This window comes from Mya arenaria, chromosome 6 (assembly GCF_026914265.1).
Source record: "Mya arenaria isolate MELC-2E11 chromosome 6, ASM2691426v1".
NCBI classification, from domain to species: Eukaryota; Metazoa; Mollusca; class Bivalvia; order Myida; family Myidae; genus Mya; species Mya arenaria.
Window position 1 is genome coordinate 82,350,516 of NC_069127.1, and position 144,179 is coordinate 82,494,694.

General features: G+C 36.1%; 4 protein-coding genes across 6 annotated transcripts; 3 read left to right on the forward strand and 1 right to left on the reverse strand.

Annotated features, from left to right (window-relative positions):
* Positions 1-49,955: 49,955 nt before the first annotated feature.
* Positions 49,956-51,299, reverse strand: LOC128238095 (uncharacterized). Its single transcript, XM_052953669.1, has one exon. The coding sequence runs from the start codon at positions 51,297-51,299 to the stop codon at positions 49,956-49,958; it is 1,344 nt and encodes a 447-aa protein (XP_052809629.1).
* A 2,176-nt stretch (positions 51,300-53,475) lies between these two features.
* LOC128238097 (uncharacterized) lies at positions 53,476-54,478 on the forward strand. Its single transcript, XM_052953671.1, has 3 exons — positions 53,476-53,508; positions 53,777-53,843; positions 53,931-54,478. The coding sequence occupies exons 1-3, from the start codon at positions 53,476-53,478 to the stop codon at positions 54,476-54,478; spliced, it is 648 nt and encodes a 215-aa protein (XP_052809631.1).
* A 9,041-nt stretch (positions 54,479-63,519) lies between these two features.
* LOC128236785 (peptidyl-prolyl cis-trans isomerase-like 4) lies at positions 63,520-80,954 on the forward strand. The gene is made up of 13 exons (XM_052951896.1): positions 63,520-63,622; positions 64,695-64,762; positions 65,043-65,107; positions 65,804-65,921; positions 68,960-69,102; positions 70,177-70,273; positions 71,402-71,518; positions 72,622-72,746; positions 72,880-72,946; positions 73,672-73,783; positions 77,861-77,954; positions 79,310-79,418; positions 80,610-80,954. Exons 1-13 carry the CDS (start codon positions 63,553-63,555, stop codon positions 80,814-80,816), a joined length of 1,392 nt encoding a protein of 463 aa, XP_052807856.1. The 5' UTR covers positions 63,520-63,552; the 3' UTR covers positions 80,817-80,954.
* Positions 80,955-86,571: 5,617 nt separating this feature from the next.
* LOC128239091 (transmembrane protein 45B-like) lies at positions 86,572-114,836 on the forward strand. 3 transcript variants are annotated; one of them, XM_052955552.1, is made up of 2 exons: positions 86,572-86,704; positions 109,322-114,836. In XM_052955552.1, the coding sequence occupies exon 2, from the start codon at positions 109,369-109,371 to the stop codon at positions 110,251-110,253; it is 885 nt and encodes a 294-aa protein (XP_052811512.1). In that variant the 5' UTR covers positions 86,572-86,704; positions 109,322-109,368; the 3' UTR covers positions 110,254-114,836. The 3 variants fall into 3 exon arrangements, with proteins under 3 accessions (XP_052811512.1, XP_052811513.1, XP_052811514.1); XM_052955553.1 differs by lacking the exon at positions 86,572-86,704 and adding an exon at positions 100,365-100,487; XM_052955554.1 differs by lacking the exon at positions 86,572-86,704 and adding an exon at positions 109,038-109,094.
* Positions 114,837-144,179: the final 29,343 nt, after the last annotated feature.

The window sequence follows — 144,179 nt, forward strand, 5'->3', positions numbered from 1 at the left end:
CCAATAAACTCTTGAAACTTGAAATTACATATATTGACAATTGAGGAAAACACGCACCAGGTGTAGCAAGATTTGCATTGTCATTGTATTATTGAGACTTGTTATACAAAATAGTCCAGGAAAGTAGGAGTGAGCTAGGTTTTGATCTGTTTGCACACGATGATACCCTTAATGGACAGTTTGTAGTTGATCCTCACAGTACTGCAATCATTGAAGGCCCGACACAAACTTCTCAAGTAATCTTAGGTTTAAGTTAAGCTCGTTATGTTTGCTTTGGCATAACGCATTTATCGCAATTACAAAATGTTACAAAACCTAAAAATACTTTTAGTATAATCTTAATTTAGCTCGAACAAAGTCATTACTGACTATGCGTGTCACCTGCAGTTCTATATACCTAAATTCCATGTTTCTTTATTTACAAATGATTTGTATGTTTTAACCAAGACGTTTTGCGTTTAAATTGTTATACCGTTAATGCATCTGAAAACACTTCTTTCATCATTATTTTACTAAATGTTATCGAAATTGCAGAAAAAAGTATAAAAAAGTTTATTGGTTTATGTGGGGGCGAACCCACGCCGGTAAAGTAAAAAAAAGTAGATAATCAACATGAACCTCTAGACGACCAGGAATTCCTTAACACTATGTGACATGTAAACCATACATTGATAATCTCACGTGATCGTGTCAATCAACAACAATGCTGTTCATGCTTATATGCAAACTGTTGTCTTCAAAAACGATATTTGGACAGATATCAACATTTGCTGAAGGGTTCCAGCTGTTGGTATTTCGTTTTAACACTCCTTATGATTTGCCACACTTTATTTTGTCATACACAAAAAGTGCATTCTACAAAAACATGAGAGAGTAACAATCTGCGATTTGTCACTAAACACATTTGTATAGTACTATACTGTTATGATAAGATATACCTAAATGATGTTTTAAACAATTTTTTATTATGTATATATATAGATATAAGGCATTTTTTTATATTTTTTTTTAAATGAATACATATTAAAGCTCTCGGTGCAAACTATAAAAATATTCAAACTTAACATGTTGTACTTGGAAAATTTTACCACTATATTTTTTATTAATGATGGCGGGCGAACCTCAACTGTGCTGTTGTTTATTTGTTATTTTTACCTTATTTACATTTCCATATCACGTCAATTCAGTTGTTCACAGTATACTGTATATTTGTGTTTGCTGGTTTGTGTATACACATGGCTCATGTTGCAGCATAAAGTGGCATGAAAGATTTAATGAAGTGCATTTCACATGAATTGACTTGACTTATTTGACTTGACTTGACATGACATTATTTTATTATTATATCAGTATACAATATATTATAATTGACATTAAACGTTAAGACCAATGTCCTAACTAACCTATATTTTCAAAACTTTTAAACTGTGTTTCCACCTTTGAGTATTAGACATGTTATAAATTATAAATTGCTTAAATTTTTACCTTCATGAATCATATTCATGCATCTACACACGTGACCAAAGCCATCAAATAAATTAAGCCGGGTAATCCAGGGCTGTGAGAACGTAAGCAATACATAGGTTAAATTAATATATAAATATATTGTATAATCACTTACAAACTAATCTATCACTGCTCTACTTGTATCGTAGATAGGTGTTTGCCAACACGCGTACAGACATCCCTGACAACCTCTGTATTATCAGCTTTCTCTTGGATAATCTGTGGTAAATAGGATAAAAACAAACATCAGTGAACTTGCTTTCACCCGGTTCATTTTCAATAAAACTGTGAGAAAAAACATGATAATCAAACTGACTTGAACTTACAAATCTTAGTGGGTTTTTTCATTAAAATGATATATAGTAAAACCTAGGTGTGAACGGAAGCTTCATAGATTCTATTCACTTTTTCAGTCATTTACTATCTTGTTCTAAGCACTTTAAATTCATGTTTTTCAAGACCTTCCCCAGGAATATATGTAGACGCTACCAGTAAATGGGGTAAGGTGCGGGAGGGCGGATAGTGGTACTGACTTTGGCAATTTTAATTTTTAGATTTTAAATAGTGGGTTCTGGTACTACCTTAAAATAATTTATTTTATGAATCATTTTTGAGGTTCTTAAATTTATTTTGAATCAAACCATCAATTGTGTATTAAATGATACTATGGTCGTCTACCTTGCATCTTTGTCCACAACTAAAGCATCAAAGTCTAGAGGTCTGGTATGGCACAATCACCAAAGTTAAGCGGTCTGTAATGGCACAATCGCCAAAGTCAAGCGTTCTGTAATGGCACAGTCACCAAGGTCAAGCGATCTGTAATGGCACAATCACCAAAGTCTAGCGATCTGTAATGGCACAAGAATCAAAGTAAAGCGGTCTGTTATGGCACAAGAATCAAAGTAAAGCGATCTGTACTGGCACAATCACCAAAGTCTAGAGTTCTGTAATGGCACAAGAATCAAAGTAAAGCGGTCTGTTATGGCACAAGAATCAAAGTCAAGCGGTCTGTAATGGCACAAGAATCAAAGTCAAGCGATCTGTAATGGCACAATCACCAAAGTCAAGCGATCTGTAATGGCACAAGAATCAAAGTAAAGCGGTCTGTTATGGCACAAGAATCAAAGTTAAGCGATCTGTAATGGCACAATCACCAAAGTCTAGCGGTCTGTAATGGCACAAGAATCAAAGTAAAGCGGTCTGTTATGGCACAAGAATCAAAGTAAAGCGGTCTGTAATGGCACAATTACCAACGTCTAGCGGTCTGTAATGGCACAACCACCAAAGTCAAGCTATCTGTAATGGCAAAATCACCAAAGTCAAGCGGTCTGTAATGGCACAACCACAAAAGTCTAGCGGTCTGTAATGGCACAATCACCAAAGTCAAGCGGTCTATAATGGCACAAGAATCAAAGTAAAGCGGTCTGTAATGGCACAAGAATCGAAGTCAAGCGGTCTATAATGGCACAAGAATTAAAGTTTAGCTATCTGTAATGGCACAATCACCAAAGTCAAGCGATCTGTAATGGCAAAATCACCAAAGTCAAGCGGTCTGTAATGGCACAATTACCAAAGTCAAACGATCTGTAATGGCACAATCACCAAAGTCAATCGATCTGTAATGGCACAATCACCAAAGTCAAGCTATCTGTAATGGCAAAATCACCAAAGTCTAGCGGTCTGTAATGTCACAAGAATCAAAGTCAAGCGGTCTGTTATGGCACAATCACCAAAGTGAAGCTGTCTGTAATGCCACAATCACCAAAGTCTAGCGATCTGTAATGGCACAGTCACCAAAGTCAAGCGATCTGTAATGGCACAATCACCAAAGTCAAGCGGTCTGTAATGGCACAACCACCAAAGTCAAGCGATCTGTAATGGCACAGTCACCAAAGTCAAGCGATCTGTAATGGCACAATCACCAAAGTCAAGCGGTCTGTAATGGCACAACCACCAAAGTCAAGCGGTCTGTAATGGCACAATCACCAAAGTCAAGCGATCTGTAATGGCACAAGAATCAAAGTCAAGCTATCTGTAATGGCACAATCACCAAAGTCAAGCGGTCTATAATGGCACAAGAATCAAAGTTTAGCTATCTGTAATGGCACAATCACCAAAGTCAAGCGGTCTGTAATGGCACAATCACATAAGTCAAGCGATCTGTAATGGCACAATTACCAAAGTCAAGCGATCTGTAATGGCACAATTACTAAAGTCAAACGATCTGTAATGGCACAATCACCAAAGTCAAGCGGTCTGTAATGGCACAATCACCAAAGTCAAGCGATCTGTAATGGCACAATCACCAAAGTCAAGCGATCTGTAATGGCACAATCACCAAAGTCAAGCGATCTGTAATGGCACAATCACCAAAGTCAAGCGGTCTGTAATGGCACAATCACTAAAGTCAAGCGATCTGTAATGGCACAAAAATCAAAGTGAAGCAATCTGTAATGGCATAAGCATCAAAGTCAAGCGATCTGTATAGCACAATCACCAAAGTCTAGCGATCTGTAATGGCACAAGAATCAAAGTAAAGCGGTCTGTTATGGCACAAGAATCAAAGTTAAGCGATCTGTAATGGCACAATCACCAAAGTCTAGCGGTCTGTAATGGCACAAGAATCAAAGTAAAGCGGTCTGTTATGGCACAAGAATCAAAGTAAAGCGGTCTGTAATGGCACAATTACCAACGTCTAGCGGTCTGTAATGGCACAACCACCAAAGTCAAGCTATCTGTAATGGCAAAATCACCAAAGTCAAGCGGTCTGTAATGGCACAACCACAAAAGTCTAGCGGTCTGTATTGGCACAATCACTAAAGTCAAGCGATCTGTAATGGCACAAGAATCAAAGTGAAGCAATCTGTAATGGCATAAGCATCAAAGTCAAGCGATCTGTAATGGCACAATCACCAAAGTCTAGCGATCTGTAATGGCACAAGAATCAAAGTAAAGCGGTCTGTTATGGCACAAGAATCAAAGTTAAGCGATCTGTAATGGCACAATCACCAAAGTCTAGCGGTCTGTAATGGCACAAGAATCAAAGTAAAGCGGTCTGTAATGGCACAAGAATCAAAGTAAAGCGGTCTGTAATGGCACAATTACCAACGTCTAGCGGTCTGTAATGGCACAACCACCAAAGTCAAGCTATCTGTAATGGCAAAATCACCAAAGTCAAGCGGTCTGTAATGGCACAACCACAAAAGTCTAGCGGTCTGTAATGGCACAATCACCAAAGTCTAGCGGTCTATAATGGCACAAGAATCAAAGTAAAGCGGTCTGTAATGGCACAAGAATCGAAGTCAAGCGGTCTGTAATGGCACAATTACCAACGTCTAGCGGTCTGTAATGGCACAACCACCAAAGTCAAGCTATCTGTAATGGCACAATCACCAAAGTCAAGCGATCTGTAATGGCACAACCACAAAAGTCTAGCTGTCTGTATTGGCACAATCACTAAAGTCAAGCGATCTGTAATGGCACAAAAATCAAAGTGAAGCAATCTGTAATGGCATAAGCATCAAAGTCAAGCGATCTGTAATGGCACAATCACCAAAGTCTAGCGATCTGTAATGGCACAAGAATCAAAGTAAAGCGGTCTGTTATGGCACAAGAATCAAAGTTAAGCGATCTGTAATGGCACAATCACCAAAGTCTAGCGGTCTGTAATGGCACAAGAATCAAAGTAAAGCGGTCTGTAATGGCACAAGAATCAAAGTAAAGCGGTCTGTAATGGCACAATTACCAATGTCTAGCGGTCTGTAATGGCACAACCACCAAAGTCAAGCTATCTGTAATGGCAAAATCACCAAAGTCAAGCGGTCTGTAATGGCACAACCACAAAAGTCTAGCGGTCTGTAATAACACAATCACCAAAGTCTAGCGGTCTTTAATGGCACAAGAATCAAAGTAAAGCGGTCTGTAATGGCACAAGAATCGAAGTCAAGCGGTCTATAATGGCACAAGAATTAAAGTTTAGCTATCTGTAATGGCACAATCACCAATGTCAAGCGGTCTGTAATGGCACAATCACCAAAGTCAAGCGGTCTGTAATGGCACAATTACCAAAGTCAAACGATCTGTAATGGCACAATCACCAAAGTCAAGCGATCTGTAATGGCACAATCACCAAAGTCGAGCGATCTGTAATGGCACAAGAATCAAAGTCAAGCGATCTGTAATGGCACAAGAATCAAAGTCTAGCGGTCTGTAATGGCACAAGAATCAAAGTAAAGCGGTCTGTTATGGCACAATCACCAAAGTGAAGCTGTCTGTAATGCCACAATCACCAAAGTCTAGCGATCTGTAATGGCACAGTCACCAAAGTCAAGCGATCTGTAATGGCACAAGAATCGAAGTCAAGCGGTCTGTAATGGCACAACCACCAAAGTCAAGCGATCTGTAATGGCACAGTCACCAAAGTCAAGCGATCTGTAATGGCACAATCACCAAAGTCAAGCGGTCTGTAATGGCACAACCACCAAAGTCAAGCGGTCTGTAATGGCAATATCACCAAAGTCAAGCGATCTTTAATGGCACAAGAATCAAAGTCAAGCAATCTTTAATGGCACAATCACCAAAGTCAAGCGGTCTATAATGGCACAAGAATCAAAGTCAAGCTATCTGTAATGGCACAAGAATTAAAGTTTAGCTATCTGTAATGGCACAATCACCAAAGTCAAGCGATCTGTAATGGCACAATCACCACAGTCAAGCGATCTGTAATGGCACAATTACCAAAGTCAAACGATCTGTAATGGCACAATCACCAAAGTCAAGCGGTCTGTAATGGCACTATCACCAAAGTCAAGCGATATTTAATGGCACAAGAATCAAAGTCAAGCAATCTGTAATGGCACAATCACCAAAGTCAAGCGGTCTATAATGGCACAAGAATTAAAGTTTAGCTATCTGTAATGGCACAATCACCAAAGTCAAGCGGTCTGTAATGGCACAATCACATAAGTCAAGCGATCTGTAATGGCACAATTACCAAAGTCTAGCGATCTGTAATGGCACAATCACCAAAGTCAAGCGATCTGTAATGGCACAATCACCAAAGTCAAGCGATCTTTAATGGCACAATCACCAAAGTCAAGCGGTCTATAATGGCACAAGAATCAAAGTCAAGCTATCTGTAATGGCACAAGAATTAAAGTTTAGCTATCTGTAATGGCACAATCACCAAAGTCAAGCGATCTGTAATGGCACAATCACCAAAGTCAAGCGATCTGTAATGGCACAATTACCAAAGTCAAACGATCTGTAATGGCACAATCACCAAAGTCAAGCGGTCTGTAATGGCACAATCACTAAAGTCAAGCGATCTGTAATGGCACAAAAATCAAAGTGAAGCAATCTGTAATGGCATAAGCATCAAAGTCAAGCGGTCTGTAATGGCACAATCACCAAAGTCAAGCGGTCTGTAATGGCACTATCACCAAAGTCAAGCGATATTTAATGGCACAAGAATCAAAGTCAAGCAATCTGTAATGGCACAATCACCAAAGTCAAGCGGTCTATAATGGCACAAGAATTAAAGTTTAGCTATCTGTAATGGCACAATCACCAAAGTCAAGCGGTCTGTAATGGCACAATCACATAAGTCAAGCGATCTGTAATGGCACAATTACCAAAGTCAAACGATCTGTAATGGCACAATTACTAAAGTCAAACGATCTGTAATGGCACAATCACCAAAGTCAAGCGGTCTGTAATGGCACAATCACCAAAGTCAAGCGATCTGTAATGTCACAATCACCAAAGTCAAGCGATCTGTAATGGCACAATCACTAAAGTCAAGCGATCTGTAATGGCACAATCACCAAAGTCAAGCGGTCTGTATTGGCACAATCACTAAAGTCAAGCGATCTGTAATGGCACAAAAATCAAAGTGAAGCAATCTGTAATGGCATAAGCATCAAAGTCAAGCGATCTGTATTGGCACAAGAATCAATGTCTAGCTATCTGTAATGGCATAAGCATCAAAGTCAAGCAATCGGTATGGGAACCCTTCTTCCTGTCGATTGTAGTTATAGCAATTGAAATCTCGAAGCTGTTGTATTACCTGCAAAGGAATTGTCTGGAATAATCATTAAGCTTTCACGCCGCCTTATTATATTGGCTATGTTCAACAGGCTGTATTTGTTAGTTAAAAGTTTAACCGCAAGATTGTGTGATAAGAAGCTATGGTTGTTAGTAATTGAAACGTTTACTTTGAAATCGATTCTCATTACGTTGCCAATTCAGGAAAATATGAACATCGTTGTTTTAAATTAGTACATCACAACTGATTTTACACTATTTTTAAGACTTCAAAAATGCTTGTCTCATTCCTTCATATTTTAATTAAGTTGTGCAATCAATATGTGTTCTATTTCTTACAGTGGTGTTTAATACATCATAAACAACCCATTATAACATTACGTGAACATTAATATATGGCACCCGTCATCCTCGATTCATTGTTTCGCAAGTGAAAAATATACAGTTGCAGTACATGGGTCCATAATTTCTAGTAACAATATACCCGAGTCATCAGCAAACGGTATAGTAAAGTTGAATATTCCGTATTTGCGAGAAATGCTAACAGATAATGAGTGTCTTATACAGAGATGTCTAGCTTGTATAATCACTTACAGACTAATTTACCACGGCTCTTCTGATATCGTAGATAGATGTTTGCCAACTCGAAGTTCTCATAAGTCAACATGCCTCCCTGACAACCTCTGTACTATCAGCTTTTCCTTGGATAAAACAGGTTAAAACAGGCTACATGATGAAAACAAACATCAAGGAATTATTTTCATCCGGCTCATTATTAAAGAATCGAACACAGCCGATAACTCACGATATACAATCGTTTATACTGAATAATAAAATAGAAAATGGAAAAATACATATTTAACAATGTAAAAAAAAATGAAAAGAACAACCAATGTAACACTTTTCTTCAATATGTATGTATTGAACTTCTTTCGACAAATACTTATGTCTACTAGACAAAAATATACACCACATTAGAGTACAATTATATACGATCGTTTGTTCCAAGTTTCATAAAAATGGCCGACATTCATTTTGTCGGAGAACATGTTCATGTACCTTAAGGCATATCTTAATTGATTATAAATCACAAATTACATCAAATTATTGCAAACTTTTTGACAAAATGTTAAAGCGGACTAAAGCGCTATTATGAGTTCAAAACATAACGTGATAATGTATAGTTAACTTATTCCGGTTGTAAACTGCAGTTTCAATCATCCCAGGTTCTAACAGCAACACGATAAGATATAAGTAATCTACTCAGGTCATATCCTGCTGTTTCCACCATCAATATTTTATATGAATATATATGCAAAAAGCTACAGAAACATGCAGCGACGAAACTCGTTAAAAAGCTGTAAGTGCGACAAGCGTAATTTCATCTATTTCAGGATTCTAATTACAGGCATTAAAATCGAATCCAAAAACAATAAATAAAGGAGCACCAAACTACTGTTATCGAAAAGTGCCTCTCATTACCTTAGAAAAGTTAATATAAATTGGGTTTTTTTTTAATACAATAAGGATATATGAACATTGCTTTTATCTCGCAAGTGTATAACCTATGCAACGGTAGTTAAATGATGACTCGATATAGGCTGGGGACGTTTTGACTATTTCTATTAGATAATATAAGACAGGGTTTTAAGTCAACACATTTCCATTTTGCGTAATTATCCCCTCGGTTTATCAGAAAGTATAGTTTAAGAGTCTTCGACCTGCTTCCAAATTCACATTAACGTTGCAATTTAATTACGTTGAAAAGCTAGGCGCGACAAGCGTCATTTCATTTATTTTAGGATTCTATTCACAGGCAATACAATTAAATCCAAAAATATATTTAAAGAAGCACCAATCTGCTGTAATTGATAAGTGCCTCTCATTACTTTTGAAGAGTTTATGTAAATTGGTGTCTATTTAATAAAATAAGGTTGTATAAACATTGCTTTCATCTCGCAAGTGTATTATCTATGTCAAGGCAGTTAAATGAAACCCGATATCGGCTGAGGACGCTTTGACTATTTGTAGTAGGTAATGAGTCTTTAAGTCAGCACATTTCCATTTTGCGTATATATCCCATCGGTTCATCAGCAAGTTTAATTTATGAGTCTTCGATTTGCTTCCAAATTCACATTAACGTTGCAATCTAATGAGCGTATTTAAATATATGCGCCCTTTTATTCACACTATTTTAAATCGCATAACACCATACGTCCCAAACCGAATCCCCGGCGCATAATTAGTTTAACATGTCATGTCATAAAGTAAATCCGGCCATACATTATTCCGATTTGCGTTAGTCAAATAGTTAGGCCTGCACCCTAACCAGGTTGATTAAAATCCCAAATAAACTCCTGGGTCGCTGACCGTTTCCACGGCGCAGTGGCACCCAACAGTTTTGTGTTGTCTGTCTGTGTTGTGCGTTAAGTGTGTCTCTTATTCAGCGTCTGTTACGCCATAGTTATGTGCTTTTAACACCTTCTGTTTCTTTCAAAAACGTTTGGCTACTGTCCACGAAATTTACATTATTGTTTGTTATGTCAGACTGAAGTCCAAACTTGTCGAGAATGCATACCGGTAGTTTTATTTGTGTAGTTGATTTGAACATAAACAAGAAATGCATCCGCCTAAATAAAGTGTATGGTTTTGCTAATTGTCGAAAGGCTTTCTTGAGGCAAGGAAAATCTGTAAGAAAAAAACAGATATGCTTCAATAACTAACGATCAAAGTTGTCTGATTTATACAAATATCATTTAATGAGCAAGTTCAGGTAAACAAAGCAAGAAGGTATCGGCAAAGCCTGATGATTCCAGCCATCCCTGTCGAGTCCTACAATTGGTTGATAATAATCTTCTCGTTAATGTATTTAGTTAATCCATTGTCCCCATTTCTAATTTCATAAAAAGTCGGAAATGTTTGTGTGACTTTTATGGGGATGATATCTCGTCCAAAAGCCGTGTAAAATACGGTATTACAACTGGTATTAGTCTAAACGATATAGAATGTTATAAACTATTTTGTGTGTAATACAAACACTTTACATTTTAGATTTTTTTGCATTTACTTTAAAACCAAAACCTCAAAATATGAAAACAAATACCTTGCCGATGTTGGTTTTAAAGCCATTGTATTATATACATGTATAAGATTGTATGCACATTTAACTACAAAATATATTGAATGCATAATGCCTGCGCAAAGTAAAGTTTAAAGGTTTATCAAAGGAAAAAGGAGCAGCTTTTTGCATCATTTTGAACCCGAATATTTCAGGCACATGGTGGCTTCCAAGAACACAACAGGCCATAGAGTCCTTACAATAACATACTTCTCGAAAATGTAACAATCATTCAATGAATAATTGAAAACAAACTATGTTCTGTGACTTTTGCAATTAAGTCTGCTTAGGCTATAACATAATTATACAGCATTTTTATAATTCCTCAAAATAATGTTCTTGTTTTCCCAAGCACAAAAGGAAACAACTACATAAATTCAATGTTGAATGATTTATCTAAAATGTTTTCAAATACGAACTCCCCATATATCTCATAAAACAATGAATCAATAAATCATAAATAATCTAAAACACGTCAAATAAATACAACGCAGCGTGGTTTTGATTTTCTTATGATAAGCTGTAATTCAGAAATGTGTATTGAACTTACAAATAATAAACAGAATGTGTTGTTTTATATTATCATTTTCATTTTAATTCGGCTGTGGTATTGAGGAATTTTGGCAGGAAAATGATAAAAAGGTAAAATTTAAAGAGCCGTATTTCTGTCAAAATCATGCGGATTTTAAACATATTTCAGTTTGTAGTCATATAACCATTAACATAATGCAAAACATTACTATACCATATGCATCTATTTGTTAACGTTGTTATTGCTAACTGGCAGTTGCCGGGTATCAGGACAACGAAGACATTGTTTTCATTGTACTGCTCAAAAAACAAGGTTACCAAGGTTTCAACTGTTCAGAAACAACACCAAGCTTCAGTAGACTACGTATTACTTTGATGATCCGAATATTGCACTAACTTGTTTGTAGCTATGTGAGAGAACATCATTTATATTTTATCAAACCATATAACGATTAAAGACGAAAACAGATATGTCTGTAAACAAAGTAACGTATACAGGGGCGTACAACTTCACCTTGTTTTATGAAGGCACAGGCACCAACGTCACACGTTAAAACAAATCTGAAACTCCATCGAAGTGGTCTACCCTGCCGCTACATTTGACAAAGTCACGTGGTTGAAAATTAAAGCATCACATGAAGAGTGAACATCAATTTCAATTTATCGATTAGTACTCGAAACTTAGAGACATATGATAGATCGTGTATTTGATATAGTTTTTTTTTATTTCAAAAAAGAGCAATGACCATGGTTATTAACATTAAGGCACTTCCAGCCCCAAACTGTGTTTGTTGTATTGTGGCATTGTATATCAAATTGAGTGAGTGTTAAATTGTTTCGTTGTGTATCTCATTTAGTGTAAGATAAGATAAGTTGTATTTCGAATCATAGGTCATGTTATATGACATGTTATATGACAGTTTACATCACAGTTTATCTAGTCTTAATCAAACTCTACATTTTTGGACTGGAGTTAGTGTCAATCTTTAAGAAAATGTACAGTTTAACGAAAACAAATGCAATTTCAAACCCGAATTCCCTAAAACATGTTACTCGACGAACCAACTACCCGATAATTTCACCGAAAGTTTCCAGACCAAAATGCATTATGCCGCTACTGCATTATCAATTCAACACGTGTGCCCAAAAGAAACAATATATCTATCACGATACAGGCGCGGACACGAAATGTTACAGCCAGACGGACGGACAGAGGACGGACAGACGGACGGATAGTCGGACAGACTAACAGACGGACAAAGAGCATTCCTATAATCCCCTCCCCACTCCGTGGCGGGGGATTAAAAATACTTGGCGATACTAATGACAATATCAATAAACAATGGAAAATGGGCTTTTTCACCAACAACTGCAGCATTTCTTGCATTTTTGTGAACACGTAGTATAATATATCTTAAGAACTATAGGTAAAGCTTTTCGCATGGCACTATTATATTTGAAGATATCAAAATCAGTATTTTTTTGCTTTCGAGAAGTTGTATTTATGGAACCCCATATTTCACTGGTATTTAAAACAACAGGTTTGAAAGTATGATAAAAAAAGATGTAGACTTGTTTGAACATCTGGGATAACGATGCCAAAACTTTTATTTATTTTAAATTAGTTTTCAATGCTCTTTTATAAAAGTCATTTTGACAGTATGAAAATGTTCCCGAAGAAGAAACTACAATTCCTAAATATTTCTATGTTGTAACACATTTTATTTCACAATCTTTATAAAAATACTTGGTAAATGAAAGGCGTCTACTTTTGCAAAAAGAAATAATATTAGTTTTATTCAGATAATTATCACTCTCCTGTGATAGTTTGATAAGGCAACTTTGTAACCCTTGTTTATTAGTTGATAACTATACAAGGTCATCTGCATACAGTAAACAGCTAAATTTACAGTTTCTTAGAGTAACTTGGTCACCTGCTTCACCAAAACAGTGTGGTAGGTTGTAAGGATATAATTTAAAAAGATTCACCTTGCCTTAGACCTTTTCTGTTAAAGTATCCGAAAGTCTTACATGCATATAATTGCTGCTATACATATCCTTTATAATCATATAAAAAGGTCCGGTTATCCCTATATCACAAAGTTGATTTAAGAGTATTGAATGTATAACTGTGTCGAATGCCTTGGCAAAATCAACAAAACAGGCAAATATATTTTTTCCATTATTGAAATAGTTTTACCATAAGCATGTGATCACTTGTTCTTGCTTTTGGCTGAAATCCGATCTGGGCGTTATCAATGGTTATTAAGTGTATGTTGTATATTTTCCCTGTGTATTTCATTGAGTGAATGTTGTGTTGTGACGTTGTGTGTCTCATCGAGTGTCTATTGTATTGTTGAGTGTCACATTGAGTGTCTGTTGTAGTGTGATGGTGTGTGTTTCGCCGATTGTGTGCTGTATTGTTGCGTTGTCTGTCTCATTGAGTGTGCTGATAAATTGTTACGTTTTGTGTCTCATTGAGTGCCTGTTGTATTATTACGCTGTGTGTCTCATTGAGTGTATCGTATAGTTGTGTTGTGTGTATCATTTAGTGTATAGTGTATTGTTGCGTTGTGTGTCTTATTGGGTGTATTTTGTATTGTTGCGTTGTGTGTATCAAAGAGTGTGTGATGTATTGTTGCGTTGTGTGTCTCAAAGAGTGTGATGTATTGTTTCGTTGTGTGTCTCACTGAGTGTCTGTTGTACTGTTACGTTGTGTTTCTCAATGAGTGTATGTTGTATTGTTGAGTTATGTGTCTCATTGGGTGCGTGTTGTATTGTTGCCTTGTGTGTCTCATTAAGTGTCCGCTGAATTTTGGCCTTGTCTGTATCAATGCGTGCATGTTGAATTGTTTCTTTGTAAGTCTCAATGAATGTTTGTTGCATTCTTGCGTTGTCCGTCTCATTCATGTTTGTTTTATCGTGTGACTTAATGAGTGAGTGTTGTATTGTTGCCTTGTGTGTCTCAATGCGTTTGTGTTGTATTGTTACGTTGTGTTTCTCAATGAGTGTGTGTTGTATTGTTACAATTAAAAGATTAAGTTACAATCGTGTTATCTGTAATTCATATTTTCCATAAATGCATTATTCAGTAAGTAGTTAAAGATTTATCACACACAATGTATGTTTGTTATACATGTGTATGTATTGATTTTAAATAATATATTTATTAATTGTGTGTTATTCCTTAGAGTGGTGTTTTCCTTCATCTGAAACTATTATAACAGTATATGAACGTGAACGTATGACACCATTCATCCTCGATTCTTTGTTTTATATTTCTCTAGCAATTTGGCTTCATTTTATCAGTAGATTAAGGGTAAGGTTAAGTTGGTCAAGGAACGCTTCAAAGTATATTATTACATGAAATAATATTGAAAATAAAATGAAAGTTACATGGACAAGAATCCCGGATGCCAAACAGTCAACGATGACAATGCTACGTGCATGGTTAAAGGCATTCACTCAACGCCAATACTATTAAGACAAATGTTAATGAAGATATCTCCGACATGAATCTAAAGCAGAACGTTTTGCAAATGGAAAATTTACAATTGCATTTTTCGTGTTCATAATGTAAAGTAAATGTATACCTGTGGCATTAGTCAACGGTTTAATTAAGTTGGATAATCCGTATTTGCGAGAACTGGTATCTAATTATTGAGGTCTAATACAGAGATATCTAGCGTGTGTAATCACCTACAGACTAATTTTCCACTGCTCTGCTGATATCGTAGATAGATGTTTCTATTCCGTGTTCCTCATAACTCAACACGCCTCCCTGACAACCCCTGTATTATCAGTTTTCTATCGGATAAAACGGGTAACAGGCTAAAAAACAAAAGTCAATGATTTCTCTAATCTGGGTTATTATTAACGTAACAAACGTGAGCGATAACACATAGTATTATAGCTTTTATACTAAATAATTAAAAAATAAAATAAATCATATACTAAGCTGTTAGAAATGAAAGGAAAGTTTGGCTACTGTGTTGGTCTTCGCAATTTACATTATAGATTGTTATGTCAGACTGAATTTCAACACTTTTCCAGAGTGCATACAGGTATTTTTATTTGTTTATTGATTTGTCCATAAACAAACAAAATAAAATGCATCTTCCTAAACAAAAAGTAGGCTTTTGTTAATTGTCGGAACGCTCTTCTGAGACAAAGAAAAACTGTAAGAGAAAACAAAAATACTTCAAGAACTAACCATCAAAGTTGTCTAGCGAACAACCTTAGATTTCTTGAAATATCAAGTAATGGGCAAGATCAGGTAAACAAAACCAGTAGGTATCGGGACAGACTAATGATGATTCCAAGACATCCTTGACGAGTCCGAGAATTGGTTCCTAACAATCTTCTCGAAGATGTATTTAGTTAATGCACTGCCTCCATATCTCATTTCACGAGAATTCAGAAAAGTTTCTATGACTGAAATGGGCATGATAACCCATCAAAAAGCCGTGTAAATTACGGTATGAAAACTGGTATTAGTCTAAACTTTATTAAATATTATACGCTATTTTGTATCTGAGACAAATACTTTTTGATAACATTTTAGAGTTTTTCATGGACAAGATTGTGAGCACTATTAGCTACGAAATAAATTGAATCAAATGCATAATGCGCAAAGTGCTTAGGTTTTCCGTCTGTTATGACCGATCCTAAAGGAGCAGCATATTTTGCACCAGCTTTGAACCTGTTATATTTTCAGGCTTATTGTGTATTCCCAAAATATAACAGGCCATTGAGTCCTAACAAGAATGCACTTCTCAAAAATGCAACTATCAATCAGTAAATAATTATTATTTGAATTTTACCATTAAGCTTGCTCATACTATAACATATACAGCATTTTATAATTTCTCAGAATTATCTTCTTGTTTTTCCCAGCTCAAAATCATTATAAACGAAAACAAATGCTCAAAACAAATAATAATTTATTTAAAATATTTTCAAATACGAGCGTCCAGGATACCTCGTAAAACAATGAATCAATAAATCATAAATTATCTAAAACACGTCAAATTAAAACAACGAAGCGTGGATTCAATTTTCTAATAATAAGCTCTAACCCAGAAATATGTGCTGAAATTATAAATAATAAGCAAAATGTGTTGTTTTATATTACTCTTTTTCATTTTAATATCAGGTTGTGGCTTTGAAGAATTCCGGCCGCAAAAATATAAAAATGAAAATATGAAAGAGCCATATCCCTGTCAAAATAAGGCGTGTAATCATGTATCTATTAAAAAAATAAACAACATGACTATACCATATGCAACTAATTGTTAACGTTGTTATTGCTAACTGTAGGCAGTTGACGTATATCAGGAAAACTAAGATATTGTTTTCATTGTACTGGTCGAAAGCAAGTTTACCAAGGTTTCACCTGTTCAGAAACAAAAGCAAGATTCAGTAGACTACGAATGACTTCGCTGATCCAAATATTTCGCTTACGTGTGTGTATCTATGCGAGGGTTCGCCATTTGTAGTTCATCAATCACTATAACGTTTGAAGATGAAAACAAATATTACTATAAACGAAGTAAGGCTTCACATACAGGGGCGTACCGTGAGCATCTTGAACTTTACGCCCGTATATTTATTTGTTTGGTTCCGATATGGTGTATGTGATTGAAAAGGGAAGGGTTTTTTCGAAAGAAAACAGTGATGAAAAGATTCATTGTTCATGCTTTCTGAGCGATAACATCGAGTTTCATTGAGAGAACTTTTGACAAACTTTTAACCATGAAAACAATCCATGTAGTATACTTCTCCTTATCCTGCAATCTGTGTTGCTGATTCTTTTGTTGCAGTTTTAAGCACTTGCCAATAGGGAACGAGGGGGCAAATTGATTTGTACGCGCGTGCGTACTAAAGTATGCCTGGGTTATCAATTGACAAATATGTATTCTTAATTAATACTGTGTGAGAATGCTTCTTGGAAAGAAGCTAAATCTTGAGCCCCCTTTTTAAAAAATACATTATAAATAAAATTAGCTTTGATTAGCCTATTTAGATTTGCAACTAGAAGTAAAGGAATATATATTGAGCATCAATAATTATGATAAACGTGATGATTTTAATTTTAAAATAATTAATTACCCTTCTTTAGATGGTGATGTTCCTATTTCACCATCGTATGGTGTTTTTATTGCACAGTTAATACGATTTGCTAGAACATGTACAGATGTAAAAAAAATCAGCTCTCGCAGTAAACTTATGACGCAAAAACTTCTAAAACAGGGTTTCCGATATTTTAAATTAAGGAAAACTTTCTCTAAATTTGTTAATGGTCATTATAATCTCATATCAAAGTACAATAGTAGTCTTAAATCGCTCATTGCTGATAGTATTGCTCATCCCGATTTTTATGGTGATGTTTTAAAGAAAATTCGTAAAATTAAAATGTTTCCAGCAGGCAGATGGGCAGATAGACTTAATGAATAACTTGAATTTTATTTAAACCGTGGATATAAAGGCAATATTTTGAAGAGCACTTTCCTTCTTGTATTTGAAGATGAATACCTGAAACAAAATATTGGGTTGAATATAGCATCCTTTCATAACTAAACTTTCAGTGCTTTGATTTTTATGAAGAATTTGCTAATTCATGTTATTTTTAATAATAATTTTTTGAACCGTTTTTGGCGGACACGTGTTGACTGACTCCGAGTGTTTTGGCTGTGACTTAAATTTGTGCAATATTGTGACCACACATCATGTCCCCAAAATACTGTAAGTTTTGCAAAAAGTGATTGTTTAATGTTCGTAGGATGTGTTTTTAGAATATTTCGATTAATTGTCGGACATGTCTTTAATAATAACCGATCAAATAACATATGTTTGAGCGACAGATACGTAACGCTACACATTTTATTAAATACACCTTTCAATTTGATAAAATACATATGAGTGTGTTGCGTTATTTTAAAGTGCAATGCATATAGTGACAATATAGACATTTACTTTTATGTATGCATGCATAAATTTTTCATAGAAATTAAAATATTATTTAAAAAAAAACCTTTTTTTTTCACTATTTTATTCCTCTAATTAACATTTACATAAAACGATGACTCAGAAGCTTCACTTTTTTGCAAACTGTACATTAACATGAGTGATTAATCAACATTTAACACCTGCACAATAAACATCTTAATATCTTAAAGAATATAACTGTAGTTGATGTGAATATCGTGTAATAGAAATGTAACGTATCTGTTGAATAAATTCAGTTAAGAATTTAATGAAATACTTGGCTTAATTTTATTTCTAAACGATAATGTTTAATGGCAATAGTGTATCGAATAGCTTGGGTATCAAGAAACCTTAATATTCATAACATTCAACATAAAAAATAACTAGTAACGTATCTGTTAAAACAACTACTCTTAATTATTCAATCACGCTTTGTCTCCAATAGTTCAATTTGAACATCGGTTTTATTAACAAAACTATATTAACAAAACATATGAACAGTTAAACACAATTTTATGAGACCATGACTTGTTAAACAAGCAATATGGTAGTATTCAGCACTTTAATTATTAATGACGACTGGATTTTCATAACACCAGGACTTGCAAGGAACTTGAAAGAATCTAGTTAAAGAGATCTTGAATTTTTATCAGGTCTGCAGCTACGATCATGAAGAATCGTTGAAATCTGTCGACAGGCCTCGGGTCGTCTACTGACATAAGTATGGCATCGTAGTCCAGCCATAACACATCCTCCTTTGTTGGCCACTTGAATTGAGCTTTTTTCCATGAATTTAATCTCAACCGTTTTGTCCGAGTCATCTACATCGGTAATCTGCCCAATGAACCATTCTTGCTCGTAAATAGCAGCAACATAGTTCCCAATTTTCACTGGAGACTTCAGTTGTTGTATCAACTGTCATATTTTGCTCTTTGCTTTTCATGGCGTGTAAGAAGCTTTGCTGTCTCAGATATGTTTGCATGTTGGCGTCTACTTATGCCTGTTACATTATTCAAGTAGCTCATACGGATGTAGAGGGTATTGGTGTTTCCGGAGTTCCATTTTGTCCCTCTGTGATATTACAATGTGTGACAACGTGAGTTGGAACATTGCTGTTTGCCATTCTACCCGATTGTATTGCTTTTTTAAGTCTGTAATTACGACAATATTTTGTTCTTTTCAAGCCTTTTATCGCGCTCCTGCTTAGTTAATTGCGCTACTGACTTTCTGTACTTCTTAGCTCGTTTCTTTTCTTCGTGAAGAAAGGTTGAATCGAGCCGTTTCTTCCTCTCTCTGTACTCCTTTTGCCTTTCGGCATTAGTTTTAGCCATCTACAATAAACAAAACACATTTGTAAAGGCATTAATTCAAGTTAATTTCAAAAATAAGCATGTATTCTAAACTAGCATTAATACCTGCACACACCTGTACTTAACTATTTATATTGTTGCTATTTATTATTAATTATATAAATTTTAAACATAAACTAGTGTATTTACTTGTAAATGTTACTACACTGCGGAAATTCAATAACTCTTACCCTGTTATTAACCGAAACACGTCATAAAAGTTTTAAACAGATACGTTACGCTGACTAAACAGATACGTAACAACGACAATTCTGCCAAATCAGTTTATATGATTTCCCGAAAAGAATTTAAAAAATACAAAAGTAACAAGTATAACAATATTTTAATTGTATGGAATAAGTTTATATCAAAAATACACAAAATAAAGATAAAAAACTTACCTTTCTTAAGGCTAACTAAGCGACTTCAAATTTCTTCATATAAACAAAGCGTCTAAATATTAACAATATGGCGCGGGTGAAAAGGACAAATGACGTAGTATATATGAAATCATCAATAATGATTCGCAAAGTTTAAAACGATGTTGTGTTTAATTAAGCTTCAATTAAAGTTGGCGTGTTACGTATCTGTCGTTTGTTACGTATCTGTTTTCTGTATGTTTTTCCTCACATATTTTGAATTCGGTATTTTTCAAAAGAGTTATATGAACATATAAACAACGCTGTACATACTTGCTGTGATAAAGTAAGGTTACATTCCAATTTAACTTTTCCATACTTGAATGAGACGTTAAAATGTGCGTTACGTATTTGTCGATTTTTAAAAAAAAAAAACGTTCTACTTGTAATTTAAACATTGCATTCGTGAATACTGTGTAATGTTGTGGCAAACAAAGATCACATTTTCTAACATCAATATAATGTGACAAACATTCAGACCAAAGAATGATAACACAACACTTAAAACTATCGATTATGCATCGATTGTTTGTTCTGTAACGTATCTGTCTCCAAAATCGCCGACATCTTAACAACTCATGTGCGACAAATTAAAAACGATGATCATACAAAAAACTACCGTTTTTATAATTTTACTACCAATTTCCTCTTAAATAAACATTAAATAAATGTCATTATAGCTACATGCATTTACAATTACTGGACAAAAATATTTAACCGTCGATCGCCGACAATGATTTTTGGTAACATTTCATTCTTAAAACGACGTTATTTGAAGAAAATACTTAAAAACATACGACAATTTGAGTTTTATAAACAGCTTGGATACTAAGATGCTCAAATTGTAGTTTAAAAGTGTTTTAATTTGTGTAAATATATAGATATGACAGCGCCAACATGTATTTGTTGGTTTTGGTTCTCTATCTGTAGAATGAACGAATATCTTCAGATATGTTCCGAAACAGTTTGAATATGAAAATGCAAATACAGTTTTTCATTTATAGGGATCACTTAAGACAGATAACTATATCCAGGATAATATTTTAATGCCGAGCATTCAAGTGTGAGAGATATGACAGCATATAGGCATATAATCAATATCTATATGCATATGATATGCTGTCATATCTCTCACACTTGAATGCTCGGCATTAAAATATTATCCTGGATATAGTTATCTGTGTTGCATTGTGATAGTCTGCGTCTCATTAAGAATATGTTGTATTTTTACGTTGTGTATTTCATTGAGTGTATTTTGCATAGTGTCCTTATGTGTCTCAATGAGTGGGTGTTGTATTGTGATATTGTTTGTCAAAATGAGTGTGTGTTATATTGTTACGTTATGTATTTCATTTAGTGTTTGTTGAATTATGATATTGTGTGTCTCATTGAGTGTATATTGTATTGATGTGTGTCTCATTGAGTGTATGTTGTTTTGTCTCGTTTTGTGTCTCATTGATAGTATGTTGTACTGTTGTGTTGTGCACTTCTTCCTTCCAAGTACAATTATAGTAATTGAATACTCATCTGCATCTTTTTCATAAGCAAAGGAATTTTCTAGAATAGTCATTAAGCTTTGATGAAACCTTAAAATGCTTACAAGGCTGTACTCGTCAGTTAAAATGTTAAACACAAGATTGGGTGATGAGAAGTTATGATTGAGAGTAAGTGAAATCTTTACTTTGTCATTGATGCTTATAACAATGCCAATTCAGGAATATGGAAAGTTTGTGAATTACAAATTGTTTCACACTGTTTATTAAGAATTCAACAAATGTTTGTTTTATTCCTTTAAATTCCAATTATGTTATGCTTAAAATATGTGCTATTCCCTAGAGTGGTGTGTTCTTACATCTTAAACATTCCATTATAAGAATATATGTACGTGAATGTATGACACCAGTCATCCTAGATTCATTGTATATATTTCTCTAGCGATTTGGGTTCATTTTAAGTGTAGACTAAAGGATTAGGCTTATGTTAAGTTGGTCAAGAACCGCTAAAAAGTAAAATTCTACATGAAAGTATTTTGAATATAAAATGAAAGTTAGTTGGATAAGAATCCCGGTAGCCGAACGGTCAACGATGACTCTGTTGAGAGGCACATGATGGAAGGCCTTCACTCAACGCTAAAATTATTAAGACAATATTTATGCGAAAAAACTACAGAAACAAGCTCAGTAGCAAAAGTGTAAACATAAACCCGGTTTAATGGCACTGGGCAAACGCCAAAGACATAGAACATAAAAACAAAAAAATCACAAACAAGAAACATGAAAGAACTGCACAAAACTCCACAAACAGCACAGTGCATACATACTACATATATAAAACTAGGTATGTTTATCAAAGATTGTCAGGTACCGCCTTGGAACGGTAAGTAAAATGTAAATTTACTGGGGGTTTAAACCAGTTTAAGTGCACAAACCTCACTCTTATACCAACAATCCTAAATAAAGAAAAAACGCAAAAGGTAAATCTTATCAAAGAATACATTAACTTGAGGAAACTTAACAATAAAACAAATAATAATAAACTAATAAGTAAACCCCAAGTACTTCTATGATGAGAGATCCAAACTTTATCTGCAGACGGAGGGATACAATTCAGAGCACTTAATGCAAAAACTTTTCAAAGATACGATTCAGTCATTGTTTGAAACTATTAGCATCGAGCACAGTCTGCCTTATAAAAAAGAAAGTTTAAAACTGTGTGATCATACGAGTAGAGTTTCATAATAAAAAGCATCGTTGCACTAAAACTGGGAAAAAATAAAGAAAACATTATTAAAAATAAAAGCGACATATATTAGCTAATCTTTTCCTCCAAATGATTACCCATGTAGAATATTTGAAGAAAATGATTTCACATGTCAAAACACTCCGAGTCAGCCAAAAAAGGTTTTAAAGATAACACGAATTAGCAAAATGTTCATAAAATCAAAGGACTGAAAGCTTAGTTATGTAAAGATGCTACTATATTCAAACCTATAATTTGTTTCAGGAATTCATCTTCAAAAACTAGAAGGCAAGTACTCTTCAAAATATTGCCTCTATATCCATGGTTTAACTAAAATCCAAGTAATTTATTGAGTGTATCTGCACATCTACCTGCTGGAAACATTTCAATTTTACGAATTTTTTTTAAAAACATCTTCATAAAAATCGCATAATGACCATTTACAAATGTTGAGAAAGTTATCCTTAATTTATAATATCTGAAACCCTGTTTTAGAAGATTTTCCGTCTGAGTTTACTACAAGAACTGGAATTTTTGACATCTGTACATATTTTAGCAAATCGTATAAACTGTGTAATAAAAAAAGCCATATGATGGTGAACTATGAACATCTCCATCTAAAGAAGGCCAAGTCAAGTTTATTTTGTAAATAAAGGCCTCCGGTCCAAAATACATTTCAAAATGGTAAACACCATACGTATTACTTATAGTTGTGGCATGGTACATTTATACATGCGATGAAAAAGTGTACACAAAGTATAATTATTCTTATCCTTGATACATTCATAAAATGAATGTACACTGCTAGTTTTTTTTTATTGTGTTAAAGTCATTTGTGGATAGTGGGGCATAAAAGCTATTCAGATCATCACCAGATTCATACCAATTTAACAAATATCGATTCCTTATTGTAGTGTGGGTGTACAAAGACGAAACCACTCAACTTCGGAGTTCGAATATATTTATTTACGTTGTCGAATGAAACCTAAAACATATAATAAAACATATAAAAGCATATGCTAATCATATTATTAATAATACAAAGACAATGGACAGTGATCGGTAAATATATCAAGGGAGACTTCGCGGTTAAATACATAAAACATTTTAAGAACTATGGATAATAAACTTACCAGGCAAGAATATTTCAGCTCAAAGATAAGAGCGAATATTAAATAAATAAGTTAAATATTTCAGCTCAAAGATAAGAGCGAATATAGTAACAACTGTTACAATTGCAATCTTGACTTGCGTAGATGACGATTCAGAACGGAATGATATATGTGTATATGTAAATAAGGGCGTGTGCAATGAAGCGGGGGAAAGGGGAAAAGGCATTATGGACCAATCAATCACTCTTATAAATTTAGACAAACTCGCATAACCAGTATTCACGCTCTGACGTACTCGGACATAGACGGACAATGACGGACATAGACGGACAGTAACGCAAAGAGGACAATAACCACGTAGCACAACACTAAACACGACGATACACAAACAATACAAAACAATATACGATATAGAACCATACCAAACACACAAACTGATAAAATACTGAAATATGCACCTTGCTACATTATATATGTGTATATTTTTACAAAGATAAAAAGGCATGATATTCACAATCAATTTCAGATATATTATAGTTCAGTAGACAGAAATTACATGATCGATCATGCAGTGCAATGCTTAAAGGCCTTCCAAGTTCAATATACAAAGCATGATCAGAACATCGAAATTTAGCATATGCAATTTTATGTTTTCGTGGCATCTCTATCAACAAATAGCGTTCGATGTTAAGTAAACTCTTAAAGTGGCTGTAGTAGTAACTTTAACATTATGTAACATTGCCTTGGATTCCTTTCAGATGGCATAGATAATAATTTACACCAATACCTTATACAATTGGTAAAATATGTTATACATAATGGTAATCTTCAAATGTGTTCTAAAACCATACAAGTATTGTTAGTTTTTCTGACATGTAACAATAATCATAGTGTCAAAATCTTGAAAAGATCTTCATCTGGGAAATAACCCAACGGTTTATGATATGTTTTAAAAGCAAAAATAGCCTTTTGTGCTTGAGAAGCAAGTTAAACGTGAGCTGAACTCGCAAGACAACTGATGAGTTAACAACAATCCCACATATTTGTATACAGAAGTAGTTTTAATTGACTTCCAGGATATAACCATTTTTCATATGCTCGTAGAAGACCACCATTACGGAATACAATGATTTCAGTTTTATCAAGATTTATTTACATTCCAGTATTAAAACATAATTGATCGACTGCATTTACCTGTTGTTGTAACTTAATTGCAGTTTCAGCGCAATTGGCATCATCATCGGCAAACATTAAACATAGCATGTCTGGAATATCACTAGTTATAAAAATGCCTGAACCACAATTAGCCTTAAAATAGACGATGACTTGTCTATAAATAGAGCGAATATTGTTGAACTTGAATTATCGCCTTGTATTGTACCAATATTGCAGACAAAGGACTCCGTGGCACTATTTGAGACTTTGACAGAAGAGGTTAGACAAGAATACATTGATTTCAGAACTCTTAAGAATTTTCCAAACACACCTTTCTTTTCTTAGGATGAAATTAGTTTAACATGGTTCACTTTATCAAATGCCTTACAGAAATCAACATACAACCAATATAAACGGCCACCTTTCTAGAAAGATATTTTTGAGTTATCGCCAGTAGACAAAAAAACATAATCAACCGCTGAATAGCACGATACAAGTGCTTATGAAGATATCTCAGACATGAATCTAAAGCAAAGCGTATTGCGCGTGGAAGATGAACACTTGCAGTATACATGCTCATTATTTATAGTAAATATATAACTGTGGCATTTGTCAACGGTTTAATTAAGTTGGATAATCCGTATTTGCGAGAACTGTTAACTAATTATGGAGGTCTACTACAGAGATATCTAGCTTGCAGACCAATTCTCCACTGCTCCACCGATACCGATGATATATGTTTGCCATTTCGTGTTCCTCAGTATTTCAATGTTGAAGTTAATTTGTCCTTACACAAACAATATTAAATGCATCTTCATAAATCAAGTGTACGATTTAGCTAGATGTCGGAAGGCTTTTGTAAAACACATCAAAACTGTAATAGATAACCGAAATGCTTAAAGTGACACTTTTATTCAAAATCAATACATACTCATGTATAAAAAACATAATTTTTGACTGATAAACTTTAAACTACTAACTTAATAATGCATTTATGGAAAATATTAATTACTAATAACAATATTGTAACCATGAATTTAATAGTAGAAAGCGCAAAAATATTAAATGATTAGTGAATGCTTAAAGATTTACTGTGATCTACTAAAGTATCATAAGGTATATATACTGTGCTTTATGCTTACTTTTTTCAAATTAAACTCGATATCTGTCATAAGAACCATTGTTTTTGACATGTATTTATCCTTTTTGCAATATTTTATAACAATATTTTTAATTGTGGTAAATCTTATTTGGGAGTAAGGTTAAAGAAAAAGTATGTGATTGTTTTCGTATACTGATACCTAAAGTCATTTCTCAGTGCTGGAAGTGCACTGAAAGGTATCCTATGTATACTGTTTAGGCCACACCAAATTGGTGTTTCGTTCCTCGAAAACGTAAAATAAAATATTTTTTGTGCGCCCGCTCCTATATTTTTATCACCAACCAGATTTTTTTTGAAAAAAAAAAACAATTATAATATTTCTACGCTAGTTTAAGTGTTTTTTGTTAAAGGAAGAAACGATGCGTGGTGTTTTATACTGTATTTCGATCGGTTTAGCATTTTGGTTTCAATAAATTCAACGAAAATGGAGGCTTCCGGTATAAACACTCTGGCTCAAATTTTGGAAATTTAATCTTATCTTTAACAGTAAATGTATTTTGACCATGCTTGAAGTCATTGTTCATCATCTCATGTACTAAAGGGTCATTAATTGAATTCATCAGTATGCAATTAAACATGTGTATCTGATACTGGTAGCGTTACTAGTGTAGCGACAATAATAAGCGATCAGGGATATTTTTTATTTATTTTTTTGACATTTCTAATGTATCCCTGTAACGACGTCTCGAGTCTGTCATAGTAAATAAATCGCCAACATACTCTTTCACGGCCATTTAGGTGGACTAGTTATTAGTGATTCTTTTTGGATTGAAATCAGAATGATGAACAATGACTAATTAAGTAGTATTTGATTCAAGGCATAATACAAGTGACCAGAATTTTACCTTATGACGTCGATGCTAAAGAAAATAGCTTCACTTAACAGAAACATGGTTCATTGTTTTGGCCTAATTGATGTACCAAAGTCATTTTTACCAAATTCTGACAAAACAATAGTTTTCGAACAAATATCTTTTCACTAATAGCGATATTAACACTACACTAGGTCGGATAGACCAAACAATAGGTAAGCCTAAGCTAGGTTTATCACCTGCATTTCAGCTTTATTTTACAGCATAATCAAGGATTATAAAAAAATCTCACATCCCATTGCATTTACTGTGATAATCAAAACAAAATTAAGTCAAGAAATTTAAATGTATATGGAATATGATGTTTGAAGATGCCAGTGCAAAGTATCATTTTTTAAACATCCAAAATCAATCCTAGAGAATGTTTAAATACAGTTGCAAATTATGTTAAAGTGATTCAAACGGCTGAATAAATAGTATGTATTCGGACATTTTCCCAATGTCCATAAGAGGCTCATTTCTAGATTGCATTCGAATGGGTTTAAGGGCAATTTTATTGAACAATATTTCTTATTTTTATTGATCATAATAAAAAAATATTTAATATTTTTCGCGCTTGGCTCGCTTCGGGTTTAATGAAAACAAAATTGTATTTTTTTCGCTCGCTCACTCCAATGGTAAAAGTCCGAGGAACGAAACATTAATTAAGTGTGGCCTAAGGGATATTTCTATAAGCATGTTTCTGTTTTCAGTGTACCTGTACCTGTAAGTGTCTTTGCGAACTTCTAAGGTTTTTAACTGTCATAAATGGATTAAAATTTATAAAATATGCGCGTATATTGAGCACGATTGTAAAAATGACTTGTCAAACGAAAACGAACTTACAATAGTTATCCAGAAAATAAGAAAGGAGAATCACGTAGATGATCTTATGCAACACTAATTCTTATGCTATTCATTACGTTAAGTTTATTTCATCGTTAATTATTTTTTAGTATTCGTGTTTTTGTTTCTTAACAAAAAATGGTTTATGTACTGGTATAAAACAAGTTTCTTTTATCTTAATACAAGGTCCTGCTGTCTTTAGCTATAAAATACCTTCGACACTCGCAGCTGAAAATATTATTTTGAGGTAAAAGATACACAAACATTTGAAATTTGAGAACATGCTATCATTTTTAAAGGTTAAAGTGCAGAAAAAAACACATTTAGATAATACAAAAATGAGATACCAAACATTAGTTTCCCCTTGCAAAATTGCACAATACGTCACAACCGATTTCATTTGAAGAAGAAGAGCAACACTTTAAACTACAATATCTTATGTATAATGTTTTTTTCAGTCATTTATTCTACACATAAGTAATCAGCAAGCAATATCCTTTCAAATGATTCCAAAATGACATGGGCTTATCAGGCATTCATATCTTACATTATCATAATCGGAGCTATCAGACAACAGGCTTAAGTGTAGGTCGGCTTCCTTATGATATGACATGGTATAGGTCGCTTCTATAACAGCGTATACCATTCATATAACATATTTATCGATGACATTTGATTATAGGGGTCTGGGTACACACATTATGTGAGACCATGGCGGTGAAGACGCATTTAATAAAATACCTTAGTCGTAAACATTTCGCTGCAAAAGAGTTTTCAGGTACACCAGTAAAGTTAAGTGCAAACTCTATGCGATAAATATCCTTACGATGTCTTTTTGAAACACAGCTTACCTCAAAAACGAGGTTAAGCTTATAATTTTACGATTTTAAGCCAAACGACCTTAATTGAAACGAGGCCACGAAAATGTAGAAAACACCATGTTTATGGCAATATTTTCACTTTGAAAGTTTATATTAATTAGTCCAATGAATGATGACGATCTTTCGGCTGTATATATACTGTCTTTGCTGATTAAAGTTAAGTACTGTATGTAGCTGAACACAAATGTAATGGAAGGAAACCTTTCGACGAAGCTAATGTTTACGGATGAACATAGCGATAATATGAAACCCCTGAATTATTTTCAGTTTCAAGTTTGATAAATGCTGTCTTTGCCTTCATAAACAATAAGTATCTTGGTCATTGAGTGCCTGTTGTATTGTTTCGTTGTGTGTCTCATTGAGTGTGTGTTGTATTGTTTCCTTGTATGTTGAAGTGAGTGTATGTTGCATTGTTGCGATGTATGTCGAATTGAGTGTCTGTGTCCCATTGAATAATTGTTGTATCGTTGCGTTGTGTGTCTCATTCAGTGTCTGTTGTATTGTTGCGTTGTGTGTCTTATTGAGTGTATGTTGTATTGTTGCGTTGTGTGTCTCCTTGAGTGTATGTTGTATCGTTGCGTTGTGTGTCTCATTCAGTGTCTGTTGTATTGTTGCGTTGTGTGTCTTATTGAGTGTATGTTGTATTGTTGCGTTGTGTGTCTCATTGAGTGTATGTTGTATTGTTGCGTTGTGTGTCTCCTTGAGTGTATGTTGTATTGTTGCGTTGTGTGTCTCATTGAGTGAATGTTGTATTGTTGCGTTGTGTGTCTCATTCAGTGTCTGTTGTATTGTTGCGTTGTGTGTCTCATTGAGTGTGTGTTGTATTGTGACGTTGTGGGTCTCATTAAGTGCATGTTGTATTGTTGCGTTGTGTGTCTCATTAAGTGTATGTTGTATTATTGCGTTGTGTGTCTCATTGAGTGAATGTTGTATTGTTGCGTTGTGTGTCTCATTCAGTGTCTGTTGTATTGTTGCGTTGTGTGTCTCATTGAGTGTGTGTTGTATTGTGACGTTGTGGGTCTCATTAAGTGCATGTTGTATTGTTGCGTTGTGTTTTATTGAGTGTATGTTGTATTGTTGCGTTGTGGGTCTCATTAAGTGTATGTTGTATTATTGCGTTGTGTGTCTCATTGAGTGTTTGTTGTATTGTTGCGTTGTGTGTCTCATTAAGTGTGTGTTGTATTGTTGCGTTGTGTGTCTCATTCAGTGTCTGTTGTATTGTTGCGTTGTGTGTCTTATTGAGTGCATGTTGTATTGTTGCGTTGTGGGTCTCATTGAGTGTGTGTTGTATTGTTGCGTTGTGTGTCTCATCGAGTGTGTGTTGTATTGTTGCGTTGTGTGTCTCATTAAGTGTTTGTTGTATTGTTGCGTTGTGTGTCTCATTGAGTGTATGTTGTATTGTTGCGTTGTGTGTCTCATTGAGTGTGTGTTGTATTGTTGCGTTGTGTGTCTCATTGAGTGTTTGTTGTATTGTTGCGTTGTGTGTCTCATTGAGTGTATGTTGTATTGTTGCGTTGTGTGTCTCATTGAGTGTATGTTGTATTGTTGCGTTGTGGGTCTTATTGAGTGTATGTTGTATTGTTGCGTTGTGGGTCTCATTGAGTGTGTGCTGTATTGTTGCGTTGTGTGTCTCATTGAGTGTATGTTGTATTGTTGCGTTGTGTGTCTCATTGAGTGTTTGTTGTATTGTTGCGTTGTGTGTCTCATTGAGTGTATGTTGTATTGTTGCGTTGTGTGTCTCATTAAGTGTATGTTGTATTGTTGCGTTGTGTGTCTCATTGAGTGTATGTTGTATTGTTGCGTTGTGTGTCTCATTAAGTGTATGTTGTATTATTGCGTTGTGTGTCTCATTAAGTGTATGTTGTATTGTTGCGTTGTGTGTCTCATTAAGTGTATGTTGTATTAGTGCGTTGTGGGTCTCATTGAGTGTATGTTGCGTTGTGTGTCTCATTGAGTGTCTGTTGTATTGTTGCGTTGTGTGTCTCCTTGAGTGTGTGTTGTATTGTTGCGTTGTGTGTCTCATTAAGTGTATGTTGTATTGTTGCGTTGTGTGTCTCATTGAGTATCTGTTGTATTGTTGCGTTGTGTGTCTCATTGAGTGTATGTTGTATTGTTGCGTTGTGTGTCTCATTGAGTGAGTGTTGTATTGTTGCGTTGTGTGTCTCATTGAGTGTCTGTTGTATTGTTGCGTTGTGTGTCTCATTGAGTGAATGTTGTATTGTTGCATTGTGTGTCTCATTCAGTGTCTGTTGTATTGTTGCGTTGTGTGTCTCATTGTTGCGTTGTGTGTCTCATTGAGTGTCTGTTGTATTGTTGCGTTGTGGGTCTCATTGAGTGTATGTTGTATTGTTGCGTTGTGTGTCTCATTAAGTGTGTGTTGTATTGTTGCGTTGTGGGTCTCATTGAGTGTATGTTGTATTGCTGCGTTGTGTGTCTCATTGAGTGTAAATTGTATTGTTGCGTTGTGTGTCTCATTGAGTGTATGTTGTATTGTTGCGTTGTGTGTCTCATTGAGTGTATGTTGTATTGTTGCGTTGTGTGTCTCATTGAGTGTTTGTTGTATTGTTGCGTTGTGTGTCTCATTGAGTGTGTGTTGTATTGTTGCGTTGTGTGTCTCATTGAGTGTATGTTGTATTGTTGCGTTGTGTGTCTCATTGAGTGTGTGTTGTATTGTTGCGTTGTGCGTCTCATTGAGTGTGTGTTTATTGTTGCGTTGTGGGTCTCATTAAGTGTATGTTGTATTGCTGCGTTGTGTGTCTCATTAAGTGTATGTTGTATTGTTGCGTTGTGTGTCTCATTGAGTGTGTGTTGTATTGTGACGTTGTGGGTCTCATTAAGTGCATGTTGTATTGTTGCGTTGTGTTTTATTGAGTGTATGTTGTATTGTTGCGTTGTGGGTCTCATTAAGTGTATGTTGTATTGTTGCGTTGTGTGTCTCATTGAGTGTTTGTTGTATTGTTGCGTTGTGTGTCTCATTAAGTGTGTGTTGTATTGTTGCGTTGTGTGTCTCATTCAGTGTCTGTTGTATTGTTGCGTTGTGTGTCTTATTGAGTGCATGTTGTATTGTTGCGTTGTGGGTCTCATTGAGTGTGTGTTGTATTGTTGCGTTGTGTGTCTCATTGAGTGTGTGTTGTATTGTTGCGTTGTGTGTCTCATTAAGTGTTTGTTGTATTGTTGCGTTGTGTGTCTCATTGAGTGTATGTTGTATTGTTGCGTTGTGTGTCTCATTGAGTGTGTGTTGTATTGTTGCGTTGTGTGTCTCATTGAGTGTCTGTTGTATTGTTGCGTTGTGTGTCTCATTGAGTGTATGTTGTATTGTTGCGATGTGTGTCTCATTGAGTGTATGTTGTATTGTTGCGTTGTGGGTCTTATTGAGTGTATGTTGTATTGTTGCGTTGTGGGTCTCATTGAGTGTGTGCTGTATTGTTGCGCTGTGTGTCTCATTGAGTGTATGTTGTATTGTTGCGTTGTGTGTCTCATTGAGTGTTTGTTGTATTGTTGCGTTGTGTGTCTCATTGAGTGTATGTTGTATTGTTGCGTTGTGTGTCTCATTAAGTGTATGTTGTATTATTGCGTTGTGTGTCTCATTGAGTGTATGTTGTATTGTTGCGTTGTGTGTCTCATTAAGTGTATGTTGTATTGTTGCGTTGTGTGTCTCATTAAGGGTATGTTGTATTATTGCGTTGTGTGTCTCATTAAGTGTATGTTGTATTAGTGCGTTGTGGGTCTCATTGAGTGTATGTTGCGTTGTGTGTCTCATTGAGTGTCTGTTGTATTGTTGCGTTGTGTGTCTCCTTGAGTGTGTGTTGTATTGTTGCGTTGTGTGTCTCTTTGAGTGTCTGTTGTATTGTTGCGTTGTGTGTCTCATTGAGTGTCTGTTGTATTGTTGCGTTTTGTGTCTCATTGAGTGTATGTTGTATTGTTGCGTTGTGTGTCTCATTGAGTGTGTGTTGTATTGTTGCGTTGTGTGTCTCATTGAGTGTCTGTTGTATTGTTGCGTTGTGTGTCTCATTGAGTGAATGTTGTATTGTTGCATTGTGTGTCTCATTCAGTGTCTGTTGTATTGTTGCGTTGTGTGTCTCATTGTTGCGTTGTGTGTCTCATTGAGTGTCTGTTGTATTGTTGCGTTGTGTGTCTCATTGAGTGTATGTTGTATTGTTGCGTTGTGTGTCTCATTAAGTGTGTGTTGTATTGTTGCGTTGTGGGTCTCATTGAGTGTATGTTGTATTGCTGCGTTGTGTGTGTCATTGAGTGTAAATTGTATTGTTGCGTTGTGTGTCTCATTGAGTGTATGTTGTATTGTTGCGTTGTGTGTCTCATTGAGTGTATGTTGTATTGTTGCGTTGTGTGTCTCATTGAGTGTTTGTTGTATTGTTGCGTTGTGTGTCTCATTGAGTGTGTGTTGTATTGTTGCGTTGTGTGTCTCATTGAGTGTATGTTGTATTGTTGCGTTGTGTGTCTCATTGAGTGTGTGTTGTATTGTTGCGTTGTGCGTCTCATTGAGTGTGTGTTTATTGTTGCGTTGTGGGTCTCATTAAGTGTATGTTGTATTGCTGCGTTGTGGGTCTCATTAAGTGTATGTTGTATTGTTGCGTTGTGTGTCTCATTGGGTGTGTTTTGTATTTTTGCGTTGTGTGTCTTATTGGGTGTGTGTTGTATTGTTGCGTTGTGTGTCTCAATGAGTGTGTGTTGTATTGTTGCGTTGTGTGTCTCCTTGAGTGTGTGTTGTATTGTTGCGTTGTGTGTCTCATTGAGTGTGTGTTGATTTGTTGCGTTGTGGGTCTCATTGAGTGTATGTTGTATTGTTGCGTTGTGTGTCTCATTAAGTGTGTGTTGTATTGTTGCGTTGTGTGTCTCATTGAGTGTGTGTTGTATTGTTGCGTTGTGTGTCTCATTAAGTGTATGTTGTATTGTTGCGTTGTGGGTCTCATTGAGTGTGTGTTGTATTGTTGCGTTGTGTGTCTCATTGAGTGTATGTTGTATTGTTGCGTTGTGTGTCTCATTGAGTGTCTGTTGTATTGTTGCGTTGTGTGTCTCATTGAGTGTGTGTTGTATTGTTGCGTTGTGTGTCTCATTGATTGTCTGTTGTATTGTTGCGTTGTGTGTCTCATTGAGTGTGTGTTGTATTGTTGCGTTGTGGGTCTCATTGAGTGTATGTTGTATTGTTGCGTTGTGTGTCTCATTAAGTGTGTGTTGTATTGTTGCGTTGTGTGTCTCATTGAGTGTGTGTTGTATTGTTGCGTTGTGTGTCTCATTAAGTGTATGTTGTATTGTTGCGTTGTGGGTCTCATTGAGTGTGTGTTGTATTGTTGCGTTGTGTGTCTCATTGAGTGTATGTTGTATTGTTGCGTTGTGTGTCTCATTGAGTGTCTGTTGTAATGTTGCGTTGTGTGTCTCATTGAGTGTGTGTTGTATTGTTGCGTTGTGTGTCTCATTGATTGTCTGTTGTATTGTTGCGTTGTGTGTCTCATTAAGTGTGTGTTGTATTGCTGCGTTGTGGGTCTCATTAAGTGTATGTTGTATTATTGCGTTGTGGGTCTCATTGAGTGTGTGTTGTATTGTTGCGTTGTGGGTCTCATTGAGTGTGTGTTGTATTGTTGCGTTGTGTGTCTCCTTGAGTGTCTGTTGTATTGTTGCGTTGTGGGTCTCATTGAGTGTATGTTGTATTGTTGCGTTGTGTGTCTCATTAAGTGTGTGTTGTATTGTTCCGTTGTGTGTCTCATTGAGTGTGTGTTGTATTGATGCGTTGTGTATGTCATTGAGTGTATGTTGTATTGTTGCGTTGTGTGTCTCATTGAGTGTATGTTGTATTGTTGCGTTGTGTGTCTCATTGAGTGTGTTTTGTATTTTTGCGTTGTGTGTCTCATTGGGTGTGTGTTGTATTGTTGCGTTGTGTGTCTCAATGAGTGTGTGTTGTATTGTTGCGTTGTGTGTCTCATTAAGTGTGTGTTGTATTGTTGCGTTGTGTGTCTCATTGAGTGTATGTTGTATTGTTGCGTTGTGTGTCTCATTGGGTGTGTTTTGTATTTTTGCGTTGTGTGTCTGATTGGGTGTGTGTTGTATTGTTGCGTTGTGTGTCTCAATGAGTGTGTGTTGTATTGTTGCGTTGTGTGTCTCATTGAGTGTATGTTGTATTGTTGCGTTGTGTGTCTCATTGAGTGTCTGTTGTATTGTTGCGTTGTGTGTCTCATTGAGTGTGTGTTGTATTGTTGCGTTGTGTGTCTCATTAAGTGTGTGTTGTATTGTTGCGTTGTGTGTCTCATTGAGTGTGTGTTGTATTGTTGCGTTGTGTGTCTCATTGAGTGTATGTTGTATTGTTGCGTTGTGTGTCTCATTGAGTGTATGTTGTATTGTTGCGTTGTGTGTCTCATTGAGTGTATGTTGTATTGTTGCGTTGTGTGTCTCATTGAGTGTCTGTTGTATTGTTGCGTTGTGTGTCTCATTGAGTGTATGTTGTATTGTTGCGTTGTGTGTCTCATTGAGTGTGTGTTGTATTGTTGCGTTGTGTGTCTCATTGAGTGTCTGTTGTATTGTTGCGTTGTGTGTCTCATTGAGTGTATGTTGTATTGTTGCGTTGTGTGTCTCATTGAGTGTATGTTGTATTGTTGCGTTGTGTGTCTCATTGAGTGTATGTTGTAGTGTTGCGTTGTGTGTCTCATTAAGTGTATGTTGTATTGTTGCGTTGTGTGTCTCAATGAGTGTATGTTGTATTGTTGCGTTGTGTGTCTCATTGAGTGTATGTTGTATTGTTGCGTTGTGTGTCTCATTGAGTGTATGTTGTAGTGTTGCGTTGTGTGTCTCATTGAGTGTATGTTGTAGTGTTGCGTTGTGTGTCTCATTGAGTGTATGTTGTATTGTTGCGTTGTGTGTCTCATTGAGTGTATGTTGTATTGTTGCGTTGTGTGTCTCATTGAGTGTATGTTGTAGTGTTGCGTTGTGTGTCTCATTAAGTGTATGTTGTATTGTTGCGTTGTGTGTCTCAATGAGTGTGTGTTGTATTGTTGCGTTGTGTGTCTCAATGAGTGTGTGTTGTATTGTTGCCCTGTGTGTCTCATTGAGTGTGTGTTGTGTTATTATGTTGTGTGTCTCATTGAGTGTATGTTGTGTGTTGACGTTGTGTGTCTCATTGAATGTGTGTTGTGTTATTATGTTGTGTGTCTCATTGAGTGTATGTTGTGTGTTGACGTTGTGTGTCTCATGGAGTGTGTGTTGTGTTATTATGTTGTGTGTCTCATTGAGTATATGCTGTGTGTTGACGTTGTGTGTCTCATGGAGTGTGTGGCTGGCTTTGTTCATTGTGCCTCAAACAATTTCAGATTTAAATTTGAATGAAGAGCATTTTCACGAAACAAAAAAATGAAACAAAAATCGTGCACTTCTTCCTTCCAAGTATTATTGTAGTAATTGAATACTCGTCTGCATCTTTTTCCCATGCAACGGAATTTTCTGGAATAATCATTAAGCGTTCATGAAAGTTCATTATAATGCTAACTTGGCTGTACTCATCAGTTTAAATGTCAAACACAAGATTTGGTAATGAAAACTTATGATTGATAGTAATGGATATTTTTACTTTGTCGTTGATTCTGATAACAATGACAATTCAAGAAAATTCGTATTTTGCGATATTTAAACATAATTGATTAATACATCAACAAATGTTTGTTTTATTCCATTAAATTTCAATTATGATATGCGTTCAATATGTGCTATTCCTTATAGTGGAGTATTCCTACATCATTAACAACCCATTATAAAAATAGATGGACGGGAATGTATGACACTAGTCATCCTCGATTCATTGTTTATATTTCTTTAGCAATTTGGGTTCGTTTTTACAGCAGATTAAAGGATTAGGGTTAAGTTGGTCAAGAAACGCTTAAAAGTATAATTTTACTTGAATTAATCTTGAGAATAAAATGAAACTTACATGGACGAAAATCCAGATAGCCGAACAGTCAACGATGACTCTATTTAGACACCTGGTGAAAGGCCTTAACGCCAATACTATTAAGAAGACTGGTTATGAAGATTGCTCGGATATATATCTAAGTAGAACATTTTGCAAGGGTAAAGTATACACTTGTAGTATGCGTGTTCATAATTTGTACCCGCGGCATCAGCCATCAGTTTGATAAGTTGGATAATCCGTATTTGCGAGACTTGGTATCTAATTATGCAGGTCCAAAACAGAGATATCTAGCTTGTGTTATCACCTACAGACCAATTCTCCACCGCTCTACTGATATCGAAGATAGATGTTTGCTATTCCGTGTTCCTCATAACTCATCATGCCTCCCTGACAACCTCTTTATAATCAGGTTTCTGTCGGATAAAACGGGTAACAGGATAAAAAAAAGTCAATGATTTTTTTCCATCCGGCTCATTATTAACGCAACAAACGTGAACGATAACACATGACATTCTAGCTTTTATACTAAATAAATAAAATTAAAATAAATCATATATTAAGCTGTTAGAAGTGAAAGGAAAGTTTGGCTACTGTGGTTGTCTTTGCAGTTTACACTATAGTTTGTTATGTCAGACTGAACTCCACACTTTGCGTGAATGCATGCCGGTATGTTAAATTTGAAGTTACTTTATCCATACACAACGAAATAAAATGAATCCCCCTAAATCAATTTATGGTACGGTTTCGTTAATTTGCCTCAGACCTTTTTTGAGACACGGCTAAACTGTAAGTGAAAACGGAAAAGCTTGAATAACTAACGATCAAAATTGTCTTCTAACAACCTTTGATTTCTGAAAATATCAAGTAAAGAAAAAGGTCAGGTAAACAAGGTCAGTGTAATGAGGTATAAGGAAAGCCTAATGATGGTTCCAGGCCTTCCTTTGCGTGTCCGTTAATTGGTTGCTATCAATCTTCTCGAATATCTATTTAGCTAATGCATTGTCTTCATTACTAATTTCCCAAAAAAATCAATAATTGCAGTCAATTAAAATAATCGGCAACATTTCCTGTTAAATCAGGGCTATTATGTCTTGACATAGAAGGTTTTTTAATTATTTCATTAACAGTAATCGCACAATCTAAACAATTAATATGAACACCATCGGCTGAACCTTGGTTAACATGATTTCGAAAACTATTATTAGTATTCGGCGTAGAAGCCATATTCTTAAAATGATCTACAAATGCATTTATATCTACATTGTTAACATTAGGTTTCGTTTTTTAGACTTCTTAATAAACTTCCAAAACTTGCGTGAGTTTGATTTGCTTATGGAGCGTAAATAATTTCTTTCTTTACTATAGTAGGTATTTTACCTTTATTAAAATATTCAACACATCATTATCTTTCAGAATATATAACATGAATATAATTATATACTTTCCAATATCTCTGATTTGACACGGACATCTCATTTAATGAGCTGCAAGATTGCACAAAAAACAGTGCCATTTTAGGCAGTCCTCATATACAGTTTGTGATTACAAAAATGTGCCATTTTTCAGGGACTAAATTACTTATAATTTTGCTTCTACTGGGAATTTTTTCACCAAATAAAATTTTTCGTGTTTGTTTAAATGTCCTTTTTTCAGTTATTAGAGATTTAAACCATTTTAATATATATTTCATTTTTCACTGAACTCTCTATTAAGAGAGTCTGTTACTAGCGTTCCTAAGCTTTCTACTTGTTAGGACATGTTCATCGTGGCAATGAAAGCATGTTTTGTAATATTATTAAAACATGATTTTTGTGTCAACGGTATATCTTTGACGCATTATTGCTAAAAGTGACACATTTTAAAAGTGTGTGATTGTTTGCGAATATTGTTACCTAAAAACACTCCACTGTGCTTGAAGTGCATTGAAAGGTATCCTACTTATACTGCTGATGGATATTTCTATAAGCGTTTTTCTGCTTCCAGCCTACCCGGAAGTGTCTTCGCGATCTTCTAAGTAATCACATAGATGGATTAAAATTTGTAAATGTTGAATACAGTTCTAAAAATGACTTGCTATACGAAAAACATTCACATAATTGAACTTGAAGTAGTTATTATATATCCAGAAAATACGAAAAGTAGTCCATGCGGATGATCTTATGCAACACTTATTTGTATGCTATTATATCAAGTGAAATATATCGTGAATTATTTTTAAGTATTCGAGTAATTGTTTCTAAGCGAATAATTGGTTTATGTGCTGGTATAAAACAAGCTCCTTTTATCTTAATACAAGGTCCTGCTGTCTTTAGCTATAAAATACCTTCGACACTCGCAGCTGAAAATATTATTTTGAGGTAAAAGATACACAACCATTTGAAATTTGAAAGCATGTTATCATTTTTAAAGGTTTAAGTGCAGAAAACAAACATTTTAAATAAGACTAAAATGAGATACCAAACATTATTTTCTTCTTGAAAAAATGCACAATACGTCATTTCACGACCGATTTCATTTGAAAACGAAGAGCAATACTATTAACTACAATACTTATGTATAATGTATTTTCGGTCATTTAATCTATACATAAGTAATTAGCAAGCACTACCCTTTCAAATGATTCCAAATTGACATGGGCTTACCAGGCATTCATATCTTACATTATGATTATCGGAGCTATCAGAGAATAGGCTTTAGTGTTGGTCGGTGTCCTTATGATATGACATGGTATAGGTCGCTATTGTACAAGCTAGCATGTTAATCAATGACAACAATTGATGATGAATGTCTGGGTGCACGTAATGTTTGTCCATTGCGGTTTAGTCTGCGGCGCGTTTAATTAAATATCTTAGTCGTAAACCTTAAGCTGCTAAAGAGTTCTAATGTACACCAGTAAAGAATCTATGCGATAAGTGTCCTTACGTTTTTTTTTATTCAAACGCAGCTCACGCCAAAACGGAGCTACAGCCTGTCTATTGACATTGTAAGCCTTATTATCTTAATTGAAACTGGGGTACGAAAATGTAGAAAACCCCATTTTTATACAATAATTCTACTTTGAAAGTAGCGTTTATTAGTCCAATGAATGATGGCGATATTTCGGCTCTACTGTCTATGTTGTTTTAGTTCAAGTGAACATAAAGGTTATGGAAGGAAAGCCTTCGACAAAGCTAATGATTAGGAATGTACATAGCAATAATATGAAACTTCTTTAATTAATTTTTATTTTCAAGTTTTATAAACGCTGTCTTTGCCTTCACTCTAAAACTATTGGTTAATTAATTTTACTTTTGAAAGAACCACCCAGCACTGTGTTGTCGCAATTTTTGATATTTCTGGTGAAAAAGCTTTCTTTAACGCTTCGAATTCTTTCATTAAATGGCATGAAAGCTTATTTCTCTTAGTCGAAGTATGATTGCTGTTTAGGTATATGCATAATTAAACGACCTCTAGCATATGTCACTGATATTCGATACACCATTGTTATATGTTTTCAAGTCGTTCACTCAAAGTGTGATTTCGTGACTCAATTATGTACATTGTATATTGACTATACATAGAAACCTTTTACTGCCTGCATATTGCATAATTGTTATAGAGTGTTTTCTTTCTATTGAAAACATAATTTATCATGTGTTCATTCCAAATTCCTTCTGTTTAGTTTCGTTAAAGTAATTATTACATTGGACACCTTGTTTATTTTTTTCATATTTAATATTTCTGTGGAGGCAATAAAGTATTGAATTAAGTTCAGTATTTACGGCCTCCATACCCAAGGCCTCGGTCAATTAGCTGGTATTTACGGCCTCCATACCCATGGCCTCGGTCAATTAGCTGGTATTTACGGCCTCCATACCCATGGCCTCGGTCAATTAGCTGGTATTAACGGCCTCCATACCCATGGCCTCGGTCAATTAGCTGGTATTTACGGCCTCCATACCCATGGCCTCGGTCAATTAGCTGGTATTAACGGCCTCCATACCCATGGCCTCGGTCAATTAGCTGGTATTTAAACGAATTGGCATTATGGTGATACTTTTAGCCATGTTAAATAACATAGACAAATTACTTACACAATAGTATACCTAAATAGGCGATAAATAACGATCAGGTGACCAGCTGGCGTGAGGTTAACACTCATGTGACCAGCTAGTCTGAGTTTAACAATCATGTGACCAGCTGACCTGAGATTAACAATCATGTGACCAGCTGACCTGAGGTTAACAATCATGTGACCAGCTGGCGAGAGATTTATAATTATGTGACCAGCTGACCTGAGGTTAACAATCATGTGACCAGCTGACCTGAGATTAACAATCATGTGACCAGCTGACCTGAGGTTAACAATCATGTGACCAGCTTACCTGAGGTTAACAATAATTTGACCAGCTTACCTGAGGTTAACCATATTGTGTTCAACTTGCCTGATCAAGCAAACATTGTCAGGCACCTTGTTATCAGATCGATTTCTATACAAATGACAGGATAAAATTGATAACGTCAATTATGCAATCCTTAACATATCATTTTAAATCTCAAAAAGATTATCTTTGGCAACATTGCTCCTAATTATTGAACATGCCTCCCTCACAACCTCTGTAGTATCAGTTTTTCTCGGATTAAACGGGAAACAGGATAGAAAAAAACACATCAGTGAACTTGTTTTCACCTTTCATCATCAGACAGTGTAACCGCCGTACCTTACGTTTTAACTTGGTAGAACATGTTCATCGTGGCAATGTATGGATGTATTGCAACATTATCATACACGGTGTGCGTGGCAACAGTTGTTGTTTTCTTGGCACATTTTTTCTTTAAATGACAAGGTCCCCCCCCCCCATGAGGAAAATGTTATTTAGCATTTTAAAGTCTTACCGGAAAGGCCGTCGCGAAGTTTTTAGGTTTCTTACATGACATGTTTTAGAATTCTGAGTTATTGCTTGTAGTTGCTGTCATCTTAAATCACCTCCTTAATGTAGTAGAAGTACATGAACAATGTAAATGGAAAGATATGATGCTGATACTGACTAAAATTATAACTTATCAGTATTTGCGGAATGGCCGTCGCCAACTTCTTAGGTTTCATACTTGACATAAATGGATTATGATTCTCTTGAAAGAACGCTTCAAAAAGGGCTATGCATTGTTGTTAATTACTGGCTGTAGTTGTAAATAGAACTTGTTTGTTTTTTTCGGATAACCTTTATTGAAAAAAAATATGAAAATATCAACAGAAGAACCTCTTTTTATTTTTCCTCGGTTCAAATAAACAGTTACAGTACAGATATATCACTAAATAAATAGTCAAAACGAATATCTTGTATTCGTGGTAAATTTAATTATTAAATAAGACAACACATTATTTAAAAAAAAAACTACATGCAAGTTATTATTGCCTTTTGCATTTTCGTTTTCTTGTTCATTTACACTTCTAAGCTAATATGAGCGCCTGAAATGTTTGTTATTTATTTACTGAGTGTTATTTTTTCAGCCGGGTGAACATTAAAATAATGTATGTTTGCAGTGGCTAGAATCAGACAGAAAGCAATGAGTTGATCGGTAGAGAGTTGTCTTGGTTATTTTTAGAAATTGAGTTTATAATGAAACAGATAACAGAACAGCTATAGCGACGACCATCGTTGCTTATGTCATTGCTATTCTCACCTATGCTCCCGTCGGCGTTTCTCATGTCATTTCCATGTCCGTCGACGCTCAAGTCGGAATAGTTAATGGCGTTGCTGTGTCAGTCAATGCAATCGTATCCATCGATAATAAAGACGGCGCATTGCCTAGCAGTGTCGTGTCCATCGATACTAAAGACGGCGCACTGCCTAGCAGTGTCGTGACGGCGCATTGGTTAGCAGTGTCGTGTCCATCGATACTAAAGACAGCGCATTGCCTAGCAGTGTTGTGTCCATCAACTAAAGATAGCGCATTGCCTAGCAGTGTCGTGACGGCGCATTGCCTAGCAGTGTCGTTACGGTGCATTGCCGAGCAGTGTCGTGACGGCGCATTGCCTAGCAGTGTCGTGACGGCGCATTGCCTAGCAGTGTCGTGTCCCTCGTTTCTAAAGATGGTGTATGACATGTTCAATGTCGTGTCCATCGATACTGAAGACGTTCCCCTCGTCACATTGCAGTCTCTCATCACCCGCAGGCATTATTCTGATATTGCTGTGTTAGTCGACGCTCCCATCTTCGTCGTCATTCTTGAACACTTGTGTATTATTTTATATTACCGTTACACCTCTTTTATTTTAGAAAACAAAATGTTAATAGTAAACTCGATATGTTTTATTCATCTGTTTTTGTCCTCATCACTATTTCGTGTTTGAGGTTCATGATTTCCGATTTCGTACTTTCAAAAATATTGATTGATTTCAATTTCAATTGTTCAACTTTCCCTTTTTTAAATTACATGTAATTTTAAACCAACCCTTAGAGCACATGTTTTAACAAACGTGTCATAAGCTTATTTATTGATTCGCTTTCGTTAATATCTTATATGTTTGTGCGCACTTTGTTCCACACATTTATTGATAATGATCGGTTTTGTGAAAATAAAAGTGTTTTTTACTGAGGAATAAATCAACCATGCAGAACGCTGTTAACGCGAGAGAAGAAAGCCACGCAGACCAATCCACTCACAGTGGGCAATCATTGGAGCCACAACATGTTGTAATAGGAAGGATTTCTTACGAAAGTCGCAGGACTGATATCGTGGCATCACGGCTGACAATTACTTATGCGTTGAAAATTATCTAGCTGTCATCCACTGTGGTGGCAATGAGTGACAAATGAACGTTAGCGGTGAGTATGGTCTCTTATTTTTTTCTTCTAGAGTTTCTTTCGATAACAATTTAAAACAAAAATCGGGGACGTTAGTTCCACATAGGATGCAATATAAGTTGTGTTAAAGGTAAAGGTTTTGTTGATCATCTAGAACTTGCATACCTTGCTAGAGCTTAATAAAGTAAAGGTCCGGAATTTCATGAAAAGTGGTATTGTTCCGTATGGTCTAGCAATCCCCTCACTTGTTGTAGCTGTTTATTTACAAAAGGTTGCCTCGTTACAAACTGTATCGGCTATACTCGGTGCAATAGGTTTGATTTTGTGGACGTTGTTGTGCCAATGAATAGGTTATTTAGACTCGTTTTAATATAAGATCGATTAATTAGCTAACGCCTCGGTCCATAGACACATTCGGGGGCTGACTAGCCGATCCTTATAAAGTCATATGACCCTGGAGTGGTGTGTTATATTTCTTAAATATTTGATGTTTGAAATGGTACTCCCTTGACTGGCGTTCGGAATAAGAGGGCAGAAATGGCCCATTTGGTATTCTCATTAATGGTTAAATGCACAAGACGGTTGTCTCTCTGTGTATATTAAAGTATGTGTCTTACACTGTTCAGACCAGTGAGCCAATGGCTCCATTCAAAAAGAGTTAGGATAACGTGCCCGGATCTGCTTGTATCTCATTTCGTTTATTCAATAGCTTTTATATGGATGTGACTGCGTTCGATTTCAGCTGTTGTGGCTATTGTAAATATTTGCATTTAAGTCGTTATGGCACACGGGACATAATACAACCAGACCGTTCATGGTAAACTCTAAAAATAAAACCACAAAACACTGTATAGTTCCTTTCCGACATTAAAAATAGTATATTTTGAGATGGATCGGGACAGGACGGCAACCGAACCAGAATAGATGAAAAACATACATCATTTTAAGCACAATGTCATTACTATATGACACTAAGGTGGAGGTGTGGGGAGGGGGGGGGGGGGTAAACTGGTGGTATGTTACCCACTTTCATTACTTATACAAATATTTATCTATTTTTCATTTTGCGAGACTGCCACACAAAACAAAATACACAGGACACCAAAAAGGAACTCGGTAACATATCATTCATGTATTCATGTATTGTTTTGTTGTTTTTTTTGTTTAAATTTGTTTGATTGACAATACAATGAATCTCTCTTGTTTGTCCAAATTAAAATATAAACTTTACAATAAATAATATATTTGTACTCAGCCCATTATTAATTTTTACTCTTACAGTTCTTTTGAATTGGAACACATGGGAGGGAGATCTATAACAAACAATGCCAAAGTCCGACATTTAGGTGTTTTCCAAATGGAGCTTTCTATTTTCTATAAAACGTTGCCTTAAAATACCTGTAAATACAGAATAACGACGATCATTTGCAATAAAGCATTAACCTACGAACCTATGAAGCTGCAAGAGAGCTTTACAACTCGTCAGGCACTGTCAGTGCGTGTATACCACGTGAAAAATTGCGTCATAAATGCTACGTCGGAAGGCAATATTTTGCTTCTAATGAAGACTTTAAACAAAGATAACTTCACTATTTCTTCACTATTTTAATGAAACTTAGCGCAGTCTACGCCGCTTAAAGAGCCCCACCTTCGGTCGTTACCAGAGTTGGATTGAGAGTTTCGTTTCTTAAAACACTTCGACAAACCTGTTCACAATACGGCCGTCTGACAGAGCACTGTCAAAATATTATTTTGTAAACAAGTTTTTCGAAGTTTTTGATGAAACTAATCACCTTATCAAACTTCGGTAATACAACGAAGGTGGGGCTCTTTAAGTGGCATAGACTGCCCTTTGTCTTATTTAATATGGTGAAGTAAAGGAAAAGTTATCTTTGATTTAAGTCTTTATTTTAAGCCTTCCGACGAAGCATATATGACGTAATTTATCACGTGGTATACACACACTGAGAGTGGTAGTTCGTTATGATGTAAAAATTAGGGTCGACAATGTTATTAATTAAGGTAAGTTTTTTGTTTCGTTAAAATACGTCAGTGCTTTCACTATTTGTTTCCTACTAAACTGCAATTACAGTTCTAAAATCTGGAAAGAGGCAACGTTTTGTCAATAAAAAACTACAACGGAGTACGGAAATTTCTAAAACAGATGGAACTTTAATACCTTTCATGAAAATTCCAGATCTTTTCGTTGTCAGTATTAATCTTTAGCTTCTAGGCGATCAGATTTTGATTTGTTTGCAGAAATTTTACCTTAAACTAGTAATATATCCATTGGGCAGTACATACGCCGATTTGTAAATTTTGCTACAATAGAACTCTAAAAAGGAGATAAAAGACCAAATTCGCTGTTGTCATCCATGTTCCACTTACTGGCGCTACAATGGAAGAGCATTTTCAACGCATAAGTTCTTGCCCGCTTAATGCCGCGATGTAAGTTCTGCGACTTTCGTACTTATTACACAATTCATGAATCGAATACAAATACGTATTGTACAGATGATCGTAGGTAATAATTTTGAAATTGTTTTATTTTTACTTCGAATTATAATTTAACAATGAATTATAATTGAGAAAAAAATACGCTTATCGGCAAAGTATTTGAAACGCCGCGGTGTTGAGAATATTGTCGCACCTGAATATCCTGCTGCTGCTGCAGCTGCTGCTGCTGCTGCTGCTGCTGATGATGATGATTATGATGGTGGTGGTGGTGGTGGTGGTGGTGGTGTTGGTGATTATTGAACGGACTTTTGTCGTGTACATCGTCATAGGTTTTTGGATTATTTAACAGTTTTAAGCAACTTAATGCTTCTCAATTATAATGTCAACAATATAATAATTTGAATGTCTAAAAAAATATACGTGTATAATAACCAACAAAAAAATCATACGATTATTCCAACATTACTCATGTAAATAACGTCATTACTTGCTCTTTGCCAGCCAATTATTTTTCAATTAACTATCTCCCTGGTGCTTGTTTTGCTATGTTGCTATACTTGTATGTCTGGGTATTTACTTTTTTCAGATTCAGTTATTAATATAACGAGGTGAAGAAGTCATTAAAAAGAACCTGTTTTTTGTTGCCAAATATGAAACCATCATACAAGAATACCGATTATATTTACTAGATAACAACCACTTTCACCTACTACACACACTTCGTTACAATCTTCATCTTGATTAAAAAATACCGATTGACCCTGATAAACAAATTAAGATAATGTTGAACAATAAAATAGTTTACAAGTTTTATTGGTGCACTTAAAACAGTTTGTAATTTTAAGACGATAAAATCTCGCAAGGCTTGTATTTGTATTAGCAACATTTTGTCTTATGCCCGGAAGGTATAAGTACTCCATATCGGCCACTCAAGATAGAAAATGGGTGTCTGTACGATAAAAAATGATAGACGGCTGCTTTATGCTGCCGCATACATATATTCGATGTTAGTCATTACTGATGAAAAGCATTACTAGATTACAAATTAATAGCTCCCTATGATATTGGGTAATAATTTTCTCATAAGATTTCATAAATGGGTATTTGATGTTCATTGCGTAATAATATCCTTGCTTAATCAAATTTGTGTTGAACACACATGGAAGAATTGTTCCACGTCACTCACATCAACCCAAAGCCCATTTAAATACCCAATTTGTTCCATTTGCAATAAAATGAATGCTTGGCCCACATCCCATAAACAAAACCATTCATTTCTCTTTTTATTACTATAATAAATTCATCATATTTTTATGAGTTAACCCAATGAGATAGTTATTGATTTTATAGAATTGACCAATTTTTGGGGGGGGGGGATTTTTTCGGTCAACCCTTCTTTTATTCTCATATCCCGCAGATCCCCGGTACTCGGTAACTCTCTTCTTCATAATGTACATATCCCCGATATTCGGTAACGCCATTCTTCATAATGTGCATATCCCCGGTACTCGGTTACGCTCTTCTTCATAATGTGCATATTCCCGGTACTCGGTAACGCTCTTCTTCATAATGTGCATATCCCCGGTACTCGGTAACTCTCTTCTTCATAATGTGCATATCCCCGGTACTCGGTAACTCTCTTCTTCATAATGTGCATATTCCCGGTACTCGGTAACTCTCTTCTTCATAATGTGCATATTCCCGGTACTCGGTAACGCTCTTCTTCATAATGTGCATATTCCCGGTACTCGGTAACGCTCTTCTTCATAATGTGCATATCCCCGGTACTCGGTTACGCTCTTCTTCATAATGTGCATATCCCCGGTACTCGGTAACTCTCTTCTTCATAATGTGCATATCCCCGGTACTCGGTAACTCTCTTCTTCATAATGTGCATATCCCCTTAACTTGGTAACTCTCTTCTTCATAATGTACATATCCCCGGCACTCGGTAACGCTCTTCTTCATAATGTACGTATCTGCCCTGACAAACGAGAAATTCGGTTCAAACATGTAATAGAAATCAAAACTAGAATCTTGTCATATAAAATCAATCAGTCGATGATGTATTTTTTTAGAAATCCTATAGTATATGTGTAAATTTATTATATTTTCAAAACAAAAAGATAAAGATATCTTAATGCTTTTAACGATGTTGTATTCCTTGTATTAAAAATGTTGAACGATAAAAGTGTTTTTGTTATTCAATATATGTTTAAAACATTTAAAAATATGAATTAAACGTATGTTTATGCATCTTGTGTTTAGAATTTTTGATATTTAAGTATGACTTATTCCAAAGTGTGTTTTCTCGTAACTTACGTAATCAGTGTTTTAGAAATAAAAAATAGTCATAGGGCCGGAGTACGTCGATTCGTGTTTTGCAAATTTATGTAGTTGAACAGAGTAAAAGGTCGTTAAATACATTTTAGTATCCACGGCATTACGTGCGATAACCTTGGTGAAATGTTCATCAAAGGCGCGTTAGGTGTTCAATTTTCTGAGAAATAACGCCGCCATAAAATGATTTATTGTTAAGGTATAGATACTGCCTTTGTTAGAAATAAATGAAAAAAATAGCGGGAGATCAAAGCGCAACTTCTCACGCTACAGCTTACGAAACATTCCTTATTTCATTTTATTATTAGTGGCGATATTTATCATAAACTGTTAAAGAAAAAATAATTCAGAATGTTTAAGTCTTCTCTCTGCATTATACTACGTACCCCATGCAGATAGGTTGCGTAATAGTCTTCAACATAACTTATAGTTATCTTCTTCAGTTTTGAGAATTATCTATTTCTGATAGAACATTTATTTTACCATATGTCTTCTTAGACGACTTGAGCTCATTCAAGTACAAGATTAATTTTCATTTTGAAATGTATTAGATAGTCAGGTACATTTCTGACGGTCGTAAGATTTCTTTGTGCCGCAGATACAGCCATGTATATTATTGAAACTCTAGGGACAAGCAGTGAAGACTTATTGTGGTATTTTAGTACAAGGATTAAAGGACAAATCGAAATAACCATTCAATAACATACACTTAACACAACACACCCAGTCTATACAAGTGCATCGTTTATCAGGGCCGTAGTTAGATTGACCCAGATGTGTAGGTGGTGTTTGCTTGGGCTTTTAAGGGGGTCCGTCGGATTTTTTTCCCTTGAAATTTCGTTCTCTTATGCCCGTGTGAGCGTTCCTACGCATATCTAAGACTCACAAAATTATAAATGGTGAGGTAGTCGCCTTCTTACAGTCAATGAAAATAGAAGAGCTTAATACGAGTGCTCAACAACACGTACATCTCCAAAATTGATTAATTAGACAAACAGTCGAACCCCGTTGGTTCGAAGTCTTAGGAACCGGCTAAATAACGTCGAGCCTCGGGAATGTCGAGCCAAGCGGGAATGTTTACATTCAGTTAATAGAAATCGGTTCATTACATTTAGTTCGAGGGAACGAGGTATTCGAGCCAAGCGAGTTCGAGCCAACGGTGTTCGACTGTACTGTAATTCAACAGATAAACAGGATATTTAGGTTTTTTTTAGAAAAGAAACTATCATGAAGAAATGTTTTATTCATTTAATTTTATTATCAACACAATGCACAATGAAAGCAAACAAAACATAAATGTTACAAAAATAATACTTTGATTTTATTACAAAATAACAATACTGAGTGTAAAATAGCACATAATCAGTGGAAATGTATAGTTTATAAAGATTATTTATGCCCGAAGCTGTGCTCTGAGCAACACACTCATTTACGGAATCACTTTTTTTAAAGATATTTTTTACTTATAATAAATGATTTCGTATGGGATATTACTTATACTTTAATGACATGAAATACAAAAGAAACGCCTTTGCTTGTAAAATACAGTATGGTCATACTAATTATAGAATACTTTGCATAGCGCAAGACGAAACTGTTCAAGATCGTTACAGTTTGTTTGTTTTTCAACTCAAATATTTAACAACTTTTTGTAACATAATATTTAGGTACATCCTGCGTAATAAGTCTGAATATTCAGATAATCACAACAAACAATTCTTATTACGAAGACAACTTCAGAGTAAATTCATAATTCGTTAACACTTTGACTCCTCCTTAGCTGCAACACAATCAACCATTTTAATGTTGTGTGCTGCGGATCGTTTTCTAGGAATCATATGGCGAACATAGTGACGAAACTTATGATCACGAATACCGTAGATAATTGGAAACAGGGCACAAATGATGGACACACTACCTCTATGGAATATAACGAAAATGTTGAGAATGACTGACGGGATGCTGAGCACGTTATTATTGACATCTTCGGCCACAATGTGTAGGCTGAATGTGATTAATAACCCCAAAATGCAGGTCACTGTTATTATGAGCATAATGAGGGTCTTTCTAAGGAGTTTGTCCCTTATAGCACGCTTTGAGTTTGTTTTCCGGAAGCTCTTTGCGCTCTCTGACCTCTCGCTGTAGACACTACCCCCGCGATTGGGGAAAAGTGCGTTAAACACTTTGTTGAGTTGTTTGTGTCTTTTGAGGCTTTGCGAAGGCGAATCAGGAATATCGGACAGCTCAGATTTCGATAACGTGTGTTTGATTGTTGTCTGTGCTGTACTTATACTGCTGGTCACATTTTGATTTGTAATCTGAATGTTGTTTTGCTCGTCTTTTTGATTGTCAATGATTTCCAGGTTCAGTTTAGACGGAGATTGGTTATACAGGCTCTTTAGTATAACCGCTGACCCATGGGTATGGAACTGTTTAAGTATCATACCGTACAGCGTGCATGTGACGACGATGATGACCGATACAGGAACGCCACCGAACAGAAGCAGGAAATAAACAGCCCAGTCGCGCTTATTGAAGATATCGTCGGTGCCACAGACTGTGACCGTTATATTGGCGTCGTTGTACGTCGTAACAAACTTGTGGTGACCGCTAACTATGCCCGGAGGGGCTGCGAAGAACAGAGAGGCAAAGGAGACGATAATACAGAGGTTTCGGGCGGTGGCCGGCTGTATCTGCCAGTCGTAGGGACGGCATACCTTCCGGAAGCGGTCGACGGCGATCAGGAGGAGGATTGAGTAGCAGTGTATCACGGTGTAGCCAAACACATAGGCGGACACACGACAGAGCCATGAGGTGGGGAAGTTGAACCAGTAGTGCATCTCCGCCATCTGTGTTGGTAACATGACGGTGCACTGGCCCAGTCCTATCAGACCAAGCACAAGCAGGAAGTACTTGAAGTTGCATCGTTTGTACTTGATGCCATATATGTAAATCACCAAAATGTTGGCAAAAAATCCAAAGCACGCGCTAAGTCCAAACACAATGCTGACCGGAAAAACTTTGTCACTAAACTCTGTGTTAAACTCATCCCTCAGTGTTGTATTGAATAAAGAATAATCATTAGTTTTATTTTCCAACATGTTTATCCGTTTGTCTTCACTGTCAATAATTGCAATATTTATGTCCATATTAATGAAGACGATGTACACAGTCTGTCACTATGTTATTATATGTTCAAAATACCGATGTAAAGTATTTTCTTATTAAAATATTATAACGAACAGTTCCGTTCAAAAAGATGAATGTTTCAGCAATATTTCACACGATGTTTGTTAACATGCCACAGCTTAACATTATTGAGAAATGCAATTCAAAGTCGAACACGTCACTCTGATAAGTAAAATTCATCCCACAAGCACTTGAACATCTCTCCATTATATATACCAGATGATCGACCTTCTATGTTAACAGATAGGAGCGTTCTCTCTCTATCGCTCCAGTATAGTTTCTGGCCGTGCTGCAGCATTTTCCATGGGTATCTCCGATATCAGCCTGCCAGTTGTTCAGGCTTCCACGCTTGGTAGATCTCATGAGGTGTTCATTTCATGGTTAGCTTGCTGCACTATTGCCATGCTTGAGATAGGACCGCAATCAGATAATGGGAACCATGTTTACCACAATTTTCTGCATTTGATTTAAAGGTATTAAACATGCAATAAAATATCTTAAGGATCGTGGTAAAATGAAAAATAGACAAAATCATCATATTAGTCATGTTAATTATTCCTATTACATAATTATTAATCATTGATTCGTTTAGGTCCAGATCGATGTACTATAAAAAAAAAAAGTAACAGACGAAGGGAAAAAAGCAGCAATCCCCGGAAATGATATTAACAGTATTTCAAATTGAAATAAATTACATGTTTGAAGTCTGTAACTTGATTATGTATTATTATACCAATATAACAAAAAGTTCTCATAGAATCCTTATATCTAAAAGACATTATTAAATTCACTTCAGAACACACCGAATTTATTATCAAAATTTTATCATTTCAATTACAAGATCTCCATAAACAAAGGGACGAGTCTTGTTATTAAAGCGACACTCTTATTCCAAATCAATACATACACATGTATAACAACCATAAATTTTGATTGATAAACCTTTAACTACTTATTTAAAAATATTAATTACTGATAACATATTTGACACGTGTATTTAATAGCTGAAAACGCAAAAAAATGACTGGTGAATGCTAAGATTTACTGTGATCTTCTATAGTCTCATAGCTTAGAAATACCAGGTTTTATGCACACTTCTTTCAAATTAAACTCGGTACCTTCAGAAGAACCACTATTTTCGACATTCGTTCATCCTTATTGGGAGATTACAACAATAGTATTAATTTGGGTAAAACTTATGTGGGAGTAAGAGTGCATCTTTAAAGCAACTTTTAGATTTGAAATCAAATGCGCTGTTTCTTGTTTTCCTTTCTAGTTGTTATTGTTACTGGCGTATGTATTCATGATTTTGTTTGTTGTTGCTGTTTTACAACATTCCAAGGCATAGTGAGAAAATATCTCGATTATTTATACAATTTATCGTATATTTGAAAAGTATGTAACACACAAATGCTTCATTGTTAACCGACATTTTCCCAGCGCTCCTCGATCGGCTGATTTTGATCACAAGGACATTGTGGTTTACTGACAATCCCTATTAACTTTCCCAGCTGTATTAAATGCAACACTTTCTTATATACATAATTGAGTATTGGTACAATAAAAATGGAAATATTCTGGGTTCTGCAGATTTGCACTTTTAAAACAAGAGGGCCTCGATGGCCCTTAGCTCACATAAACAAGCAAGGGGATTGGTTGTGTGAATCACTTAAGTTCACAAATAACTAAAGCGCCACCACTACTCCACAGCGCCACCACTAGGCAAACAGCGCCATTTATTTTTTATAAATATGTGCAAATTTCCTTTTTAAGAAGTGCTTATTAGTTTTGTTGTGTTCCGCCGTAAAAATTATACATAACAATTATATGTGCATGCGCCAGAATGCTCTTACGGTGTGTGTAAGTTACGATGTGAACTTGAAATGCATTTTACAGATGTTAAAATATGCACGAGTCCGTTTCGGGAGAAAAGCTCATGGCACCACAGTTCGCACAATATTGAAACGAAATATGTCCGTTTAATAAAATTATCAAACAAAATATAAATCGAACTCACGCATGTGTATAAGCATAGGGCACAGCTGCACCACGGAAGTGTCGACAGCTCATTTTCTTTGCATCACCGTTATGCCTCAGTCAGATTTCCGACCGGTGGCCAAAGTCCGGTGGTAATCGGTGGTGTGAGCGATGCCCCAACATCGGTCCTCATCGGTCAAATAATCCTTAACGCATCTGTCACAGCAACAGGCATCATACTGAGGCCGTGCATACCACCGCCACGCATGGGGCCACGCATCGCCAAGAAGACAACGGAAGTTTAGCTGAACTTGTGGTGAATATTTACTTCAAATTTTGCAAACATATATGTTCCAAATATATTTTATACTGCAAGATTGTAATGGTATTTTTTCTCTTTTTTGTGTTTCAGGCAGAGGGCTCCCTTGGAGCTTGGTCTAAATTGGCGATCACGCTCCGCTTCCTGGCCACTGGCGCCAGTTACCACGACCTGGCCTTCGCGTTTCGAGTCCCCCACAACACCATCTCGCTGTTTGTGCCGGAGGTCTGCCACGCCAACTTCTAAGAGTACCAGGCTGAGGTGTGGGAGACTCCGTCGACCGAAGACGCCTGGTGGGAAGTGGCACAACAGTTACAGAACAAGTGGAACTTCCCTCATTGTCGCGGGGCATTGGACGGCAAGCACATCGCCATTCAGAAACCGCCAAAGAGTGGCACGCTGTACTACAACTTCAAGGGTTTCTTCTGCACAGTGATGCTTGCGCTTGTGGACGCTTACTACAAGTTCCTCTGGGTCGATGTGGGAGCCAACGGTGCATCATCAGACGCGGGCATCTTCAACCGCTCGCAGCTGGAGCCCGCGCTACGCCAGGGCACTCTCGGTCTCCCCCCGCAGGACCCGCTGCCCAACGACGACCAAGACACTCCATATTTCATTGTTGGGGATGACGCTTTCCCTCTTCGCACGTACCTAATGAAGCCGTACTCGCACCGCTACCTGTCAAGGCAAGAGAGGATCTGCAACTACAGGTTTTCCCGAGGGCGCCGCGTCGTAGAGAACGCGTTTGGGATCCTGGCCAACTGCTTCAGATGCCTGCTGACCACATGGGACTGAGGCCGGCGAAGGTTAGGCGTGCCAAGGCGTGCCTGACCCTCCACAACATTATGATGATACGCTACCCACGGCTCCAGAATGCGGACCTCGACCGCGAGGACGACCAGGGTTAACTCCTCCCAGGGGCTTGGAGAGACAACACTGTCAAGCAAAACGTGCAGGCAGCAGGCCGCGGACCAAGAACCACTGCGGCTGGCAAGGAGCAGAGGGCTTATCTCAAGAATTACTTCAATAGTCCTGCAGGAAGTGTCCCCTGGCAGGATTTTGCCATAGACAATTGACTTTTGTATAACATTCATGCTTGTGATCAATTGACTCATTCATACCTTTGCCTTCTACATGTATAAATATGTTAATTGTAAGATTTGATGAATATGTTTTTACATTGAAATAAAAGAGATGTTTAATAAATATAAATCATTTCCTTTGTATTTTTTGTGTAGAAACACTAATAAAATATATAGATCTAAAAAAAAAGAATTGGGTTGAAATAAAACCTGTGGACTTAAAACTAGTAAAAAACCACAGAGTGTTTATTATTTCCAGTCTTTGACCTTTTAACAAGAAGTGGCATTGTAAAAATATCAAGAGCAGTCTATTTTTACTATAGTTTTTACTTTGGTAGATTTTTCTTTAGTTATTTAACCTTTAAATCATGTGATCTTTCAATAATGATTTTACAATTCAATTATTCGACCTGTACCTGAATCGGTCTGGTAGTCCCGGTAACGCGCCTCGGGTAGCTTGCTCTGCACCGACACCAGCCACTCTGCCCAGGCCGTCCGCTCCACCTTCTGTGCTGCAATTGTGGTCTGCCAAGCCTGCACCTGTGAACAGAACATGTAACATAGCATTTAATTGTAAGGTGCACCAAGACTTCCGACAACCCCTTCTTTGACGACTTGGACGCGGATGGCTTCTTCGTCTCTGCCGTCGCCACTATGTTGGGACCCTGCTCATCTGCCACTGACATGTTGTCGCCCGACTCCGACTCGTCACCACCATCATCGCCTCCGACCTGAAGCATAAGCAAGCAAAAAATGTCATTTGAGTTGTGTGCAAGAATGGATAAGGTAAGAATGCATAAGTTAAGAATGGGTAACAAATGCAGTTTTACGATACTTCGCAACTGTTGTACAAGAGATATTGTAATGGTAAGAATGGATAATAATGCATAAGGAGAATGGATAAGAATTGGACTAAGACAAACATTACTGTAGTGCAAAAGAAGAATATTTCTCCCACCTCAGATAAGTAGATCCAATAATTTAACCATGCTAGATATTCTTATCTTGCCCACGGGCGAAGATAAAATGCCCGTATGGAACTCCTTTTTAACGGTCACCACATTATAATTACCTCCATTGTTGAAGACTGTCGTCAGTAGCATCAAGGAAATCTTGTCTTATGGTAATATTTAGAACGCTAATTAATTATTTCTTGCTTCAAATTCTACTTGCAGATGCTTACCTTTCCGCATGTCTCTGACTGTGTCCGAGGCTTGTGGTAGGGGTCTAGGAATGCGTAAGCTGGCAACTTGAAACTCTGGAGAGGGGTCATCCTCTTCCCGCCACCAGATCCGCTTTTCTTCTTGGTATCTTTCATCAGCTTGTGGTGGTCGGTCCTCATGGAAACAAAATGGCGCTTGAGGGCCGCAGCTGAAACACACGAAAAAAGAAAAAGAACATTAAGACATTTAAAAGAAACATTTGTAATTGAAAACTTATCCAATTTTTTACAATGGAGAGTTACCAAATACCATACATCGATGAATGGAGAGTAATCAAATACCATACATCGATGAATGGAAAGTAACTATATACCCTACATCGATAATTGGAGAGTAACTACATACCCTACATCGATAATTGGAGAGTAACAACATACCCTACATCGATAATTGGAGAGTATCGATGAATGGAGAGGAACTACATACCCTACATCGATGAATGGAGAGTAACTACATACCCTACATCGATGATTGGAGAGTAACTACATACCCTACATCGATAATTGGAGAGTAACAACATACCCTACATCGATAATTGGAGAGTAACTACATACCCTACATCGATAATTGGAGAGTAACTACATACCCTACATCGATAATTGGAGAGTAACTACATACCCTACATCGATAATTGGAGAGTAACTACATACCCTACATCGATAATTTGAGAGTAACTACATACCCTACATCGATAATTGGAGAGGAACAACATACCATACATCGATGAATGGAGAGTAACTACATACTATACATCGATGAATGGAGAGTAACTGCATACCATACATCGATGAATGGAGAGTAACTATATACCATACATCGATGAATGGAGAGTAACTACATATCCTACATCGATGAATGGAGAGTAACTACATACCCTACATCGTTGAATGGAGAGTAACCACATACCATACATCGATGAATGGAGGGTAACTATATACCATACATCGATGAATGGAGGCTAACATCATACTATACAATTTTTAATGATGCTTTTCAGGGTCGTTTGTATGGGGGTTTTCCTTCAAAGATTCCGCTAGAATGTATCTTTTCATTACACTGGTCTTTAATATGTTTTGAAAGCTATATTCTTGTATTTCTTTGGTTATTACAAGCCTTCAATCAATTAATGAAATCTTTCTGTCCTTCTATATAGTAGATATATATGCAAAATAATGTTATACAAGGCATTGTTACATAAATCATGTTTTTCTTCATAAACGTGCCAAACCTGCTCCTGCTGTAACGTGCTGAACACATTGACGGCTCCTCACATTACGTGTGCTTGACTGTTTGAGATGTTACAAACAAATATTTACACCACAACTTCCATTCCTTAAATGAACTGCCTTTCGGCAATTGCGTTTATCAATCGATGAACGTAACATCTCCGGATATGTTCGGATCGCGTTTCATCGCATAACAATATACATGAAAACTATTGTATGTATGTATGTACTTCTTTAGACCTTGCGGTCAAGGATAACCCGTGAAAGTGCAAGCACTTATTTCCAACGGGGTCCAGTTTGATTTTTTTTGCTGAAGGGACAGCACGCTGAAGAGGGAGTTTATGGATACAAGGAAGTCCGGGTGCGATACCCTAGCTCTTTTCGAAGAGACCCCTTGGTTCTTTTACGTGCTCGGTGTAAAGCACCGATACACGGGGTACAATTTTCCTAGGGTTACACCAGTACTGAGTACACCACTTTTCCAAGCACTACCCTTTAAATGCCGAGCGCCTGGCAAGGGAGCTACTTGTACCAATTTTTAACGTCTTTCGGTATGACGCGGCCCGGATGAAAGATAAAATGCCCGGATGGAACTTCTTTTAATGGTCACCACAGTGTAATTACCTCCCTTGTTGAAGACTCTCGTCTGTGGCACATCTTTGAAACCTTGTCTTGTGGCAATATTTAGAACGCTAGTTAATTATTTCTCGCTTCATATGTCACCAGAAAACAGTTTTCACGCAGCTTTCAAGAAATAATGCTTCACTCTTTTTAGAACTATTTAAAGACCGATCGGACCATTTACATACTCTGAATCACTGCGCGAATATCCATGACAACCACGATTTATTGCATATCCGTACGCAATTATTTTCACTAAGCACAAAAGAGTTCCAGCAAAAAATACATTTTTACTTAATTTTGTTTAACTGAGATGGGAGAAAAAGCATCTACCATAGCCGCTCGTGTAAGATAGGTTCATCCCGACCCTCGCGCAGGCTGTTTTGCGGAAACTCGGTAAACTGTTGAAGTATTTTATTAAAATCGTATAACCATCACGTGTTTTATGATAACCATATACACGTTGACGACAACGTGTATATGATTGCAATAGATTACGTAAATCTGTATGTGTTTACAATCAAAAACGTCAACGTGTATATGATTGAAAAACAAAACATCAACTTGTATGTGATTACGATACAATACGTCAACGTGTATATGATTGCAATTCAATACGTCAACATGTATATGATTACAATACAATACGTCAACGTGTATATGATTACAATACAATACGTCAACATGTATATGATTGCAATACAATACGTCAACATGTATATGATTGCAATTCAATACGTCAACATGTATATGATTACAATACAATACGTCAACTTGTGTGTGGTTACAATACAATACCTCAACGTTTATATGATTGCAATAGATTACGTCAATCTGTATGTGTTTACAATCAAAAACGTCAACGTGTATATGATAGTAACACAATATGTGATTACGATGCAATACGTCAACGTGTATATGATTGCAATTCAATACGTCAACATGTATATGATTACAATACAATACGTCAACGTGTATATGATTACAATACAATACGTCAACATGTATATGATTGCAATAAAATACGTCAACATGTATATGATTGCAATTCAATACGTCAACAGGTATATGATTACAATACAATACGTCAACATGTATATGATTACAATACAATACGTCAACATGTATATGATTGCAATACAATACGTCAACGTGAATATGATTGCAATACAATACCTCAACGTGTATATGATTGCAATAAAATACGTCAACATGTATATGATTGCAATTCAATACGTCAACAGGTATATGATTACAATACAATACGTCAACATGTATATGATTACAATACAATACGTCAACATGTATATGATTACAATACAATACGTCAACTTGAATATGATTACAATACAATACGTGAAGGTGAATATGATTGCAATACAATACGTCAACATGTATTTGTTTACAATTAAATATGTCAACGTGTATATGATTGCAACCCAATACGTCAACTTGTGCGTGGTTGTAATACAATACGTCAACGTATATATGATTGCAATACAATACGTCAACTTGTGCGTGGTTGCAATACAATACGTCAACGTATATATGATTGCAATACAATACGTCAACTTGTGCGTGGTTGCAATACAATACGTCAACGTAAATATGATTGCAACACAATACGTCAACCTGTGCGTGGTTGCAATACAATACGTCAACGTATATATGATTGCAATACAATACGTCAACTTGTGCGTGGTTACAAAACAATACGTCAACGTATATATGATTGCAATACAATACGTCAACTTGTGTGTGGTTACCATACAATACGTCAACGTGTATATGATTGCAACACAATACGTCAACTTGTATGTGTTTACGATACAATACGTCAACGTGTATATGATAGTAACACAATACGTCAACTTGTGTGTATTTATATGTGTTTACGATACAATACGCCAACGTGTATATGATAGTATCACAATACGTCAACTTGTGTGTGTTTATATGTGTTTACGATACAATACATCAACGTGTATATGATTGCAATACAATACGTCAACGTATATATGATTGTAATACAATACGTCAACGTGTATATGTTTACAATACAATACTTCAACGTATGTATGAGTACAATACTATACGTCAACGTGTATGTATTTATGAAACAAAACGTCAACGCGGATATGATTATAATACAATACGTCAACTTATACACAAACATGTATATGTTTACAATAAAATATGTCAACATGTTTCTGTTTATGATACAAAACATCAACGTGGATATGATTACAATACAAAGCGTCAATTTGTTTTTAACAATACAATACGTCAACGTGTATATGATTACAATAAAATACGTCAATATGAATATGATACAATACAATACGTCAACGTGAAAATTATTACAATACGATACGTCAACTTGTATTTTTTACAATATAATACGTCAACGTGAATATGATTGCACTACAATACGACAACTTGTATTTGTTTAACATACAATACGTCAACGTTGATATGCTTGCAATACAATATGTCAACGTGAATATGATTGCAATATAATACGTCAACGTGAATATGATTACAATAAAATATATCAACGTGAATATGACTGCAATACAATACGTCAACGTGTAATGATTGTAACACAATACGTCAACGTGTATATGATTGCAACACAATACGTCAACTTGTATGTGTTTACAATACAATACGTCAACGTGTATATGATAGTAACACAATACGTCAACTTGTGTGTGTTTATATGTGTTTACGTTACAATACGTCAACGTGTATATGATAGTAACACACTACGTCAACTTGTATGTGTTTACGATACAGTACGCCAACGTGTATATGATAGTATCACAATACGTCAACTTGCGTGTGTTTATATGTGTTTACGATACAATACGTCAACGTGTATAAGATTGCAATACAATACGTCAACGTATATATGATTGCAAAACAATACGTCAACGTGTATATGTTTACAATACAATACTTCAACGTATATATGAGTACAATACTATACGTCAACGTGTATGTATTTATGAAACAATACGTCAACGCGGATATGATTATAATACAATATGTCAACTTATACACAAACATGTATATGTTTACAATAAAATATGTCAACATGTTTCTGTTTATGATACAAAACATCAACGTGGATATGATTACAATACAAAGCGTCAATTTGTTTTTAACAATACAATACGTCAACGCGTATATGATTACAATAAAATACGTCAATGTGAATATGATACAATACAATACGTCAACGTGAAAATGATTACAATACGATACGTCAACTTGTATTTTTTACAATATAATACGTCAACGTGAATATGATTGCACTACAATACGACAACTTGTATTTGTTAACATACAATATGTCAACGTTGATATGCTTGCAATACAATATGTCAACGTGAATATGATTGCAATATAATACGTCAACGTGAATATGATTACAATAAAATATATCAACGTGTATATGACTGCAATACAATACGTCAACGTGTAATGATTGTAACACAATGCGTCAACGTATATATGATTGCAACACAATACGTCAACTTGTATGTGTTTACAATAAAATATGTCAACGTATATATGATTGTAATACAATACGTCAACGTGAATAAGATTGCAATACAATACATCACTTGTATTTGTTTACAATTAAATATGTCAACGTGTATATGATTGCAACACAATACGTCAATTTGTGCGTGGTTGCAATACAATACGTCAACGTATATATGATTGCAATACAATACGTCAACTTGTACGTGGTTGCAATACAATACGTCAACGTATATATGACTGCAATACAATACGTCAACTTGTGTGTGGTTACAAAACAATACGTCAACGTATATATGATTGCAATAAAATACGTCAACTTGTGTGTGGTTACAATACAATACGTCAACGTGTATATGATTGCAACACAATACGTCAACTTGTGTGTGTTTACATGTGTTTACGATACAATACGTCAACGTGTATATGATAGAAACACAATACGTCAACTTGTATGTGTTTACGATACAATACGCCAACGTGTATATGATATTATCACAATACGTCAACTTGTGTGTGTTTATATGTGTTTACGATACAATACGTCAACATGTATATGATTGCAATACAATACGTCAACGTATATATGATTGCACTACAATACTTCAACGTATATATGATTGCAATACAATACTTCAACGTGAATATGATTGCACTACAATACTTCAACGTATATATGATTGCAATTCAATACGTCAAGATGAATATGATTGCACTACAATACTTCAAGGTATATATGATTGCAATACAATACGTCAACGTGAATATGATTGCACTACAATACTTCAACGTATATATGATTGCAATACAATACGACAACGTGAAATGTGATAGAAAACATTCGATTCCAAAGTAAACAGATATTAAGCTTATTGTACAATTGGTGAAAAGTATACATGTACTCACCCGTTTACTCTTGTTTATTAGACTGTTAGATTGTAAAAACAATTACGTAGTATTAGAAATATTGTATGATAACAATATACCCTAAGATATATACTATTCATTGACTTATTTTACCATGATAAATATCACCATGTGTTGTACAAATCAGATATTTGGAGTTTTTAATATATACAATATTATGTCCGCCCATATCAAAGTATTTGATTGGATGGTTTGTATGTATTAAAATGTATTAAAATGTTTGATCAAGGGGGTTATGTTGACATAATTTGAACAAATAATGTGTATGATATCGTTTCTGCATAAGACTTCTAAAACACATAGTATGTGTTTGACCTTCGTTTTTCTGAACTGTTCTGTGGTCAATTGTGCAATAAATCCTTCTGCACAAGTTTTATAAGTTGCACCTATTTACTTATAATTAATTAAAAAAATAACTGTCTCTACGAAAGTATGGAAAAGGTAGATCGACAGGCTATAGATGTTGCAATTTATTTGAAATTCATGTGATGTATAATGGCGGACTTGGAGCCATGATCTTTCAATGCTTCAGAAGTTTGAAATATTCTGAAGGCATGCATAGATTTCAGCTGGTAAAGCTGACTGGGTGCCAAGCTCACACCCATCCTACCACAACCCACAAAACTCTGCACAAGGCAATCAATGATTTTACAGAATAGTAATGTTGTTTTAATGGCAAGGCATGGTGTGAAAAATAACACGGCAAAGTATGACTGAAAACTTACATTTCATAGGGTATTCCTATAACTGTTGAGAAAATGTTGACATTTAGTCCATGCATGCATTTAATCCGATGTAATGATTCATGCATGTCATGAACCATATGATCATTTCAATGACTGTCAAGTACATTTTCTGTGTGTTCACGATTTTTCTAGAGGAAATAGAGTGCTTCAACTATAAGGAAACATCTAAATATTCATAAAACGAACATTCTTTGAGGTTACAATAAATATTTTCTCTTAAACAAGCACATTTAATTTAACACAATCTATTTCCTTGTTGTTACAATGGGCCTTCTTTACGCGGGTTGAAAACGGTGATAATCGCCGGCAGCCACATCGCACTTTCGTATATCCTTACTACTATTTACGAGGTCTATCTCGAAGCTTGCCGGAGATGGCCGAGTTGTTACGATTGGCGTGGATTTTGTAGAGGTGCAACACATCCAAGTGTTGTCTGCAACTCTTCAGGAAACTATTGACTGCAACGAAAGGGAGATAATAAACGCACTTAAAATGTCGGTTCTTGTTGAAACTTCGCTCGGAAATATTACAATTGATTTATGGACTGATGAACGACCAAAATGTACTAAATTTCTAAATGTCGTATTACTTTATTTTTCACTAAAGTTCATCTAATTTAAACCTGCAATACTACTGTTACGATTTCCATTTGAAGTGTACATACTTTTGGATGTTATATTAGTTTCGGATGCTTTCTGACTGTATTATTTTGTGTTAGTTTAGAGACAACCAAGTAAATTCCCCATTAATTATAATGATTGACCGAAATAAACACAGATTTCTAGATTTTCACGACCCATAGTACACTATTATCGGCATACATGATACTAGCCACAATAATGCGCATATAGGGACCTTTTTTAGCATTTGGATATTCATTTTGTTCCCTCAACGCCGCAAGTCAACTGAGCAGTACCAATGTAAAATATATTCTTCAACTATTACTCCACAATACTTGACACTTCACTGTTAAATTAAAACACAAAAGTTACACTTTAATTATTTTAGCCAATACCTTTTACTTATTACACTTCAGTGTTTTATGAAACACAAATAATTAGTTTAATTTAGATCGACTTCTGTCAATAAAGCATCCCCATTTTGAAACCATCTAGCAGGTGCTCATTATCTTTCCGCTGGGATCTGTCATTCTTAGCTAGGAAAACAACAAGTGGGTTATGGACGCGTAGAGTTGCCAAATCAAAAATCATCAGACTCTGAAGTGGCTGTTTATTTGGACTAACATGATACATGGTCACTCTAAAATCCCTGGACTAAACATCATTAAAAAAGAGCCTGCACGGCATGCCTCATTTTAGAATGTCTAACATGATACAGTATATGTGAAGAAACTCCATTTGTGTAAGTGGAATTTTCTCCCTATTTACTGTATCATGTATGCCGATAATTATTGTATATACTAAACTTTCAGCACCTGTTTCTTTATATCATGTTCGTCCCAGATCCCACCTTAAGTATCCACAATTTGAGAAAGTACGACTAATATTTTGCCAGTTCATCTCAAAGAACTAAAAGTATGAAAAATGAGTTTTCAGTCTGGTTAAGCTCTTAGCAAAGTCTGTCAATGTGTATTTGAATGTTGCCTACAAATTTGTTTCTTTCATGCATTGCAGGTTGCAAAAATTTCCTGAAGTTATGCAAGATAAAATACTACAACTTCTGCCTCTTCCATTCAGTTCAGGTGTGGTGCTTATTATATGATACAGGTGTATTTTCTATTTACTTGCTTACTAGAAACCATTGTGATTCATTTTGATGCTCATCATATAGTCTTATACTCATTGTCTTTTTTCTCTGAGGACAAATTTTCCCTTAATATGTGCATCATTTTACATGTAAATTTTACAAATGTATACATCTACTGCCTTGTTTTTTAGCCTAAAGTAACTATTTCGAGGTTTGAAAATGAGAAAGTTCTAACTGTTATTTATACATATAAAGTCATTATTTGCATATTTTAGCGGAACTTGGTAGCTCAGACAGGCGATCCCACTGGCACTGGAAAGGGTGGGGAGTCCATATACGGGTAAGTCACATCTTTGTATTGCATGGTTTATCTCAGACAGGCGATCCCACTGGTAGAGAAAGGGTGGGGAGTCCATATACGGGTAAGTCACATCTTTGTATTGCATGGTTTATCTCCGACAGGCGATCCCACTGGTAGAGAAAGGGTGGGGAGTCCATATACGGGTAAGAAGCATCTTTGTATTGCATGGTTTATCTCACACAGGCGATCCCACTGGTAGAGAAAGGGTGGGGAGTCCATATACGGGTAAGAAGCATCTTTGTATTGCATGGTTTATCTCAGACAGGCGATCCCACTGGTAGAGAAAGGGTGGGGAGTCTATATACGGGTAAGAAGCATCTTTGTATTGCATGGTTTATCTCACACAGGCGATCCCACTGGCACTGGAAAGTGTGGGGAGTCCATATACGGGTAAGACACATCTTTTTATTGCTTGGTTTATCTTTGACAGGGAATCCCACTATGTGTCAGTTGCTGTAGTCATGGATGCTGTTATATAATTATGTATGCTGAAATTATGTTATCATGGTTACTGTAGTTATATAATCATGGATGCTATAGTTATGTTATCATGGTTGCTGTAGTTTTCTAATAATGGTTGCTGTAGTTATATGATCATGGGTGCAGTAATTATTTTATCATGGTTGCTGTAGTTATATAATCCTGTTTGATGTTGTTATATAATCCTGGTTGCAGTCTTCTGTATGGAGAGCAGGCCAAGTATTTTGACATGGAGAATGTCCCCAGGATGAAACACAAGACCATCGGAATTGTTTCCATGGTAAATAATGGTGGACACATGCATGGATCTCAGGTTAGCATTGTTTCAGTCTTTCACTTAGATCTATTCTACCTTTAAACATTGCCATGTAACCAAAGAATGACTTGAGTTTTGTTTTGTTTTTAAAAGTGTATTTTCTTATTTGGCTCATTACATGTTGTTGTCGGTGTTTTTTTGTTGATATTAAGTCAAGTATTATGGTAATACTTCATAGCTAACAATAATCATAAATAATCCAACTCACAATTGACAAATAGTTAAGGTGTAGAGTTTGCAGTAACAATACAGAAACCAGATTAAAATAAAAAACTAAGGCATTATTGAATCAAAAATTGTAAACATTATTGATTCCACAACCTTAACAGTTGAATCCATGACTGTAATAGTGTTGAATCCACAACTTAAACAGTATTGATTCCACAACTGTAACTGTATTGAATCCACAACTGTAACTGTATTGAATCCACAACTGTAACTGTATTGAATCCAAACTGTAACTTTACTGAATCCACAACTGTAACTTTACTGAATCCACAACTGTAACTTTACTGAATCCACAACTGTAACTGTATTGAATCCACAACTGTAACTGTATTGAATCCACAACTGTAACTGTATTGAATCCACAACTGTAACTGTATTGAATCCACAACTGTAACTTTACTGAATCCACAACTGTAACTGTATTGAATCCACAACTGTAACTGTATTGAATCCACAACTGTAACTTTATTGAATCCACAACTGTAACTGTATTGAATCCACAACTGTAACTGTATTGAATCCACAACTGTAACTGTATTGAATCCACAACTGTAACTGTATTGAATCCACAACTGTAACTGTATTGAATCCACAACTGTAACTTTATTGAATCCACAACTGTAACTGTATTGAATCCACAACTGTAACTGTATTGAATCCACAACTGTAACTTTATTGAATCCACAACTGTAACTTTATTGAATCCACAACTGTAACTGTATTGAATCCACAACTGTAACTGTATTGAATCCACAACTGTAACTGTATTGAATCCACAACTGTAACTGTATTGAATCCACAACTGTAACTGTATTGAATCCACAACTGTAACTTTATTGAATCCACAACTGTAACTTTATTGAATCCACAACTGTAACTGTATTGAATCCACAACTGTAACTGTATTGAATCCACAACTGTAACTGTATTGAATCCACAACTGTAACTGTATTGAATCCACAACTGTAACTGTATTGAATCCACAACTGTAACTGTATTGAATCCACAACTGTAACTGTATTGAATCCACAACTGTAACTTTATTGAATCCACAACTGTAACTGTATTGAATCCACAACTGTAACTTTATTGAATCCACAACTGTAACTGTATTGAATCCACAACTGTAACTTTATTGAATCCAAACTGTAACTTTACTGAATCCACAACTGTAACTGTATTGAATCCACAACTGTAACTTTATTGAATCCACAACTGTAACTTTATTGAATCCACAACTGTAACCTTATTGAATCCACAACTGTAACTTTATTGAATCCACAACTGTAACTTTATTGAATCCACAACTGTAACTTTACTGAATCCACAACTGTAACTGTATTGAATCCACAACTGTAACTGTATTGAATCCACAACTGTAACTTTATTGAATCCACAACTGTAACTTTATTGAATCCACAACTGTAACCTTATTGAATCCACAACTGTAACTTTATTGAATCCACAACTGTAACTTTATTGAATCCACAACTGTAACTTTATTGAATCCACAACTGTAACTTTATTGAATCCACAACTGTAACTTTATTGAATCCACAACTGTAACTTTATTGAATCCACAACTGTAACTTTATTGAATCCACAACTGTAACTTTATTGAATCCACAACTGTAACTTTATTGAATCCAAACTGTAACTGTATTGAATCCACAACTGTAACTGTATTGAATCCACAACTGTAACTGTATTGAATCCACAACTGTAACTGTATTGAATCCAAACTGTAACCTTATTGAATCCACAACTGTAACTGTATTGAATCCACAACTGTAACTGTATTGAATCCACAACTGTAACCTTATTGAATCCACAACTGTAACTGTATTGAATCCACAACTGTAACTGTATTGAATCCACAACTGTAACTGTATTGAATCCACAACTGTAACCTTATTGAATCCACAACTGTAACTGTATTGAATCCACAACTGTAACTGTATTGAATCCACAACTGTAACTGTATTGAATCCAAACTGTAACTTTATTGAATCCAAACTGTAACTGTATTGAATCCACAACTGTAACTTTATTGAATCCACAACTGTAACCTTATTGAATCCACAACTGTAACTGTATTGAATCCACAACTGTAACCTTATTGAATCCACAACTGTAACTGTATTGAATCCACAACTGTAACTTTATTGAATCCACAACTGTAACCTTATTGAATCCACAACTGTAACTTTATTGAATCCAAACTGTAGCTGTATTGAATCCAAACTGTAACTTTATTGAATCCACAACTGTAACTTTATTGAATCCAAACTGTAACTTTATTGAATCCACAACTGTAACCTTATTGAATCCACAACTGTAACTTTATTGAATCCACAACTGTAACCTTATTGAATCCACAACTGTAACTTTATTGAATCCACAACTGTAGCTGTATTGAATCCAAACTGTAACTTTATTGAATCCACAACTGTAACTTTATTGAATCCAAACTGTAACTTTATTGAATCCACAACTGTAACTTTATTGAATCCAAACTGTAACTTTATTGAATCCACAACTGTAACCTTATTGAATCCACAACTGTAACTTTATTGAATCCACAACTGTAGCTGTATTGAATCCACAACTGTAACTGTATTGAATCCACAACTGTAACTGTATTGAATCCACAACTGTAACTGTATTGAATCCACAACTGTAACTTTATTGAATCCACAACTGTAACTGTATTGAATCCCACACCTGGAACACAAATCAAATAAAAATCAATGACTGTTATAATATCGGTATCGAAAGAAATAATTATAATTGCATTTGCCTGCTAGTTTTTCATCACACTTGGTGCCGGTCTGGACTACCTGGATGGAAAGCACACAGTTTTTGGTGAGGTTGCTGAGGGAGACGATGTCCTCGCCAAGGTCAACGAGTCATTCTGTGATAAGGAACACAGGCCGTACAAGGATATCAGGTAGTAACAGTTTATACTTGATTTTGTTAGGTTGATCACAAAGACGGCTGTAGACTGATATGAATCCCGTTTGAGTCTGTTTCTTGGGTAGAAACTAGTCTTCATGGTGCCTGTTTTGAGAGTTTAGGAGTGCCTGTGATAGGGATTGAGCCTTGGGCCTTTTGGGTGACAGACTGACTCATATACAGGCAGACTCATATACAGGCAGACTCATATACAGGCAGACTCATATACAGGCAGACTCATATACAGGCAGACTCATATACATAAACAGGCAGACTCATATACAGGCAGACTCATATACAAGCAGACTCATATACATAAACAGGCAGACTCATATACAGGCAGACTCATATACAGGCAGACTCATATACAGGCAGACTCATATACAGGCAGACTCATATACATAAACAGGCAGACTCATATACAGGCAGACTCATAAACAGGCAGACTCATATACAGGCAGATTCATATACAGGCAGACTCATATACAGGCAGACTCATATACATAAACAGGCAGACTCATATACATAAACAGGCAGACTCATATACAGGCAGACTCATATACAGGCAGACTCATATACATAAACAGGCAGACTCATATACATAAACAGGCAGACTCATATACAGGCAGACTCATATACAGGCAGACTCATATACAGGCTGACTCATATACAGGCAGACTCATATACCTCTTGGCCAACTCATCCTCACAAGCATTATCAGGTATTTTTAGTCTGAAGTAAATACATGTAAATACATGAACACATGAAAAAGACATAAATTCAATCATAATTGTAATGGTATATCTCTTTGATATTTGATGGTGAAAATACAAGCTACATGTAATATCCTCATATCATTGTTGTTTGTCATCATGGTTCAAAGGAAAAAAATCTTATATGCTATTATAGTATGTTACAGTAGGAGAGAAGAAATATTTATTACTTATATGTTTTGTTTATTTCTTGTATGAGGGAGCTGTTTTGATTGTGTCCAGCAAGCATTGCCCTGCAGTGTCCATGCACTGAGTTGTTGTTTAATAAGTTTACAATGCAATGTTCAATCTTTCAGGATCCTGCACACTATAATCCTTGATGACCCGTATGATGACCCACCTGGCTTGGAGATTCCAGACAGATCACCTGAACCAACAAAAGAGCAGCTAGATGTAAGATGTCTGCCATTACATCAATCTTTTCACTTACATTATCGGAGCTTTATAAAGTAGTAAAATGCTAGCTAGGAATTGAAATCTGACAAAAAAAACATAGTTGATTGTTGCAAATCATTAGAGAGGTCATTTCGATCAATTTCATAATCAAAACTGACTCATGGAAGAACAAGTGCATTCAAACTTTTACTATATAATAGAAAACATTTGGTTAAATGCATGATCTTGTGATAATTGGCAAGATTAACGCTCAACAAGGTTCAAAAGAGAACCGTTAATTGCAATATTACGGGTTAACAAGTTGATAAGCTGTCTTATACCGAAACCAATATTCTAGTATTGAAAATCAGAAATGATTATCCTGTTCTTCTGAGGCAGACAACCAATTTTTGACAAAAATTGTTAAATCTCTAATGCAAGTGATAACAAAATCATTGGGCATAAAAGGTGTATTCCATTTTATCTTTAAAACAGGTGAAAATAAAAATCTCTAACCTTTTTCAAAAAAATTATATTTGAAACCCTACGCACCCTACATTTTATATCTTTTTGCCAGAACATTTTCAATCCTGTGAATAATCGAACAAAACACAATTATCAAATAATTATTCACATTTGTCAATTACTTTTGAACACCTTGATGAAGAGACAACAAACTTGGTAAGCTCATTGGCCATGGTCAAAGGACAAAGTCATCTTTAATAGGTCTCTTATGGTCACTTTCATTTCAAATCAATTTGGTGTAGACTCTTCAAACTTGCTATGCAAATTGGAGAAGGTCAATAGATAACCAATGTTATTATGGGGGGTCAAAGATCAAGGTTTCCTTAACTACAAGCACGTTTGTTTGCCAATCAATAACTTTTTAAATATATCTTAAAATTCTTAATGTATAGTCTTCAAACTTCATATGCACACTGATCATTGTCCGTACATGACCCCTTTTTATTGTTGTGTAACAAAATAGTCACTTTTCACTTTAACATGGGCTCTTGACAGGCGAAAGGGTACAATCTTATTTTCAAATATCAAATGTTCTTTTTTATAATTAGTGTGTACATATTTGCTGTTCTGATCAAATGTGTTTATTGTTGTAATTATATTTTTGAAAATTTCCTGATTCAGAGTGGCCGTATTGGTATGGATGAGGACATAGATGAGTTTGAAGGTAAAACAGAGGTTGAGGTTCAGGAGATCATGGAGGAACGGGAGGCCCGTGCCAACGCACAGATTCTCACCATGGTAATAAATAGTTTAAGCATATTTCTGTAGTTTGTGCAGTTCTCTCAGAACTGTTTTATGATTGTGACATTGGCTGGCTTGATATTGTTGTATGTCATACTTGGGTTGTGGTCTTTGGCATTACCAAATAATGGCCACATATGGCAAAGCTTCTGGTTATGTCATGTATCGGTATCATTAACCAATAAGTTCTTTGAAAATTCAATGCCTTGTGAGGATATTTTAATAGTAGATTGAGGTGATCCTGAGCAAAATTTGAGTAGTTTATGTATTTTGATTTACGTTCTTCATAGTTAAGTATCTTGTGTAACTGCATACAGTATATATGTTTGTTGCTATACCATGTCCTTCATATCTTATGTATCTTGTGTAATTGCATACAGTATATATGTTTGTTGCTATACCATGTCCTTCATATCTTATGTATCTTGTGTAATTGCATACAGTATATATGTTTGTTGCTATACCATGTCCTTCATATCTTATGTATCTTGTGTAATTGCATACAGTATGTATGTTTGTTGCTATACCATGTCCTTCATATCTTATGTATCTTGTGTAACTGCATACAGTATGTATGTTTGTTGCTATACAATGTCCTTCATATCTTATGTATCTTGTGTAATTGCATACAGTATGTATGTTTGTTGCTATACAATGTCCTTCATATCTTATGTATCTTGTGTAATTGCATACAGTATGTATGTTTGTTGCTATACAATGTCCTTCATATCTTATGTATCTTGTGTAATTGCATACAGTATGTATGTTTGTTGCTATACAATGTCCTTCATATCTTATGTATCTTGTGTAATTGCATACAGTATGTATGTTTGTTGCTATACAATGTCCTTCATATCTTATGTATCTAGTGTAATTGCATACAGTATGTATGTTTGTTGCTATACAATGTCCTTCATGTCTTATGTATCTCGTGTAATTGCATACAGTATGTATGTTTGTTGCTATACAATGTCCTTCATAGCTTAATACTGTTCATAACTGATTACAGTGTATATGTTTGTTGCTTTAAAGACCCCTTTAGAGCTTGTGTTAATTCATAATCAGTTTGGCGTAACTTGAATCTTGCGTTTATTTCCCAGGTTGGAGATCTACCAGAGGAAGATTGTGCGCCGCCTGAGAATGTGTTGTTTGTGTGTAAGCTGAATCCTGTCACCACTGATGAGGACCTGGAGATCATCTTCTCAAGATTCGGAGCCATAAAGAGGTGCGTCTTGTGGTGTTATACATATAAACGGTCTTTGATAAATGATAAGTATATCTAATTTGTAACATCATAGCCTTAAGTTTATACTTAACAATGTTGCCTAGGGATTCATGGTCAAATATCCTTGTTTCAGTTGTGAGGTTATTCGTGACCATAAAACAAAGGAATCCCTGCAGTATGCCTTCATAGAGTTTGAAGATGTAAGTTTGTTTACCTAGAGGAAGAACTCCGACAGAAACCATAGGCACTTAATAGACATCTCGCATTGTAATGGCAATACATGACCAGTATTGTGAAGTTCATAAAAGGGGAATGAATTTGTGCCATTGAACTATGATTAATAATGGTAGTGTAACAGGTCTTCATTGTTTGCTCTGGTGTCTGGGCAAGATGTATTACTGGTGTCAAGTGAAATAAAGCTAGGAATTTTAAGAAATACTTTGTAATTTTATCCCTGCACTGGTAAAATGCTCTCCTGGCTTACTCAAATTCTTGAAGTCATATAGCTGGGCTTGTTGAAAGATTTTGATGCCAACACTAGTTTAAGAACTCAAGCTTGTTCTTCTGAATGACTTATTTCAATGACTGTTACATGCAGTTTATCATAACTAATATTACAGTACCTTTTTGTATCTATCGTCGCAACTTCCTTCCTTAATCATTTGTGTTGACTTAAATTAAAAGTGTGCATTGCATGATTGTGTTATCATATGTCAGATTGACTCCCACGTTAAAAACTTATGCATGCTATTTAAATTCAACTGCATACCAATAATGATCCTGGAACTGATTCTACATGTTTATGTATATGTAAAATAAACTCTTCTTGTTTTATATATATATATATATATATAAAAACAAAGATAATGAATTCTGAAATATTGCAAAGAAATACATGTATAATGAGTTGTCAGTGCATTTGCAGGAGAAGTCGTGTGAGAATGCCTACTTCAAGATGGACAATGTACTGATAGATGACCGACGTATCCATGTCGACTTCAGCCAATCGGTCTCCAAGATCACATGGAAAGGAAAAGGTGAGGGGGGATTTTATTAGCATAACAGTGTTGATCCTAAGTTTTCTACCTGTCTGTGATTGCTGCGGCGTGTAAGTATGCTCAACTCTGTCCATCCTTCAGTCAACAAGTTTCTGTCTGCTCTGTAACTCTGTAGTTTAGGCCAAATGTCTTGTTTCTGGTCACCCGACCGACCCTACTTTTTACCCCCCGACCGTTTTTTTTTTATAGCGTAAAGACCATTTTTAGCTCCACTGGCCGAAGGCCATGGAGCTTATGTCGTCACAGATTGTCCGTCGTGAGTGCGTGCGTGCGTGCGTGCGTGCGTAAACTTTTACTTTAAACGACATCTCCTCTGAAACTGATAAGCGGATTTTGACAAAACTTCACAGGAATGTTCCTTTGGTGGTCCTTTACCAAAATTGCTCAAATGGTTCCGGTCCATTGCACAATATGGCCGCCAGAGCTAAAAATAGCAAAATCTTTAAACGACATCTCCTCTGAAACGGTTCGGCAGATTTTGATGAAACTTGACAGTAATGTTCCTTGGGTGGTCCTTTATTAAAATTGCTCAAATGGTTCTGGTCCATTGCACAATATGGCCGCCACAGCTAAAAATAGCAAAATCTTTAAACGACATCTCCTCTGAAACGGATAGGCAGATTTTGATGAAACTTGACAGAATTGTTCCTTGGGTGGTCCTTAACCAAAATTGCTCAAATGGTTCCAGTCCGCTGCACAACATGGCTGCCAGGGCAAAAAAATAGAAAAACCTTTAAAGAACATCTTCTCAGAAACCGATGATCAGATTTTGATGAAACTTAACAGAAATGTTCCTTGGATGGTCCTTTATCAAATTTGCTTCAATGGTTTCGGTTCACTGCACAAGATGGCCCCCAGAGGTAAAAATAGAAAAACCTTTAAACGACTTCTCCTCAGAAACCGATGATCGTATTGCAATGAAACTTGACAGAAATGTTACTTGGGTAGTCCTTAACCAAAATAGCCCAAACAGTTCTGGTCTGCTGCACAACATGGGCACCAGAGCTAAGAATAGAAAAAAATGTTAAACTACATCTTCTCAGAAACCGATTATCAGATTTTGATGAAACTTTACATAAATGTTCATCGGGATGCCCTTTAACCAAAATTGCCCAAATGGTTCCGTTCCGCTGCACAACATGGCAGCCAGAGCTAAAAATAGGAAAAACCTTTACACCACTTCTCCTCAGAAACCGATGATCAGATTTTGATGAAACTTGACAGAAATGTTCCTTGGGTGGTCATTAACCAAAATTTGTTAAATGGTTCCAGTCCACTGCACACCATGGCTGCCAGAGCTAAAAAATAAAAAAAACTTTATACGACTTGTCGTCGAAACCGATGACCTTTTTTCGATAAAACTTGACAGAAATGTTTGTTTGGTGCTCCTTTACTCAAATTGCCCAAATCATTTCGGTCCACTGCACAACATGGCAGCCAGAGCTATTAAAGTAAAAAAAAAAATTAAATAACTTCTCCTCAAAAATTGATGATTGTATTTCTATGAAACTTGACGAAAATGTTCGTTAGGTGGTCTTTGCTTGAACCTTTTGGCCAGTGGAGCACAGGCACTGATGTGCCTCTTGTTTATAATTAGCGTTAAGTGAGCCGGGATTCCCGGTCCCGGCGCCGAAGAGTAAACCGCGCTATCCGACAGTAATATTATATTCGTGACGTGTTTTTTATATGGCCGTGTCGAAGATGGCTGGCCCTGCGCAGACGACGTCTGTTACGCATTTGATAGCCATAAAAATAGACAAATGTTCGCACTTCGACGGTTGTAGTGTCATTAAAGTTGCCCATTCGCAAACAACAATAAAAAGTCTTTTCATCGATTTACATGGCGAGCGAGAAAATGTCCGACTTGAAGCTAAATGTTCGGTAAGTTGTATGGTTGTTTAGATATCGTAAAAGGGCCATCGTAAAACAAATAATGCCTCGACCGAGAATGACAGTTTTGGCACCGACATTTTCGTAATTCAAAAGACTATCTATACACATATACAAGGTTTATTTGAATCGGACGAATTAAGGCAAAATAATGCCGACGAAGCGTGAATCATTATGCTGAGTGAATGGATTTAAATACTTCGTCTCTCTCAAATACCGAACGTCATGTTAAAACGTTTCATTTTTGGACCTTCGTTTTTAATGTTTTAAAGGATTAAAATTAATTTTCTGTATGAAGAACCATTGACATTACACTTAGTTAGGTGCCCGATACTATAATTAAAGCAGATAGAAGAATGAAGGGGCGATCTCTTATCTGGGTTATTTGATCAGTTTGCTTTTAATAAATAAAGTAGGAACTGTGGTCATTTAGATAAAAAGAGCTCCAGATATAAAATATATTTTGTGTTTTCATGATAAATATTTTCTTTGTGTATCCATCAAATCTTGTAACACCCAGCTTTTTGAGGCAATACTAGTCCTGCTCACATAGAAGATAGGGTTTGCTGGATAAATATAAAAGATTTTCATAGCATAAAAAATATACAACAAAAAGGTTATCACAGACATAGTTTTATGCATTGCATAAATCACTGAATCTAATAAATTGATATTTTGTCTCTGTGATGTTTACCCTTTACCTCAGAAACCCTTTGGCATGCCTTTGCACACAGAGTAGACCCTGATAAGACATCTCAATGAGCTGTCTGATCAGGGTCAAATCTGTTTGCTTAACATAGTATGTTACAGATCTAAGTTTTCACTGTTTTGGCTATGAATGCATATATATATATACCTTGATAAATTGGTCTATGGGGTTGGGACATGGGGAAGTCTTGAATGAATAATGAACAGGTGAAAATGTTTATAGATTTATTCATATAAACACATGTCATTTTATTATTATTTTCATATATATATATGTGTGTGTGTGTGTGTGTGTGTAAATATGATCAGAACAAAGACATCATTTTTTATAAAACCTGTGAAAAAAATATTTAGATAAATATCTGACTCAAAATTTTCATATTAAACATAAAAAAAATATACAGCTAAAGGTTATCACAGACATAGTTTTATGCATTGCCTAAATCACTGAATCTAATAAAATGATATTTTGTCTCTGTGATGTTTAAATACCCAGTATTACGGTTTCTTCCATCCATGTTTATATTTGTTTTCTGACAAAGAATGACAATTGTTTCTTGAGATTATTTCAAATTCTAGTCTTGGACTTGTTGCTTCTTGTCATGTAATAGTGCTGTTGTTGTTCTGTTAAACTAATAAATACATAAATATGGTTATAAACTTGTGTCCAGTTTCTTTTAAGCCATATTTGATGATGTTGTATTGGCAGACAATATTTCATCATTTTTCAAACGCTATACTATTTCATTCCAAAGGTTTGAATAAAAAAAAACAAAAAACAAAAAAAAAAAACACCTACCTACCGACCCTGTTTTTTTTTAGGCATGTGACCAGAAACAAGACATTTTTTTTTTTTGGCCTTAAGTAACGCAGTAGGCCAGAATTGTCACTACTGGCTTTTCTTAATGTAATTACAACTTATTTTTTTCATTTACTTTTTTGGCATTTCATCAGTTGGTGATCTTTCAAAACATTAATCTACCTGATTGAATAAAACATGACATACTTTTTCAGTGCAGGAAGATACAGGTTTCTATCTTAGAAAATACCCAATATTCCATATATTTTGTTGAAATATCCCTTTAATACATGCATGATGCACTGGGTATAGAAATACATATTATGTGTCATTTTGCCTTTTCTTAAAGTTCATGTTAGATTTTTTCGAGAGAATCTATTTCAAACTTGTTTGGCGCATGGAAAAGCTTGTCAAGATACATACATGTAATCTAAACCTTTATATGTAATTTGTACAATGAGATATTGCAGGTGTCAAAGTCATGCTGTCTAAAATCAAGTATCAGGCATTTTTAGATGACATTTTTCAGGCAATACAGACATGTAAGTTGTTGTTTTTTCAGCTGTTGAACAGATTAATCATTCTTAAACAATTGGTTTTTATTTGCATCAAATGCAAACTGCTTGTTTACAGAATAACAATAACTTATTTATCTCCAGGAAGGATAGAATATGCCAAGGGTTTTAATCCAAAGGGGGATGATGGGGACTTCTACTCCAACTACAAAATCAAGGACAACTCCAGGAAGGACTCGTATCCTTGATTATTTAAGGATTTATCACATTTGTTCTTGTGTTTATGCTGTATGAACTCAGGAGGGCACATGAGCATATTCCATTAGTGTAATGATACGTACCGTACATTTTAAGTAATTATTCATCAGTTAAAAATTAGAAAACCTTCTGCAACTGAAGATATAATTACCCTTTGCATGTCATAAAATATGAATGTCAAGTTCTCTCTTCACAGAAGTCAAGACTAGGCAACTGTAAATATTACTTGATTCTTTTAATTTTCCAGTAATTTTCCAGTGCATCACATTAAAGTCAATTCTTAGGATGACTAGAGGTTACAGGATATCTAGGAAACACACAGGAAATGTCACTATTGTTGAGTCAGAGCTTTGTCACCAGTGGAATAAGTAAACGAGCCAACCTTCAGGTAGCATTTTGAAGGATCTTGCCATAATATCACAATATTACGTATACATTCTCTTGAAATTGGTCCTATGTGAAGACAAGCCGTGTTTTAGACACAGCTTACTTTGGCAGCAAACTAAAATATTTCTGTGGAGTTTAGGGCTCTATTTCAGTAATTAAGGTTATCTAGAGCTGAAGGAATCCAGGAGAACCACCAGATATTTTGATATATCAAACACTTGTAATATATTCAGATGGATTATGGTGTTGGGTTCCAATGATTAGGATGGTAATGATGCAATGCACTTTATACAAGTGGAATAAGTATTGTAGAGAAATGATGGAAGAAGGAGACTGGTGTAATTAAACACAATCAAGACAAAATGTAAATGAATGTACATGACATTGCACTGGGTAAAGGGAAGTAACCTCCCCATATTTATTTTGGACATTTTACAAGTTGATAATTATAAAACTTAGAATATCTTTTCTTTAAATTCCATTTAACACATCTACCAAGGGTTAAGATATGTTTTGTAAACAGGTACATGTATATACCACTAGAACCTGTCACATGTGGCAACATGTTTGTTATCGCGTGTTTCGTAAGCCTGGTTTTAACTTTTAGCATTTTCTCGTGTTTTGTTATAAAAGGAGAATAGTACCTATTATGAGATTGTAATTTTGGTCAAAGATAAAAGAACAAATTCCAGTGATAGTTCTCTCAGCAATTTAAATAGATCTCTTCAAATAAATCAAGCTATCATTGTTGGCATCACTAGAACATGGCGCCACCATAGCAACCAGACCACAGAATTGCACCGTGAGAACATTGAATCAATTCTCACAACATAAGTAGTTGATAAAGCAGAGCTCAATAGAGTAGCGAGGTACCAGACAGCGCAATGTCAATGCTAAACTAGGTATTTTTGATATATTTTTCAATGTGTTTCCTTAACCAATGTGTAGGCGATATGACCTTGTGTTTGACGAGGGGGAGACGGTACAACAGAGCAAGAAGAAGAAGAAAAAGAAGGCCAAACTCCGTGAGTCTTCCAGTGAGGAGGAGCAACACAAGGTAATGAGTCTTATACAAGAGACATCCAATAGGTTATTTAACTGAAGATTAGTCTTTCTTAAGTTATATAGCAAAAATGCAATTGGTAGAAATCAATTATGATTTTATCCAGGCAGATTACTTTTGACTTCCTTAAATATATATGCCTCAATATTGGGAGAACAATTGTCAATTTCCCTTGACCGATTTTATGCAGCTTTAAGAACACCTTGTAGATTATTGTGTAATGTCTTTCAATAAAAGGGGACCATTGTCTGCTTTGTTTACATGCGTTTCCCTTTTCTTGTACTAACTAATATTCAGTCAGTTTAAAATAGTTGGTAATGAAGGATCATAACATTTCACTGAAAAAATTTAATAAAATGGAAAATTAAACTTTAATTTGCTTTTATAAAATTGGTAAAGGCTCTGCTATTAACGTCTATCAGTACCATGTTGATCCGCTTCAGGGTACTTAGACCACCTTTCATCTTTATGACACTTAAAGCTGCACTCTCACAGATATACCATTTTTACTACTTTTTTTTTTTTTTGTCTTTGATAGAGCAAATTTTTGCGTAAATATCTGCAAACCAATGATATATGATTGCTGACAAAAAATCAGATCGTAGATTTTCATATTTCCGTTCAAAAATAAATGTTATATGGCTACTAACGGTTTAAGAAAAATGCATAAAATATCACTTTTTGAACTTATATATAAAAATCTGTGATCTAATTTTTTGTCAGCAGTCTTAAATAACTTGTTTCCATAGATTTTCGCAAAAATTGGCTCGTTCCAAGACAAAAAAATAAAAACGTTCAATCTGTGAGAGTGCAGCTTTTAATGCCTTTCCAATCTCAATAATATTATAACATATCATGACTTATGTTTCATTACATTATGATGTTTATGTAGCTTAATATCACAAAGTGACTTGTGAGATTGTTATTATAATAAGATTCAATTTCCAAACCTTCCATTTTGATATTCTGAGTTTTGTTTTGCCACACAAGAGTAATAATTGTTCTGTTTTTTTTTCAAACAAAACTATGGTTTATTGAAGGTCTTAGAAGTATAAACTATCATTATGGTATTCATTTTTTAACTGGTGTCTTTTGTTAAATAAGTTTAAAATACCATAGTACAAAACAATGTAGCTATTACCCTTCACAAAATTAGGAGAGAGGATTTGTTCTCATTTTCAACAGGCTTCCAAACCTAAGAAGCACAAAAAACGGGTTTCACGCAGTCCAGAGAGACCATTAAGCAAGAAGAAACACAGAGATGTCTCCAGCTCACCAGAGAGAAAGTCAAAGGTCAAACATCGAAAGCAGAGGTCAAGGTCACATTCAAGGTCACCAGTTAGAAGGAGGAGGTCAGGGGAAAAGGTGTCAAAAGACAAGCATCGTCGATGATGCGATCAAGCAATTCTTGTCATACATTGTATCCATATTTCATAAGTTATGTAAGACACTCATAAATATTCATGTAACAATCACGTTTTGTAAAACATATGTACATATGGCATCTGCATATAAAAAAAATAAAATATCTTACTGCCTCCATTCCATTTACCCTAGACATGATGTATCTCATCTGCCATCATTGAAATGCCTCAAAAAATAGATGTTATAGTCTTTATAGATGTAATCCATCCATCATAATATTGTAATATCAAACATTGCTGTATAGTTTGAGTTTATCAAGGTCTGCCCACGCCTATTGTCAGCTTTATGGATTGACCCGGTGTTTAAATTTTGAATTGTGTCTAAATGCCATTAGTGACATGAGATAGAAGTGACTTCAATCTCCGGTCTAGGTGAAGAAACATAGTGAGAAACAAGATATTCGAAAGCGCTTTGTGAGAGAACTCTTGGTTCTTGAACGTGATTGGTGAAAAGCACTGATACACATGATACAACTTTCCAGGGATTTACCAGTACTGAGTAAGCCATTTTCCCAGTTCTTTGACCCCCAGAAAAAAACTCTTGCACAGAGCTTTCATTGCGGTTAAGTTTCAATTTTGAAGTTACAAAATATCAAGATTATTGGTCTTGCCAGCTCGTAATGTAGGTCACAATGTCAGCATTCGAGAAAGAATACATTGAGACGATTTGCAGTGACCTTGACCCGGGTCCATATCTCTAAGGTCAAGGTCACACGAGACATTTAAAGGTCAGAAAACACATGCTCATGTCCGCACTATTACTTATGCATTGATGGATTACCATATTACTTGGTACAGATGTTGTCCTCATTGAGACGATGTGCAGTGACCTTGACCCGGGTCCATACCTCAAAGGTCAAGGTCACACGAGACTTAAAGATCAGTGTACACATGCTTGTGTCCGGGCTTTAACTTACATATGCATTGATGGATTTCCATATTACTTGGTACAAATGTTGTCCTCATTTAGACGATGTGCAGTGACCTTGACCCGGCTCCATACCTCAAAGGTCAAGGTCACACAAGACATTTAAAGGTCGGAGTACACATGCTCGTGTCCGCGCTATAACTTACTTATGCAGTCCGCGCTATAACTTACTTATGCATTGATGGATTACTATATTACTTGGTAGAAATGTTGTCCTCATTGAGACGATGTGCAGTGACCTTGACTCGGGTCCATACCTCAAAGGTCAAGGTCACACGAGACATTTAAAGGCCAGAGTACACATGCTGTTTTAGCCAAAATAACATTGACATTGATCTTACCTACCCAACACAAAATATGAACAAGAGATGTTTGTCAAACATTATGCCCCCCCTGAGCGCCATGTTTTCAGGATTATATGGACAATTGAATGAAATATGCATGGACCAAAATGACAGCTGATTTGTTGCCATTAAGGCAGTTTTAAGATTATGACCATTAAAGTGTGAGGATAGATTGTGTTATGACCATGACCTTTGACTCTATGAACTCAAAATCCAGAGTCATCAGCTGGTCACCAGAAACCTAAATGTCAAGTTCGAGGGCCATGGGTGCAGGCATTGTCAAGTTATCACACAGACACGTTTTTTTCGTTCAAGGTCACTGTGACCTTGACCTTTGACCCAATGACCCCTTAAATCATAAGAGGTCATCTACAAGTCAGATGCAACTCCAAGTCAAGTTAAAAGGCCATGGGTTATGGCATTGTTGAGTTAACACTCGGACAACCTTTTACCATTCAAGATCACTGTGACCTTGACCTTTGGCTCTATGAATCCTAAAATCAATAAGGGTGATCTACTGGTCAGGCTTAACATCCATGTCAAGTTTAATGATCATAGGTTCAGGCATTGTTGAGTTATCAGTGGGAGAAGATTTGTTAACTTTTTTGCGTTAAAGGTTATTGTGACATTGACCTTGACCTGATGACCCCCAAAGTCGATAGGGGTCATCTACCGGGCAGGCCCAACCTTCATGTCAAGTTTGATGACCATAGGTCCAGGAATTGTCGAGTTCGCTTTCAAGGTCACTGTGACCTTGACCTTTGACCCCTAAAATCAATAGTGGTAATCTACTGGTCAGGCCCAACCTCCATGTCAAGTTTGAGGGCCATAGGTGCAGGCATTGTTGAGTTATCACTCGGACAACCTTTTATCATTCAAGGTTACTGTGACCTTGACCTTTGGCCCAATGACCCCTAAAATCAATAGGGACCATCTTCTGGCCAGGCCCAACCTCTAAGTCAAGTTTGAGGGCCATGGGTGCAGGCATTGTCGAGTTATCACTCGAATAACCTTTTACCATTCCAGGTCACTGTGACCTTGACCTTTAGCCCAATGACCCCTAAAAACCATAGGGGTCATCTCCTGGTCAGGCCAATTCTCCAGGTCAAGTTTGAGCGCCATGGGTGCAGGCATTGTCGAGTTATCACTCGGACAACCTTTTACCATTCAAGGTGACTGTGACCTTGACCTTTGGCCAGATGACCCCCAAAAACAAAAGGGGTCATGTACTGGTCAGGCCCAATTCCAAGTCAAGTTTGGGGGCCATGGGTGCAGGCATTGTCAAGTTATCACACAGAAAACCTTTAACCATTCAAGGTGACTGTTACCTTGACCTTTGGCCCGATGACCCCCAAAAACAATAGGGGTCTTCTACTGGTCAGGCCCAACCTCTCAAAGTCAATTATGAGGGCCATGGGTGCGGGCATTGTGGAATTATCACTCGGACAACCTTTTACCATTCAAGGTCACTGTGAACTTGACCTTTGACCCGATGAGCCCCAAAAACAATAGGGGTCAGCTACTGGTCAGGCCCAACCTCCAAGTCAAGTTTGAGGGCCATGGGTGCAGGCATTGTCAAGTTATCACTCGGACGACCTTTTACCATTCAAGGTAACTGTGACCTTGACCTTTGGCCTGATGACCCCCAAAAACAATAGGGGTCATCTACTGGTCAGGCCCAACCTCCATGTCAAGTTTGAGGGCCATGGGTGCAGCCATTGTTGAGTTATCACTCGGACAAGCTTTAAAATTATTTTACCATTAAAGGTCACTGTGACTTTGACCTTTGACCCGATGACCCCCAAAATCAATAGGGGTCGTCTACTGGTCAGGCCAAACCTTCATGTGAAGTTTGATGACCATACGTCCAGGAATTGTTGAGTTATCACTCGGACAAGCTTTGGTCTACCGACGGACCGACCCACCGACCGACCGACATACCGACATGCCTGTGCAAAGCAATATACCCCTCTTCTTCGAAGGGGGGCATAATAATTTTAACAAATATCCTTTTATAATATGTTCATATATCCATATATATTTAGGCTAGCAATCAAACAATTTGTACAATTTTGGTCAGATTCTCCGTACCAGTCAGGTTGCGAGAAAAACAAAATGTACTAAAAAACAACGGCGGGGGATATAGCCGTCCTTTGGACTGCCCTGTAATACTTTGACACGACAAAGGCTACATTTTTTTCTGCCAAGTTTCATGTGACTGCCAAAAGCCCAAAACCCGTGTACCCACTCTCCAAAACCCTTTAAATCCGTTCGACGCCATTTGCCACGTTTTCTGTTCAAACCCTTGTGAATCCTCTCGACGCTATTTGCTACGTTTTCTGCCTAAACCCTTGTGAATCCTCTCGACGCTAATTTACATGTTTTCTGTCCAAACCCTTGTGAATCCTCTCGACGCCATTTGCCACGTTTTCTACTTAAACCCTTGTGAATCCTCTCAACGCTATTTGCCACGTTTTCTGCCCAAACCCTTGTGAATCCTCTCGACGCCATTTGCCACGTTTTCTGTCCAAACCCTTGTGAATCCTCTCGACGCTATTTGACACTATTGACGAATTATGTTACTTATTAAGTGGAATTCGAAAACCATAACTACATAACCAGTAACTGATAGAAGTCAAAAATGTATTTATAGATACATGTAAGTGGTAACACGAATCTTATCTAGTTAACCAGTTATTAACGTATTATGTTATTTATTAAGTGGAATTCGCTAACCATAACTAGTTAACCTGTGTAAAGGTAATAGGTGGCAGTTCTGAGCACTTTCAAGCCTTTTTTTTGTCTTATGATATTTATTTTACCAAAAAAGAATTGAGAATGTTAACTAGATAGCTAGATAAATAATCGCTAAAATTTAGTGGTTAACAGGAAACAATTCGCAACGCCACCAGGTCATCTTACGGCAGTAATACGCCACCATATAAACTTCATACCGCTTGCATACTGCACTTAAGCTAACTACATGTACGTCTATACGACACAAAGTAATTAAGCACTGTTTTGAAAGAATGAGCAGGAACATTTAGCGCTGGGATAAAAAAAAATGATCGTCATAAATGACTGTATTATGACGTAATTGTATGTCGCGTGACTACTATAAAAATCAAAGCACATATCACAGCAGAAGACGCGGACTGTTGAAACGTGCATTTACCGTACGTGTTCACGGAAAAAACTCATGCACGAAGCAGACCGGAAGCAAGCATCCGCGCACCTGGTCGTGGCCACTGTCGGCACCGGCTCCCCTGAGTCCACGCTCTTGGAGTATTGGTTGAAATTGAGTGAAATTCCGACCACTGAACAAGTGCAGTGCACCAGTATGTTTAAAAATGATGCTGTCACCGTCATCATTGCATGCCAAAACTGTGGGAAATACCATTTAAACATTAAAAGACAGGTGTACTGGCAATACTACGCGGATCTCCTCATATGTCGAGGAAAGAATTAACTGCCTTTGGGTTGTTTTGCGATGCAATGCATCTCAGTACCTTTCAGTTTAAAAGAGTTGAGTGTGTTCTTCCATAAAAAGAAAATACCGTAAATTATTTTCATTTCAGTGTTTACTAATGCTATTAGGTATACCAGGTTGTTCAAATATACAGTCAGGTTATATTTTGTTTTCACAATGTGAGCTTTTTAACCCATTGGTGTTGCATTGTAATGCATTAAACTTTAAACCCTTTTTATACGTCAGTTTGAACATGACAACTCATCGTTGCAATTAGCGTGCTGTGATTTATTATTGCATATAACATTGATTATGAATGACCAAACCTACCTACCAGCCAGGAAAGAAATACACCATGGTAATTTCCTTGATTCAATGTATTTGAAGTCTTCACAGCATAAGCTTCCCGGCAATGTTAACCTAATGACAAAAGTTCATTGTATACACTTGCAATAGATTATTGATAAATTAGTAGTAGCAGTAGAAGTAGCAGTAGCAATAGCAGTAAAAGTAGCAGTAGAAGTAGCAGTAGTAGTAGTAGTAGTAGTAGAAGTAGAGGTAATATAGTACTTAGTAGTAGTAGTAGCAGCAGCAGCAGCAGTTATTGAAAAAGTGGCAACAACAGCAATAGAACCAGCAGCGACATTAGTAACAGGTGTAGCAACATCATCATATACATTATCATAGTTGTAGAAATAAGAGTAGTATTATCAACAGCAATCACTTTTGTAGTATTGAGTTGCAAAGATCGTGGGAAACCATTATTTCACAGAAAAAGAGTCACATCTTTCAAAGAATAATGACCGAGGTCGTGAATCTATGGAGGTCAAATTACTTCCTTATATTGGAACACAAGCACTCTGCTCTATCCATCTGAGCTATCTTAAAATTACCTGTAGACTTGTCCACACGACATGTCCGTAATTGGTCCGTTTTTTTCGTTACGTATTTTAGATACATACCTTGTACAATTCGGTGCAATATTTTGAAGTGTAAACAAATTGTTTGGTCAACTACCTAACGTTGGATGTTTTCTACGGCTTTTTTGTTTAATCTATTTATTGTCACGACAAATGATATATCATGGCGTTCAAAAAACATCCTGCTAATAAAAGGTATTGTATTCATTGATGTAGATCTCTGTACTGTACAATACACTAGAAACCTTAAACGCATTCCACAGTGCAAAAGAGGGTGGGAAAGGCCAAAAATTACAACGTTTCACAAGATCATGTTTTATCTAGTTTTGAGGAACAATCGTTTTAGGGAGAAAAACATACATCCTTTGTGGCATATTTTGGGTAATAAGGAAGTGACCACATATTGTGAAAGAAGATTTAATTAGATTACCGTAATTCACCTAAGAGTTCGGACACCTTAAATTAATTATTTTTTTCGCTGTCCGAATACATAGAAAATTACCATTTTTACATTTTATTTACATGTTTGTTTAACCTGCCTTTTTTCTTCATGTTTGCATTTTACCACTTATTAATTTATCCGTAGTAATCAATGGTCATAAACTTATTTATTACGCCCATAAGTGTAAATCCTTCATCAAGTTAATTAAAACACCATTTTATACATGCATTGAACTGAATAAACACATTCTATCGGCTTCAGATCAAAGAGTCACACTGTGTGACGTCACACAACTTACAGTTATACCCACGAGGATCTCGTGGAGAGCATGGACATTGCTATGCAGGATTAATGTATAACTGTACGATTATTGCTTCATACAGTCTATAAGTGTGGTACAAGTTTGAAAGTTTATTGGCAGATCGTTTTACAAACATGTCATGTCTATGTTTTCTTAATCCCTTGATTGCCCTTGTTATTTCTTTAATCCTCCAATAAATATATCACACTTCCTTTTCAACAGGCAATAACTCGTTTAGGATGGGTTACTGTAAGTAACTATTTAACTTGTCACAGTGGTGTATACAGTTAGGTAATCTAGCCAGGCATTGTAAAGATAAAAATCAATAATCTTCGTCTGTGAAACTTAGAAACTGTGAAAGTTATGATTGATGTCCTTTGGGTGTCCGAAAATTAGGTACGCAAAATTAATTATTTTGGAAAATAATTATGGGTGTCCGAATATTTAGAGTGTCCGAACTCTTAGGTGAATTACGGTATGAACGACTTATGCACCAATCAATCGTAACCACGCCCAACCCCCCAGGTGGCCCAGCAGTGCCGAGTGAATGCGGTAGTTTTGTCTTCGCACTAAAATATAGCAGGGAATGGGCCTTATCTAGGGTCCCTGTGGTATGGGTGTTAGGCTGGGATTTTATCATCAGTGCATCCTCGCAGTGCAGAGATTTTACCTGGGCTTGGCTGGACCGAAAGTCAACGTCCCAGCTATTCCATGGACCGGGGAGGCAGGGGGGATGGTGCATTATGGGTATGAGTGACTGGTGCATTATGGGTATGAGTGACTGGTGCATTATGGGTATGAGTGACTGGTGCATTATGGGTATGAGTGACTGGTGCATTATCGGTATGAGTGACTGGTGCATTATGGGTATGAGTGACTGGTGCATTATGGGTATGAGTGACTGGTGCATTATGGGTATGAGTGACTGGTGCATTATGGGTATGAGTGACTGGTGCATTATGGGTATGAGTGACTGGTGCATTATGGGTATAAGTGACTGGTGCATTATGGGTATGAGTGACTGGTGCATTATGCTCTGAAGAAGACCATTAAACTAAGTTAAAGAGATTTTTACAAATATCATATATTGTTGACAAATTATAATCGGACACTGATTAGTGATATTGAAATTGTGCATTGATAGATTTCGGCATGTTTATATTTTTATGTATCTTGTGGGATTTACTCATTAAAAAAAACATAAAATTGATTCATCATTTCACTACTTTCAAATAATGCTCTTAATAAGGGTGAATTGTGATAAGAAGTCAACGCTAGATAGAGTTTGGATTGAAAGACCATATAGCCTAAATTGGAGAACCATTTGTAATAGGGCCAAAATCTGTGGATCTGAAAATGACAAATGGGTGGGCAACCTACATGTACAGCAGAGATTGGTGAACCAAAAGACTGTACAATCTTTTAATCTGGGGTGTACCATCCATAAATCTTATCTAGGCCGTATGGCCACATTGTTTTTTTAGCTCTACTGGCCAAAGGCCAGAAGAGCTTATGCGTCTGTAAACAATTCCTTGTTAACGCGATACAGTCTTCAGCCATATCCGCCCATGCATGCCTAGATTATGGGCCTTGAAAGTTTTAAAGAAATGCTATTTTTAGCTAACCTAGTTTTAGCCAGGTCTGCATGAGCGAATTCTATTTTTAGCCAAGTTTACATAATTTTATACAAGTTAGTCAAGTCTAGGATTAAGGGAGACAATTTGCTTTTTGGTTCTACACAGAAATGTCTTAAGTTGATCACAAATAATGTTTTTATTAACATAAAAGTGAATATAAATGCATATTATATTTGCTTTCAATATGTGTCCCCTGTGCACCGAAAAATAGTTCAATTTTGAAATGAAAAATTTGGCAATTGTAAATTACAATACATTCTTGAAATTTGTTATGTGGTCTATAAAGATGCATAAGGTGAAGTAAATGTAGATTTTTCCCTTATTTGATTCTTGTTTTAATTACAGCAAAAAACTTTGTGAGGTAACAATTCATTTTTGGTTTCAAATTTAGACAAAATGTGTTTATTTTTTTTCGTTTTTCTAAAACAACTGAATTATTATGCACATGACTACACACAGGTAACAATTACTGATTATAAAATTCAGAAAAAAACATCTGATTTATGCTAGGTTCTTGTCATAAGACACTTTTATAGATCACCCATATTGTTAGAAATGTTTGCAATATTTGGATTTAAGGTCACAATATTTTTTTATTTGTATTTCCTGATACTTTCCCAAAGTTATTTCCGTGTAATTTGAAGTATTTACTTTCATGTAAAATAGGTGACAATCATGAAAACTGGCGACAATCGATAGTGAACAGTCGATTATAGAAACAAGGGGCATGACCATTACCGACTAATTTTCCTTTTCTGGTTAATGCTAGTTAATGTTGAAATGTTAAGGTGTTACTATGTTAAATTATCTAGTCATATTCTTATTAAGTCAGTAAGTCACTACAGTACCTTATTACAAATTTTCTTTGTAATTTAACTGCTAAAGGATTGGTTCTCAATTTCTCATGCTTGTGGTTTAAAAGTGATTTTTAAAACATGTACCTGTTTACTTCTTACCATGTAATAATTTAGTTTTCTCAGTTTTCTGAAAAAAAAGTTCTTGTTAAACATAAAGAATATTCAACTGCTAAGAAATGGATATCTTTCTTTGTGGTTATTTTACACATGTTAACAATACTAAATATAAGACAAAAATTAGAGTCTGTGGTCTCATGTTCTGTAATAGTAACTTGTAAACACTAAAAGATAGTTGCGTTCTGAATAAATAATGTGTAATTTATACAAAATAATGTACAAACAATATTGGAAGGGAACATCGGTTCTTAAAACTGGTGCATGTACTATATCTGTATGCCTTAAATATGATGACCAAAGCTATTTAAATAATTATTAAATCGATTAATAATGCATCACTGATCAGTTTCATAAACCGATTATCGATAGTATTTTTTCTGTCCAATTCCCAACACTTGGATTTTTTAATTAATAGTTGTGAAGAAACGATTATCGAGTACAATCGATAAATCGTCGCTGACAATGCTATGTCGGCGACAATCGATAGTGGTTGTCCAAAATTGATGTCGCTAATGTTACTTCCGGTAACTACGTATGTTTTTGTGGTAAATCATCGAGTAAATGTAGTTTTTTCTTTCAGGTAAATTCTCGTTGAGTTCATTTTAATAAGAAATGTCATTCTCTTACACAAAATATTAAGATAACTGGCCTGTTCCAGTGTGCATCATTTTGCAGTATAATGTGCAATTATTAAGTACGGTACAATTATTATTATTATTATTATTTACCAAACTTATATAGCGCCCTTTTCATATACACGTTCAAAGGTGCTTTACAACGATATAATCTGATAGCTAACTACAAGCAATATCATTAAAATACTAAGACAGCTTTTGAACAATATTGTACAACATACTAAAAAATATGAAACACAATAAAATGAAATGTGGTATTTAGCTGGTCGACTGAATTAAAAACAATAAATATCAATATCATACAATAAAAAAAATTGTCTAGTGAAACTTTGAAAAAATTTAAAAATGATATTAATATAATTTACGCCCGACATCTAAATTGCATTTATATATTGTATCAATAGTCTAAAACAGTTTACATAGGATATGTAACTGTACTATAACAATGTATGTTATTTGTTGTAATGTTTTTTTTCGTTTAGTTGTTAAACGACAGAAAGGGGTTAATGAAATTTACTTTCTGTTGCAAAAAGCATGTCTATAGCATTACACGTACTGAATCCAGGTTTAACCATTTAAATGCTCGTGATACTATGTATGAATAATCTATTCCTTACTGATATTATGAACTTTCGATTTTTGTTCGATAGTAAATCGAAATGCTTGGTCCGATTCGATTCGATTATCGATAGCAAATGGAGTCAAATTTTCAACCACTAATTAATAGCCACAAATCCCCAGATAAAAAAGTGTGTACATATTGCCTATATTTTTTATCTGTACACAAGGCCTTTTTTTATAAATTGGTTAACAAATTATTTTTTTTAAATGTTGGATGGGTCGTGCGAAAAAAAAGGGTGTACAGTCCCTTTAAAGTCAATATTATTACAAACTTTCAGTTTTAGTGTCACTTTTTATCCTGACAGCAAGAGTGTTCCTATTTGCAACACTATTTCCACATATCGGCCTTACAATGAATATGCCTGTGTCTTCTAATTGCTGGGCACTACTTCTTCTCAAAAGCACACTGTAGCAAATTTCACTGACTCATGCAATTATTTTTTAAATGGAATAAGGAAATGTAAATAATGAAAATGATTTTATATTCAGTAATGCATTCTTTGAAGTTAAGATATTTCTCTGCAGCTTTAACAAAATTTAAGTTACCCAGATTTTGATTACTTGAATAGTAGTCTCCATATAATTTGTTTTACAATTAATGCCCCCTGGGACAAACACAGGACAATATATTTTATAAATAAGTCTGGTTTATATGTGATGTGTTACCATTGATACAGGTATCAGCCTTGATGTCAGTTATTACCCCAAAAAATTGTTTAAATGCAGATGGTATGTATGATCTCAGCTCATTGAGGCCGCCATTTTGAAAACAATTTTTAATACTGCATCCCTATAGTGCAAAGGAACAGGCAACAGGTTTTACATCATTTCATGTGCGCAGAAAAAAAAATGATTTACTTTTTTCAATATTTAAAAAAAAAAAAAAAATTACCAAATTTTTTTTATTCTTTTTCCAATTTTTTTTTGGGGGTGTTTTCGAAATAATTTGACGGCGGATCCGTTAACCAATTTATTAAAAAAAAAGGCCCAAATGCTTTATTTTGTTTTGATCAGTAAAACAGTTAAAACGAAATAATGCATAAAAGGCTTATTTTGTTTATTTTTTCACGGTAATGCATGTGAAAACACCTATATTATAACTAGTTTACTCTTCAATATCGAAATTGCAGAGAAAAATACATTTTCAGCATAACTTATATTCTGGTTTTAGTGGGGTGCAAACCAACAGTTAAGGAAAAATTAGACCCACAATGACTCATATACAAACAGAAGGACTAAACCTGCCTTTTGTTAAATCATGCTACTAACGCTATTTAAAATCATGGACAATATTTGAGCATATATATCAACATTTAATGAAGGGTTCCGGTCATCAGTATCTTAGATTTAACACTCCTAGGCCACACTTTACTTCATCATACAAAAAAGTGCATTTTACAAAAGCATGAGTGTTGATTACTAGAAACCATAAAGTTACATTCCCTGTCCTTACTCTTATTTCATCCCCGCCCAACAATTTTTTGGCTAGACCCCCCTCCCCCTTTTCTCTATATCATGCACAACTTTTCTCGCCATTTTCAAAGTATATTTACCATATATATTGTATAAGTTGTACCGTAGTTCATTTTAATATATTTACATTCACACTTCATTCCTTAACACTGGTTGTTGTTTATCAATTGCACTTTATTTCTGTATAAAGTGCAATGACATTTCCCATCGATATCACGTGTGTTTGTTCGATACTTCTGTCCTGTCATTGGGCGCAGTAATACCAAGGGGCGGGGCATATTTACTACGGAACTATTTTTTTTAATGAAATCGTAGTAAAATTATTGGCAACATGCAAAACTGTAATCTGCAGTAAAGCAGTTAAAACAAAATAAGCAACGATAATTTGATTGATTTTAATGTAAATAATTTCATGATGGATGGAACAGTTGAAGAAACGTTTGTGTTTAAAAATGCTGTTAAATGTCACGAAAATGCAAAAACAGTTAGTTCAAAATAACCTCTAGAACGGGTGCTTGTATGACGTCATGAATGACTCCACCCATTTTGAACAGCCCCATTGCATACCATATGGTACTCCAATAAAATGCAACATGTCGAATTTTAATCCTTAAACATTTTTTGTACATTTGTGGTGAGGGCAAAGTCAGAGTTACATCCCTTCACTAAATTTGCCACCAACTTCCACCAAATGCCATGAATTTGGTGACATTTGGTGAAAAATGGGTGGCACTTAGTCGAATATCAAGAATTTCACCTAAATTAAGTACATCCAACTTTTACTGAGTTCAATTATAGCAGTTTGGTGATAAAATTGAACTTAGTTAATTTTTTGGGTGGCGTTTGGTGAAAAAGACTTAGAACTCAGCAAAATTCATCATTAATTATCATCATGGAATTAGAATAGCATTCAGTTGCTGTTCATGCTGCTGCTGCTTTAGCATCCTTACATATGCTACTACTTAAAACTGACTGGTAATACTACTTTTGGGGATTTTTTCCACTACTACTATCACTACATGTCCTACTACTCTTCATCATGTTGCTGGTTCTGTAGATGATGATTATGATTTTGGTGGTTCTGTTGATGATGATTATGACAGTGGTTGTAGTGGTGATGATTATGATGATTGTGGTGGTGGTGGTGGTTGATTTTGATAATAATTGTGGTGTTGTTAAGTGGTTGATTCTGGTGTTGGTGAATATGATGATTGTGGTGGTGGTGGTGCTGCTGATGATGATTATGATGATGATGATGATGATGATGATGATGATGATGATGATGATGATGATGATGATGATGATGATGATGATGATGATGATGATGACAACAACAGACAACAACAACAATGTAATGATCATTATCATGATCTAAGTTTTCTGTGTACATGCTTTTTTGATATTTTCCCAAAGGTAAAAGGATCCCATTAATGTTTGTTTTAAGACCTCTGCTGGAAAATTTCCTCAAAATATCTTCTGACAGTTAGTAGCATTTGTGAAACTTGAATAGTGGGAAATTTCTGAGCAGTTTTGTTAAATAAAATGGATTGATTAAAAGGTAACTGTTTTTTTATCATATTAACAACCAAAAAGAGATAACGACTTATCATATTTTTATTTTATTTTACACATATTAGTCTCTTTGTATTTGATAAAAAATTGACTTAAGAGATAAGCTTTATGCATGTGCTGTCAAGTATGATTCAGTTTTATCCAAAAGAATTGACAAATCAGTTTAGAGTTGTACTTTTAAAAGCTTAAACAGTATCATTCAATTTTTACAATGAAGTTGAAAATGTAAAGAGAAATGTTATACACAATTTTTTTTCAGACACAACCTCCCATAAAGATTACAATGAACCTAAGAAAATCCACCAACTGCCACATGGCACTTGGTGGAAAATGTTCCAATACTCCACCAACTGCCACGTTTGGGTGGCATTTTTGTAAAAAAATTGCCACATGGCATTTGATAGAAAAGGTTCCAATACTCCACCAACTGCCATGTTAGGGTGGCATTTGGTGAAAAAAGGTAGAAAATGGTGAAAATTATATCAAAGTCCCATTTTCTGTTTTTCATCATTATACAGCAAGTGCCACCTGTTCCAAAACTCAATCAATAGCCACCCGTTTTCCACGTCCAATTCGTGGCAAATTTAGGAAAGGGATGAACCTTACCGGTATTACCTTACAAGGAAAACTGTGATGCTTCTTATATTGTAGCTTGAATTTATTTAATTCAGAGTTTAGGAGAAACATTTATATACAAGTACATGCATATCAGAAAACTTTTCTGATTGTCAAGTTTTATTCTTCCTGGAATATCATAGTTCCAAGTGTTTGCACAGGTTTCAGGGAAAATGATGTTCCCACCCCTGTCAGAAGAGTGAGCACATATTTAAAGTCAATATTTAATGAAGAATCAGAAGGCTAAAAAGCAGGATGGATATCAGGCTCCATTAATCAATACTCTGTAATTGTGAGGTGATTGGAAATGTCCTCTGGTCCAACCTATATTCATTAAACCAGGGACTCATTGTAACATGATTGATCCATGAAAAGCTGCACTTCCACTCTTGTTTAGTGTGAGGCATAAGTTGTTGATTGTGATGATAATGTTGCTTTCCCATATTTACAATAGCTGGTAGTTTTAGGGCAAGTGGGCTTTTTTTCACTTATAACATCAATTCTTTTCATTAAACTTCATACTTCACCGATGTTCAGAACAACCACATAATTAAGAGACATGAACAATAACATCCTCAATTAACAGGGTCAATTCTATGTCAGATTTTCAGGGACCCACAGTATAGGGGAGTTTAAAGAGATATGATCGACCCACAGTATAGGGGAGTTTAAAGGGATCCACAGTATAGGGGAGTTTAAAGGGATGCACAATATAGGGGAGTTTAAAGGGACCCACAGTATAGGGTAGTTAACAGGGACCCACAGTATAGGGGAGTTTAAAGGGACGCACAATTTAGGGGACCCACAATATAGGGGAGTTTCAATGTACTCACAGTATTGGGGAGTTTAAAGGGACCCACTGTATAGAGGAGTTTAAAGGGACCCACAATATAGGGGAATTTAAAGGGACCCACAATATAGGGGAGTTTAAAGGGACACACACTATAGGGGAGTTTAAAGGGACCCACAATTATAATAGGGGGGTTTAAAGGGACCCACAATATAGGGGAGTTTAAAGGGACGCACACATACTATAGGGGAGTTTAAAGGGACCCACAATTATAATAGGGGAGTTTAAAGGGACCCACAGTGTAGGGGAGTTTAAAGGGATATACAGTATAGTGAAGTTTAAAGGGACGCTCAATATAGGGGAGTTTAAAGGGACCCACAATTATAATAGGGGAGTTTAAAGGGACCCACACTATAGGGGAGTTTAAAGGGACCCACACTATAGATGAGTTTAAAGGGACCCACAGTATAGGGGAGTTTAAAGAGACCCACAGTATAGGGGAGTTTAAAGGGACCCACAGTATTGGGGAGTTTTAAGGGACCCACAATATAGGGGAGTTTAAAGGGACCCACAGTATTGGGGAGTTTAAAGGAACCCACAGTTTTGGGGAGATTAAGGGGACCAACTGTATAGGGGAATTTAAAGGACCAACAGTATTGGGGAGTTTAAAGGGACCAACTGTATAGGGGAATTTAAAGGGACCCACAGTATTGGGGAGTTTTAAGGGACCCATAATATAGGGGAGTTTAAAGGGACCCACAATATAGGGAAGTTTAAATGTACTCACAGTATTGGGGAGTTTAAAGGGACCCACAGTATAGGGGAGTTTAAAGAGACCATCAGTATTGGGGAGTTATAGGGTCCCACAATATAGGGGAGTTTAAAGGGACGCTCAATATAGGGGAGTTTAAAGGGACCCACAATTATAATAAGGGAGTTTAAAGGGACCTACACTATAGGGGAGTTTAAAGGGACCCACAATATAGGGGAGTTTTAAGGGACCCACAATATAGGGGAGTTTAAATGTACTCACAGTATTTGGGAGTTTTAAGGGACCCACAGTATTGGGGAGTTTAAAGGGACCCGAAGTATTGGGCGGTTTAAAGGGACCAACTGTATAGGGGAATTGAAAGGGACCACAGTATTGGGGAGTTTAAAGGGACCCACAATATAGGGGAGTTTAAAGGGACCAACTGTATAGGGGAATTTAAAGGGACCAACTGTATAGGGGAGTTTAAAGGGACCAACTGTATAGGGGAGTTTAAAGGGACCAACTGTATAGAGGAGTTTAAAGGGACCAACTGTATAGGGGAGTTTAAAGGGACCAACTGTATAGGGGAATTGAAAGGGACCAACAGTATTGGGGAGTTTAAAGGGACCAACTGTATAAGGGAGTTTAATGTACCAACTGTATAGGGGAGTTTAAAGGGACCAACTGTATAGGGGAGTTTAAAGGGACCAACTGTATAGGGGAGTTTAAAGGGACCAACAGTATAGGGCAGTTTAAAGGGACCAACTGTATAGTGGAATTGAAAGGGACCAACTGTATAGGGGAGTTTAAAGGGACCAACTGTATAGGGGAGTTTAAAGGGACCAACTGTATAGAGGAGTTTAAAGGGACCAACAGTATTGGGGAGTTTAAAGGGACCAACTGTATAGGGGAGTTTAAAGGGACCAACTGTATAGGGGAATTGAAAGGGACCAACTGTATAGGGGAGTTTAAAGGGACCAACTGTATAGGGGAGTTTAAAGGGACCAACTGTATAGGGGAGTTTAAAGGGACCAACTGTAGAGGGGAATTGAAAGGGACCCACAGTATAGGTGAATTGAAAGGGACCCACAGTATAGGGGAATTGAAAGGGACCCACAGTATAGGGGAGTTAAAAGGGACCCACAGTATTGGGGAGTTTTAAGGGACCCACAATATAGGGGAGTTTAAAGGGACCCACAATATAGGGGAGTTTAAATGTACTCATAGTATTTGGGAGTTTTAAGGGACCCACAGTATTGGGGAGTTTAAAGGGACCCGAAGTATTGGGCGGTTTAAAGGGACCAACTGTAAAGGGAAATTGAAAGGGACCACAGTATTGGGGAGTTTAAAGGGACCCACAATATAGGGGAGTTTAAAGGGACCAACTGTATAGGGGAATTTAAAGGGACCAACTGTATAGGGGAGTTTAAAGGGACCAACAGTATAGGGGAGTTTAAAGGGACCAACTGTATAGGGGAGTTTAAAGGGACCAACTGTATAGGGGAGTTTAAAGGGACCAACTGTATAGGGGAATTGAAAGGGACCCACAGTATTGGGGAGTTTAAAGGGACCAACTGTATAGGGGAATTTAAAGGACCCACAGTATTGGGGAGTTTAAAGGGACCAACAGTATTGGGGAGTTTAAAGGGACCCACAGTATTGGGGAGTTTAAAGGGACCAACAGTATTGGGGAGTTTAAAGGGACCAACAGTATTGGGCAGTTTAAAGGGACCAACAGTATTGGGGAGTTTAAAGGGACCAACTGTATAGGGGAGTTTAAAGGGTCCCACAATATAGGGGAGTTTAAAGGGACCAACTGTATAGGGGAATTTAAATGACCAACAGTATTGGGGAGTTTAAAGGGACCAACTGTATAGGGGAATTTAAAGGACCCACAGTATTGGGGAGTTTAAATGGACCAACAGTATTGGGGAGGTTAGAGGAACCAGCAGTATTAGGTTGTTTAAAGGAATTCACAATTTAGGGGAGTTTAAGGGATTTGCTTAGAATTAAAAGTACATTCAGTATTATATTTGGACTGAATACATGCATTGTAAATTGTTAGTAGTAGTATAACAAGTCACTGGTAACCCAAACCATGCTTGAAATGTCTGTAAACCATCAGTGTTTATCTTTAAATTCTAAGTTGAGTACATTAATTCCATCACTATTATTACACAATAAAATTGCAGGCTCTTCTGCTAATTTTAAAAAAAATGTTTTCCTGTTTTGATTAGGTTTGCAACAACTGTAATATGAATTTTAAGTGTGTTATTATGAATTCAATGGATAATGCATTTGATACCAATCTCTATACAGATCAATTTCTAAGAGGCCCCATGATGTTAGTTAACATTGATTTCTGAGAGCCCCCATGATATTTGTTAACATTGATTTCCGAGAGGCCCCATGATAATAGTTAACATTGATTTCTGAGAGCCCCATGATATTAGTTGACATTGATTTCCGAGAGGCCCCATGATAATAGTTAACATTGATTTCCGAGGGGCCCCATGATAATAGTTAACATTGATTTCCGAGAGGCCCCATGATAATAGTTAACATTGATTTCCGAGAGGCCCCATGATAATAGTTAACATTGATTTCCGAGAGGCCCCATGATAATAGTTAACATTGATTTCCGAGAGGCCCCATGATAATAGTTAACATTGATTTCCGAGAGGCCCCATGATATTAGTTAACATTGATTTCCGAGAGGCCCCATGATATTAGTTAACATTGATTTCTGAGAGGCCCCATGATATTAGTTAACATTGATTTCCGAGAGGCCCCATGATATTAGTTAAAATTGATTTCCAAGAGGCCCCATGATAATAGTTTACATTGATTTCCAAAAGGCCCCATTATATTAGTTAACATTGATTTCCGAAAGGCCACATGATATTAGTTCACATTGATTTCCGAGAGGCCGCATGATATTAGGTGACATTGATTTCCGAGAGATCCCATTATATTAGTTGACATTGATTTCTGAGAGGCCCTCATGACATTAGTTAGCATTGATTTTTCCAGCCGCCGTGATACACGTACTAGTTAATTCTGATTTTTGGGAGGCCCCCATGATATTAGTTTACATTGATTTCAGAAAGGCCTTCAAGATATTAATTAACTTTGATTTCCAAGAGGCTCCCTTGATATTAGTTTGCATTGATTCTTAAAAGTCCCTAAAGGTATTAGTTAACAGAGATTTCTGGAAGGCCTCAATGATTTAAGTTAACTTTGAATTCTGAGAGGCCCCATGATAGTAGTTAAGAATGATTTCAAAGAGGCACCCATGATAATGGTTAACTTCGATTTCTAAGCCAGGCCCCCATACGATATGAATTAACATTGATTTCAGAGTGGACCCTGTGATATTAGTTTACATTGATTTCTGAGAGCCACATCTGATAATATTTAATGTTGCTTTCCAAGAGGCCCCTTTGAGTTTACATTGATTTTGGAGAAGCCTCTGGGATGTTTGTTAGTTAGCATTGATTTCAGAGACAATAATTTCCTCAAGCCCCCCCCCCCCATTCCTGAGAGGCCCCATTGATATGAGTTATGTTAACATTGATACAAGTTATGTTAACATTGATACAAGTTATGTTAACATTGATACAAGTTATGTTAACATTGATACTAGTTATGTTAACATTGATACAAGTTATGTTAACATTGATACTACTAGTTATGTTGACATTGATATTAGTTATGTTTACATTGATTTTAGTCAATGTTAACATTGATATTAGTTTTGGTAAAATTTATATAAGTTATGTTAAAATTGATTGAAGTTATATTTAAAACTAATATATATTTTTTTTATATATACATCTTTTTTTATTGAATGGAGACACTAGTATCTAGTTATATTTATTTAAACAGTACATTGACAAACTTAATGAATGTATTGAATTCTCTGAGCTACAGACAGCCATTAGGATATAATTAATTTAAATAAGAGCATAATTATTTTTCATCAGATTTAAGTGATGATTACAGCCAATGTTATGAAGCTGCCACTCTGATAGACAAGCTCTCCTAACAGTCAATACAATGGTAGTTGGCAACTGATGAAAGCATCATCAAACACTCGCATGCTGTTAGAGGCTGATATAATAACCGGTGGTAAAATTGAGAACACTACAGGTGGATTTACTTCAGGTATTATGTATTGTCTCATTTAAGTTCAAATTTGAATTCATGTCTTTTCTTTAACATTTATCAAATTTATGTAACATATTGTTATAATATTTTGTGTGTTTTATAGAATTGTTTTGTAAAAAGTACGATAAGTTTATGTTGTACTTGGAAGCTTTGTATTAAGGTTTTCAGATGTGTAGATAGGAATCATTTTTCTACTGTATAAATAAAGAGTTTGTTATTTTTATCTATTGAGGTCACTCTATAAGGGGTTATACAGATCTATACAAATTATACTGTGCAAGTGTTATTTCAGTGTTTGGACAAAATGATTTTGAAAAACTATCTTTTGTTTTATCTTGCATGAGTTGCCATTTGATAAAATGTTTCGGTAAAGACAATATTTTAAGACATTTTTAAATTTCAAGTGACAAGTGATATATGCACATTAAACAGACAAGTGATATATGCACAAAACAGACATGTGATATATGCACATTAAACAGACAAGTGATATATGCACATTTAACAGACATGTGATATATGCACAAAACAGACAAGTGATATATGCACTAAACAGACAAGTGATATATGCACATTAAACAGACAAGTGATATATGCACTAAACAGACAAGTGATATATGCACATTAAACAGACAAGTGATATATGTACTAAACAGACAAGTGATATATGCACATTAAATAGACAAGTGATATATGCACTAAACAGACAAGTGATTTATGCACAAAACAGACAAGTGATATATGCACATTAAACAGACATGTGATATATGCACAAAACAGACAAGTGATATATGCACAAAACAGACAAGTGATATATGCACATTAAACAGACAAGTGATATATGCACAAAACAGACATGTGATATATGCACATTAAACAGACGAGTGATATATGCACAAAACAGACAAGTGATATATATGCACATTAAACAGACAAGTGATATATGCACAAAACAGACGAGTGATATATGCACAAAACAGACAAGTGATATATGCACATTAAACAGACAAGTGATATATGCACATTAAACAGACAAGTGATAAATGCACATTAAACAGACAAGTGATATATGCACATTAAACAGACAAGTGATATATGCACAAAACAGACAAGTGATATATGCACATTACACAGACAAGTGATATATGCACATTAAACAGACGAGTGATATATGCACATTAAACAGACAAGTGATATATGCACATTAAACAGACAAGTGATATATGCACAAAACAGACAAGTGATATATGCACAAAACAGACAAGTGATATATGCACAAAGCAGACAAGTGATATATGCACATTAAACAGACAAGTGATATATGCACAAAACAGACATGTGATATATGCACAAAACAGACAAGTGATATATGCACAAAACAGACGAGTGATATATGCATATTAAACAGACGAGTGATATATGCACATTAAACAGACAAGTGATATATGCACATTAAACAGACAAGTGATATATGCACATTAAACAGACAAGTGATATATGCACATTAAACAGACAAGTGATATATGCACAAAACAGACAAGTGATATATGCACAAAACAGACATGTGATATATGCACATTAAACAGACAAGTGATATATGCACATTAAACAGACAAGTGATATATGCACAAAACAGACAAGTGATATATGCACATTAAACAGACAAGTGATATATGCACATTAAACAGACAAGTGATATATGCACAAAACAGACAAGTGATATATGAGGAAGAATTCACTGTCCAGCTTGTTTTGTTACATCACAAATTGCTTGGTGTCCACATAAAAAAAAATATCAATAGTTTAGTAAGTTCTTTTACATGCTACTGCATTTGTTTATGTCAATTCTAAAATACCTTAGAAGATTTAAATAAAGCACTTCACACAAAAAAAGTAATGAGCCTTCAATTTATTTAAAAAATTGGTGATGTAACGATGACATTCCACTATAAATGGAACCCTTTCTTGTTGTAAACATTTGCTTTATTATAATTTGTAATGCTTTGTCACATAAAAAGTTGTTTTTTTATGCAGAAAAACCAAGCAAACCATGCCGAGTTTTGAAGCATACAATAGGTTTTAGGACTTTACATCCGGATGTAACTGGACACAAAGGCGCACATCAAAGGGTGAAGTTATATACTTTTGTGGCAGTAATATGAGCTATTTGATGCTTATTTCGCGTATATGTCTCTTGATTATTGCGTAACACAGGTACATAACATGTTTATACATTCTTTTTTACTAGCACTAGAGACTTAAAATGCTTTTCAAAATTATTTGGACGTAACTTGGGACTCTTTTACCCAAATGTCAAAATCGGTAATGAATGGTGTCGTATGGTGTCGCCGTTACGTATTCGTGTAATAAGAGCTGTGTGACAACAGGCATTTTTTAAGAAATTCCCAATTATCTGGTTAAAATTTACTCAGTTTATATGCAAAATTGCGAATTATGACTGCTTAAAGTACAGCGTGTACCGATGTAAACACAATGACTTCGTAGACGTAACATAAGACACCGTAGACGTAACATAAGACACCAAAATACCAGCTTTGGATCGATCTTTAAAACAAATTTGAACTGAACGCGCGTGAAATCAAATGTTTTAAACCTCAAGACAATTGAGACAAATTATTAGTTTGTGCACCCGTACAGGCGAAATATACAAGCTGCATCAATTAATGTCATGAAACTGAATGAAATAAGCCCACCTCGAATCTGTTAGGACGTAACTTCCATGACAACACTTACCCATGCTTTGCTTGTTCCGCCATCATGGATATACTACACAGTATCAATGCGCGCGTTTGGTGCTACTTTTCTGTCACGGTATTAGCTATATGCCACACAGTTAAAGTTTGTCGAAAGGCTGTGTACATGAACAAAATCTGAATAATTGGTGACGTAACATTTGAGACACGACTTTAGGGGAAATATTTCGGTCGATCAATACACGTTTTGTACGTATTTATGGGAACTATTGTTTTCATCAAATGAACACCTGACCTCGGTTAAATTAAAAACAGGTCACTAAAGTGAATTATACATGTCTGTTGTTGTCAAAAAACCAAGCGATTCGATACGTAACATATTTGACACGAAATGTTGCGTCATGTTTTCTTCAGATTAAATCGGGATTTATATGTTTTCAACTCTTCCAAATGCTTATTTGGCAAATGGACGTTGGGAAATATACCTTTCTATAAAGATAAATCATCTGAAGCGACCAAAAGTCCAAAGTGCTAAAGGAGGCAATATCAGTTTTCTGAACCCACGGTAAAAATGTTCATCAAATGTCCAACAAAACTGACCAAATTTTATATAAAATAACTAGTTCCTGTATTTTTAAAAATTATTATTATACACATATAAAATTCCATCAATGTTGTCTTTCTAATGATTACAACACTGGAAGCATAGAAAAAACGCAAACTACAACTAAATCCAATTATTTGAGATGTAACTGAAAATGCAGGACAAGTGATATATGCACAAAACAGACGAGTGATATATGCACAAAACAGACAAGTGATATATGCACAAAACAGACGAGTGATATATGCACAAAACAGACGAGTGATATATATGCACAAAACAGACAAGTGATATATGCACAAAACAGACAAGTGATATATGCACAAAACAGACGAGTGATATATCTGCACAAAACAGACGAGTGATATATGCACAAAACAGACAAGTGATATATGCACAAAACAGACGAGTGATATATGCACAAAACAGACAAGTGATATATGCACAAAACAAACATGTGATATATGCACAAAACAGACAAGTGATATATGCACAAAACAGACAAGTGATATATGCACAAAACAGACGAGTGATATATATGCACAATAAACAGACAAGTGATATATGCACATTAAACAGACGAGTGATATATATTCACAAAACAGACAAGTGATATATGCACAAAACAGACGAGTGATATATGCACAAAACAGACGAGTGATATATATGCACAAAACAGACAAGTGATATATGCACAAAACAGACGAGTGATATATGCACAAAGCAGACGAGTGATATATGCACAAAACAGACGAGTGATATATGCACAAAACAGACGAGTGATATATGCACAAAACAGACGAGTGATATATATTCACAAAACAGACAAGTGCTATAAATTCACAAAACAGACAAGTGCTATATAAACAAAACAGACGAGTGATATATGCACAAAACAGACGAGTGATATATGCACAAAACAGACGAGTGATATATGCACAAAACAGACAAGTGATATATGCACAAAACAGACGAGTGATATATGCACAAAACAGACAAGTGATATATATTCACAAAACAGACAAGTGCTATATATTCACAAAACAGACGAGTGCTATATAAACAAAACAGACGAGTGATATATGCACAAAACAGACGAGTGATATATGCACAAAACAGATGAGTGATATATGCACAAAACAGAAGAGTGATATATTCACAAAACAGACAAGTGCTATATATTCACAAAACAGACGAGTGATATATATTCACAAAACAGACGAGTGATATATATTCACAAAACAGACAAGTGATATATATTCACAAAACAGACGAGTGATATATATTCACAAAACAGACAAGTGATATATATTCACAAAACAGGCAAGTGATATATATTCACAAAACAGACGAGTGATATATATTCACAAAACAGACGAGTGATATATGCACAAAACAGACGAGTGATATATATGCACAAAACAGACGAGTTATATATATGCACAAAACAGATGAGTGAATTATAATATGCACTTAACAAAATAATCACGATAGAATTGGTAGGGAAGCTTTGATACTAAAATTTAATTGTCTTTCTACCAACATTAATGAAACAAGTTTAAGAAAATTGTTAAAGCGGGCCTTTGGCGTGTTTCATACTTTTTCCATTAAGAGTTGAATTATATTTTGATAAGAAAGGTTTGTCTCTGTATTGTGTATTGTTTTAGGTATGGGCACTCAGCCGCGCTCTATTCTCACTTCTTAAGATTTTAATTAATTTATCAAATGTTAATTATTTGTTATAAGTTATATGTATATTTGTAATGTCAGAGAAGCAACAATTAAGTCCCATAATTTAGTTTAAAATATTTGTCAACTTATGCACCTTGATTGCCTTGGCAACACATTACAAGATAACTGAGCATAAAATATCTGCATTGACTTCCTCTTGTGTGGGTCTTGTTTCTCAATACTCCTGGGTCACAAGGAATTCCACCCCAGATTCTAAACTATAAACATTGCCATTAGCGTTGAAGATAACCGAAGAAGGAGAAGGAAGCCTTCATACTGTAATTATATACATGTATGTCTCCTAATAGGATATAGTTGTCATGATGAGATTGTCTTCCTCCTGACAATATAAATGCTTGTTATGGGTAATTAAACAATGTTGACATAAAATGATGGCATCTATAACAGCTAATTTACTGGAAAATGTTGATGTTCCCAAGAACGTATTGATTGATTTTCTAAATAAAGAATGTATTTCTTTATGAAGTTAATCAGGACTAGGGGATCGTTTAGCTATTACTGTACTCTTGTTATATATTTCAAAGCATAGATTTCATTTATAGTCAATAAATAGCTTGTACTGAAATAATTACATCATGACATGTATGAGCTATTATATTTCTTTATAAATATATGTAGGAAAAATATGTGAATACATGTACATTGATTGAAAGTGCCCATGGCAACAGATGTGCGGTACATGCATTCATTCTGGCACGTTACACTCCATCATTCTGACAGAATGCACTTGGGATAATTTTTGTTAAGCCTAACTCACATTAGGTCTTTACAATGAGGTAGCACAAGACAGTAGCACAAGACAAGGGTGAAATGATACTGCACCAGTCAATTGTAACCACGCCCACCCCCACCCCCCAAGTCGGGGGTGTACCGGGGATAGCCGAGGAAATCGGACGTGTTTTTACCTTCCAGTGAATGTGGTGGTTTTGTCTTCATGCCCAAATTAGTAGACAAAGCAAAACTTATCTTCTGCTTGTTTCTGACAGATTAACTTGTCATTGCAAAACCATAATAATGGCTTTGCTTTTTGAGTGAACTTACATTTAATCAAGCATGAGTTCAAGCCCCATGGCTGACATTCTCTTCAGTTATCTTATTATAGTATCTTAAGTAAATGTAGCTTTTGTTTTCAATATTGATAACTACCTTTTATGACTCAGTTCAATGATATTATATTTTTGTCATTGGTTGTTTCAGTCTTGAAACTATGTTGCTGTTGTTTTTTATCGGCCTCGAAATTGCAAATAATGTTTTTATAATATAAACATGAAAAAAAAAAAAGTTGGTTTTGAAACTTAATAGATGAAAATGTCAACTTGTGCAGAGTGCATGATTTATATCTCATGCTCACGGCTCTGCTGAGATATTTGCCTATGTAAGAATTGATTGAAACTTTGAACATTGATAGATTATAAGATTGCAATGTGAAGCTGTGCTTAGGGAATCATAAATGTTTTAATTAAAAACAAATATTTTCCTGTTGGAGGGTGGAACCAGTATCTACACTACAACTAGCCGGTGGGTTAGCTATCTCGCCTTTACATCAATTTGGTTGAAAATGTTTTAAATCTGCTTTAGATCACACCTGAATTGTGTTTTTTTTATATCAAATTATACAAACAGTGTACAAAATAGTTTCAATGTCAGTTGCACCAGCTCATTGATCATCATTGAAGCCCAAATTAAAACAACAAATGATACACTAATTTTAAAATCAAACTATTGATTACATTTTTTCATTAAAGAAATAGAAGAAATCTGGATAAAACAACCCACAGGGCCTATGGCAGCACCTTTAATAAGAAAGTTGGTGGATTATTGGAAAAATTGCAGCTTATCCTAATTTCTTGTAACAACATTGCGATTAGCCTTTAAATGATAATTTAGTTATAGTACAAATCAACCATGGCTTAAACAAATTTATACCAAGTTTATAAGTGCAGTCATGTCTCATTTCCCGCTGTCAGACTTTACCATACTATATTTCCTATGACTTTGTAACATTTTAAGGAAGTCAAGGTAAGACTCAGATTTTTGCCCATATTAACCTTGTACCTGCATGTTGCATAAACAGGAAACCTTAGTTAATTATAACTGAGGTTTGAAGCAGTTATATATTCGAGTCATCGTGGGGTCGGTGGTCCAATGATAGCTCTACTTGAAGGCCAATTTCAGATAATTTTTGGGGGGTTCTTTATTCGATGTTAATTTGGGTTCTAAATTTGAGAGTTATTCCCTAGCTTGTGATAACACTGCCATTCTTCTGCCTCTTATTTTTGCCATAAAATCACTTGACATTACTTCATTCATATTAGTACATACTATTATTTTACTCTGGCTTCACAAAGTGAAGTGGGGGCTACATGTATTAATAGGAATCACGCATGACATCAATTCCATCCGTCCCTTTTTTGTTCGGTCTATATCTTTCTCATTTATGGTCAGATTTTAAAATTATTTGGTAGAAGTGACGACCAAACCATAAGAATCTCACACAAGACCTGTGTCCTTACCTTCAAAGTCAAGGTCACAGCAACCTTCTGAACTTACAATGTTTTGCTATATAAGTCTTACTGATAAAAGTTTGTGTTCAGTCCATAACTTTGTCAGATTTCAAAATTATTTGGTGGAAGTGACCACCAAAATTGAGGATGTATTGCGCACAAGACCAGTGTCCCTTCTTTTGAGGTTAAGGTCACAGAAACCTTCTGAACATAAATGTTTTGCTTTACAAACCTAACTGATGATAGTTTGTGTCATATAACAGTACTAATATTTTTCAATCTTCCTCATGTCCCTATATTATTGACAATTCTGTGGCACATTTACCTTCAGTGAAACATGTTCCAGTCTTTATTTGGTTTATCCAGGCCGTATTGGACACTTGGGTGTATGGGGGTATTAATCACATTCTGTGATAGCTCAAGTTGGTTTGGGATTAGGACACCATTACTTTTTTTCATGTCTTATACTTTATATGATAGTTTTTTTTCTATAAATAAGGTTAATAAAATTCACATACATATCTTTAAAATTTAAAAAAATGTGTGTGTGTGGGGGGGGGGGGGGGGGTCCACAATTTCTTGGTTTCTATTTACCGGTAATCATAAATAAGGGCCTTTCCCATATTTAGACAAATTGCCATGTGTTTGGAAATCTCAAAGAAATATCATCCGTTTGTGGCCCATCATAAAACTATTCTGGTGGCATCCAACAGTTACTGCCTAGTGTGGATTGGGCTTCATTAAGTACTTCTTTATCAGTAGATGAAAGTGGATTAAAAGCTGGGACTATTTTCCTTCTTGTTAGGCCACACATTTAGCTTTAAAGATTGTAAACAATGTTGATGATTCAGTTACATGATTTTTCTCTTGTACCTTTGAAGTGTAATATCTGATAAGTCAACAAAGCATATTTCCTTATACACATGTATTGGGGTATGTACTCGGGTATAATGTACAGCATTTCATCTGAACTTCAGGCCATTATTTCCCTGATTTATGTTTTCCAATACTTGGGGAAAGGTTTATAATTGTAGGAAATATTAAAATGTTTTATAAATGAAGGTTTTTGCTGTCATTAACAATTATTATAGCATGTTTTTGTAAATTTCATGTGAGATACACAATTGATCGATGATAACAGAAATGTAATCATTTGAATTACGTGACTTTCACCACTCATTAGTTTGATATCAGATCTACATAACGCTCTGCACTTACAGTATTAAGATGTACTTATATTAATTTCTATAATTTCAGACTGTCGTGTTGGAATACAGTGCAGTGAAAGCTAGTGTTAGGTAGTGATGGGTAATTTTCCTGGCCACGCCCTCCCGGGCTCGTTCTTCATTTTCTTTGGACTATGGTGGACCTTCCACATGTTCTATCGCTACTACATCGCCCTAAACAAGAACACCAAGTTCACGTCATCTGTCATTTTCAACTGCCCGTGCCTGTGCGGACGATTCAAGGACTGGCCTATTGAAGCTTACTTCAAACTCATGTGTATATGCATTGGATTCTTCCTTGAAATATACACTGGATTCTCTAAGGATTGGCGGTTCGTGAATATCGGCAACGGGCAGCATGCCACGATGTTTTTCTTTTTTGGATTGTCTAGTGTTGTAGATATACTTCTTCATTATAAATGGCCTTTGCCTCCCTCGATGGACTATGTCTCCTTGTTTCTAGCCATTACAGTGGAATTTATTCTATTCAAGTTTCACTTACATGGCCGAACTGACTTGGACGTGCTACTTCACACGTTGCTTCTCTATGCGATAGCCGCAAGTATTATATCAGTAATATTAGAAATGAAGTACAAAAATAATATAATGTGCGCCTTAAGTCGTGCTTACTGTACCTTACTTCAAGGGACGTGGTTTTGGCAGATAGGATGGATTTTGTACCCGCCGTTTAAAAGTTCCTTTCGTTGGGATGAAGACGACCATGAACAGATGATGATAGCCACTATGATCTTTGCCTGGCATGCAGGGGTCAACCTGCTGATTGTGCTCGCAATAGGGGGTGTAGTGGCAGCAGCACATCGCAGGTTTTATACGTACAGCCAAGAAGATAGTTACGCCATGAAGAGACTGATAAACTCCTCAAGTAACGGCGACTCTATGGTAAAGATAAACGAAGATAGTGAAAGTGAAGTAGAATTTGAGAATACTTCCATGTTGTCTTGATGATGTTCATGATACTTTTAATAATAATAATAATGATTTATACTCATGATACTTTTACTTTTTTTCATGATTTAATTATGTTTAATTGAACCCCGCAAACAAAGTTTGAAGGTGGGTATATTGGAGTCACAATATGGTCAGTTGGTCAGGCTGTTGGCAACGGTTTGTGTAGCCAACAACTTTCACAGTTTCAAAACTATCACTCTTATACTTGGTACATTTTACAACTATCATAGTTAGTTGTGCCTGTTATATTTTTCATGAGCTACGGCCATTTATTTTTCAATCTATGTGCCTTGATGTGATTGTCACACTTGACTGTTTGGAATTTGCTGATTGAAGTGTCCGCACAGTTTAACAGGTATCACTCAGATACTTGGTAAATATTATAACCATGGTGGTTAGTAATGCCTGGCATTTTTCGATGACTTATATCTATAATGTGTTATGAGTTGTTTGCCCCTTAAAAATATGATTTTTACAGTTCTGGGTATATTGAAGTTTGTGGAGCAACCTTCTGCCCCAGTTTCAGAAATATCACTTTGTTACTAGGTTCACATTACCTTGGTGGGTAGCTGTGCCTTGCTGTTTTCCTTGCCCCATGGTTAATCTCGTTTCCATTGACCTCTTTTTTGAGTAATGTACCCTTGAACATCCATTTTACACTTTCGCTATATTGAACAACTTAGATTAACCTTGTGGCAGATAAGAGTAACTTCCCTTGATATACATCCATTATGATTTTGACTTCTACTTATTTGCCTGAGTCAATCAGTAACATCCTGCATGACAGGGTATTCATCTCTTCTGTGGTTGCTCTAGTTCATTTCTGATGTATACAAATAAGTGTTTCAACTATCCAGTTCATTATATCATTAGTGTCTGACATTTTTTAATAGTTTTAAGATTTCTGTTGAACAATTTAAGGGACTGTTTTGTGCTAAAATAATACGTGTTCATTTCTTGGCCCCATTTTCACAAAATATCTTAAGCGAATATATTACACATTTTTAATATTATGTATCAAATTTTTAACTTACTTATTTGATTATCTCGATTTAACAAATCACAAAATGTTTCTTTGATTGTCTTTAAAATAATTTCCTTTAAAAGACTTAAAACATAGGTATATGACTTACTATAAGCTTAAACATGTAATAAGGGATGTAAGACGGTTTCAGAAATCGGGGTTTGTCCAGGGCCTGTTTCAATAAGATATCTTAGTCGTAGACATTACTTGCTTAGTAGTGCTCATTTATACCCATGACGAGCAGAATCTTCACAATAAAAGTCCTTACAATATTTCTATCGAAACAAAGTTTACGCCAAAAAGGTGCTTTTGCCTGGATTTTCACAATCTTAAGCCTAATGATCTTTTTAGAAATGGGGCCAAGACTGTTACTTTTACTAGTTTTCAAAAAATGTTGGGTTTTTTGACAAATCTCTTTAACCAATATCTTCCTTGACTGTTAAGCATTATGTATGGTATATATTCATTCCATCATCAAATAATATATATTTCTAATGTATTTATTCTGATTCCAATTATATCATGTTTCTTTATAGGTTATTCCAACACCAAATAGTTTTATATTTGTAAATTATTAATTCCAAGACCAAATATGTTATATTTCTTGTAAAGATATTTTTATGGGAATTTATTTTGTCAAAATTTTATCAATATTGATTTGATCTCTATCAAAAACGCTGTTTACTGTTGCTAAAAAGAGAAAACCATTTTGTGACTTTGTATAACAAAATGTGCTTTGTTTTTCATAGATATTTTATTGACTACACATTGTGTTCTGTTCCTTGCTGTTCATAGAAAAGAAATTGTTGCCTCATTATGAAATATTGTTGTTGTAATAATGAACTAATGGTAATTGTTGATCAATTTATTTATATAAGTTTTATCATGCCTTCGACCATATATGGGGAGACATCTTGATTTTGCTCAAGTTGTTTGTCCTTCAGTCTGTCCTTCACAATTTGTTTCCACTTCATATCTCTTGAACCGCTTGAATTAATTTAAGAAAATTCACCACAAATGTTTAACATATTTAGACGATGTGCAGAGCACATGTTGTAACAGCTTGGTTCAAGGTCAAGGTCACACTGGTTGGTCATAGGTTGTATGGTTATAATATGACTATATTTTGTGTTTGCTACATGTCTCTTCAACCGCATGAAGGATTTTGAGGTCAAGGGCACACCTAGAGGTCAAAGGTCATATGACTATATTTTGTGTCTGCTACATATCTCTTGAACCGCATGAAGGATTTTGAGGTCAAGGTCACACCTAGAGGTCAAAGGTCATATGACTATATTTTGTGTCTGCTACATATCTCTTGAACCGCATGAAGGATTTTGAAATAACTTGCCACAATTGTTCACCATATTAAATTGATGTGCAGAGCACATGTTACAACCAGCTTAGTTGAAGGTCAAGATCACACCTAGAAGTCAAAGGTCATATGACTATATATGTCATATATATATATATATATATACGACATATATATATAATATATATATGTATGTCTGCTCCATTTCTCTTGAAGAATTTTGAAATTACTTACCACAAATGTTCACCATATTTAGACGATATGTAGTGCACAAGTTAGAATCAGCTTGGTTTAAAGTCAATGTCACACTTAGAGGTCAAAGGACATATGATTATATTTTGTGCTCAATTTCTTTTGAACCGCTAATAAAGGATTTTGAAATAACTCGCTACAGATATTCACCATATTGAGATGACTTCACACTTAGAGATCAAGGTCAAATGATTATATTCAACATATTGTGACAATGTCTATAGGGGAGACATCAGTTTTTCTGTTTTTGACTACAAAAACAAATGCCTATTTATTGTCTTCTTGTGCCTTTTGTAAAAGTGAGTCTTTTTTGATATTCCAATGAAAAAAACATTCCGATTAAATCATATCACCAACTATGATCATATTTTAAATTTATGATTGTTTAAAGTGATGATATTTTATATATTTGGGAGCAAATTATTTCACTTGACAAGTTCATTTAAATTTACCTTTATAACATTCAATTTAAATGATGACACTTACAATGATATAGCTGAATGTATTAATCTTATAGTGTTTTCGCTATGCATTTTGACCACTGCGTCACTCCATGCTGCCCTTCTGACTGCTGAAAATATGCCGTACTGCCCTATCATCTTGCCCTATGTGCATGGTGCATTGTCATTGTAGTTTGTCAGTTGCTGCTTGTAAATGCTGTATTTGTGTAATGAGCAGATTACTGTATTTGGGTAATGAGCAGATTACTGTATTTGTGTAATGAGCAGATTACTGTATTTGTGTAATGGGCAGATTACTGTATTTGTGTAATGAGCAGATTACTGTATTTGTGTAATGAACAATTTACATGTGTTTTCATAATCAGATATTTCCTAATCTGATAATTGGATCCTGTATCATCATTTGTAGGAGGAGCTATTGAACGTCAGCCAATCAGGATGTGGCATAACCATGCATCCTGCCCCTGTGGTCTGTGCCAAAGACAAGCAAAAAAACCCACAGCTAAATGTGACATTTGTACCCTATCAAGATCATATCACAATAAGATTTGCCCCTACGCTTGATGGCTTTTTAGACAACTTGTTTAGAAAATAATGTGTTCATTATTATTCATACAGGTGGTCAGACACTTTAATCATCAAAAAATCATTATCGCTGTAAAACTGATACCCAGGAGTTATCATTAAACAAGGGTGCCCTTTTAGGAAAATATAAAAATTGTTGCATTTCTGTTGTGCACCTTTAAGGAATAAATTACCATGCCTTTTATCGATTGAAGTGGAAACACTTTCTTACCATGCTTTGTTTTATGCTTGTTGATAAATGGGTCCCTATACTGGTATCGTTGTAACAGTGACTTAGTATTACTGTAGAATTGTTATATCTTATTAAATATTAGTTTATGGAAATCCACAATGTGTTGGTATGCAGGTATTGTTTGTTGTTTGTTGTGAAATAAAATGAAGGAGTTGGAATATATTTATCGGCTGTAAAAATTGATTCACTCTGTTGTATAACTTGATCCACTTGGCTGTATAACTAGATTCACACTGTTGTATAGTTTGATGGTTTATAGATCTCTCCTCTTTGTTTAAATTTTTAATATTTTTAATGTTAGCTATTTTATTATTATAATTATTATTATATCAGTTATTATATTTATTTTGTTTTTGCCTGCTTCACTTTTACATTATAATATGTCATATGATTTTTTTACTGAGATACTTTATGTTTAAAATAAATTTAATAAAAAATAAACTCATTCTACATTTCCATTCATGAAGTGTTTTTTTTCTAAAATGGCATGTTTACAAAATAGTATTTCTCTTTTTATTTGAATTAAATTCTTCACTTACTGTGATGTTTAAGAAATATCTTTGTTTAATACTGTCTAGAAATGATCCATAGTGAAAAAGAGTAGTGTTTCTAGGTATCCAAAACAACTTTGTCATCAGTTTTGAACTTATAAGCTATTTTTTGCTATGTCTCTACATTCCAATGTTATTAATAAATGAACAAATTTTATGATTGTATTATTGTTGACCCAATTTTAATCAGAATGTGAGTCTCAAGCAAAAGATCGATTCTGGGTCACATAAGGTAATATGGGTATATATACTCAAACTTAATGAAACTTGGTCAGAAATGTTGTTTTGAATCAAAGGCGAGTTCAATATTGGGTCAACTGAGGTTAAAATCTACATAAGATAGAATAGCAATCATTTTCAAACCTTTTGCTCAGTCTTAATGAAACTTGGTGAGAATGTTTTGCCGGAAACAAACTCTTTTGCAACGCGGTATTCAGGGGCTTTAAAAGAGTCCTTGTGCCTCAATGGGCTGATACACTGTACACAGACTCTCAATATAGTTGAATATTATTTGATACGCATAATTTTGAAAAAAATGAAGTAGCATTTGGTTTGCAAGCGGGGAGTAACATATAAATGTTTGTCTTGATTCTAGGCATATTTTGATAAAAAAAATAGGACACTTGGTCAACTAATTAAAAAAGTCTTATAAGACTGTAGTAGAGGTCATATTTTTTGCCCAATATTGATCAATCTAGGTCAGAATGTCCGCCTTAATGAAAGATATCAAGGTCAAGTCATTCTGGAATCAGTTTGATTTTGTGTCTTATGGGGTCTTAAACCCTGTAAAAAGCAATAGATAGTTTCAGCTTTCAGAGTCCTTATTTTTATGTTTGCATTGCTAACATATCTGTCAATGAAATCTAAAACATGATTGATATTGTTTCATATTGGATAAAGGTTACTAGGTCAAATCATAGAAAAATTACATTCTCTCTATGGCTAAATGTTTGGCTAAATCTTCAAGGAAGCTGTTTACAATATTTGTTTCAATAAATGTTTGGTACTTGAACATCTATGAGTTTTGACCCAGTCTTAATGGAAGTTTGTGAAATGTAAAGGTCACTGTAAATTAAAAAAGAAAAAAAGTTGAAATTTAATATCTTAAGTTAGTGTTGACACATTGTGACAAAACTTGTTTATTGGGGGTAATATTTATGAAGATCTTTCATGGGATGCGTTTGAAGACCCTAATGTCAAGGTCACTGTTACTAAAAAAAAAAAGCGGTTGAAACTGTATCTTTTGTTTGGATTGGAATATTGTGACAAAACTTGGTAGATAGGAAGAGTTTATGGAGACCTTTCATGGGAGAGCATTTGTGGCTCCTATGGTCAAGGTCACTGTTACTAAAAAAAGAAAAAACGGTTGAAACTGAATATCTTTTGGTACGGTTGCCATATTGTGACCAAATTTGGTTTGTTGATAGAGTGTATGTAGGCCTTTCATGGGATTGGATTCGGAGTCCACAGGGTCAATGTCAAGGTCATTATTACTTAAAACAGTTGAGACTGCATATCTTTAGTTTGAATTGACAGATTGTGACCAAACTTGGTATATAGGAAGAGTTTATTAAGATCTTTCACGTGATTGCGTTTAAGGCCCCCTCAATGTCTAGGGCACTTACTAAAAATAGAATAAATGGTTCAGACTGAATTTCTTAAGTTTGGGTTGACATATTGTGACCAAACTTACTTGATAGGAAGAGTTTATGGAAAACTTTATGGGATTTTGTTAAGGGCCCCTTGGGTTAAGGTCAAGGTCACTGTTTCTAAAAATATAAAAAGTTGAAACTGAATATCTTTAGTTTCGGAAAACATAGAGTGACTAAACGTGGTATACAAGTGGTGATCCAGAATTACGTGGACTTCTGACATATTTTCTATACTTTCGTCCAAATCATATAAAAAACAAGTATCTTATTCAAAGTGTTTTGCATAGACGGTATGAATTTTAGGTCTGTAGCTTCAATGACTATTGAAAAATTACAAGTTTTAAAATAACAGGAACGCACGGTCGGCGCATCCTCTAAAATGTATGTTTCCCAACGTTTGATGTATCTCTTACAAGATGCTTTTCTTCCACTTTATCTATGAAATTCTGCCAAATTATGTCACATAATATGCTGACTTAATACTAAACTGTTCAATTTTCTGACGTCGTTTTCGCCTTAAAGCCATATATCCCAACTTCATTACAAGCACCGTCTGGGATACAACATGGCGTCATCGGAACTTGTAGAAGCGCGAACCATGCTAAAGTTTTGTGTTTGATTTGGGAAAACACAGACTATGACAATGATGACCGAGGTTAAAATGACCTGTGTGCCGTTCATTAGTATTCAACTGGCATTAACGTTTTAGAGAAGGGTGAGATTCCATAAAAGACGATAAGGGAGGAGGACGGAAGAAAACGAATAGGAAGAGCTAATTGAGCTATTTCATTTGATGGCATTTAGGGCATCTTGTGTCAAGGTCAATGTCGTTGTTACTAAAATAAAAAAAAGTTGAAACTGTATATTTTTAGTTTGGGTTGACATATTGTGACTAAACTGAAGATACTTAATTCCTATGATCTACAGAAAAAGAAACAAGGTATGTAACTCTAACTTGACGGATTTCACGGTAAAGTCCAGTTGTTTTTCAAATTTTTTAATCAGCATAGAAACAATCAATTTCAGTGCCGTGAAAAGAAGAGTTAATTTTCTTTTAAATGGTATGCGATATGTCGGTATAGCTATATTGTTTTAAAACGAACAAGCCAAATTCAATGTTCCATTCTCGTCTTTTTCTGAAGTCGGAAACTGTACAGCAAATTCAAATCTTCAATTGTCTTCAACTTTGTAAACAGCACTACACACAGAAACATTTAAGTGATTTTATGCCTCTGTGTATAGATAATACGATTCCATTCCGAAATATCACAAAAAGACAAACGCATGATTTGAAGAACAACCATATCAGGCTTCAAATTTAAATACACTTCAAAATTTCGTATGAATTCGCCAAATTAATTAAATTCACTAACAAAAATATTTGTATATCATAGGCATGAAGACTCTTCGGATGTTTTGTTTATCTCAGTATATTTACCCAAAATGATATTTATCAACATTTTAGACACAAACAATGAGCCTGCCGCCTATGAAATTAGCCGGTAGCTGGTTCTTGAAAACGTGTGTGGAATAAGCCGGTAGCTGGTTCTTGAAAACGTGGGTGTATAAGCCGGTAGCTGGTTCTGGAAAACGTTGGTGGAATAAGCCTGTAGCTGGTTCTTGAAAACGTGGGTGGAATTAGTGGGTAGCTGGTTCTGGAAAACGTGGGTGGAATAAGCCAGTAGCTGGTTCTTGAAAACGTGGGTTGAATAAGCCGGTAGCTGGTTCTTGAAAACGTGGGTGGAATAAGCCGGTAGCTGGTTCTTGAAAACGTGGGTGGAATAAGCCGGTAGCTGGTTCTTGAAAGCGTTGGTGGAATAAGCCGGTAGCTGGTTCTTGAAAACGTGGTTGGAATAAGCCGGTACCTGGTTCTTGAAAACGTGGGTGGAATAAGCCGGTAGCTGGTTCTCGTACAAGTTGGTGGAATAAGCCGGTAGCTGGATTTTGAAAACATGGGTGGAATAAGCGGGAAGCTTGTTCTGGAAAACTTGGGTGAAATTAAGGGATAGCTGGTTCTTGAAAACCTGGGTGAAATTAACGGGTACCTGGTTCTTGAAAACGTGGGTGAAATTAAGGGATAGCAATTTCTTGAAAACGTGGGTGGAATAAGCAGTTTAGCTGGTTCTGGAAAACTGGGGTCGAATTGGCGGTTAGCTAGTTCTTAAAAACGTGGTTGAAATTAAGGGATAGATGGTTCTGAAAAACGTGGGTGACATTAGCGGGTAGGTAGCTCTGGAAAACGTGGATGAAATTAGCGGGTAGCTGGTTCTATGAAACGTGTGTGGAATTAGCGCGTAGCTGGTTCTCGAAAACGTGGCTGGAATATGCAGGTAGCTGGTTCTGTAAAACGTTGGTGGAAATCGCGCGTAGCTGGTTCTGGAAAACGTGGGAGGAATTGGCAGGTAGCTGGTGCTTGAAAACGTGGGTGGAATGAGTTGGTAGCTGGTTCTTGAAAACGTGGTTGGAATAAGCAGGTAGCTGGTTCTTAAAAAAGTGGGTGGAATCAGCGGGTAGCTGGTTCTGGAAAACGTAAGTGAAATTAGCGGGTACCTGGATCTGGAAAACGTAATTGAAATTAGCGGATAGGTGGTTCTGGGATACACTGGTGGGATAAGCGAGTAGCTGGTTCTGGAAAAGGTGAGTGAAATTAGCGGGTAGCATGTTCTGGAAAACGTGGGTGATCTTAACGCGTAGCTGGTTCTCAAAGCCTGAGTGGAATAAGTGGGTAGCTGGTTCTTGAAAACGTTGGTGGAATTAGCAGGTAACTGGTCCTTGAAAACGTTGGCGGAATTAGCGGGTACCTGGTTCTTGTAATCGTTGGTGGAATCAGCGGGTAGCTGGTTCTTGAAAACGTAGGTGAAATTAGCGGGTAGCTGGTTCTTGAAAACGTTGGTGGAATTAGCAGGTAACTGGTTCTTGAAAACGTTGGCGGAATTAGCGGGTACCTGGTACTTGTAATCGTTGGTGGAATTAGCGGGTAGCTGGTTCTTGAAAACGTAGGTGAAATTAGCGGGTAGCTAGTTCTTGAAAACGTTGGCGGAATTAGCGGGTACCTGGTTCTTGTAATCGTTGGTGGAATTAGCTGGTAGCTGGTTTTTGAAAACCTGGGTGAAATTAGCGGGTAGCTGGTTCTTGGAAACGTGGGTGAAAATAGCGGGTACCTGGTTCTTGAAAACGTTGGTAGAATTAGCAGGTATCTGGTTCTTGAAAACGTGAGAGGAATTAGAGGGTAGCTGGCTATTAGAAACGTGGGTTAAATTAGAGGGTAGCTGGTTCTCGAAAACGTGGGTGACATAAACGGATAACTGTTTCTGGAAAACCTGGGTGGAATAAGCGTGTAGCTGGTTCTGGTAAACATGGGTGGAATAAGCGGGTAGCTGGCAGTGGAAAACGTTGGTGTAATAAGCGAGTAGCTGGTTCTGGAAAACGTTGGTGGAATTAGCGGGTAACTGGTTTTGAAAAAAGTGGGTGAAACTAGCGGGAAGCACGTTCTAGAAAACGTGGGTGATATACGCGCGTAGCTGGTTCTTAAAATCGTGTGTGAAATTAGCGGGTAGCTGATTCTGAAAACGTTGGTGGAATGAGCGTGTAGCTGATTCTCGAAAATATAGGTGGCTTGGAAAACGTGGGTGGAATTAGCAGGTAGCTGGTTCTGGAAAACGTTGGTGAAATTAGCAGGTAGCTGGTTCTGGAAAACGTGGTTGAAATTAGCAGGTAGCTGGTTCTGGAAAACGTGGATGGAATTAGTGGGTAGCTGGTTCTGGAAAACGTGGGTGAAATAAGCGGGTATCTGGTTCTCAAAAACGTGGATGGAATTAGCGGGTAGCTGGTTCTGGAAAACGTGCGTGAAATTGACGGGTAGCTGGTTCTTGAAAACGTTGGTGAAATTAGCCGGTAGCCGGTTCTTGAAAACGTGGATGGAATTAGCAGGTAGCTGGTTCTGGAATACGTTGGTGAAATTAGCAGGTAGCTGGTTCTGGAAAACATGGGTGAAATTAGCAGGTAGCTGGTTCTGGAAAATGTGGATGGAATTAGTGGGTAGCTGGTTCTGGAAAACGTGCGTGAAATAAGCGGGTAGCTGGTTCTCAAAAACGTGGATGGAATTAGCAGGTAGCTGGTTCTGGAAAACGTTGGTGAAATTAGCAGGTAGCTGGTTCTGGAAAACGTGGGTGAAATTAGCAGGTAGCTGGTTCTGGAAAACGTGGATGGAATTAGTGGGTAGCTGGTTCTGGAAAACGTGGGTGAAATAAGCGGGTAGCTGGTTCTAAAAAACGTGGATGGAATTAGCGGGTAGCTGGTTCTGGAAAACGTGCGTGAAATTGACGGGTAGCTGGTTCTTGAAAACGTTGGTGAAATTAGCCGGTAGCCGGTTCTTGAAAACGTGGGTGAAAATAGCAGATAGCTGGTTCTGGAAAACGTGGATGGAATTAGTGGGTAGCTGGTTCTGGAAAACGTTGGTGAAATAAGCGGGTAGCTGGTTCTCAAAAACGTGGATGGAATTAGCGGGTAGCTGGTTCTGGAAAACGTGCGTGAAATTGACGGGTAGCTGGTTCTTGAAAACGTTGGTGAAATTAGCCGGTAGCCGGTTCTTGAAAACGTGGGTGAAAATAGCAGGGAGCTGGTTCTGGAAAACGTGGATGGAATTAGTGGGTAGCTGGTTCTGGAAAACGTGGGTGAAATAAGCGGGTAGCTGGTTCTCAAAAACGTGGATGGAATTAGCGGGTAGCTGGTTCTGGAAAACGTGCGGGAAATTGACGGGTAGCTGGTTCTTGAAAACGTTGGTGAAATTAGCCGGTTCTTGAAAACGTGGGTGAAATTAGCAGGTAGCTGGTTCTGAAAACGTGGATGGAATTAGTGGGTAGCTGGTTCTGGAAAACGTGGGTGAAATAAGCGGGTAGCTGGTTCTCAAAAACGTGGATGGAATAAGCGGTAGCTGGTTCTGGAAAACGTGCATGAAATTTACGGGTAGCTGGTTCTTGAAAACGTTGGTGAAATTAGCCGGTAGCCGGTTCTTGAAAACGTTGGTGAAATTAGCCGGTAGCCGGTTCTTGAAAACGTGGGTAAAATTAGCGGGTAGCTGGTTCTTTGAAAATATTGTTGGAATTAGCAGGTAGCTGATTCTTGAAAATGTGGTTGAAATTAGCGGGTAGCTGGTTCTTGAAAACGTTGGTGAAATTAGCGGGTAGCTGGTTCTTTGAAAATGTTGGTGGCATTACCAGGTAGCTGATTCTTGAAAATGTGGTTGAAATTTGCGTGTAGCTGATTCTCGAAAACATGGGCGAAATTAGCTGGTAGCTGGTTTTTGAAAACGTGCGTGAAATTGACGGGTAGCTGGTTTTTGAAAACGTTGGTGAAATTAGCCGGTAGCTGGTTCTTGAAAACGTTGGTGAAATTTGCGGGTAGCTGGTTTTTGAAAACGTGTGTGAAAATAGCGGGTAGCTGGTTCTTGAAAACGTTGGTGAAATTAGCGGGTAGCTGGTTCTCAAAAACGTGGGTGAAATTTGCGGGTAGCTGTTTCTTGAAAACGTGTGTGAAATTAGCGGGTAGCTGGTTCTTGAAAACGTGTGTGAAGTTAGCGGGTAGATGGTTCTTTAAAATGTTGGTGGAATTAGCAGGTAGCTGATTCTTGAAAATGTGGGTGAAATTAGCGGGTATCTGGTTTTTGAAAACATAGGGAATACGCGGCTAACTGGTTCTTGAATATGTGGATGAAATTAGCGGGTAGCTGGTTCTTGAAAACGTCGATGGAATAAGCGGCTTACTGCTTCTTGAATATGTTGCTGAAATTAGCGGGTAGCTGGTTCTTGAAAACGTGGATGGAATAAGCGGCTAACTGGTTCTTGAATATGTTGATGAAATTAGCGGGTAGGTGGTTCTTGAAGACGTGGATGGAATAAGCGGCTTTCTGGTCCTTGAATATGTGGGTTAAATTAGCGGGTAGCTGTGTCTTGAAAACGTGGATGGAATAAGGGGCTAACCGGTTCTTGAATATGTGGATGAAATTAGTGGGTAGCTGGTTCTTGAAAAACGTGGGTGAAATTAGCAAGTAGCTGGTTCTTCGAATATTATGTTTAATGGTTTTCAGCTTTAAAATGAGTATTTTGAATAAAAAGTATTATAGTGAGTATCCGAAGAGCCCAAAATTGTTGAGTTTGAATGAGGTTTGGCAATGTATGGCCTCTTGATGATGGTCTGTTGGGTTAGTATAAGAACCATTCAGATACCTTTGTACAGATACAATATCCCCCAATGATTCATTCAGAGCTCCTCGGCCATTTTGCATTGAAAACAACCTCGGATGTATGCAAGTACATCGGTAGTAGTAGGTCGTCAAATTTAGATAACAGTTTTAATTAATTGTAGTGTTTTAACTTGTTGTTTTTTGTATAATTAAGATCAAATTGATTGCCAGTGAAGTAAATTAAAGCATAAATAATTAAGATTCCCAGGAGTAAAGACATTAAGTTTAGCTGTTAAATAAAAAATACTACGCGATCTACTTGCAGCGAAGTTAAAGTCGCAATACGCTTTAGTAATGTAAACATATTTCTTTGTATGTATATATCCAAATGACTTCTCTTAACCTTTTTTACATTTTTATTCACTCGTCTGTATTAACTACATCCACTCGGTTGTATTAACTTTATCCACTCGGCTGTATTAACTTCATCCACTTTATCCACTAGGCTGTATTAACTTCATTCATTGAGCTGTATTAACTTCAACTCGGCTGTATTAACTTTATCCACTGAGCTGTTTTAACTTTATCCACTCGGCTGTATTAACTTTATCCACTCGGCTTAATTAACTTTATCCACTCGGCTGTATTAGCTTCATCCACTCAGCTGTATTAACTTTATCCACTCGGCTGTATTAACTTTATCCACTCGGCTGTATAACTTTATCCACTCGGCTGTATTAACTTTATCCACTCGGCTGTATTAACTTTATCCACTCGGCTGTATTAACTTTATCCACTCGGCTGTATAACTTCATCCACTCGCCTGTATAATTTTATCCACTCGGCTGTATTAACTTTATCCACTCGGCTGTATTAATTTTATCCACTCGGCTGTATTAACTTTATCCACTCGGCTGTATTAACTTTATCCACTCGGCTGTATTAACTATATCCACTCGGCTGTATTAAATTCATCCACTCGCCTGTATAACTTTATCCACTCGGCTGTATTAACTTTATCCACTCGGCTGTATTAACTTTATCCACTCGGCTGTATTAACTTTATCCACTCGGCTGTATTACTTTATCCACTCGGCTGTATAACTTTATCAACTCGGTTGTATAACTTTATCCACTCGGCTGTTTTAAATTTATCCACTCGGCTGTATTAACTTTATCCACTCGGCTGTATTAACTTTATCCACTCGGCTGTATAACTTTATTCACTCGGCTGTATAACTTTATCCACTCGGCTGTATTAACTTTATCCACTCGGCTGTATTAACTTTATCCACTCGGCTGTATTAACTTTATCCACTCGGCTGTATTACTTTATCCACTCGGCTGTATAACTTTATCCACTCGGCTGTATAACTGTATCCACTCGGCTGTTTTAACTTTATCCACTCGGCTGTATTAACTTTATCCACTCGGCTGTATTAACTTTATCCACTCGGCTGTATAACTTTATTAACTCGGCTGTATAACTTTATCCACTCTGCTGTATTAACTTTATCCACTCGGCTGTATTAACTTTATCCACTCGGCTGTATTAACTTTATCCACTCGGTTTTATAACTTTATCCACTCGGTTGTGTTAACTTTATCCACTCGGCTGTATTAACTTCATCCACTCGGCTGTATTACTTTATCCACTCGGCTGTATTAACTTTATCCACTTGGCTGTATAACTTTATCCACTCGACTGTATTAACTTCATCCACTAGGCTGTATTAACTTTATCCACTTGTCTGTATTAACTTCATCCACTCGGCTGTATTAACTTTATCCACTCGGCTGTGTTAACTGTATCAACTCGGCTGTGTAACTTGTTCCACTCGGCTGTATAACTTGTTCCAATCGGCTGTATTAACTTTATCCACTCGGCTGTATTAACTTCATCCACTCGGCTGTATAACTTTATCCACTAGGTTGTATTAACTTCATCCACTCGGCTGTATAACTTGTTCCACTCGGCTGTGTTAACTTCATCCACTCGGCTGTTTGACTTTATCCACTCGGCTGTATAACTTTATCCACTCGGCTGTATAACTTTATCCACTCGGCTGTGTTAACTGTATCCACTCGGCTGTGTTAACTGTATCCACTCGGCTGTGTTAACTTCATCCACTCGGCTGTATAACTTTATCCACTCGGCTGTATAACTTTATCCACTCGGCTGTGTAACTTTATCCACTCGGCTGTTTTAACTGTATCCACTCGGCTATGTTAACTGTATCCACTCGGCTGTATAACTTGTTCCACTCGGCTGTATAACTTGTTCCACTCGGCTGTGTTAACTGTATCCACTCGGCTGTATAACTTCATCCACTCGGCTGTATAACTTTATCCACTCGGCTGTATAACTTTATCCACTCGGCTGTATAACTTTATTCACTCGGCTGTATAACTTTATCCACTCGCCTGTATAACTTTATTCACTCGGCTGTATTAACTTCATCCACTCGGCTGTATAACTTTATCCACTAGGCTGTATAACTTTATCCACTCGGCTGTATAACTTTATCCACTCGGCTGTATTAACTTTATCCACTCTGCTGTATTAACTTCATCCACTCGGCTGTATTAGCTTCATCCACTCAGCTGTATTAACTTCATCCACTCTGCTGTATTAACTTCATCCACTCGGCTGTATAACTTTATCCACTCGGCTGTATAACTTTATCCACTTGGCTGCATAACTTTATCCACTCGGCTGTATAACTTTATCCACTCGGCTGTATAACTTTATCCACTCGGCTGTATAACTTTATCCACTCGGCTGTATTAACTTCATCCACTTTATCCACACGTTTGTATAACTTCATCCACTCGGCTGTATAACTTTATCCACTCTGCTGTATTAACTTCATCCACTTTATCCACACGTTTGTATAACTTCATCCACTCGGCTGTATAACTTTATCCACTCTGCTGTATTAACTTCATCCACTTTATCCACACGGTTGTATAACTTTATCCACTCGGCTGTATAACTTTATCCACTCGGCTGTATAACTTTATCCACTCGGCTGTATGACTTTATCCACTAGGCTGTATTAACTTCATCCACTCGGCTGTATTAACTTCATCCACTCGGCTGTATAACTTGTTCCACTCGGCTGTATTAACTTCATCCACTCGGCTGTATTAACTTCATCCACTCGGCTGTATTAACTTCATCCACTCGGCTGTATTAACTTCATCCACTCGGCTGTATTAACTTCATCCACTCGGCTGTATTAACTTCATCCACTCGGCTGTATATCTTTTTCCACTCGGCTGTATAACTTGTTCCACTCGGCTGTATAACTTTATCCACTCGGCTGTATAACTTTATCCACTAGGTTGTATTAACTTCATCCACTCGGCTGTATAACTTCATCCACTAGGTTGTATTAACTTCATCCACTCGGCCGTATTAACTTCATCCACTCGGCTGTATAACTTTATCCACTAGGTTGTATTAACTTTATCCATTCGGCTGTATAACTTCATCCGCTCGGCTGTATATCTTTATCCACTCTGCTGTATTAACTTCATCCACTTTATCCACTCGGCTGTATAACTTCATCCGCTCGGCTGTTTATCTTTATCCACTCTGCTGTATTAACTTCATCCACTTTATCCACTCGGCTGTATAACTTTATCCATTCGGCTGTATAACTTCATCCGCTGGGCTGTATATCTTTATCCACTCTGCTGTATTAACTTCATCCACTTTATCCACTCGGCTGTATAACTTTATTCACTCGGCTGTATAACTTTATCCACTCGGCTGTATAACTTTATCCACTCGGCTGTATAACTTTATCCACTCGGCTGTATAACTTCATCCGCTCGGCTGTATATCTTTATCCACTCTGCTGTATTAACTTCATCCACTTTATCCACTCGGCTGTATAACTTTATCCACTCGGCTGTATAACTTTATCCACTCGGCTGTATAACTTTATCCACTCGGTTGTATAACTTTATTCACTCGGTTGTATAACATGATCCTCTCGGTTGTATAACTTGTTCCACTAGACTCAATAACTTGAGCCACTCATCTGTATTACATGGGCAACACAGTTGTGTAACTTGTATTACACCTCGGCCGTATAGAATGATGATCTATAAACAGACATTCTCCATTGTAGTATAAGTTTAAATACTTTTAAATGGTAAGCTATTTTATATTTATAGTTTTATACCAGTCATTATATTTCAGTTGTTCTTGCCTTTGTGTACTTTTATGTTATAATATGCGAAATGATTGGGTTTTTTTTTACTGAAATTCGTTTTGAATAAATTTGATAAAAAAAACCCTCTTATTCTCGAAGTGCTTATGGTGAGCTTTCCCCATCACCAGCCTTTCGGCGTCCGTCGACTGTCACCGGCGCGTCCGTCAACAATTGCTTCAAACAACATCTCCTTCTAAACCGCCTGGCAAGTTAAGATGAAACTTCAAATGCATGTTCATTGGATGGTGCTCTTTCAAGTTGTTCAAAGAAATGAATTCCATGCAGAAAACCGGTTGTCATGACAACTGAAAGGAAAAACTTTTAAAATCTTCTTGAAAACAAACGAGTCCTAGAGCTTAGATATTTCTGTGTTACATTGTCTAGTAGTCCTCAACCAAATTATGCCCCTTGGGTCAAAACTGGTTCTGTCCCGGGGTCACAAGTTTCTTACATAATTTTATAGGGAAACTTTTGAAAATATTGTCTGAAAAAGCTAGGCAAAGACCCTTGTTATTTGGTATGTAGCGTAATAAAGTGATTCTCCATCAAGTTGTTCAAATTATGCCTTATGCCTTTGGGGACAAAACTGGCCACGTCCTGGGATTCACAAGTTTCCTATTGATTTATATAGGGAAGAATTGAAAATATTCTTGTCTGAAACCGCTAGGCCCAGACCCTCAATAATTTGTATGTAGCAACTTAATTTGTATAGTAGTCCAATATCAAGTTTGTTCAAATCGCGCCAGTGTTTTTTTGTCTGAAACCGCTAGGTCTAGACCCGTGGAATTTTGTATATAGCATCATATAGTAGCCCTCCACCAAGTTTTTTCAAATTATGCCCCTTGGGACAAAGCTGGCTACGCCCTGGAGTTCACAAGTTTCCTTTAGACATATATATGGGAAATCTTCTTTTCTCAAACCACATATCACAGACCTTTGAGCTGACCCCACACGTCTTGGCCTACTTTCTTATCTGTGAAGCTACTGAAATAAAATTTGGACCATGTGTACAGTTGTGCTTGCATGACCTGACATAGAAAATTTACCCTGTGTATAGTTTAAACAAATATCAATGTTGTCTTCAGATGACCTATACTATGACAATTTGACCTACCTTCTTATTTTTGAAGCCACAGCAAGAAAATTGTGACCATGTGTGTTGTTTTGAAAACAAATATTAATGTTGTCCTTGGATGACCTTGTCTGTGACCTTTTGACCTACTTTCTTATTTTTAAAATTTTAACAATACAACTTGGACCATGTGTACAGTTTTTAAAACAAATATCAATGTTATGCTTGGCTGACATTGACTGTGATCTTTTGACCTACTTTATTGTTTTTGAAACTACATAAATAAAATTATAACACTGTATATAGTTCTTAAAACAAACATCAATGTTGTGTTTGAATGACCTTGACTGTGACCTTTTGACATACTTTCTTATTTGCGCAGCTACAGCAATACAATTTTGACCCTGTGTATAGTTATGGACCATGTGTACATTTTTTAAAACAAATATCAATGTTGTCCTTAATGACATTGACTCTGACCTACTCAAATCAACATTGAAATTTGCACCATGTGTTCAGTTTTGAAAACAAATTATGTCATTGTTGTGCTGGGATGACCTTGAATGAAACCGTTTGACCTACTTCCTTATTTTTGAAGCTACAGCAAAATCTGTTAACACTGTGTATAGTTTTAAGAACAATATCAATGTTGTCCTCGGATGAACAACACAGTGATATTTGGACATACTTTCTAATATTTGAAGCTACAGCAATATAATTTGAATTATTTGTACAGTTTTGAAAACAAATATCAATGTTGTGCTTGGATGACCTTCCCTTTTTACCAACTTTCTAAATTTTGAGGCTACATCAAATAAAATTTAGACCGTGTGAGCAGGTTTTAAAACAAATATCGATGTTTTGTTTGGATAGCCTTAACCACTACAACATTTGAGAATATTCGATCATAGTTTAATCCCTAGTTGCATTGCCATAAACCAATACACTCGATAAAGGACCATCATGGCCCTCTTGTTTGAAATACTTTCTGACCTGTTTTGATAAGAAAATGTTGGTTTTACAAACTTATAAAGTGAACATTTAAAGTATTCATTTAAGACCAAGTTTCATTAGCATTGGTAAAAAATAGTAGTAATGTTGGTGGAAACGAAAGCCTCGTCTTAAAATGACTAGACACCAGATTGTCCCAAAATCGGCAAATACAGTATTTCCTTAAAACGGGCCTAGAATTGTCAATGTATGCTATCATGGTGCCGATAATACATCAGTTTACATAATTAAAAGAATATTTCGTCGCTATCTCAGCTGAGTTTACCCGTTTAAAAACAACGCATAATAGTTTCCGAGTTTATAGTGTGTATATTCAGCATGTGGAAGTCACGCAATTAGTAAAGATAAATATACCGACGCTATTTTTTTACGGATACTGGGATTTACGTGGTAGACAGACCTAGTAATTTCGGATTGGAAAAATACGCAAACATTGCGAAAGATACATGTGTCGCCATCGATGTGATACATCAGTTAGTAAGATCCAATGCTTTGTACACAACGATATAATTTTAATGTAAGTGTTTGACTATTTTCTGTTTTTTATTGCAATGGTGTCATCTGGTGTCTAGTCCCTTTAAACTTGACGTGTGTGTTTAGTTACACGGAATGGCGGCAGGCACGTTGATGACTTCAGCTCGACCTCTTGAGAATGCAACATACACTTTAAATTTAAGAGCTATTAAGAGGCTTTTAAATCAATCATGGATTTAAATAATCATCATTAAGTTTAAAATGGAGTGGAAAGTGCACAAATGAAAACAATATTTTGTTTTTACTTCAATCTTAAAATTATATATATATGAACAGTGATCAGGGTGTTTTTATTTTCTAAAAATACGCAAAACATGGAACAACTTGAGAATACTTCTCTTTGAGAACTTCTGAATATTGAATATTGTCATTCGTTTCATTACATTATCACATTTCGTACTGCTTTTGAAGTATCTCTGAGTAGTTTTTATCAGCTGTTATATGTAAGGTAAGCATTGATACATGTACATGTAGGTATATTTACGCTAGGGCGGATCTAGGAGTAGGAGTTGATGTTAGAGGGGGCGTACCTTACGGACGTGGCCTTTTGACTTGCGCCAGTCCCTCAGAACCTAAATGAAGTTGGTTAAAAGTGTTGACAGAGGGTTTGGTACTCTCAAAATTTTTTTTAACAACTTCTATGTGCTTTTTCTTCACTCTTTTTCTCCGATATTGAAATAAAAAATATATATTTAGGCGATTTTAGGGGTTGCTGGCGCCGGGTGCACCCCCCCCCCCCCCGCCACATTGCAGACACGCGAATTTATATAGAAGGGTCACTTCGACCGCTGTAGCTTTAAGCCTGGCCTGTGGCTTTGAATGTACTTGGACTTGGTCCGGATTGTTCTTAACAGTTACTTTAATGTCTTGAATACAATATCTGTTTAAATGTAAGAAATTGGTATTACGGTCACCCGTCAAATGTCAAGGTGAAAGTGTCACGCTAAGAAATCGGAGGCACAATTGACATGCAAAATCTGCAGCTCAACGTACATTTGATATTATATTCATAAATAAAGTGTCACTGTCAGCACCACTCGGAGGTAACTTATAGTCAGTCATTTCATAATGAACATGAAAATAATTACCGCGGATTCCCAGGGCAGGCACTGCGTGACTTTAGAGAGTTTTCGTGTTGATGCGATATAAATTTAATGCCAGCTGACATTCCATTATTAAATTTTTACCAGACTGTATGATCTGAGGTATTTATACCTTGTCATATTTTGTTTGGTGTTTCATTTACCTGTGCACGATCACTTGAGCATAGGGATCCTTTGGTGAGCTATTGAGGTCAGAAGCATTTTCCAACACTCACAGTAAGGCTGTGTTTTTCCGTATGAATCATGAACAATTGTCAGAATGCTTTGACGTGATTGGTCAATAGGTAGGTCTCTATGTCAAATGCTCGATATACGGCTTGCGCTGGTACTATTCAGCCCGTCCAATATTTATGAAACATGGTCGTGACTCAACAAATCTAGGACATGGTCTGAATGCTAACTCTAAAATCTAGGGCAAGTTCAAATATGGGGGTCCTATCACAGTATCAGACAAATTAATGAATATTTAAACAATCCTTAAAACTGAAGGAGAATTTTTCTACCGAATCTCAAAAAAAGGTTTGAACTTAACCACTGTGTGGGAATGGACACCGGATATAGCTCAAAAAGTGATAAATTGATAAGCGTTTGATTTTGACACATAGAGAGTTTTCTATCATTTTTTTGTATTTCATGGTTGTATATTTATCAAAATCGAAGAGTTTCGAATAACTTGATCCTGTGCAATATACGACTATGATGGAAATGTGTGTCCTCATTTGTATAAAAGCCCAATTCTCGCCGAAAGTTGCATGATCGCTCACAAATGTTTATTTATGTGGTACGATTTCAAACATAAATCAACAAATTGAAAATCAGAATAAAAACTGAATCGAGCGATTTCTTTGAAATAACATAATTATCTAGTAATGTGTAAGATATCAATACGATATGTTTTGTTGTTACGGAGATATTCATACCTTTTGATGCCCTGGCGGTGTACTGGGGATAGATGAAGCAAATAAATAACTGCACAGGGGATAGCTATTAAGAGGACTGAGGATAGTAACGATGTATTTAGAATAAAGTGACTGTGATTAAGATTATGGCCATTTACCTATACGCGAGCTCGACGGAAATTGTTTGATGTTGTCCATATCGAGGTATAAGAGCAATAAAAATGTTGCAGTTTTTGTATCTGTATGCACTTAAAACTGTTTCATTCATACAGATAAGTTAACCATGATGTGTTTTTCACAAGCATTAACGTTCGAGTCGCAAATATCTAAATATTTGAAATAGGCCGGTAATCTGATTTATTGAGGAACACAAAACATATGACCGTAGAATTTATGTGGTGCTATTCATATATGTATAGTATTGCTTTGCAAATCAAGTAGGTACGTTTTTGCACACAGAAAGTCATCAGTAGGGAATGAGATATTGTGATCAAATTTGGAACACGTGAAGCTTTTTTCTAAGCTTGGATCGATGTTGCTATGACTTAGAACAGAATAATGGTCTTTGCTCGTTCACTTCAGTGAGAAAGTATGTATTGTGACCAACCCTGATAATTAAGCAGCTTGCATATACACGTTCATTTAGCAGACCATGGATCAAGCTCATTGTTAACTAAACTATGCTCAATCATTTATTATCAAATTGTACTCACTTATTGCAGTTTATTTGAAATTTGGAAATAGACATACATGTACATGTATATTGCATATTAACAGTGTTACCATCAATTTTTGTCCCATTTTACATGTTATCACCAGGACACATTTCTCAACTTTGAAACTATCCTCAGTAAATAATACGGCTATCCCTAGTACAGTACTGTGAACATTTATAAGGGCATATCTTTAACAGTTTAAAGTTGCATTGCCAGTTCTTACAATTGAAATAGTCCAGCTTATGCTTGTGAAATCCTTCGATTCAGATTTTTTATTTATTCGATATATTTCCTTAAAATAACAATACTTGTCGGGAATTCTGTAAGTTTCGATGTGATCATCTCAGATTTGAAGAAACATTTTTCGAGGTCTGCTTAATCGTAAGCACTTTTAAGTATACCATAGGTCAAATTTAGCATTCAGCTATTAGTTCAAACGCTTGTTTTATTTGTGGATACGGTATGTATGCGTTAACACAGCAAGATCTTACCTCTGGTAAAGAAAAACAACTGCATAATTGTCTGTTTACTTATCACTTTTTGAGCTATATCCGGTATCCGTTCCCACATAGTGTTAACATAAAATTTATATTTGGATTAATAAATTTATTTTCCTTTCAAAGACAAATATACTAAGACTACTACAAAATATGTATATTAAATACAAAAAAAATGTGAAGTTTTTTCAACCTCCTATAAAAAAATTAAAAAAATGAGTTACAATATTGTTGCGTTGAGCCCTCGAGATTTCTTAATAAAATGTAGGTCAAGTTCGTTTGCTTGGTCATGTTCGGCAACAGCACAACCAAAAGGCAGAAAATAACACACGCAAAAAAACCCGCAAAAAACACAACAACTTGGTTTAAACTGCAGCGGCCACATTTTTTATCAATATATATTCATGAAATTTGGTCAAATATTTCGCTGTAAATGAAGATAGGATTTGAATGTGGATCAGTTCGGATCTTAAAGCATGTAACTATTAGAGAAACCTTGCTTAAACTCTAGTGGCAACCGTTCTACTCCAATCGTCATGGAATTTGATCAGAATTATAAATGGAATTTGGTCAAACTAATTAATATAGTCTAATGATTTAATTATTTAATGACGCGAAGTAACTTGGCGACGCCCCGCAATTCTAAATTTAGACTTTGAGCTAATATTTGAAGGACACACAAGATAATACACTACTTATGTGTGACCATTTTTTGTCAAACAGTCACCAGTATTGATGACGTGTTCTCGAAGCTGAGAGGAACCCTTTTAAGCCTTAAAATTTATAATCCCTTCGTTCAAGCTTCCTGGGATTCTTCCATGGTCTAAGATTGTGGCAAATAATTGACATTTAATGGTGGAATAGTGTGTAATGTAGATTAAATATGTTCATTAACTATGTTATACACTCTATAGGGATGCCAAGGCCTGGTACCGTGTTTGCCTAGAACAGTTTTTATGACCAATGAATGACTCAACTTATATAAAAATGTTTCATTATTTCATTTGGGTGATAAATAAGATGAAATATAAAGTTTTGGATGAATTTAATGCACCATTCGCACCTGCCACAATTTTGCCCGGGCTTTTCATAGTTAGAAGTAACCTTTACTTGATCAGAGTATCTTCCCATAGTTTCAATTTGGTCACTGATTGATCACGATCACGACCAGGTATTTGATAGTATCCGTCGTATTAAAAATCGCATATTATGTTTTCGTTTTTTTGATTGAGCTAACAGTGAAGCAAATTTAAATATTATGAATAAGCGAAACTTGTTTTACCATTTGGATATTTTATGTTTTCCTGTTACACCACAACTCTCAACTGTATGGCAAAATCGTGATTAATTTTATATTGTTACGTTTTAGTTTAGAGTTTCAATTTTTCGGTTTTCAAACACACATATTAACATACTGCCATATACAGTATATTAACCTAGTCCACCTAAATGGCTGTCAACGAGTCTTTTGACGATTTGTTTAATATGGCAGACTCGTGACGTCCACCATCCCAGCAAAAAGTAGCAAGCGGTCCTTGCGCAGAGAATCCTCGCGGCCACAATTTTAAATTATCTCCGTTATAAATTCAAATTTCTACGAAAATATTTAATTTGCCTACTATTAAACACATATTAAGTTATGTCAGTATGCCCAAAAAACATGTTAAGTTATCATAAAACACGTACAAGTGTCGATTGTTTATCAAGTATCCCGATATCGGTAAATCTGGGACAAATCTGACTGGTTGTGTACATGTATAACGGTATTCGTGACCCATAATATAGTAATGTGAAAATAACAACTCTAATGACCAATTTAATCAAGTTCAGATCACTGTCGGATAAAAATTGAACAACTTTGTCATTATTATTCAACATCAATGCATATTATTACAGTATATCATTTCGCCCGTTGTTAAATGGTAGAGAGTTTTAGCGTTACAGGGATACATAAGAAATGTCTAAATAATAAAAAGAGTATCTCTGATCGCTCATTATTGTAGCTACATGTATATATTAACCCTGCCAATAATACAGTTTATTATCAAAAAATGACCTTTTTTAAACACACATTCATTGTTTACACTAAGTCTTGGTACATGAAGATAAACATGAGGGCCAACTTAATTTAAATGGCCGTCAATGATGATTTTATGACTATGGCAGATTCAAAACATCCATCATTGAACCTGGAAATAGATACATATGTAAAGGTACACGGATACATAGGAAATGTCAAAATAACGAAAAATAGTATCCCTGGACGCTTATGACAAGCACCTGCCCATGCCCTGATGGAGCTGTACATACATGTATGATTGGAAATATGACCAGTTTGCTTAACTTCTATCAGAAACATTATAAACAATTCATGTGTATACAATTGTTCAATCTCTTAAGCTTACTGTGTATTCCTGGCTTTAATTGTTTGAAGTGTCAGCATTGGCACCTTTAAGTCATCATCTCAGCAAAAACATTATGCATTGCATTGAAACTTTAGGCATGTGTTTCTACCTATCCAATCTATTACTAATTATGTTAAACAACTCTTTCATGCATAGAATTCAAATAATTGCCATTTATTATTCGTCATAAACATTCTGGTAAAGGATTTGCATATACCGGTAAGCACACATAGGTGAATATCTCAGCAATAACTTATAATGAATTGCATCGAGACTATACAACGGTACTTAACATTCCAACCTACTAGAATAACCAAGTTAGATAACTGTATATTGCATATAATGTAATTAATGGTCCTTAAATATATGATTTAGAAATTATGGTGAAGGTTTTGTATGTTACCATATATAAGTCAATATATCAGCAATACATAATATTTTGCATTGAAACTGTAGCCATCTGCTTCCAGCCATCGACATCCAACCTTCTTATATAATCAAGTTAGATAACTAGTTTTTGCATATAATATAAATTTAGCCCCTTTTAATGATTGACTTAAAAAAATCTGGTCAAGGTTTTGCATGTAAGCAGATTTAAGTCAATAACTCAACAACTACTCTATGTTTTCCATTTAACCTTTAATAATAGACAATCAAGTATGATAACTCTATCTAGCATATTATGCAAATTTTGTCCCTTTATTTTTGTATTGAGATATTCTGATTAAGGTATGGCATGCAATAAAATTTTACAATGGTCCATGCATGTTTCACCAAAATTTTACAAGTGATTCTTAGACATTAAGCGACGGGATAGTCGAGGGCACTGTCTCTGTGACTCTGTTTTTGCTGGCAGATCCCTTTTTGTAAACTCATTTGTAAATGCAGGGCAGCAACTATAAGCTCCAGGATTGTTGTAAATGCAGGGCAGCAACTATAAGCTCCAGGATTGTTGTAAATGCAGGGCAGCAACTAGAAGCTCCAGGATTGTTGTAAATGCAGGGCAGCAACTAGAAGCTCCAGGATTGTTGTAAATGCAGGGCAGCAACTAGAAGCTCCAGGATTGTTGTAAATGCAGGGCAGCAACTAGAAGCTCCAGGATTGTTGTAAATGCAGGGCAGCAACTAGAAGCTCCAGGATTGTTGTAAATGCAGGGCAGCAACTAGAAGCTCCAGGATTGTTGTAAATGCAGGGCAGCAACTAGAAGCTCCAGGATTGTTGTAAATGCAGGGCAGCAACTAGAAGCTCCAGGATTGTTGTAAATGCAGGGCAGCAACTAGAAGCTCCAGGATTGTTGTAACTGCAGGGCAGCAACTAGAAGCTCCAGGATTGTTGTAACTGCAGGGCAGCAACTAGAAGCTCCAGGATTGTTGTAACTGCAGGGCAGCAACTAGAAGCTCCAGGATTGTTGTAAATGCAGGGCAGCAACTATAAGCTCCAGGATTGTTGTAAATGCAGGGCAGCAACTATAAGCTCCAGGATTGTTGTAAATGCAGGGCAGCAACTAGAAGCTCCAGGATTGTTGTAAATGCAGGGCAGCAACTATAAGCTCCAGGATTGTTGTAAATGCAGGGCAGCAACTATAAGCTCCAGGATTGTAAATGCAGGGCAGCAACTATAAGCTCCAGGATTGTAAATGCAGGGCAGCAACTATAAGCTCCAGGATTGTAAATGCAGGGCAGCAACTATAAGCTCCAGGATTGTAAATGCAGGGCAGCAACTATAAGCTCCAGGATTGTTGATGCAGGGCAGCAACTATAAGCTCCAGGATTGTTAATGCAGGGCAGCAACTATAAGCTCCAGGATTGTTAATGCAGGGCAGCAACTATAAGCTCCAGGATTGTAAATGCAGGGCAGCAACTATAAGCTCCAGGATTGTAAATGCAGGGCAGCAACTATAAGCTCCAGGATTGTAAATGCAAGGCAGCAACTATAAGCTCCAGGATTGTAAATGCAGGGCAGCAACTATAAGCTCCAGGATTGTAAATGCAAGGCAGCAACTATAAGCTCCAGGATTGTAAATGCAGGGCAGCAACTATAAGCTCCAGGATTGTTAATGCAGGGCAGCAACTAGAAGCTCCAGGATTGTTGTAAATGCAGGGCAGCAACTAGAAGCTCCAGGATTGTAAATGCAGGGCAGCAACTAGAAGCTCCAGGATTGTAAATGCAGGGCAGCAACTAGAAGCTCCAGGATTGTAAATGCAGGGCAGCAACTATAAGCTCCAGGATTGTAAATGCAGGGCAGCAACTATAAGCTCCAGGATTGTAAATGCAGGGCAGCAACTATAAGCTCCAGGATTGTAAATGCAGGGCAGCAACTATAAGCTCCAGGATTGTAAATGCAGGGCAGCAACTATTAGCTCCAGGATAAGTTATACTTGGCTTTACAAAATCGTTTTCAGTATGACATACTTCATTTTCCCTTTGTCATCTCTTCAGCGAAACAATACAAAATAAAATGGAAGTATGATACCACGCATAAAAACAAAGACAGGGACTTGTAAATGCTTTTTTGTTTTTGTTTTTTGTGCTTATAGTGTTAACAATTAACTGACCCCAAGTGTCTTTTTTACAATTGAAATATTCTTTTCAGAACTTCTTTTCAAAGGGAGGAAACCCCTTTAAGCATCATCAAAATGAAATTATTGTAATTGCCTCCCCTAGGCCAAGATTTGCAGCAGCATCCTGAAGACTAGCTTCTCATTTTGCATACAAAACACAACGTACTACTGAGTTTGGGTTAATTTTTATCATTTTAGGATTCACTTGAAATTTCTAAAAGAGTTTCTTTATCATAATAGACACATGAATATAATACAATCCATTCCAAATAAATACATAATAGATAATCAGTAAATGGACGAAATATATATAAATATATACATACATGTCAGGTGTTTAACGGAACTTTGGTCAAAAGATCAGAATTATTTCATAATGTACTATATAAAATACATTGAAATTGTCTATTTTAAAAGTTGAATGAGAACAATATATCACTTCTTTGTATAGACTGTTAAATAAATATTAAAAAACTGCCCAAAATCAGAAAAGGGAGATAATTCAATTCTGGTGATATTATTTCAAATATTTCATATTTTCCCATTGATCATACATTGTTTACGTATACTGATAGTGTCGTCTCTTTGTTTCATTTTCTGAAGGGCTTAAATATTTCTGCTTTAGTTTTTGTACATTGATTAATGCCAGTATTTATATAATATTTAAGATTAGCTGAGGATGTAAATGATCACTGTTTAAGCTATCTTCATGTTCATGTTTATAGATTTGATGAATAATATCATCCCCCGTGCAGTTGAAAGAACAATTTTTCAGCGGCAAGTGACAACCCAAATGAAACCTGTTGACATTTTAGCTCATGATAATACATAATCCAGGTTAAGCCAGCGAGCATTTCTCACTTGCAGTTGGTATAATATTCCTTCTACCACGTCTTTCTGCTCAGCAAAATCGTAAGTGGGAGAAATCCTATATATGTTGAGATCATTTATATTGTACAGTTTGATAAACTTATTCGTTTGAAGTGGGCTTACAGGATTTCATTAATCCGCAGTTTACAAGCATTTTGAAGAAACTGATGATTTTGACTGGTTACAGGTGTGAAAATCTGACAGATGCTTGTCAAGCCCCTGCGTAACCCAGACTGGAGGGTTAGAGGACCAGTAACCCGTTGGTTGAAGATGGCCCATGAACGGTGGAGCCCGGGATGACTCATGCCTGACACCTAGACCAGCCTGATAATGGACCGTGACACTGATACATGCTGTCTGCCAAATGTAACTATTTTTACCATACTCCATGGGGCCATATGATGTAGAATCCTTGGAGTGATTTTGTACCTGGGAGAGATTTGCACGACTAGTAATTCACTTTTTTAAATCCTTCCTACTAGGTACAAAATTGTTCCTAGGATTTTCAATGAAACTTCCGTCATGTGTCATCTGTGTTTCATTCTTTATAATAACTATAAAATCTTTTGTTAACAAAGGTAGCACAGTAAGTTATGCATTTGAACAAACCTGTTTAGAGTATGGTCTTCAACATAAATTTTAATGAAGTATACATACCTGAAAAAAAGAGTTAAATAGCTAGGGTTTTAGGGTCGTAGTGGGCATAAATACACTTTTAAATTCTCTAATTACGATACAAAAGAAAAAATGCTCAGTACAAATTAAAATTATTGTGTGAGCTTATTTCTACTAGAATCAATATACGACTGTTTGACTTAATCGAAGATGGCCGCCCACCTACTGATGTGAAATTAGTTCAACTCTTACGTAGTAATCTCCCTTAACAAACAGAGTGTTTTATAATGCAAAGGGAAGTAAGCCAGCTTCATGTTGTTCATTACATTATGTTGAGTTGAGTTGAGTTACCTTAGTTAGGTTAGCTTATTTGATTTAGCTTAGTTGAGTAAGCTTAGTTGAGTTAGCTTAGTTGAGTTACCTTAGTTAGGTTAGCTTATTTAATTTAGCTTAGTTGAGTTAGCATAGATGATTTAGCTTAGTTGAGTTAGCTTAGTTGAGTAAGCTTAGTTGAGTTAGCTTAGTTGAGTTGGCTGAGTTGAGTAAGATCAGTTAAGTTAAATTATTTGAGTAAGCTAGGTTTATTTAGCATACTTGAGTTAGCTTAGGTGAGTAAGCTTCGATGATTTTGCTTAGTTGAGTTAGCTTAGTTGAGAAAGCTTAGTTGAATTAGCTTAGATGAGTTGGCTGAGTTGAGTAAGATGAGTTCAGTTAAATTGTGTAAGTAAGCTAAGTTGAGTAAGCTTAGTTGATTTAGCGTAGTTGAGTTAGCTTAGATGATTAAGCTTATTTGAGTAGGCTGAGTAAGTTGAGTTAACTTATTTGAGTAAGCTTAATTGGGTTAGCCTAGTTGAATTAGCTTAGTTGAGTAAGCTGAGTTGAGCAAGATTATGTGAGTTTGCTTAATTCAGTTAGCTTAGTTGAGTTAGCTTAAGTGAGCTTAGTTGAATTAACTAAGTTGGGTTAATTTAGTTCAGTTAGCTTAGTTTGTGAAACTATGTGCTAGTGATCTGGCAGATGTCCTGTTAGCATTGGTAGGGTGGGGTCGGGAGCTTGCATAAAGCTGACTTAGATGGTGGATGATTCCTGGGTTATTGACAGGCTCAGTGAGACTGGCACCCTTGCTCTTGAAATAGGATAAGACAGCAACATTTGTGATTTGTATTAATCCCCTAGGTGTGCATGCATCCCTCCAGTGGTGCAAAACATAAATAGGTGCATCGGTGGAGTTGTGCAAAATAAATACTATCAAAAGCTTGAAAAACCTTGAAACAGATACAAGTCCCATCACTCAATATGAAACTGGGACAGGTACAGGTCCCATCACTCAAGATGAAACTGGTACAGATGCAAGCCCCATCACTCAATATGAAAATGGTACAGATACAAGTCCTATCACTCAAGATGAAACTTGGAAATATACAAGTCCCATCACTCAAGATGAAACTAGTACAGATGCAAGCCCCATCACTCAATATGAAACTGGGACAGTTACAGGTCCAATCACTCAATATGAAACTGGTACAGATACAGGTCCCATCACTCAAGATGAAAATGGGCCACCTACAGGTCCCATCACTCAAGATGAAACTGGGACAGATACAGGTCCCATCACTCAATATGAAACTGGTACAGATACAGGTCCCATTACTCAAGATGAAAAAGGGCCACCTACAGGTCCCATCACTCAAGATGAAACTGGGACAGATACAGGGCTCATCACTCAATATGAAACTGGGACAGATACAAGTCTCATCACTCAAAATGAAACTGGGACAGATACAAGTCCCATCACTCAAGATGAAACTGGGACAGCTACAGGTCCCATCACTCAAGATGAAACTGGGACAGGTACAGGTCCCATCACGCAATATGAAAATGGGACAGACACAAGTCCCATCACTCAAGATGAAACTGAGACAGCTACAGGACTCATCACTCAATATGAAACTGGCACAGCTAGAGGTCCCATCACTCAAGATGAAACTGGGACAGATACAGGTCCCACCACGCAATATGAAACTGGGACGGATGCAAATCCCATCACTCAAGATCAAACTGGTACATATACAAGTCCCATCACTCAATATGAAACTGGGACAGATACAGGTCCCATCAATCAAGATGAAATTGGGACATATACAAGTCCCATCACTCAATATGCAACTGGGACTGATACAGGTCCCATCACTCAAGATGAAACTTGGACATATACAAGTCCCATCACTTAAGATGAAATTGGGACATATACAAGTCCCATCACTCAAGATGAAACTGGGATATATACAAGTCCCCTCACTCAAGATGAAACTAGGATATATACAAGTCCCCTCACTCAAGATGAAACTGGGATATATACAAGTCCCCTCACTCAAGATGAAACTGGGATATATACAAGTCCCCTCACTCAATATTAAACTAGGACAGATACAAGTCCCATCACTGAAGATAAAACTAGGACATATACAAGTCCCCTCAATCAATATGAAATCGGGACAGATACAAGTCCCATCACTCAAGATGAAACTGGGACATATACAAGTCCCCTCAATCAATATGAAATCGGGACAGATACAGGTCCCATCACTGAAGATAAAACTAGGACATATACAAGTCCCCTCAATCAATATTAAACGGGGACATATACAAGTCCCCTCAATCAATATGAAACTGGGACAGATACAAGTCCCATCACTGAAGATTACACTAGGACATATACAAGTCCCATCACTCAATATGAAACTGGGACAGGTACAGGTCCCATCACTCAATATGAAACTGGGACATATACAAGGCCCCTCACTCAAGATGAAACTAGGACAGATACAAGTCCACTCACTCAAGATTAAACTGGGACAGGTACAAGTCCCCTCACTCAAGATGAAACTGGGATATATACAAGTCCCCTCACTCAATATGAAACTGGGACAGATACAGGTCCCATCACTGAAGATAAAACTAGGACATATACAAGTCCCCTCAATCAAGATGAAACTAGGATATATACAAGTCCCCTCACTCAAGATGAAACTGGGATATATACAAGTCCCCTCACTGAAGATGAAACTGGGATAGATACAGGTCCCATCTATCAAGATGAAACTAGGACATATACAAGTCCCCTCACTCAATATGAAACGGGGACATATACAAGTCCCATCACTCGAAGATGAAACTGGGATAGACACAAGTCCCATCACTCAAGATGAAACTAGGACATATACAAGTCCCATCACTCAAGATGAAACTGGGACAGCTACAGGTCCCATCACTCAAGATGAAACTGGGACAGGTACAGGTCCCATCACGCAATATGAAAATGGGACAGATACAAGTCCCATCACTCAAGATGAAACTGAGACAGCTACAGGACTCATCACTCAATATGAAACTGGCACAGCTAGAGGTCCCATCACTCAAGATGAAACTGGGACAGATACAGGTCCCACCACGCAATATGAAACTGGGACGGATGCAAATCCCATCACTCAAGATCAAACTGGTACATATACAAGTCCCATCACTCAATATGAAACTGGGACAGATACAGGTCCCATCAATCAAGATGAAATTGGGACATATACAAGTCCCATCACTCAATATGCAACTGGGACTGATACAGGTCCCATCACTCAAGATGAAACTTGGACATATACAAGTCCCATCACTTAAGATGAAATTGGGACATATACAAGTCCCATCACTCAAGATGAAACTGGGATATATACAAGTCCCCTCACTCAAGATGAAACTAGGATATATACAAGTCCCCTCACTCAAGATGAAACTGGGATATATACAAGTCCCCTCACTCAAGATGAAACTGGGATATATACAAGTCCCCTCACTCAATATTAAACTAGGACAGATACAAGTCCCATCACTGAAGATAAAACTAGGACATATACAAGTCCCCTCAATCAATATGAAATCGGGACAGATACAAGTCCCATCACTCAAGATGAAACTGGGACATATACAAGTCCCCTCAATCAATATGAAATCGGGACAGATACAGGTCCCATCACTGAAGATAAAACTAGGACATATACAAGTCCCCTCAATCAATATTAAACGGGGACATATACAAGTCCCCTCAATCAATATGAAACTGGGACAGATACAAGTCCCATCACTGAAGATTACACTAGGACATATACAAGTCCCATCACTCAATATGAAACTGGGACAGGTACAGGTCCCATCACTCAATATGAAACTGGGACATATACAAGGCCCCTCACTCAAGATGAAACTAGGACAGATACAAGTCCACTCACTCAAGATTAAACTGGGACAGGTACAAGTCCCCTCACTCAAGATGAAACTGGGATATATACAAGTCCCCTCACTCAATATGAAACTGGGACAGATACAGGTCCCATCACTGAAGATAAAACTAGGACATATACAAGTCCCCTCAATCAAGATGAAACTAGGATATATACAAGTCCCCTCACTCAAGATGAAACTGGGATATATACAAGTCCCCTCACTGAAGATGAAACTGGGATAGATACAGGTCCCATCTATCAAGATGAAACTAGGACATATACAAGTCCCCTCACTCAATATGAAACGGGGACATATACAAGTCCCATCACTCGAAGATGAAACTGGGATAGACACAAGTCCCATCACTCAAGATGAAACTAGGACATATACAAGTCCCATCACTCAAGATGAAACTGGTACAGATACAAGTCCATTCACTCAAGATGAAACTGGGGAATAAACAAGTCCCATCACTCAATATGAAACTCGTACAGATACAAGTCCCTTCACTCAAGATGAAACTGGGACAGATACAAGTCCCCTCACTCAATATGAAACTGGGACATATACAAGTCCCCTCACTCAAGATGAAACTGGGGAATAAACAAGTCCCATCACTCAATATGAAACTCGTACAGATACAAGTCCCTTCACTCAAGATGAAACTGGGACAGATACAAGTCCTATCACTCAATTTGACACTGGGGCATATACAAGTCCCCTCACTCAATATGAAACTGGGACAGGTACAGGTCTCATCACTCAATATGAAACTGGGACATATACCAGTCCCCTCACTCAATATGAAACTGGGATAGATACAGGTCCCATCACTCAGGATGAAATTGGGTCATATACAAGTCCCATCACTCAAGATGAAACT

Bases quoted from the DNA above. Each gene is read 5' to 3' on its own strand.
- LOC128239091 (XM_052955552.1), top strand. From the start codon at position 109,369: ATGGGTAATTTTCCTGGCCACGCCCTCCCGGGCTCGTTCTTCATTTTC.
- LOC128238097 (XM_052953671.1), top strand. From the start codon at position 53,476: ATGCCTCAGTCAGATTTCCGACCGGTGGCCAAA. The intron at 53,509-53,776 runs GTCCGGTGGTAA...TTTGTGTTTCAG, and splicing joins ATTTCCGACCGGTGGCCAAA to GCAGAGGGCTCCCTTGGAGC. The intron at 53,844-53,930 runs GTTACCACGACC...CCAACTTCTAAG, and splicing joins CTTCCTGGCCACTGGCGCCA to AGTACCAGGCTGAGGTGTGG.
- LOC128238095 (XM_052953669.1), bottom strand. From the start codon at position 51,299: ATGTTGGAAAATAAAACTAATGATTATTCTTTATTCAATACAACACTG.
- LOC128236785 (XM_052951896.1), top strand. From the start codon at position 63,553: ATGTCGGTTCTTGTTGAAACTTCGCTCGGAAATATTACAATTGATTTA. The intron at 64,763-65,042 runs GTGTGGTGCTTA...TGCATATTTTAG, and splicing joins GCCTCTTCCATTCAGTTCAG to CGGAACTTGGTAGCTCAGAC. The intron at 71,519-72,621 runs GTAATAAATAGT...TTTATTTCCCAG, and splicing joins ACGCACAGATTCTCACCATG to GTTGGAGATCTACCAGAGGA.